Below are 144179 nucleotides of genomic sequence, written 5' to 3'. Positions count from 1 at the left end.
ATAAAATTTTAAGTATATAACATTTCATTGTTAACTATAAGCACAATGTTGTACAGCGGGTTTCTGAAACTTACTCACTTGGTATAACTTAACTTTATATCCACTGAACCACTCCTCATGTCCTCCTATTCCCAGCCCATGATAATCACCGCTCTATTGTCTACTTCTATAACTCTGACTATTTTAGACGCCTCCTATAAGTGGAAACATTCAGTAGTTGTCCTGTGACTGACAATTTGCTTAGCATAATGACTTCCAGGTCCATCAACAGACAAATGTATGAAGAAAAGGTGGTATATACACACAATGGAATATTATTCAGGCTTTAAAAAGAAGAAACCCTACTATCCGTGACAATATGAATGCACTGGTAAGAATATGTGATATAAATGTTTAAAAATACTTCAATAACATATCAAACAAACAAACAATGAATATCAAACAAACTGAAATATCAAACTGAAACTTAAATGGTAATCAAATTCAAGAGGAAGGATTTTTTTTGCTCAAATAATAAGAAATAGAACTAGTTTTACATATGATTATAGAGGATATTTTGATATAACTCTTTCTTCTTTTCCACCTTTTATTTTTTGTTTTCTTTTCTTTCTTTCTGTTTTCCATCATTCTATCCATCCACCCTTCCTTTTTTTCTATAGGACCATTTGATACTGGCTTCCTACTTATATCATCAATTTGTCAAAATACCTACTGAATATAATAAAGAGGGAACAAAATAAGGAATCTAACACATTAGCAATTCTAATGGGATGAAGAAAATAAAAACAGGAATTCTACCTAAGGAACTGTGAGGTAGAATTTTCTTAGGAATGAATAATAAAACCTAATAAATATTAGATACAACAATTTGTCCTGATGTTAATTTTCATCAACAGTTATAATCAGTTGAGAATTTAAAATTTGGTCAAAAGTTGTTAAGAGCAATCTGAATTTAGTGTTTTAAAGAAAGCGACAAGGAAACCAAGACATATAAAAATTCCTTAAAGAATGTATTTCTTAAGTATTATGAAACATCTAATAAAGACAGTGAAAGAAAAATGAATGAATAAAAGTGAAAGTTATGAAAAGTGAAAGGAATGGAAGTGAAAGAAGAAACTATTTAATTCACTGCATAAGACATTGGAGCATAATATTTAACCTCTATTTAAAATGACTGTGAAAAATGAAGTTTATGAAAAAGTCATACATTAATGGACTTCTTAGAAATTCATTTATGAAATGTATCTAGTTTGAATTTTAATTTCTAATTTCACATTACAGAAATGTAATGGACGCAAATGCTTCCTATACCCTGCAGGTAAAAATTTTATGTTTAAATATTTTTATTCTTCAGCCAATTACCAAGCCACAATTTAATGTAAACTTGAGAGACATAATCATTTCTAGAAATGAAAACAATGATCTCTAAACTGAGAGCTATGGGATTTGGGTGCATTATTCAAAAGCTTAGACATAACTATGAAGGTTAACATGTGAAAACTAAATCTAAAAGGCTTATGCTGGCTTTCTAAAATTTTGAATTGAAACTTATTCACAAAAAAATTTAAAGGTTACAGGAATTTATGCCTAAAATAATTCTCTGGAATAGAGCTTGGAAACCAGACTTAGCAGCTAGGAAAAAAGGAAAAAAATGCTCTATGTTGCCAAATGAAATAGAAATGGTTATTAAAAACAAAAAGCTGATGCTTGAAAATTTCCTTTCCTAATTAAACATTTAAATATGCCCCAAACCAAACTTCTAAATCCTGAATGGATTATAAAATGAAATTTGCATTTATTATTTCCTACTGAGCATTGTTCCTAGAGATAAATAGATTGGCTAACTTTTAATTCCAAAGAAAGCATTTTTACTTCAGCAAATCTTTAGTTGTGCAAATTTTTCCAACTTCTCTTTGAGATATGTTCCTTATGTCCTGAAAAACATGAATAAATTTCTTCTTAAAAATGTACATCTTTTATTAATATGAATATTGGGGCCAGTATATTCTCTTGATGTTATTATTTGCCCCAACATGCCTAATGACAGCATATTGTAAAGATCAAGTGTAATCATATACTTTTTTATCTTAATGTTTCCTGCACTGTTACATTTCAATCTAATAATACATACAAATAGTAAAAAAAAAATGCTTTTAACGAGAATGATTCCATGTTTGGAATGAAAAGACCATGTAAGTAGGGTTACTTCTGTTTAAACCTAGGCCACTATTTATTTAACAATGATATTAAAAGTTACCATTAGTTGTGTGCTGAATTTTACAAACTTTATTTTTCATTTAATCTTCACATGCAAAAAAAATATGGCTATGAGGGAATGAGAGTCATAAGTCAGTGGCAAGAGATGTGGGACTTAGAGACTGCTTTTTGTTTAGGAGACACTTGTTTAAAAGCTCATTGGACTTAGGATGTATAATCAGGCAGAGAGGAAGTCACTCCCATCCTGGAGGAGAATGTACCATAATTTTTGGAGCTGCTCAGAGACCTAAGGTCACAAATCAACCAATTGTCTCACAGTCACAAGCATGGCAAGCCCCTCCAAGAGGAGATCTTAACATAACATGAAAGGAAGAGGAGGCAAAAGAAAAAAAATTAAAATTTTACCAGTATCTTAAAGGCTGTGTTGGCCCAGGATAGTTTAAAATCTCCATGGCCCCAGCTACAAGGTGAGTCCACACCCACTGCCAACCATTCCCCACAGACCTCCACCAGGCGCCTGAGAGGAAGACTGGAGGCAAGAGCAAGGCAAAGCATTGGGTGTGCCAGCTGTGCAGATGAGCAACACTGCTAAGATTAGAGGGGGAAGTGGGTGAACCAAAAGAAGCCTATCTGACCTTGGGCCCTGACAGTTCCAAGAAGAGACTAGCAGTCACTTGACCACAAGCTTGAATGCTACTGGCACTGTGGACACCTTCAGTACAAATGGAAAACCACTTGCTCTTGAAGGAAGAGCAAGAAACCTACAACTGCCAGACTTGATAATGAAATGGCCTTACTACACAAAGCAAGACTTAATGCAATCCCTATCACATTACCCACGACATTTTTCATAGAAATAGAACAAATAATCCTAATATGTATAGGTAACAGCAAAAGACCCAGAATTGCTAAAGCAAACCTGAGGAAAAAGAACTTAGCTAGAAACAGAACTCTCCCAGGCTTCAACAATATTACAAAGCTACAAAAAAGATCTTCATGACCCATATAATCATGATGGTGTGATCACTCATCTAGAGCCAGACATCCTGGAATGTGAAGTCAAGTGGGCCTTAGAAAGCATCACTACAACAAAGCTAGGGGAGGTGATGGAATTCCAGTTGAGCTGTTTCAAATCCTGAAAGATGATGCTGTGAAAGTGCTGCACTCAATATGCCAGCAAATTTGGAAAACTCAGCAGTGGCCACAGGGCTGGAAAAGGTCAGTTTTCATTCCAATCCCAAAGAAAGGCAATGCCAAAGAAGGCTCAAACTACCGCACAATTGCACTCATCTCACATGCTAGTAAAGTAATGCTCAAAATTCTCCAAGTCAGGCTCCAGCAATACATGAACCGTGAACTTCCAGATGTTCAAGCTGGTTTTAGAAAAGGCAGAGGAACCAGAGATCAAATTGCCAATATCAGCTGGATCATGGAAAAAGCAAGAGAGTTACAGAAAAACATCTACTTCTGCTTTAATGACTATGCGAAAGCCTTTGACTGTGTGGATCACAATAAACTGTGGAAAATTCTGAGAGAGATGGGAATACCAGACCACCTGACCGGTCTCCTGAGAAATCTGTATGCAGGTCAGGAAGCAACAGTTAGAACTGAACATGGAACAACAGACTGGTTCCAAATAGGAAAAGGAGTACGTCAAGGCTGTATATTGTCACCTTGCTTATTTAACTTATATGCAGAGTACATCCTGAGAAACGCTGGGCTGGAAGAAGCACAAGCTGGAATCAAGATTGCCGGGAGAAATATCAATCACCTCAGATATGCAGATGACACCACCCTTATGGCAAAAAGTGAAGAGGAACTAAAAAGCCTCTTGATGAAAGTAAAAGAGGAGAGTGAAAAAGTTGGCTTAAAGCTCAACATTCAGAAAATGAAGATCATGGCATCTGGTCCCATCACTTCATGGCAAATAGATGGGGAAACAGTGGAAACAGTGTCAGACTTTATTTTGGGGGGCTCCAAAATCACTGCAGATGGTGACTGCAGTCATGAAATTAAAAGACACTTACTCCTTGGAAGAAAAGTTATGACCAACCTAGATAGCATATTCAAAAGCAGAGACATTACTTTGCCAACTAAGGCCCATTTAGTCAAGGCTATGGTTTTTCCAGTAGTCATGTATGGATGTGAGAGTTGGACTGTGATGAAGGCTGAGTGCCGAAGAATTGATGCTTTTGAACTGTGGTGTTGGAGAAGACCCTTGAGAGTCCCTTGGACTGCAAGGAGATCCAACCAGTCCATTCTGAAGGAGATCCGCCCTGAGATTTCTTTGGAAGGAATGATGCTAAAGCTGAAACTCCAGTACTCTGGCCACCTCATGCGAAGAGTTGACTCATTGGAAAATACTCTGATGCTGGGAGGGACTGGGGGCAGGAGGAGAAGGGGACGACAGAGGATGAGATGGCTGGATGGCATCACTGACTCGATGGATGTGAGTCTGTGTGAACTCTGAGTTGGTGATGGACAGGGAGGCGTGGCGTGCTGTGATTCACGGGTCGCAAAGAGTCAGACACGACTGAGCGACTGAACTGAACTGATGGTAATCAAAACAGCATGGTATTTGGCACAAAAGACACACAGATTGATGGAATAGAATAGAGAAGCCAGAAATAAACTCATACACCTACAGTCAATTAATCTTCAACAAAGAAGAGAAGCATACACATAGAAAAAAGACAGTCTCTTCAGCAAGTGATGATGGGAAAACTGGACAACCTCATGTAAATCAACAAACATTAGAACATTCTCTCACACCACATATAACAATAGACTCAAAATGGTTTAGAAACTTAAATATAAGATATGATACCATAAAACTTCTAGAAGAGAACATAGGCAAAAGATTCTCTGACATATATCATAGTAATGTTTTCCCAGATCACTCTTCTAAGGCAAGATATAAAAGCAAAACTAAATAAATGGGATCTAACCAAACTTATAAGCTTTTGCCAGCAGAAGAAACCACAAACAAAATGAAAAAAAAAACAACCTGTAGAATGCAAAGAAATATTTGCAAACAATGCAATCAACAATGGTTTAATTCCCAAATTATACGAACAACTCATACAACTCAATATCAAACAAAAAAACAAAAAAAATACCCTAATCAAAAAATGGGCAGAAGCTCTAAATAGACATTCTCCAAAGAAAACATGCCTAATGGTCAACAGGCACTGAAAAGGTTCTCAAGACCACTACTTATTGTTGTTGTTCAGTCTTTCAGTTGTGTCTGACTCTGTGACTCCATGGTCTACAGCATGCCAGGCTTCCCTGTCCTATCTACCAGAGTTTGTTGAAACTCATGTCCATTGAGGTGATGGTATCATCCAACCATACCATACTCTGCCACCCTCTTCTCCTCCTGCCCTCAATTTTTCCCACCATCAGGGTCTTTGCCAATGAGTTGGCTCTTTTCATCGAATGGCCAAAGTATTGGAGCTTCAGCTTCAGCATCAGTCCTCCTAATGAATATTCAGGGTTAATTTCCTTGAGGATTGACTGGTTTGATCTCCATGTAATTCAAGGGACTCTCCAGAGTCCTCTCCACCACCACACAGTTTGAAAGCATCAATTCTTTGGCATTCAGCCTTCTTTATGGTCCAACTATCACAGTCATACACGACTACTGGAAAAAACATACCATTGACTATACAGACATTTAGGAATGTAAAACAAAACCATGATGTATCACCTCACACCAGTCAGAATGGCCAGCATAAAAAATTTACAACTAACAAATGCTGAAGAGAATGTGGAGAAAGAGGAACCCTGTACACTGTTAGTATGAATGAAAACTGGCACAGTTACTATGGAAAACACATGGAGGTTCCTTTAAAAAGTAAAAATACAGCTACCATATGATCCAGCAACCCTCAGCTCAGGTCAGTCCAGTCACTCAGCCGTGTCAGACTCTGTGATCCCATGGACTGTAGCATGCCAGGCTTCCCTGTCCATTACCAACTCCCAGAGCTTGCTCAAACTCATGTCCATTGAGTCAGTGATGCCATCTAACCATCTCATCCTCTGTCATCCCCTTTTCCTCCTGTCTTCAATCTTATCCAGTATCAGGGTTTTTTCCAAGGAGTCAGTTCTTTGCATCAGGTGGCCAAAATATTGGAGCTTCAGCATCAGTCCTTCTAATGAATACTCAGGATTGATTTCCTTTAGGATGTACTGGTTGGATCTCCTTGCAGTCCATGGGACTCTCAAGAGTCATTTCCAACACCACAGTTCAAAAGCATCAATTCTTTGGCACTCAGCTTTCTTCACAGTCCAACTCTCACATCCATACATGACCACTGGAAAAACCATAGCCTTGTCTAGATGGACCTTTGTTGGCAAAGTAATGTCCTGCTTTTGAATATGCTATCTAGGTTGGTCATAACTTTTCTTCCAAGGAGCAAGCGTCTTTTAATTTCATGGCTGCAGTCACCATCTGCAGTGATTTTGGAGCCCAAGAAAATAAAGTTTGTCACTGTTTCCACTGTTTCCCCATCTATCTGTCATGAAGTGATGGGACCAGATGCCATGATCTTAGCTTTCTGAATGTTGAGTTTTAAGCAGCTTTTTCACTCACTCTATTCTTTCACTTTCATCAAGGGGCTCTTTAGTTCCTCTTCACTTTCTGCCATAAGGGTGGTGTCATCTGCATGTCTGAGGTTATTTATACTTCTCCTGGCAATCTTGATTCCAGCCTGGGCTACACGCAGCCCAGCAGGTCCCATGATGTACTCTCCATATAAGTTAAAAAAGCAGGGTGACAATATACAGCCTTGACATACTCCTTTTCCTATTTGGAACCAGTCTGTTGTTCCATGTATAGTTCTGTTGCTTCTTGACCTGCCTACAGATTTCTCAGGAGGCAGGTAAGGTGGTCTGTCTGGTATTCCCATCTCTTTAAGAATTTTCCACAGTTTGTTTTAATCCAGACAGTCAAAGGCTTTGGCATAGTCAATAAAGCAGAAGTAGATGTTTTTCTGGAACTCTCCTGCTTTTTTGATGATCCACTGGATGCTGGCAATTTGATCTCTGGTTCCTCTGCCTTTTCTATACTCATCTTGAACATCTGGAAGTTCTCGGTTCACATACTGTTGAAGCCTAGCTTGGAAGGATTTTGAGCATTACTTTGCTAGCGTGTGAGATGGGTGCAACTGTGCAGTAGTTTGAACATTCTTTGGCATTGCCTTCCTTTGAGATTGGAATGAAAACTGACCTTTTCCGGCCTGTGACCACTGCTGAGTTTTCCAAATTTGCTGGCATATTGAGTGCAGCATTTTAACAGCATCATCTATCAACCTAGACAGCATATTAAAAAGCAGAGATATCACTTTGTCAACAAAGGTCCGTCTAGTCAAGGCTATGATTTTTCCAGTGGTCATGTATGGATATGAGAGTTGGACTGTGAAGGAAGCTCAGCACCGAAGAATTGATGTTTTTGAACTGTGGTGCTGGAGAAGATTCTTGAGTCCCTTGGACTACAAGGAGATCCAACCAGTCCATGCTAAAGGAGATCAGTCCTGGGTATTCATTGGAAGGACTGATGCTGAAGCTGAAACTCCAATACTTTGGCCACCCCATGCGAAGAGCTGACTCATTTGAAAAGACCCTGATGCTGGAAAGATTGAGGGCAGGAGGAGAAGGGGACGACAGAGGACAAGATGGTTGGAAGGCATCACTGACTCAATGGACATGGGTTTCGGTGGACCCCGGGAGTTGGTCATGATCAGGGAGACCTGGTGTGCTGCGGTTCATGGGGTCTCAAAGAGTCAGACAGGACTGAGCGACTGAACTGAACTGAACTTAGGATATGAAATAGCTCAACTGGAATTTCATCATTTCCACTAGCTTTGTTGGTAATGATACTTCCTAAGGCCCACTTGACTTTGCAATCAAGGATGTCTGGCTCTAGGTGAGTGATCACACCATCGTGGTTATCTGGGTTAGAAAGATCTTTTTTTGTATAGTTCTTCTGTGCATTCTTGCCACCTCTTCTTAATATCGTCTGCTTCTTTTAGGTACTCCTGGGCATATATTCAAAGGAGACAAAAACTCTAATCTGAAAAGATACAGGCACCCCATTTAGCAGCACTATTTACAATTACCAAAACATGGAAATAAACTAGTGTCCATCAACAGATGAATGGATAAAGTTTTATATATGTGTAATATATATAAAACTTAATATTTATAAAACTATATATATAAAACTATAATATACATACACTGCTGCTGCTGCTGCTGCTAAGTCGCTTCAGTCGTGTCCGACTCTGTGCAACACCATAGATGGCAGTCCACCAGGCTCCCCTGTCCCTGGGGATCTCCAGGCAAGAACACTGGAGTGGGTTGCCATTTCTTTCTCCAATGCATGAAAGTAAAAAGTGAAAGTGAAGTCGCTCAGTCGTGTCCGACTCTTCGTGACCCCATGGACTGCAGCCTACCAGGCTCCTCTGTCCATGGGATTTTCTAGGCAAGAGTACTGGAGTGGGGTGCTATTGCCTTCTCCAATATACATACACACACACATGTATATACACTACTCAGCCATAAAAGAATGAAGTATTGCCATTTGGAGCAACATGGTTGGACCTAGAGAATATCATACTATGGGAAGTAAGTCAGACAAAGACAAATATATGATATCACTTATATGGGAAATCTAAAAAATAATAAATCTATTTGTATAGATTCTGTTTCAAAACAGAAACACACTCACAGACATAGAAAACAAACTTATGGTTACCACAGGGTAAAGAGGGGCATGGAGTAAATTACAAGTGTAGGATTAACAGAAATTCACTACAACATATAAAATACACTACAATATATGAAATAAATAAACATCATGGATTTAATATATAGCACAGGAAACTACATCAATATCTTGTAATAACATATAATAAAAAATATTCTGAAATATATACATATAACTGAGTCATTTTGCTATACACCTGAAACTTACACAATATTTTAAATTAACTACACTTCACCAAAAAGAAAAAAGAAATGTCCTTGACCAGTGGAAGAAGTGCCCCCAGTCAAAGGCAAAATTTCACTGCCTCTGGGGAAGAAACTGGTAGAAAACCTTGCCCCATCGCAACAACCCACTCTGACACTGGGTAAAGTCACCAACACAAGACACACACATGTGTAAGGATCTTGAGCCTTACACCAAGTAACAAGTAAGAACTGGCTTCTGCCAGGTAGGGCAGGACAGCTGAGATCCCCCATGAGGCAAAGTCTAATTAAAGGTGAGGGTGCAGCAGGAACGTGGAGAAACACACCCCAGCACCGCACCCCTTACACTCAGAGCAAGGTGGCTTCAATCTACCACCAGAGAAACAGGACACTTGTGGGTTACCCATAAGAACTAAATTAACAAAATCTCAGACCCAGCTCAACTATGGACTAGACTGACATCAAGGTTAAATCTTCTCTTTGAAAAACACCCCTAAGAAAAGAAAAAGATAAATTACCCACTGAGAGAAAATATTTGCTTAATACATATCTGATAAATAGCTTGTCTCCACAATACAGAAAAAAAAAAAAAAACTTGTTCAACAATAGCAATAAAACACAAAAAAGAATCTGTCCCACCTCCAAAAATAAAATGGTCCATAGATTCAGAGACTTCACTAAAAAAGGTTTAAAGTAGCTAATAAGGATATGAAAAGATATAGACTATCAACAGGTAACTCGTTTCCACTGAACTCTTTAAAATGGCTCAGTTATCAAGTGCTGATAAAGGTTGTGTTACAATGCTGGTGAAAATGTAAAATATTATAGCCGATTTTGGAAAAGTATGGCATCCTCTTAAAATGTTAAATATATATCTAATATACAAGCAAGCCATTACATTTCTAGGTATTCAACCATGAAATAAAACACACTCACACATAGACATGTATCCAAACATTTATAACAATTTTTTTTTTCCTTAACAGCCAAAACAGGAAATAAACCAAATGTCTATGAATTAGTGAACAGTTAAACAGCAGGTAGCATATTCATACAATGAAATCATGTTCATGCTCAGTCACTTAGTCATATCTGACTCTTTGCAACCCCATGGATTGTAACCCGCCAGACTCTAGCGTCCATGGGATTTTCCAAGCAAGAATACTAGAGTGGGTTGCCATTTCCTTCTCCAGGGGATCTTCCCTATCCAGAGATTGAACCCACATCTCCTGCACTGGCAATGTAATACTATTCGATAATTAAGAGAGGAAACACTAATACACACAGGAATATGAAGGAATCTTGAGAATATTATGATAAGTGAAACAAGTGACACGCAAAAAGGTTGCATACTATTTGACTCCAGTAAGAACCGATTCTCAGTTCAGTTCAGTTCAGTTGCTCAGTTGTGTCCGACTCTTTGCGACCCCATGAACTGCAGCACGCCAGGCCTCCCTGTCCATCACCAACTCCCGGAGTTCACTCAGATTCTAGGAAAGGTAAATTATAGTGACGGGAGGAAAGATCAGTGGTTACCAGGAGATGACGCAGAAAAGGGAATCAATCACAATAGGACACAGGGTAATTCTTTGATAATGGAATTATTCTAATATTTTGATTGTGGTAGAGGTTTCCATAGAGGTTTCTAAGTATTCGCCAAAATATATTGAACTTAAAGTGGGGTACATTTTATTGAATGTAAATTATATTTTAGGCTTCCCTGGTGGCTCAGTGGTAAAGAACCTGCCTGTCAATGCAAGAGACTCGGGTTTGATCCTTGAGCTGGGAAGATTCCTCAGGAGAAGGAATGGCAACCCACTCCAGTATTCTTGCCTGGGAAATCCCATGGACAGTGGAGCTGGGTGGGTTAGAGTCCCTGGTGTCAAAAAAGAGTTGTATACAACTTAGCAACTAAATAGTAACAACAAATTATACAGTAAAAAATAAATAAATAAAAAGAAGAAGAATCCATTGTAAAAGAACATCTGATGAATATGAGAGTAAGAATTGTTGTTGTTCAGTCCCTCAGTCATGTCTGACTCTTTGTGACCCCATGGATTGCAGCACCCCAGGCCTCCATGTCCCTTACCATATCCTGGCATTTGCCCAAGTTCATATTCATTGCACTGGTGACGGTGTCCAGCCATCTCATCATCTGATGCCCTCTTCTCCTTCTGTCCTCAATCTTTCCCAGTATCAAGGACTTTTCCAATGAGTCATCTGTTCACATCAGATGACCAAAATATTGGAGCTTCAGCTTCAGCATCAGTCCTTCCAGTGAATATTCAGGGTTGATCTCCCATAAGATTGACTGGTTTGATCTCCTTGCTGTCCAAGGGACTTTCAGGAGTCTTCTCCAGCGCTACAGTTCAAAAGCATCAATTCTTTGGCATTCTTTTTTTTTTTTTTAATTCTTTGGCATTCTGCCTTTTTTACAGTCCAGCTATTACAACCGTATGTGACCCCTAGGAAGATCATAGCCTTGACAATACGGACCTTTGTTGGCGGAGTAATGTCTCTCCTTTTCAACACACTGTCTAGGTTTGTCATAGCTTTCCTGACAAGAAGCAATCACCTTGATAATTAAAAACAAAATGTTTTAGACAACACAATAATATATGTGAAACAAAATACAAAGGAGGGATCTTGTTACAATAAAAAGGAGGTTAGGACAGTGCAGATACTAATATGTATGCACATCGGTTACAGCTGTGATGCTCCCAGCTTCAAAATAACATGCTCTACCTTCACAGTATTATATTCATGTTGCTAGTGGAAGTGTTACTACACCAGAATTATTGCTGTAGTTTGCAGGACCACTGTGTGAAAGTTGTATAATCAGAAAATCACAGGAATCTCTATCAAGAGGGTGCATGAGTTGTATCAGATAGGTCAAGTCATGAAAACACAAGTCACACAGATATTTTAGTAGCAGAGTAAAACAAGAAATATATGCTTACAAAACCTGTAGAAGAACTAGGGAAATCAGATCAGGAGGGCTGTTTTCAGAAAACTGAGAAAAGAACAAGCCACATGGAAGTCTTCTCTATCAATATTGTGACTGACTGTCATATCAAAGTATGTGATTCTCTGGAGGACTGGCTCAGCAGTAAAGAATCTCCTGCAATGCAGGAGACATAGTAGACACAGGTTCAATCCCTGGGTCTAGGAAGATCCCCTGGAGAAGGAAATGGCAGCCCACTCCAGTATTCTTGCCTGAGAAATCCCATGCAAAGAGGAGCCTGGTGGGTTACAGTCCATGGGGTCCCAAAGAGTCAGACACGACTGAAGCAACTGAGCATGCTGGAGGACTTCAGTCCTTGATGTATACTATCTGCTGGTCTCTGTAATGCCTGCCTACAGATGCTGCCAGAGAATAATGCCTTTCCCTCAGATCACATGACCATCTTCTGTTGGTAGAATTTAATTGGAATCCTGCTGTCTGGTTTCAGAGTCTAGTTTCTAACCTTTGATCTTCAGTGGGATAGGGAGGTGTCTAGTGTCTAGAAGTGTGATATCGTACTGAGAATTTAAATACTATCTAGTATGGTGGCAATTTACCCAAAGAAATTGCCAGAGTCTGTGACATGGTTCTTAACTTTTCAGGTCAAAAAACAATTTTAAATTGAAATATATTTGATTTATGATATTATGTTAGCTTCTAATATAGAGCAAAGTGATTCACTTATATATGTGAATATATATATATTATATTTCATATTCTTTCCCATTATGGTTTATCACAGGATATTGAATACAGCTCCCTATGCTAAACACTAAATCCTCATTTTCACCTATTTTAAATAAAGTAATCTGTTCATCTTAAATGCCTACTTTATCCCTCCCTGACCCTTCTTCCCCTTTGGTAAACCATAAGTTTGTTTCCTATGTCTGTGAGTCTGTTTCTGTTTTGTAAATAAGTTCATTTGTGTCATATTTGGGATTCCACATATGTGATATCATAAAATATCTGCCTTTCTCTTCCTGACTTGTTCCACTCAGTATGATAATCTCTAGGTCCATCCATGCTGCTGCAGATGGCACTGTTTCATTCTTTTTATGGTTAAGCAGTATTCCATTGTGTATGTATACAACTTCTTACTTATCTATTCATCTGCTGATGGACATTTAGGTTGCTCCCATGTCTTGGCTATTGAAATAGTGCTACTATGAGCACTGGGGTGCATGTATTTTTTCAAAATTAGAGTTTTCTCAGGATATATACACAGGAGTGGAAATTACTGGATGATATGACAACTTTATCTTTGGTTTTTTGAGGAGCCTTCACACTGCTTTCTATAGTGGCTGCACCAGTTAACTTTTGCACCAACAGTGTAGGAAGGTTCCCTTTACTCCTCACTCTCGCCAGCATTTGTTATTTCTAGACTTTTTAATTATGGCCATGCTAACCAACTTGATTGGGTTTGAGGGTATTTTGTTGTTGTTGTTATTGAGTTGTATGAGCTATTTATATATTCTGGAAATTAAGCCCTTGTTGGTTGCATCATATGCAAGGATTTTCTCTCAGTCTGTAGGCTGTCTTTTCATTTTGCTTATAGTTTTCTCTGCTGTGCAAAAGCTTACAATTTTGATTAGGTATCATTTCATTACTTTTACTTTTATTTCTATTGCCTTGGGAGATTGTACAAGTCACAAAGCTTGATCTTTCCTAGAATTGGGGGGTATATTTAAAAATATTTAGAACTGTAAGAACTTAAATTAGAATGTCCAAATATAACAGTTACCTGAGGCATAGTAATAAGCACAAGACTTCCTACTTATTGAAACGTCGCCAAACACCAGGGTCAGAGCTTAGTAGACTATGTGTATTATTTCATTTAATCCTTACATTAACGCTAGGAGATGAACATATCAAACTTATTTATTAATGAAAATGATGAGACTTTAGAATTTAAGAAATCTGCCAAAGTCTTATTGGGGCGTGAACTGGGAATTAAGTAAAAACTCTCAATAATTGTTATTCTATTACATTGAAATACGTGTCTCCACGTGATTAGTACGCTATCCAAATTTACTAGTTCTACACATAAAGCTAAACTTTACATCAGCCTGAAATCAGAACAGAGGAAACTGAGTAATTTAGGTGCACTGACAAGCATCTAGCTCCATCATCAATAATAAAAACAATCACTGACATTTACTTCCCACAAATGCCAGTCACTGTTCTAAGTATTGTTGTTGTTTAGCCACTAAGTCGTGTCCAACTCTTTTGCAGCCTCATAGATATAGCCTTCCAGGCTCCTGTGTCCATGAGATTTCCCAGGCAAGAACACTGGTGTGGGTTGCCATTTCCTCCTCCAAGGGATCTTCCCAACCCAGGGATCAAACCCACATCTGCATTGGCAGGCGGATTCTTCACTACTGAGCCACCAGGGAAGCCACTGTTCTAAGTGCTTTACGTGTAGTAACTTAGTTAATCCTTATAAGGCAGACACCATTCATATCTTTTAAAAACAGGAAACTGAGGCACAAGGAGATTAAGTCACTTACCTAAGTTCAAATAACTAGTAAATGGTGGACCTGAGACTTAAAAACCAGGCAGTCTGGCTCAAGGTGCTTTTCAAATTTGATTTTGAAATCTTTTGTCTGTGGTCAATACAACGCTTTTGAATGCTGCTGAATCAATACTGGGCTTCCCTGGTGGCTCAGGAGTGAAGAATCCACCTGCACTGCAGGAGATGCAGGTTCGATCCCTGGTTCGGGAAGATTCCCTAGAGGAGGAAATGACAACCCGCACCGGTATTATTGCTGGGACAATCCCATGGAAATAGGTGCCAAGTAGGCTACAGTCCATGGGGTCACAAGAGTCAGATATGACTTAGCAACTAAACCACCACCATTTCTGGATCAGCTTATAAAAACAGCCCCTCATTAAGTTGTCTCGGGCTTCCCAGGTGGCCAAAGAACCCATCTACCAACGCAGGAGATGCAGGAGGTAAAAGAGACATGGGTTCGATACCTGGGTCGGGAAGATCCCCTGCAGAAGGAAATGGCAACCCACTCCAGTATAGTTGCCTGGAAAATTCCATGGACAGAGGAGCCTAGCAGGCTACAGTCTATGGGGTTGCAAAGAGTTGGACATGACTGAGCAACTGAGCATGCACGAATCAACATTAGGCCATGCTTCTAACTTCCTCATGAATCCATTTCAAAGAAAGAAAGAACAAACAAACAAAAGGAAAACCGTAAGAGAATTTGTTGCTAGCAAATCTGCCTCGAAAGGAATTCTCTGAACAAAAAGGAAATGTTAATAGAAGACTTGGAACCTCAGAAAGGAATGTTAAACATCAGGGTAAATGTAGTGGACTCTCCTGTTTCATGAGTTTCTTAAATGTTTGATTGTTGAAGCAAAATTATAAGACCACCTGATATGGGTCTCAGTGTATGTAGAGAAAATGTTTCAGAAGGGTTAAAGGATGTAATGGAAGTACATTTTCTACACTTTACTCAAAGCGGCAAAACATCAACATTGGTAAAGGGTATTAACATGTCCTTAAACAATGGACAATAAAACAGCTGCCAAAATATAATCAAGCTTCAGATTAAACAAAGTTCTATTGCTCCCTGTTTCAACAATGATTGTAATTAAACTACATAAATCATTAAACTAAAAGTCACTGTTATCACATGTTCCTCAGTCTACCTCTAGAACTCCTTGAAAATCATTTAAAATGGGTTTTCGAGGGTGAAGACCAATGAATGAGATTAATATATGCAAGTCAGGTATGTCAGGGTGCTGAAAATAAGCAAAATTCTTATGTAAAAGTGTCATACAGTCATAGAGCCATGGTAATGAGGTTCAAGTTCTAAGTGTGCTAAAATAAAATAAATAGAACTATAAGTGGCAACTGGCTTATAAAAAAACAGTAACTATAACAGAATTACACAGAAACAAAACACGACTTTTTCGTACACATACACATACTATAAAAATCATCTAAATTATTGAAATTCTCAGGCAATAACACATATGTATAAGAAATTGTCAAAGACATAAGTTTTGAATAGAAAGTACTTTATAGATAACAATAACTGAAAATAATGATGCTATTTTTAACAGCAGTCATTTTTTCCTGGAATGAATTACTACATAATTTTCAGTACATTCCTCCCAGCATTCTTTATTTCTACTCAAATATTTTTATTCTGACATACAATTTTCTTATATCTTAATGTTTTAATTTTTCAGACAACAAAGCCACAAAATACCATGATCATTTTGTAACCTACAGACAGGAAATGCAGGACTTAGAATTTTAACTTTTCATTATCAGTGATCCCTGACTGATCTTACATAAACACCTTGAGTTAAAAATATCTGTTTACATATATGTAAACGTGAAGTAAAAGGAAATTCTCAAGGCATGCTCAGATCCAATTGTGGTTAATCGCCTGTATGCCTGTCTTGAAAGTAAATTTACTCCAATTTCTTTGTATACAGAACCACAGCTATAGCATTCCAGAGTTACAATATAGATTTTATACCACCCATGGTTTGCCTCTATAATTAACTAGTATCATAATGCTGTGAGTTTTCTGGAAGAGGGAGGACCTCTAGTATAATCTTTCCCATGTTTAATTTTGTAGATATATTTCTACATTTATATATTTTTCAAGTATCCCAATCTCTGGAATTCAGCAACATCTGATAAGGACATAGAAAAATTACAAATACTTCCCAGTGCTTTTCTTCCCATATTTTATTGAATAACCAGGGCTATATGGTTCACTGGTACTCATTCTCAGGAAACCTGCATTTTAGGCATCTTTAGGTCCGCCAGTATTTAAATGGTCTTGGGCATTCAAAAAAAGAATTATCAAGTACCTCAGTGACAGACATCAGGAATATTAACTAAAGATGAAGCCTCAAGTTGCTTATGGATAGGTAAGCAAAGTAATTATTTTAAAGTTGGTAAGTACCAGATAAGTCAATTATAGGTTCTCTAAGTATCTCAAAGTTTAATTATGGAAGGCTTCCCAACTGGTCATGAAAAGGCAAACCATGCATCTTAGATTGAGCTGCTTGCAGACAGACATTGAGGGTTTCATGAGAAGATGTATTGGTGAGTACTGCCGAAGAGAAAAATCTGGAAAGGAGCACTAGTGTATCCACTAGAGTGTGTGTGTGTGTGTGTGTGTGTGTGTGTGTGTGTGTGTGTGTTTGTGTATTCAAAGAGATAAAGGAGAACAAACTAAGAACATGGCAAGCAAAAAGAATATAGGGCCCAGAGAAGAGAGACAGAAAGGGAGGAGAGAGAAAGAATAAACACTCATTCAAGGATTTGCAAGTGTCTCAGTGTGGTAGGAACACCAAATATGGTAAGAAACTAGCTATGAATTTAAGGGTAAGAGTGGCCAGGTCCTGAAAAGCCACACATGCAATGGAAAGAGCTTTAGAATTTATCCCAAGGAAACAGGCAGGAAAATGGCAGGCTTTAAGCAGGTGTTAATGACATGTTCCAATTTGTGTACAGTGTTGACATCAGACTGTATATAAGGGGACAGACTCAAGGCAGAATGAGGAAGAGGTTATAATAGTTTAGGAGGAAAATATGATGTCCTGAACTAAAGGTATTGATAGAGAGAATGGAATCAGTGGAAATAATTGAAAGGTAGGAAGGAAAAACAGGATTTGGTGATGCACTGAACATGGGACTAGAGAGGGAAGGCCAACAGTGATTTCTTAGTTTCTGACTTTGATAATTGGATTAATGATGTTGCCATTGACAGAGATGAGCATCCAGAGGGAAAAAGTTCTGGAATATGCAGATGAAGACGTTTTCAATGAAAAGTGGGATATGTGAATCTTGGGGCTAAGGAGAGTGATTTGGGTGGCAAGCATTCATAAAAGGACTGTACAAAAAAGATCTTCATCACCATGATAATCATGATGGTGTGATCACTCACCTAGAGTCAGAGATCCTGGAATATGAAGCCAAGCATGCCTTAGGCATCATCACTACGAACAAAGCTCACGGGTGATGGAATTCCAGTTGAGCTGTTTCAAATCCTGAAAGATGATGCTGTGAAAGTGCTGCACTCAATATGCCAGCAAATTTGGAAAACTCAACAGTGGCCTCAGGACTGGAAAAGGTCAGTTTTCATTCCAATTCCAAAGAAAAGCAATGCCAAAGAATGCTCAAACTACCACACAATCGCACTCATCCACATGATAGTAAAGTAAAGCTCAAAATTCTCCAAGCCAGGCTTCAGCAATACATGAACCATGAACTTCAGGTGTTCAAGCTGGATTTAGAAAAGGAACCAGAGAGCAAATTGCCAACATCTGCTGGATCATGGAAAAAGCAAGAGAGTTCCAGAAAAACATCTACTTCTGCTTTATTGACTATACCAAAGCATTTGACTGTGTGGGTCACAATAAACTGTGGAAAATTCTCAAGAGATGGGAATAGCACACCACCTGACCGGCCTCTTGAGAAACCTGTATGCAGGTCAGGAAGCAACAGTTAGAACTAGACATGGAACAACAGACTGGTTCCAAATGGGAAAAGGAGTACATCAAGGTACATTGTCACCCTGCTTATTTAACTTATATGCAGAGTACATCATGAGAAACACTGGGCCAGATGAACTGCAAGCTGGAATCAAGATTGCCTGGAGAAATATCAATAACTGCAGATATGTAGATATAGATGACACCACCCTATGGCAAAAAGAGAAGAAGAACTAAAGAACCTCTTGATGAAAGTGAAAGAGGAGAGTGAAAAAGCGGACTTAAAACTCAACATTCAGAAAACTAAGATCATGGCATCTGGCCCCATCAGTTCAATTCAGTTCAGTTGCTCAGTTGTGTCTGACTCTTTGCAACCCCATGAATCGCAGCACGCCAGGCCTCCCTGTCCATCACCAACTCCCGGAGTTCACTCAGAGTCACATCCATCGAGTCAGTGATGCCATCCAGCCATCTCATCCTCTGTCGTCCCCTTCTCCTCCTGACCCCAACCCCTCCCAGCATCAGAGTCTTTTCCAATGAGTCAACTCTTCGCATGAGGTGGCCAAAGTATTGGAGTTTCAGCTTTTCCATCATTCCTTCCAAAGAAATCCCAGGGCGGATCTCCTTCAGAATGGACTGGTTGGATCTCCTTGCAGTCCAAGGGACTCTCAAGAGTCTTCTCCAACACCACAGTTCAAACGAATCAATTCTTTGGCACTCTGCCTTCTTCACAGTCCAACTCTCACATCCATACGTGACCACAGGAAAAACCATAGCCTTGACTAGATAGACCTTAGTCGGCAAAGTAATGTCTCTGCTTTTGATTATACTATCTAGGTTGGTCATAACTTTTCTTCCAAGGAGTAAGCATCTTTTAATTTCATGGCTGCAGTCAACATCTGCAGTGATTTTGGAGCCCCCCCCCAAAAAAACCGTCTGACACTGTTTCCACTGTTTCCCCATCTATTTCCCATGAAGTGATGGGACCAGATGCCATGATCTTCTTTTTCTGAATATTGAGCTTTAAGCCAACTTTTTCACTCTCCCCTTTCACCTTCATCAAGAGGTTTTTTAGTTCCTCTTCACTTTCTGCCATAAGGGTGGTGTCATCTGCGTATCTGAGGTTATTGATATTTCTCCCAGCAATCTTGATTCCAGCTTGTGTTTCTTCCAGTCCAGCATTTCTCATGATGTAGTCTGCATAGAAGTTAAATAAGCAGGGTGACAATATACAGCCTTGACATACTCCTTTTCCTATTTGGAACCAGTCTGTTGTTCCAGGTCCAATTCTAACTGTTGCTTCCTGACCTGCATACAGGTTTCTCAAGAGGCAGTCAGGTGGTCTGGTATTCCCATCTCTTTCAGAATTTTCCACAGTTTGCTGTGATCCACACAGTCAAAGGCTTTGGCATAGTCAATAAAGCAGAAATAGATGTTTTTCTGGAACTCTCTTGCTTGTTCCATGATCCAGCGGATGTTGGCAATTCAATCTCTGGTTCCTCTGCCTTTTCTAAAACCAGCTTGAAAATCAGGAAGTTCACGGTTCATGTATTGCTGAAGCCTGGCTTGGAGAATTTTGAGCATTACTTTACTAGCATGTGAGATGAGTGCAATTGTGTGGTAGTTTGAGCATTCTTTGGCATTGCTTTTCTTTGGAATTGGAATGAAAACTGACCTTTTCCAGTCCTGTGGCCACTGCTGAGTTTTCCAAATTTGCTGGCATATTGAGTGCAGCACTTTCACAGCATCATCTTTCAGGATTTGAAACAGCTCAACTGGAATTCCATCACCTCCACTAGCTTTGTTCGTAGTGATGCTTTCTAAGGCCCACTTGACTTCACAGTCCAAGACATCTGGCTCTAGATGATTATCTGGGTCATGAAGATCTTTTTTGTACAGTTCTGTGTATTCTTGCCACCTCTTCTTAATATCTTCTGCTTCTGTTAGGTCCATACCATTTCTTTCCTTTATCAAGCCCATCTTTGCATGAAATCTTCCCTTGGTATCTCTAATTTTCTTGAAGAGATCTCTAGTCTTTCCCATTCTGTTCTTTTCCTCTATTTCTTTGCATTGATCACTGAAGAAGGCTTTCTTATCTCTTCTTGCTATTCTCTGGAACTCTGCCTTCAGATGCTTATATCTTTCCTTTTCTCCTTTGCTTTTCACCTCTCTTCTTTTCAAAGCTATCTTTAAGGCCTCCCCAGACAGCCATTTTGCTTTTTTGGCATTTCTTTTCCATAGGGACGGTCTTGATCCCTGTCTCCTGTACAATATCACGAACCTCATTCCATAGTTCATCAGGCACTCTATCTATCAGATAGAGTGGTGCCATCACTTCAAGGCAAATAGATAGGGCAACGGTGGAAACAGTGACAGACTTTATTTTGGCGGGGGGGGGGGGGCCAAAAACACTGCAGATGGTGATTGCAGCCATGATATTAAAAGACACTTACTCCTTGGAAGGAAACGTATGACCAACCTAGACAGCATATTAAAAAGCAAAGACATTACTTTGCCAACAAAGGTCCCTCTAGTCAAGGCTATGGTTCTTCCAGTGGTCATGTATGGATGTGAGAGTTGGACTGTGAAGAAAGCTGAGCACCAAAGAATTGATGCTTTTGAACTGTGGTATTGGAGAAGACTGTTGAGAGCCCCTTGGACTGCAAGGAGATCCAACCAGTCCATCCTAAAGGAGATCAGTCCTGGGTGTTCACTGGAAGGACTGATGTTGAAGGTGAAACTCCAATACTTTGTATACCTGATGCAAAGAGCTGACTCATTGGAAAAGACTCTGAAGCTGGGAAAGATTGAGGTCAGGTGGAGAAGCAAATGTCAGAGGATGAGATGGTTGGTTGACATCACTGACTCAATGGACATGACTTTGGTAAACTCTGGGAGTTGGTGACGGACAGGGAGGCCGGGCGTGCTGCTGTCCTTTGGGTCACAAAGAGTCGGACATGACTGAGTGACTGGACTGAACTGAACTGAATTGTCTGCCATTCCTAAAAGGATTTTCTTGTAGGGATTTAAGCAAGATATTTTTTCCCATCTCTTCCTAGCTCTCTCATTTCAGTTTTTACAACCCACTGCATCTACATTCTCAGATTATTAGACAATAATCCTTTCTGTTGCTGCTACTGCTAAGTCGCTTCAGTCATGTCCGACTCTGTGCAACCCCATAGACGGCAGCCCACCAGGCTCCCCCATCCCTGGAATTCTCCAGGCAAGAACACTGGAGTGGGTTGCCATTTCCTTCTCCAGTGCATGAAAGGGAAAAGTGAAAGTGAAGTCGCTCAGTCGTGTCTGACTCTTAGCGACTCCATGGACTGCAGCCTACCAGGCTCCCCTGTCCATGGGATTTTCCAGGCAAGAGTACTGGAGTGGAATGCCATTGCCTTCTTCTAATAATCCTTTCTATGAAGGTGCAATTCACATCTTTTTGCATCCATAAATATTATTCCTTTTATTTGTGTTCTCTTCTGACTTTTTCTTTGGCCACAATGAGAATCCTTCAAAGCTCAACCCCCAAGCATCCTTTCCCTAAGAGAGCAATCCCTTGACCCACAGCTTATTTTATGTTAAATTCCGAACCCCTTCTCTTAATGTGTATAATGCTCTATATAATCCTCAATATTAACACCTCATAGACTTTACTGTCATATGTATATATGTATGTTTTTATGTGTGTCTCTCCTGGTAAAATATCAGCTCCTCAAAGGTAGGGACAATGTCTAACCCGTGTTTGTAGCTTTCATGCAGTTCCTGGAACAGGATAACTCTTTGAAGGATACATGATGAACTGAGTTGGGTAAAGTAATGTCAATGCAGTCCCACTTATGCCATCCCACCTGCACCATTACAAATTGTCTCTTGATCTAAATTTTTACCTTTGGCTCTTGTAACCAATGATTGGGTACAGGAGGAAAAATTTTAAAAGGGTAATAACTAATTCAAGTTTAGTTATATCTTCTGCTCTGGGCTTTATTTTCCTTTTAAAGTCCATTGTTATATGCTTGCTTTCTTAAGATGGAAATTAATTTAAAGGAATGATGCCAGGATGGCTGTTTTCTCAACATCAGAAAGAGACTGAAATCTGGTGGTTGTGCCAAGGACTTGAAGTGAGAAGGCCTGTTCACTATTTCTAGCTTTGACTTCAGCTTCCTCAATGTCCTTGAACAGTTTCCTTAACCTCTCCACTCGCTTGCATTTCCTGTACTATAAAAGGTGCCTATGAGTCGTCCAAACAAGACTCATGGGGATCCTTATTGGAAAGGCAGTACAGAAGTATCCTTATTCACATCTCTTTGAGAGGGAGGAACCTGGATAACAGCAAAAAGTAAGGCACCCTCCCAAGAGATTAAAATCAAGAAGCAGAGAAAACTTGAAATCAAGTTGGGTGATGAACTGTAAAGCCTATTCTGTTTTTTTAATACTGTGGATGAATTTACTGCCACAAACCAATGTAGATCAGTTCAAAACAAGTAGACTTTATTTTGCAGTGATTTAGGCAGGTCAGCCTGTGTGGCCACCCTACAAGCTAACAAAATATGTTTTTGTACAGCAGCATGTATCCTACTTTTATGTTTATACAGTCATGTACAGTAAACTTGCTTAAAAATTATTTTCCCTAAAAATGACAACTTGTTGAAATTACTCCTCTTTAATTATACGCTTTTAGCTGCACAACTGAATGCATAAAATCTACTTGACAAGATATAGAGAAAGAGCAAGACCAAAATGATAAGAATTTCTAATAGGAACATTTAGGAAATTTCTTAAAAGTTATTTTAATGACATAAGTGTTAAAATCTAAGAAACTATCCCATACGACTTCTTACATAAACATTATAAACTGTATTTGTGCAATTTTGAAGGTTTGCTGTTGTTATCAAAGAAAAAAACAAGAGTTCTCAGGACAAGCCACAGTTTGTCAGAAACTATAAAGATTGTCATAGAAAGCCTAAATCATGCATTTTCTACACTCTGATTCAGGTACAAGTTCAGGGTATCTTTTAACATCATAGCAAAGTGACATAAGAGATAAATACTTGCATATTGCTTATAAATACACTGCAGATTAAGAGAAGCTAGTCATGTCAGGTAGTCTTTTTTAAAAATGTTGTTAATAAAGGGTGGTTTGTTGGTGTTGTTTTTAAGATAGAAAAGACTGTCTTAACTTCAGTTAGAAATTTGAATCCAACTCTTCATCTATACATTCAGGCTCTCTCTTTAGCCCGGTGTCTTTCTATACACTGTTGCCAGAGTTAACTTTTGAAACTACAAATGATAAAATCCACTTGGTGGTGAAACAGCTTTGATAGTTATTCATAGTTTGAAGAAAACTATACATTTAGTTTAATAACGGAATCTTCTCTTTTTAATCTCTTGTAACCTGCTCCTAATCTGACACCCTTGGTTCATCTTCCAAGAAAGAAAGAAAGTGAAGTCGCTCAGTCGTGTCCCACTCTTTCCAACCTTGTGGACTGTAGCCTACCAGGCTTCTCCATCCATGAGATTCTCCAGGCAAGAATACTGGAGTGGGTTACCATTTCCTTCTCCATTATCTTCCAAGGAAGTCCTTTTCTCTACCAGTGAACATTTCTTTTACCACTGTGATCTTATTTCAAGATCCAAATCAAAGCTGGTATTTCCATCCTCCTAGGCGTTTCCTTTCTCCAATAGCACACTGTTTACTTCCTATTATAGTTTAATTCCTATTACTTATCATCCTATCTTTATGAGAAATACTCCTAAAGTCTTGTGAGTATAATGTTTACAACACATAATTCTTACAATTCATTTGAAAGTAATAATTCAATGTACTTGGAGAAGATTATGTCTGAAAAATCCAATATTTTAAATTGCTGACATAAGACTCCATGCTGGGATATAGTACTTAATTCACTCACTGATTCAGTTACTCCTTACTGAGCAATGACTGAATTTGTGCTTGGTGCCTCTGACATGTCTGACTCTTTTGTGACTCCATGGACTATAGCCTGCCAGACTCCTCTGTCCATGAGATTTCCCAGGCCAAGAGTACTGGAGTGGGTTGCCATTTCCTCCTTTAGGAGATCTTCCCAACCCAGGGATCAAACCCTTGTCTTCCGATCTCCTGCACCACAGGCTGATTCTTTACCACTGAGCAATCAAGAAAGCCCAATGATTGGATAGTTAGGATTTTTAAGACAAACTTCTTCATAACATGATAGTTATAAAATCAAAGATAGCTAGAGATAATGAAATTAAATTGTCCCACAATATCAAAATTTTTTAAATGAGAATACTCATTTCTGATGAGACTGATGTGGTTAAACAAATATTCTCATGCACTATCTTGAGAGTATAAATTAATATAATATTTTTGGAATTACATTTTGTTACATTACTAAAAGCCTTAAAATATCAATTTATTTTGGTGTGATAATCCTACACAAACTCATTCATAGTTAGGTAATCATCTGAAACAGAATTTTAAAATTTACGCCACAAAATATGCTGATGTACAAACACATATCCTAAAACTTTGGGAATAAATTAAATGCCCCATAATAGGAAAAAAATACTATACAGCTTTAAATATTATACAGCAAATTATTTCCTCTCCCATTTTAGCAATGAGGATATAGAGACTTATTCTAATTTCAGTGACTACTTACTGAGCATTCTTATGTGGCAGAATGTTCATGGTATTCTGGTACAGCATTTAACCCAAAAGATGAAAATCTGTGTCCTCAAGTAAATCATTTTATCATGAGAAAAGACTGACAGTACACAGGATAAAGTATGTACACTATGCCATACATTTTATTAGGCAATTTCATACTCTATTTTACATATACTCAGAACAACACCGGAAAGTATAATCTGAGGCTTAGAGAGGATAAATAATTTGTTCCAAATCACACAGCCAAAAGGTAGCAAGGCTAGCCTTCAAACCTCCATTTATCTAATTCTAAAGCCAACAATTTTTTACCAGTCAAATGTGTGAATTTTAAGGCATTTTTCAGTTCTAGCCTTGGTAAACCTCACCTTAGAATATGAATCCAATCCAAGGTTGCTATGGGACTGATTGTTTTAATTAATGATTTTTGGAGAACTGACCGGAAGACTTGTTCATTTTATCATTTTAATTATGTTTTTCAAGGTGTAAACTTAACCTTAAGGCCCTTAGCCTGGGGATAGATATGCCAGCCATTGGAAAGGTGGCCTTGGAATTAAATAAAACAGTTCTCTAGTACGGCTGTAGAGTTGCAATTTAATGAGAACGTTTATATAAGCTTTTGGAGTGAACTCAGTGCTCACTGGAAATCTACTGTATTCAGTTTTTGCTTTTAATACACACTAATAACTCACAGTCCCCCTAGGAGAGCTTGAGAATTTGGCGTAAAATAAATCATATGGAATTAGTGTCTCTGGATTCATTCCTGATTGTCACAGTTAACAAATTATTGATCTTAAGAATTGTTTATCAAAGGCAAAGTTGGTAGAGAAGTGTAGAAATATGCCATCATTCAAAATTTAATGATGTAAACAGCTAGATTTACTCCAGTCTCACTAGGCTAACTTGCCAGTTTATGACCTGCGCCAATCATAATAAGCAAAGCTGACCTCATGCCAAGATGTTGGAGAATAAAGTCAAGTCTATTACAAGGTTTACATTCTATAATTTTGTATTAGGTTGCTCTATTCTTTCCCCATGTAAACAAATGAATTTTTTCACATATGAAGTATATTAAATTCAAAGACTGAATTAGATATGCACTCGGCTCAGACGTACGACTGTTTATGTTCTGAGTATAACCAGTTAAAGCCTTGAGTGCTCTTTTGAAAGGTGATGATTAAGTTTTTTTTGAAAAATGTCGCTGAGAACAATATAGTTTAATATCTTGGCATTACCTTTTCAAAAGTACACAGGAGAAATCCTCACTTCAAATTCACTAATCTGATTACAGACACATATAAAGAAAAGAACTCATCACTAATAACTGTCCTTTGTTGTTGTTCAGTCGCTATGTCCGACTCTTTGCAACCTTTATTAGCTTTATTAACTGTGCTTTATTAACTTTCAAATTTTGGTAGAAGTCATCCTATAAGAAAAGCATTATAACTCAGAAATATCAAGAGAGGATATTAGCTTCTTTAAATTCTGTTTTTCCTAGTAATAATTTTAATATCCTCATTTACAATGCCATACTAATGATCAAAATATTTGTTTCTATAATGAAAGACAGCCTTTCCCAGAATAAATTAAATGCCTAAGAAACAATGCCTAGGTACACTTAAGGCTGCTTGTTGAATACAGAATGCCAGCAAATGAGACTGAAAGCACTTGAGGAGTGTTTTATCCCTTTAGGGTAAAAGCTTATAGAGTGACCTTTGATCCACAGTACAGTAGTACAGCAGTTTGATTTTAAGAATTCTTATGTCTTCAAGGTAGGGCTTCATGTCATCATACTGTGCTGAGTAAAGACTGACAAGTTTTAACATGCAGTATTTTAATTAGGAATCAATAGTTTCAAAATGGGTACAATACTTCTTTCTCTACTTTTATTATATCTACATATTTCCTTTCCAAAACAAGTTGGCAAGAGTTGAAATTTTTTCATCATCTATTCCAAAAAGAAACAGGTTATATGTGGTTACTGACCTCAACTCAAATTTCAAAATGCAATGCAAAGGCTAATGTTTAATTATTAGTATCAGAATAGCTCCTAAACTCAACCAAGAAAAGTTGTGTATTTCTTAGTTTCACTCATGTGACCAGAAAATATTTACAACTTGATTCATTTCAACTCAGTTCAACAAATATTTACTGAACAACAAGGACATGCCAACCATTGTGCTAGCCACTGGAGTGTGAAAGCACAAAGATGAATCTATTACCTCAGCCATTAAAATATGACTAGCAGTGGGAACGAATTTAAGGTTAAAAACAGCTTAGATTTCTCTGTGATGTCTTATTATCATAAGAAAAATAGGTCTCCTAGAATTTTTTGTTTTAACATGTTTGAGAGAAAAAAATTTTAAATGAATCTTCCAAATGGAATGATTAATCATGCATTTAGAAACTGTTTATTTTGTCCAAATAAGCCAAAAGTAGAGAATAAAAATGAAAAACAGAGTGGAAAAATATTCATGGTACTAAGCCTTTATTGTCACTCAAACTGGAATATAAAATTTCAAAATTTTATTTTAGGTTAAAAACCACACATAAATATTAAACAAATATTATGCCTGTAATTTGAATGGCATTTTTCTAAATATTCTACAAATAAAATAAGTTCTATATGTTAGCAAACTGAATACAAGTTTTTTTCAGTGCGAACATTTGGGGGGTTATATGGAACATTAAAAACACTGGTGAAGGCTTGATGACGGCCATGTGGAGCCACGGAGGCAGTGCCTGGGAGTCAGAGTAGGAGCAGTGATGGCCAGCTGCAGGCATCCTCACTGTGTCCTCCTGGGGTGGAGGAAAGGGTCGTTTGGAGCCAGCAGTTTCCAACTTCCTGGGGGCCACTTGGAGCTCAGTGAAAGCTGGGAAGAATGTGCTTAAAGAGAAACCTGGGGAGAAGAAGCTCTTCACCTGAAAAATGTTCACTTTGTCTCGGTTGTGAATTCTTTTGTTGAGAAAGAGAATTACCATTTGTCACTATTTTAATGAAGGGAGAGGTGGACCTGACTCATGATTTAGAACCAAGGAATGCAGAGCCTGAAAAGAATGAAAGTTGGGAGTAGGTTCCTTGGAAAGAATTTCCTCCCCTGGACCAGCTTTTCTGGGCACTACGTTGTTTAAAGGAACAAGGCTATGATCCTTTTAAAGAAGATTTGGATCATCTGGTAAGATATTAAGGAAGTCACCTAGAGGTGAACAAGGAGACTCACTGAGATGTTGTTGTTTTTTTTTATGAATTGGCCAAAAAATTCACTTGATTTTTTTGTATGATGACTGTAGTAGTGCTTAGTCTCTACCTTCATTGGAAACAATTCTGTAAGATTGTAGTGTGACACCTGTCACAGCAACATGCATTTTTTAAATGAAACTTATCAAAATTGGTGAATTTGGGGGTAGCCATTGACTCAGAGGGTAAAGTGTCTGCCTGCAATGAAGGAGACCTGGGTTCAATCCCTGGGCTGGAAAGATCCCCTGAAGAAGGAAATGGCAACCCACTCCAGTATTCTTGCCTGGAGAATCCCATGCATGGAGGAACGTGGTGGGCTACAGTCCACTGGGTCACAAAGAGTGGGACACAACTGAGCTACTTCTCTTTCACTTGCTTTATTTTAATATTGAAGATGGAAGAAAAAAAGCAACAATTTTGGCATATTATGCTTGATTATGTCAAGAAAGGTAAAAACACAACTGACACACACACACACAAAAGTTTTGTGCAGAGTATGGAGAAGGTGCTGTGACTGAGCAGATGTGTCCAAAGTGGTTTGCACGTGTCAAAAGTCTCGTGCTGGAGATTTCTCTGTGTATTATGCTCCACAGTCAGGTAGACCAGTTGAAGTGGACAGCAATCAAATTGAGACATTAACTGAGAGCAATCAACATTATACCACATGAGAGACAGCCGACATACTCAAAATATCCAAATCAAGCATTGAAAATCATTTGCATCAGCATGGTTATATTAATCACTTTGATATTTGGGTTCGACTTAAGTTAAAGCCAAAAGAACCTTCTTGATCTTATTTCCACATATGATTCTCTACTGAAATGTAATGAAAGTGTTCCATTTTTTAAATAAATTGTGAAAGGCAATGAGAAATGGATACTGTTCAATAATGTGGAATGGAAGAGACCATGGGGCAAGCGAAATGAACTACCGTCAGCCACACCAAAGGCTGGTCTTCATCCAAAGAAGGTGATGTTGTGTATATGGTGGGATTGGATGGGAGTCCTCTATAATGAGCTCCTTCCAGAAAACCAAACAATCAGTTCCAAGAAGTACTGCTCCCAGTTAGACCAACTGAAAGCAGCACTCAATGAAAAGAGTCCAGAACTAGTCGACAGAAAATGCATAATCTTTCATCAGGATAACACAAGACCACATGTTTCTTTGATGACCAGACAAAAATCTGGGAAGTTCTGATTCCTCCACCATATTCCCCAGACATTGAAACTTCAAATTTCCATTTATTTCGATCTCTACAAAATTCTCTCAATGGAAAAAAATCCAGTTCTCTGGAAGACTGCAAAAGGCACCTGGAACAGTTCTTTTCCCAAAAAGATAAAAAGTTTTGGGAAGATGGAATTATGAAGTTGCCTGAAAAATGGCAGAAGGTAGTGGAACAAAATGGTGAATACATTGTTCAGTTCTTGGTGAAAGTGAAAAATGTGTCTTTTATTTTTACTTAAAAACCAAAAGAACTTTTGAGCCAAACCAACACATAAAAGGCAAATAAGGTCCTGCTAAAGAATGAAAAATATCTATATTTCAAAACAACTCCATTTTATCTGAAAAGTCCCACATGATGGCCAGTTTATTTGAAGTCTCAATATACCCAACACCTTTTCATTCAGTACTTGTAAAAATTTTTCAGACTGTGTCATGAATTGTGTCTCAGATTCATAAAATGTGATAATTGGTGGTTATAAATGGTAAGTCTGCTTTGTGTATTTCTCCATGGTATTGATTGTGCTGTCAGTGAGTGTGGAGGAGAGTGCAATAGAATTTGTCTTAGTGTTTCAGTTCTAGTAGAGATCCTAATTCAAGTGCTAACACAGTATTCCACTGCAGAATTTACCACATTTGCTGGTTTTCCTCTTCTATTTTATTTAAAACAATTTGTTGTTGTTGTTGTTAATATATTTTGACAGTTCCTGCAACTACAGCAGGCAGGACAGGTCATTAGGGTGTATTTCTGATTGGGAACCTAAACCTAGGGGAGTGAGATAAACCATCCAGGATCTGTATCCCATTGTTAACAGGCCTTACCATTTTGAATCTCAGTTGATCTCTCCGGAGATTCAACTTCCTTATGTGTAAAATGTGATTAGACTAGAGCAGCGGTCTCAGTATGGCCCGGAGAAGTCCCCAAGACCCTTTCTAGGATCTTCAGGGTCAAAGTCAGTTTTGTCACACAAAGACGTTGTTTGCCTTTTTCATCCTCATTCTTTGCTGAGTGTACAGAGGAGTTTTCCAGAGACTGCATGTTGTAGGTTACTCTAGTAGAATGACTGCAAAGCAGATATGAAAATCTAGCTCTCTTCTAGTAAGCTAGATGTGGAAGAAATCGATAAAAATGTAAAACAATGCCATGCTTCTCACTTTTTTTTAAAGGAAAACGTCTATATTTTTATAAAAATTATGCTAACATGTAAGTTTTGTGTCATGGGTTTTTGTTATTTGTAAATAAATTAATAAAAGAATTCTTAAAATTTAAAAGAAAACATATAAAAGATACTGGTGTCAGTTATGGGTCACATTTGCATTAAGTTCAGCATACCATTTTTCTGGGTCCCCTCAGGTCTTTCCATAAGCCTCTAAGGATTACAAACCCTGCTTCAGACATTAACTATCACACTCACCTTGACATTGATTATGACACTTGATAGCTGCTGTCATACTTTTTCAATATGTTTCAATATTGATGTCTTATTCATCAATTTCATTAGTAGGGTGTTCTTGGTTTCTTATGGTCCAGCCTGATGTCACTTACTTGCCTTAGAAATACTTGTTATCTCACTCCAATCACCTTAATATCATGTTCTACCTGATGTTTCCATCATTCAGAGTCACTTTCCAGGACAAGCCAGCTTGATGTTTCTCAGTGTGGCTAATATTTCCATCCTTATAGCCTTTTAAGACACTGTGTGTGTGTTTAGTCACTCAGCCATGTCTGACCCTTTGCAACCCCATGGACTGACTGTAGCCCACCAGGCTCCCCTGTCCACGGGAATTCTCCAGGCAAGAACACTGGAGTGGGTTGCTATGCCTTTCAAGACATTGTAGTGATCACAAATTTGTATTTGATTGATAACATTGGTAACAATGACAAATTGACTGGATACGGGACAAACTGAAGGCAAGAAGATTATTTAGCTCTATTTCCATTATTTCAATTTGAAAGACAGGACTGGAACAAGGGCAATTCTGGAATCAAAGTTGTTGGCTCTTCTGCCATCACTATCCTACCACTCACTAGGTTTCATCTCCTGATTTCTGGCTCTCTTGTTTACCATTTGAGGTACCAGATGGTCCTAATCTGGTACGATTGCAAAGCCTGTATTCTACCAGTTTATTAGCCTTTTATATGTCCCTTTAATTTTTGGCTTTGCCTTTTCTCTAGACCAATTTTTTGTCTTGAAAAGTGTTGACTGTTGATTTCCTAAAATGGCTGGAATGAAATAAACAGGGGTAAATTAGCTTATACTAGAATTCCGCACAAAGAGAACTTCTGAATTCCCTTTTATGCATTCTAAATATAAATTTTCCAGTATTAAAAGATAACACATATGTAGTAGGCTATGGTCTGCATCCATGCGTGCATACTAAGTCACTCAGTCATGTTTGACTCTTTGTGAACCCATGAACTGCAGCCCATCAGGCTCCTCTGTCCATGGGACTCTCGGGACAAGAATACTGGAGTGGGTTGCCATGCCCTCCTCCAGGGGATCTTCCTGGCGCAGGGCTCAAACCCACGTCTCTTACGTCTCCTGCACTGGCAGGCAGGGTCTGTATCACTAGCGCCACCTGGGAAGACTAGGGTAACTTTTGTTTTATTTACCCAGGATGCCCTATCATTCCTCTACTACAAGAAACAATAATCTCTTTCTTTTGGAGAACTTCTGATATCCACGAGATTTAAGTAGAATTTTCAGTCACAGTAACATACCCTTCATTTTCAGCAGCTGTGTCAATGGACAGGTTACTCAGTTTGGCCAATCAGGCTATTTCCAATTCAGGAATGCCCTCTGAAGCCAAACAGTGTCTATCTAAAACAGTGATCCCCTCAAAAAGTCCTGTTAGAGACAGCACAAAAGGCTTTCCTTCTCAAGTGGTCAGTATACTGAAAGGAATAAGCCTGGAGATACTTGATGACATCTCACCCTAGCCATAAGATAACAGGCAGGAGGGAATTAGGTCAATTTATGAAGAGCTTCCCCAGTGGCTCTGCGGTTTTACCACCTGCAATGAAGGAGACACAGGTAAGATTTGTGGGTCAGAAAGATCCTCTGAAGGAGGAAATGGTACACACTCCAGTATTCTTGCCTGGGAAATCCCATGGTCAGAGGAGCCTGGTGGGCTACAGTCCACGGAATTGCAAAGAGTTGGACATGACTGAGTGAGCACACAGCACATAAAGAGCTTCAAAGACAAGTAAATATGAGACATGGATGAAAAGAGTTATTAAAAGCATCTGTCCCTCTAGAATCAGTACTGTTCTAAAATATAGAGCAAAATGGGTTTTAATTTTATTTTAATAGAATTCAACAAATATTGATGTGCCAAAGACTATTATATGTTTGTGTGAAGAAGACTGCAATTAAATTGGTTCCAAGAGCCTGGTGCCAGTATGCTCCCAAAACAGGCACATCTCTTTTCCAAACTTCCAGCCAAACACAGACTTAAGTGGAGGTTCATGAGCCACTCCTTTCTCAGAAGGCTACTGTAAATCACAGGGAATCTTCCTAGGACACCAACCATTCCTATAATCGTCAGTTCCCCAACCAAGGGACTCAACAGGCTCCTGGATCTGGAGGAAGTTCATATTTTGCAAGTCCATACTCACACTCTGCTGCCCCCAATCCATATACAGACGTCTAAAGAGAGAATGCCACCAGTGAGCAGAAAGGACATGCTTCCTATCAATAACACAACTCTTTCACCTTTCTAGCTTTCTTACTATATTGATTGACCAAAAATATCCCCACTTAATCACACTTAGTATTTCTGGGGCTTCCCCAGTGGCTCCCATGAAATTTCCCCATAAGCCCTAAAATATTGACAGTTTATCTAAGCTCAGACAGAACATAGGCTACTAAGAATTAATGGGTAGGTATATGGGCAAATACTATTTAGTAAGCATACTGACTGGCATGAGGCCCATAGGAAGATATCTAGGTAGAAGGTAGTATCTGACCGTCTTTACATTACATGTAAGACCTGACCAGTAAAAAGCAGGAAAAATGCCTCCCAGGCCTTTTTCATCATGAGGAAAGTCATTTTTCCATTGTTTCCTAACTCCCTTAATCTCCATTTGCCAGAATGTTCTGGTGGCTCAAAAGGTATCTGAGAATCTGCCTGCATGGAAGAAAGCCTTGATCCCTAGGTCTGGAAGATCCCCTGGAGAAGGGAATGGCAACCCGTTTCAGTATTCTTGTCTGGAAAATTCCATGGACAAAGGTACAGTCCATGGGGTCGCAAAGAGTTGGACACAACTGATCAACTAACACTTTCAACCTCCATTCAAGGGAATTCACTGGATATTTTAACATTGCCTTTTACTTTCAGCCCATAGAGAAGTTACTCTTTCCGTGAATGCCACTACTCTTTCCTGGACATCAAACTGAGTAAATCTCTGTAAAACACCCTATGACTCCACAGCTTACTTTGTATCCCACTGGGAAAGGCCTGGCTGGAAAACTAATTGTGGTAACAGGTCTCCTGTCCTGACAATGATGCCAAGTATATTAGAGGCATTCCTCACTGTGAAGAGACTTGACCCCACATAATGCATGAGGAGCTTTTGTATTGCCAGGGTATTCTTACCACCTTTTTCTTGACTCAGGGACACAATCCAAGCAACGTAAAAACCTGAACCTGAGGCTGTCCACTTGCCTCAGAACTTATCCTTTTGCTTGTCCCATTTTGAGCTCCAGGGTCATGTACATGCACTCTCCACCTTTTCTTATCAAGGATTTTAACTTTTGGAGTTCCACTGTGCTCATACCATACAGGTCAATATCACTCTGTTCCACACTGGAGCCAGGGAAAGACCACTCAACCACCTATTTGTCCCAGAGAAGATAAATACATTCTTTTTAAAAATTCTCTTTAACATTTTTAAAAATATCTTGAATGTAATTGAATGGAATGAGGATTTCAAAGAAAGATTTTTCTACCAATGATCTCTTAAGAGTCAATGAATATGAATGTGTCCATATTTCTTTGACACAATCAAAATGAGAAATAAGTGAAAAAACAAACTTTACAGGATTAGATGTGGAATTAATAAAGCAGCCCTGGAAAACTGCCAGACAGTTTCCAGAGATGGCATGTCTCTAGTGCTCATTCCCTTCTCATACCCAACGTCCTCAAAAAAAAATGAGACTGTACTCACAAAGAAAATATATTATCCCAACCACATGAGGGGGTTGAGTCAATTGATATATTTAAATGTAAAAATAGTCCTAATATCCAATATATTAAGAATAGATATTCTGGTCAGTCTATGCATGCATATATATAAAGCCACTTACACCAAATATAGATAAACATGCACACAGACAAAGAATGGTCTCTGGGTGCTCAAGATCACTATTGCTTTTCTTGCTTCTAAGTCTTGCATGTGAGTTAAATCCAAGATCGGTGGGTTTGGAAACCCATGTATTTCCAGCAACCAATCTGTGAATGTGAGTATGTCACTGGTGGGGAGGGAAAAGAAAATTTAATTAGGTATTCTAGGCAAATCAAGCCACCCATGAGTGTATTTTCTGGACATGATGGTATTTTTACTGCCAGGGAATCACTATATGATGTTATTTTCCTAAGTTAATATATTTATTGAACAAAAGTTTGACCAAAGCAGGTGGCAAAAGTCAGCTTTTATTTCTTCAGCTGAGGGGGTGGTTCAGAGGGAGGCATCACTTTGGAGCTGTCATATATGAATGGCTGTAGCTTCTTAAATTGGCTAAAAATGATGCTGTTAGAGTGGCAGTAAGAAACCTAAAGTAAAAAAAATGAAACCTGCCTGGCAAAATCTGAAAAGCTTTCCAGGAAAACAGACAGTTTCATACACCATGCCGTTGCTATTAAAGATTAACTCATTTTCATAAGTAAAAATGTTCCAGATAGTCAGTAATGAAAATAATTATCAGCATTAACTATATCAGACAGCAATAGTCAATAAAGCAGTTCGCATTATGAAAGCACTGTCAACAATACAGAAAATTTATAGCCTGATCACTATCAAGAAAATTATCATCAAAATGAGAGAGGCTAAAATATGTACCAAAGAACACCAGCTGGTTAAACTGGACAGAAATGTTTCTTCTCACCATTCTTGTCCAGCTAATTCTTATTCATCTTTTAAGACTGATTTTACAATCAGGTCCTTTGGGAAGCAGGACCCAATCTGCCACACTTTCCTCCACCCAGTCCCACACTGCGCTGGGTGGAACTTAGCTGCACTCCATGCTCCTCCAGTAGAACAGTGGAACAGTCTATTAGCACAGGCTCCCCACCTCGGTAGTGAGCTGTTGAGAGCCCTGTATTCTTGTCTTTGTTTTCCTAGTACTTGGCCCCATTGGCGGTGAGTAGGATTTCAATAAGTGTTTGGTAGATTGGTATTGAATGTCATCAGTGGGGATGAAGAATAATGGAAGCTAAATAAGGAAAAGCTATGTAGATGCAGATTCTTATGACCCAACAGAAGCAGAGTTATGGTGGGCAATGGTCTCTCTTATGCCCAGCACCTCTTTTTCCAGAACTGCCCTTCCCTTACCCTGTGTGATTCTGGGACATCTTCCCTTGATCTTGCCAAACAAGGTCCATCTAGTCAAAGCTATGGTTTTTCCAGTAGTCATGATGTGAGAGTTGGACTATAAAGAAAGCTGAGTGCCGAAGAATTGATGCTTTTCAACTGTGGTGCTGGAGAAGACTCTTGAGAGTCCCTTGGACTGCAAGGAGATCAAACCAGTCAATCCTAAAGGAAATTAGTCCTGAATATTCATTGGAAGGACTGATAATGAAGCAGAAACTCCAATACTTTGGCCACCTGATGTGAAGAACTGACTCATTGGAAAAGACCCTGATGCTGGAAAAGATTGAAGGCAGGAGGAGAAGGGGACGACAGAGGATGAGATGGTTGGATGGCATCACCAACTCGATGGACACGAGTTTGAACAAGCTCTGGGAGTTGGTGATGGACAGGGAAGCCTGGTGTGCTGCAGTACATTGGGTCGCAAAGAGTTGGACATGACTGAGTGACTGAACTGAATTGAACTTCCCTTGACCTTAGCCATGTGACCCAAGCAGGGTACAGAATTAGTTGAAGAACTGGACATAAAAGTCAACCATAGCTGATCAGAACCTTTTTTTGAAATATACCACTTAGACATAAGGTGAGAAAGGATCTTTCTTCTTTTAGAACTCAAACTTTAAGCCTACCAGCTTCTACCTTATCCTCCTTGTGGGAAGAATGTATGTGAACCAGAGGAACAGCCAAAAAGAAAAGCAAGACACACTAAGAAATAAAGTCCAAGCAAGCTTCAGATACATATGAGCTGCATTTACATATGCAATGCATACTCTGTTTTGTTTCTGTTAGGATAAAAAGTGGTTTGCTACTTGGATCCCGAAGAGTCACATCTATGCAATAAACCTACATTAAAATGTATAGTAAACCAAGTTCTCACATTTGTGATCTCTCTTTGTCCCCAAATTATCTCCAATGATTGGCATTTTTATTTCTCCAATTCTAAAGATGAATAAATTGAGGCTCAAAGTGATAAAACATCATGCTTAAGACCTCACAGGGAAAATGTTTACCTGAATATTCTGATTTCAAGTGTGTGTGATATTCTTCAAGTGTGATAATGCAAATCAGTACATATTTCTGCTTTAGGCTGGAGTCAAGATTCTAGCTCAAATTTACAAAAGCACAAAACGTGCTATTGTATCAATGTATAGCAAGGTGACCCAGGCTGAGCCTACCCTGAGAGTGAGGGCAGGAGAACAATAACTGTCCTCATTTCTGGGCAGAGTCCGGGATGGTTTTTTGCTCAGAGAAGAGTATTTTAGCAGCCCCAAGTGTGCAGGGCTTTGTTCCTGAGTATATTTCTGGGACATCTCAGAAATGTTTTGATGGAGGTTGATGACTGAGAAGCTGTGTAAACTGTGTGATGAACAAGGAAATTTTATGTATAAAGGCTCATTTGTACCCACAATTGGGTAAAACTTGAGCAATTCAGGTTAAATTTGTCTTCCTCGAATGACCTGTTTGAGTTTTAGGAAGTAAACAGAGATAGAAATATATTTACTCAAAAATGTTTTCACAACTGTCTTTTTAAAGGATGCTTTTATCTAGAATAGAGAAAGTACTAGCTAGGAAGAGTAGTATATCTAGAAAGATTAATTATTTTATGTTAAAGCAAGATAACTTGGTTGAACTTCAAAATGCAAGATAAACTGGCTGTATCATCTTGATCAACCTCTCTGAATTTCAGGTTCCTCACGTGTACAATTAATATACTAATTATTACTCTCAGGATTATGTGCAAATATTTAATAGGTTAATTTGTACAAATGCACATAATTAATGTTAGGATAGCATAAATATTAGCTGTTGAACCTTGCTTGTGATACCACATTCAACATGATTTTGCTTGTAACACTCCTTAGATTGAAAGATTTTTTTTTTCTGGGTTAAAAAAATAACTTCAGTAACCATTTCTTTTAGTTCTTCAAATAGAAACCACTGCCTAGAGATAAGTTGTCTTTGGTTAAGTTTATATATCAACACATGTATCTATAGTATACACTAACTACAGAGATATACAGAACATGAATTGAATAAAGGAAAGCTCTCAGAAAGATTTTTCATTTCAAATGTTCTACTTTAATTTATGCAGTAATGAAAAAAATCTTAGTAACTAATGTACTTTTGTGCATAGGGAACAATTCCATCATATCTGTAGGCTTCTACCTTCTCTCTCTCTCTTTTTTTTTTTTTTTTTGTTAGAATATGAGAACTGAAGTTCTTCAACTGGAAGGTAAATCTCTGCTCAGGACACAAACCGAAATAACCCAGCCTGCCAGTACAAAGGACTTGCATGCTCTCTGACAGGTGAGGTCTGGCACTGAATTCAACCACCTGGCAAGGCCAATGTGGCTTCCTGACCTGGATTCTCCTTCCAGGGTTGCTGTCCTCCAAATCCTCTTCTAGCCCCAAATCTCTCAATATTTGTCCAAACCTTTGGAAAGTTCTGCCTGCTGGAATTAGAGTCCTGCCCTACAGCCATGATTTGCACTGATAAAGGCACTGGGTTATAAGGAAGAAAGGGGTAGGAAGAGCAGTGCTAATCACCCCCACTGCTGTTGTTGTTGTTTCCTTGCTAAGTCCTGTCCAATTCATTTGTGACCCCATGGACCATAGCCTGCCAGGCTCCTCTGTCCATGGAATTTCCCAGGCAAGAACACTGGACTTCCTTCTCCAGAGGATTTTCCCAACCCAGGGACTGAAACCATATATCTTGTATTAGCAGAAAACTCTTTTATCACTGGGCCACCAGGGAAGACCATAATCATTCCCATATTGTCTGTTATTTCAGCATTTCACTTTGACTATCCTCTTCCTTTCCTAATACATATACTATCACCTATCTCTGGTTTGGGTCCTGTTTTCACCCAGAGAGATTTGTTGCTGACTACAGTCAACAACAGGAGTGTAAACTGTGTGATTATTAGTATCACTGCAGCTCATAACTCCTGCTAACCTAAACAAAACTAGGAACCAGTGGCTATCAATCTCAGCCTTGTGCAAACAAGAGTTTGCCACAGTCCTATACATGTTATGATTTGGACTTGCTGCCACTTCTTTGAGAGTCAACCCTACACCATGTGAGTCTCCTCCTGTGCTAGGGAAACGGATTACTTCCCCTATTTTTCTTGGCCTACTGTAAAATCCCTGCAGTATCCAAAGCCAAGAACACAAAGATTTTGAAAAGATCCACACTAAATAGGATGTTTAAAAATAATTCATTTCTTTCATCAGTAAACAAGCTTTATAGTTCCTATTAGCTATTTCTACCATACAAGAGAAAAAAGAAAAATCATTTTAAAGATAATAAGTTTTCAAATCAAAAAGTAACACAGTTCTGTGACAGAAAATGTAAAAAAAAAGGGGGAGGAGGGTCTAAAGTAAAAAGACTCATTACACCCATCAAATACACAGAATTATTCATTATATCCAGCTCAGAGAATATAAAGCTTCTTGCAAATACACAAAAATGTGTACATTACACTAGCCACTTCACAAATCACAACCTGTCTCCCCATGGATATATCTGGTCCTCATATTATTTGATTCTCAATGAATAGCTAAAGAAAGAAAATATTGATGGGCCTAGTAAGTGTATCTGCCAAAGAGTGCACAGCAGGAAGACAGAAAATCTGGGTTTAGTTTCTATTTTCTTGCCCTAATTTACTGAGTGAACTTGGAAAAGTTCTTTGCCTTTTCTGGACTTGACTCACCTGTAATACAGGAGAGCTGAAATTAACACCCTCTAAGTTCTTGAGTATATCCAAATAAGTAAAAATCAGCAACTTAAAACCATGATAAGGTACCATCTCACAGCCATCAGAACAGCCATTATCAAAAAGACAACAAACAGTACCACCTTTCTAGATTCCATACATACGCGTTAATATACAATATTTGTTTTTCTCTTTCTGAGTTACTTCACTCTGTATAGTAGGCTCAAGGTTCATCCACTTCATTAGGACTGACTCAAATGTGTTCTTTTTATGGCTGATTAATATTCCGTTGTATATATGTACCACAACTTCTTTATCCATTCATTTGTCAATGGACATCTTAGGTTGCTTCCATAGCCTAGCTATTGTAAATAGTGCTGCAACAAACACTGGGGTACCTGTGTCTATTTCAATTATGGTTTATGGTACTGATGAACCTACTTTCAGGGCAGCAACAGAGATACAGACATAGAGAACAGATTTGTGAATACAGTAGGGGAAGGAGAGGGTGGGATGAATTGAGAGAGTAGCAAAGAGACATAAACATTACCATATAGAAAATATATAGCCAGTGGGAATTTGCTGTATGATGCAGGTAGCTCAATCTAGTGCTCTGTCTCAACCTAGACAGGTGGAATTGGTGGGAGGTGGGAGGGAGATTCAAGAGGGAGTGGACATATATTTATCTATGGCTGATTCATGTTGCTGTATGACAGAAACCAACACAATATTGTAAAGCAATTATTGTCCAATTAAATTTTGTAAAAAGACAACAAACAATAACTGTTGCCCAGGATATTGAGAAAAGGGAACCCTAGTTTACTATTAGTGGGAATGTTAATTGGTACAGCCACTATGGAAAAACAGTATGCAAATTTCCCCAAAAATTAAAAACAGAAATACCATGTTGTTGTTGTTATTGTTAAGTCATGTCCAACTCTTTGCAACCCCATGGACTATAGCCTGCCAGGCTCCTCTGTCCATGGGACTCTCCAGGTATAAGAATACTAGCATGGGTTGCCATTTCCTTTCCAGGCAATCTTCCTGACCCAGGGATTGAACCCACATCTCCTCTGTCTCCTGTATCGGTAGGCGGACTCTTTTACTACTGAGCCACCAGGAAAGCCTGAGAACTACTATATGATACAGCAATTCCACTCCTGAGTATATATCTGAAGAAAATGAAAATACTAATTTGAAGAGATACATGCACCTTGAGGTTCACAGCACCACTGTTTACAATAAGTATCAAAGATACAGATTAACAACCTAAGAATATTACTCAGTCATAAAAAAGAATGAACTTCTGTTATCTGCAACAACATGGATGAACGTAGAGGGTTTTCGCTTTAGTGAAATAAGACAGAGAAACACAAACTCTGTATGTTTTTCCTTATATGTGGAACCTAAACAACAAAAAAAGCAAATGAATATAATAAGATAGGAACAGACTCACAGATACAGAATTAGTGGTTACTGGTGAGGAGAGGGGTAGGTGGAAGGGGAAGCTAAGGGAAGGGGATTAAGAGGTACAAACTATTAGGTGTAAAATAAATAAGATACAAGGATGCAATGTAAAGAATAAGAAATGTAACTAATATTTTATAATAACTTTAAATGAAGTATAATCCATGAAAATATCTAATCATTATGTGGTATACCTGAAACTAATACAACATTGTAAATCAACTGTACTTCAATTTAAAAACAAAAATTTTAAGTACTAAGATGCTGTGGGTCTGTGATTTTCTAAACTGTTAACATTAAAATACTAAATTCTAAATAAAAGTTGAGCTAGGGGCATAACAAAATAGATACCAGATGCAAAACTGTATTATGAGACAGAGCAACTTATTAAAAACAAAGCATGTAAACTTAATAGACTAGTGAGTAGAATTACCCTTTGTTTTCTGAGCATGCAGGGTAAGATTTTTTTTTTTCCTTTGTAATGGCACTAAGGGCATCAAGAAGAGTGAGAGATAATAGAAGAAAAATAAATTATGCCATAAGCTGATGAAGCTTAAATGCTTGGATGAAAATGTTTTCTCCATTTTACTATACACTACGTAGTCACTGTTGTTTTTGGCAAGTGTGTGGATGTTACTCTGGAGAAGGAAATGACAACTCATTGCTCTGTTCTTGCCAGGAGAATCCCATGGACAGAGGAGCCTGGCAGGCTACAGTCCCATAGGGTCACAAAGCATCAGACACGACTAAGTGACTTAGCACAGCGCATGGATGTAACTGGAATTACATTAAGGAACACAACTCTAAATTTCTTTTATGACTTTTGTTCCTTTTGCAGCAGATACGTTTTATTGTTGTTGTTGTTGTCAAGCACTGAAGTATACAGGAATGATCTCTCCCTGTGGCTTTATCATTTCTTAAGGAGAGTGCTGGCTTGATAATCCACAGTACATGCACGTGCACACACATGACCCTGTTTGAGAATATTTCTAAAATGCCAGAAGAGCCTGTTTTTATTTTAATGCTTACACTACACAAATTCAAGATCAATGTTATAATCAGGGATCCAATTTAATCCCCTCTCACCATTAAAATTTGCTTTGTGGAATTTTCCTTACCATTCTTGTTATTCTCTTTCATATTTTTAGAATTCCAAACAGAATCTATCTAATTCAACTATGTTGGCAGCCATAGGACGCACTCTATTTACTTAATCCAAGGTTCCAGGAATAATTAAAATATATTTTCTTCAAATTTTATATTGTTTGCCACAACTGTATAAAAGCATTGCTGGGTTTCCCAGGTGGCTCAGTGGTAAAGAATCTGCCTGCCAATTCAGGAGACTCAGGAGACGTGGGTTTGATCCCTGGGTCAGAAAGATCCCATGAAACAGGAAATAGCAATCCATTTCAGTATTCTTGCTTGGAAAATTCCATGGACAGAAGAGCCTGGTGGGCTGCAGTCCATGGGGTTGCAAAGAGTCAGACATCACTGAGCACACACGTACATTGTTTTTATGCTATTTATGCCAATTTATGAGGTGATTTCCTTTTTTATTCTTATCTTTAATCCTTATCTAATAATTGTATATTTGAATCCTAAACTAGAAATATATGTATTTCTTATTTCTTTTTAGTTCTTTGCTTTGTTCTATTTCTAATACATTTTTCTTTTCCATTTTTTTTGGGGGGTTGCTGGTCTTAACAGCAGCTGAAGTCAGTCCTATTACTCAATGTTATATGCTGTTTCAGCATCAAGCACACTCCACCCTTGAGAGTTCATATTTCACAAGTGATGAGATCTGTGTGTATAGGGTTGGAGGATGGGGAGGTAAGGAGGAGAGACTGTGTATAGATTCGTATAAGGAATTGGGGCTTCCTTTAGGGTGAAACCCCATATAAACACATTATTGTTAGTACACTTGAAGACCTGGTTAAACTGGAAAACCAGAGGTAGAAAGACTTTTTGTTTTTAAATATGGAAACAGAAGAAGCCATAACTGAAAATAAAGTGGGGTTCCTGGATAGTCAGTCTCCTGTGTTTTTGGTTGGTGAAAGTCAATGGAATCCTTTCATAGCAAGCAAAAGTTGGCTACAGGGGCAGCTGACATTGGAAACACAGCACAGAGCTCGTGTTTTGTGGAGTTTATTGACTGCTTCCCAAACAGAAGAAATAAACAGAGAGCTGGGTTTTTAATTTTAGGATCTATTTGCACCCTATTAAATTAGAGAACCCAAATGACGTCTGCCTGGAGGAACTCCTGGCTGCATGAGCACTTTCTTTCCTAGCCTGACAAAAGATGATTCAGTTCTAAGTAGGCACATATCACCCCCTGGGCCAGAACTGCAGTCGCTAGGATGAAACACAAAATATTGATGTTGCCATTGTGTCTGTGACAATGTCTTATCTCTGCCAGCTATGCAGTTTCAGTTCAATCTGAAGAAGCTTATGAGAAAAACAAATTGACAATCACTAACTACCAAGTCTGCTAAATTGTGACTTGAACTGGGAGGCCTACAGCTTCCTCACTAACATGAAACCAGATGAATTTCCTTTTAAACTTTATTTTTCAATCTTATCGAACTTTCCAAAAATATTCTTCCTATCTATTAACAATTTACATAATTTATCAATATATTTATTCTGTCTTCTATCTTAAGAATGAGAGTTCAAAGACAGCAAGGAAGTTTTCTGTATTTATAAGGACCAGGATGGTACCTATTGTAATAGTGAAAGAAAGTGAAGTCACTCAGTTGTGTCTGACTCTTGGTGACACCATGGACTGTAGCCCGCCAGGCTCCTCTGTCCATGGGATTCTCCAGGCAAGAATATTGGAGTGGGTTGCCATTTCCTTCTCCAGGGGATCTTCCCAACCCAGTGATCAAACCCGGGTCTCCCGCACTATATGCAAACTCTGTCCTCTGAGCCACCAGGGAAGTCCTATTACATAGTAATTACACAATTAATGCTTTCAAAAAGAGTAAAGTCACACTCTCTCTCACTCTCTCTCTCTCTCTCACACACACACACCTGAGAAAGCTGGTGTGCTTGACTTTAGAATGATGAATTTTTAGCAACAAGTTTGCTCTATACTGTTCTTATGCCTTCTATGTAATGGATGAACTATTAATACAAATATACAACCTTGTATCTGTGAAGCAGCAGGAGGCAATCAAGTGTGGATTTTTTTTTTCTTCTTGAAACAACTAATGTATATATGATTTCATGAAACTTTATAGATTTTAAAACAGTTTCCAGATCATTTGAACATTGCATTAAATACCAGACTTATATAACTAGAGCTAAATATTAATCAGAAGACAGCTAATGATGTCTAGCTTTCAGAGTTAAATGTTTCTGTTTAATGTAATGTTGACATAGAATAATGCTGATATTTCATGATTGTTTTCTTTCACTTAGGTGGCAACATAACAGTTAAAAATTTAAAGGCCAGTTTTAAGAGACTTATTTTACTGTAATCTCAGAAAGGCTACAATTTAATGAGAGAATGAAATTATTCTTTTCTGTAATGATTCACATCTTTGTTCTTCCCCAAACTGAGATTTTGTGAACAAATTATGCTTTTAATAGTGTTCTCATATTGTGGGGCCAGCTACCCATTTAAATTCAAATAACTTATTCTAAGACAGAATCCATTCACAATGTAGTATATTTAACACAAAAATATTCCCTATATACTCTGTGTTGCTGCTGCTGCTGCTAAGTTATGTCAGTCGTGTCTAAATCTGTGCGACCCCAAAGACGGCAGCCCACCAGGCTCTCCCATCCCTGGGATCCTCCAGGCAAGAACACTGGAATGGGTTGCCATTTTCTTCTCCAGTGCACGAAAGTGAAAAGTCAAAGTGAAGTCACTCAGTCGTGTCCAGCTCTTAGCGATCCCAGGGACTGAAGCCTACCAGGCCCCTCCGTCCATGGGATTTTCCAGGCAAAAGTGTACTGGAGTGGGGTGCCATTGCCTTCTCCCACACTCTGTGTTATATGTATTAAACATTTATATACATAATATGTGTGTATGTAATATGTTATATCTTTATCTATATATTACCAAAAGCATGAACAACAAAAGAAAGAATTGACATATTGGTCTAAATTGAAATTAAAACTTCTTCTGCATCAAAAGTGAAAGTGAAAGTCGCTTAGTCATCCGACTCTTTGTGACCACATGGACTATACAGTCTATGGAATTCTCCAGCCCAGAATACTAGAGTGGGTAGACTTTCCCTTCTCCAGAGGATCTTCCCAACTCAGGCGTTGAACCCAGGTCACCTGCACTGCAGGCGGATTCTTTACCAGCTGAGCCACAAAGGAAGCCCTCTGAATCAAAAGACATTATCAAAAAAGTGAAAAGTCAATCTACAGAATGGAAGACAGGATTTACAAATCATATATCCTGTAAGAGTCTAGCACCCAGAATATATCAAGAACTCTTACAAGTCAATAAGCACAAGTCACACAATGCAATCACAATATGGACAATGGCCTTTAATATGTATTTTTCCAAAGAAGATATATTAACTACCAATAAGAAAATGAAATGATGCTCAGCATCACTGGTCACCTGGAAATGAAATCAAAACCACTTCAGAACAACTAGTATGACTATAATTAAAAAAACAAAAAATAGCCAAGATAGGTAAGGAAATGAGAAACTGGAACCCTTATATACATCACTAGTGAAAATGTGGTTTGGCTATTGTGGAAAACACTTTGGCAGTTCCTCAAAAAGTCAGACACAGAACTATCATGACCCATAAAACCCACACCTATGTATAGAACCAAAAGACTTGAAAACAGACACTCAAATGAATACATATACCCTTATGTTCATAGTAGTAATATCAAAACAGCTTAAAGATGGGAACAGCCCAACTGTCCTTCAGTGGCTGAATAGATAAACAAATTGTGGCAAATACACACAATGGAAAATTACTTAGGCATTAGAAAAGATGAATAATAGTAACTTATAATCAATCTTTTTGTCGTTATAGTTCATATGCTTTCCATTACCCTAGACTAAAAATAAGATCTGGGTTTTAGAGAACTCATACAAGGTAGGGGTTTTTCCCCTACATCTTTATTGGTACAGAGCAAACAAGAGAGCAGTCCCAGGAGGTAAGACACAAGCGAAACTGAGCATTCAATAGAATCAGGAATCAGGATTAAGAGACACCTTAAAAAACAAGACCTTAGGAATGCCAGCAGTCTAAGTGAAAACACTAAAATACTGCCCTCTCCTTTTACACATACAGAAACAGAATATACATAATGGGGCTTCAGCCAAGTTTATTCAACTATGATGTAGATAGTTGTATGATGTATGATGTAGATTGGAGAAGGCAATGGCACCCCACTCCAGTACTCTTGCCTGGAAAATCCCATGGACGGAGGAGCCTGGTAGGCTGCAGTCCATGGGGTCGCTAAGAGTCGGACATGACTGAGCGACTTCACTTTGACTTTTCATTTTCATGCATTGGAGAAAGAAATGGCAACCCACTCCAGTATTCTTGCCTAAAGAATCCCAGGGGTGGGGGAGCCTGGTGGGCTGCCGTCTATGGAGTCTCACAGAGTCGGACACGACTGAAGCAACTTAGCAGTAGCAGCACATGTAGATTTAAATGGATGACTTCAATTAACTATTTTTTGTTATTCCAATGGGAAAGACTTTGCAAGCCAATAAGCAGACATACAAACAGAGATTAAAAAAAAAAAAAAAAAAAGACACACTGTGGATATCTACAGGTACCTTGGTATAGTTAGACCATCAGTTCTGAAGCCAGTATAGTAAATGATGAGGCTAACTGGAGAGGAGAACCCATTTCAAAGAGATGGAAAGCTTTAAATGGATTGAGAAGGATAATGGAACCACCCATAATAATAACGAGCCTCTGAGTTGTGAGAAGAAAAGTGATATATCAGATTTATGACTTAGCAAAACCATTTGGTACTATGGATAACATACTACAAAGAGAACAGGTATTTAACACAGTTTTAAAAGACCACTCATGAATCAGTTTAGTAACAGGATCAGCAACCCTTTGGTTATCTAATACCTGAGCAGTTTCATTCAAAATTTTCTTTAGAGGCCTAGAATCCTTGCCAGAATAAAGGACCAAAGAGTGAGAAACTGCTGCCTGGAAAAATGGAAACCCGGATTCAAGTTAAAAAAGACAAAACCACAGAAGGATGACTTTGGTATTTTCTTTTAACTAATGAAAACATCAAAAATTGCTAATACCCACAGTTTTCCAGGAAGAAAGAATTGCTTTGCATGGGGCTTTCCTGCCAGTTTTCTTTTCCTTTACCTTTAAAAAGAATTTTTGGGGCACTCTGTACTCTATAAATTCAGTATTTGAATAATTATTTGTTTTACCTTTATAAATTCATGGACACTGAATTTTCTTTGTAAAAACAATGTTACTGTAGGTTGACAACTGAGAGAGCCAAAAAATTAAGATCAATAAAAATGTAGTTCTATGTACTCCAAAGACAGAAAGGAAGATCTTTAAACTATGATAAATTAGGGGGTGGGGTAGAGTCATAAACATATAAGAATATTCTGAATATAATTAAGCACTGAATTACCTAAGATTAATTTTTAAAATTCTCTACCCAAAAGAGAGCTTTTATATTATGCTTTTAGAAATAAAGCAAACAGAAAGAAGAAATGTTCAATGATTGAAAAAGATCAAAAAGAAGGCAGACCTATTCACATTCTTTTCTCTATCAGGTAGTTAGAAAAAATTATTAAGAGGAAATTATTCTAATCCATAAACATAGGATATTTTTCTATTTATTTGTGTCTTCCTCAATGTCTCTCATCAATAATTTATAGTTTTCAGTGTATAGATCTTTAAGCTCAATGGTTAAATTTATCCCTAAGTATTTTTTAATGCTAGTATAAAGGGCTACCCTGGTAGCTCAGCTGGTAAAGAATCTACCTGCAATGCAGAAGACCCCAGTTCAATTCCTGGGTCAGGAAGATCCACTGGAGAAGGGATAGGCTACCCACTCTAGTATTCTTGGGATTCCCTGGTGGCTCAGATGGTAAAGAATCTGCCAGCAATGTGGGAGACCTGGGTTTGATCCTTGGGTTGGGAAGATCCTCTGGAGAAGGGAATGGCAGCCCACTCCAGTATTCTTGTCTGGAGAATTCCAAGGACAGAGGAACCCAGTGGGCTGCACTCCATGGAATCACAGTCAGACATGACTGAAGGACATTCACTTTTATTTTTTGAAGCTACTATAAAGGGGACTGTTTTCTTCACTGCTTCTTCAGATAGTTCCCAAGTAGTATATAGAAACATAAGACATTTCTGTGTCATTTTGTATCCTTTAACTTTACTGAATTTGTTATTAGTTTTCAGTTTTATGGTGGAGTCTTAAGGGTGTTCGATATATAAGATTATGTCAACTATAAATAGAAATACTTTCATTTCTTCCTTTCTGATTTGAATGACTTTTAATTTTCTTTCTTGCCTGATTGCTCTAGCCAGGACTTCTAGTACTATATTGATTAGAAGTGGTCAGAGAGAGCATCCTTATCTTGTTTATAATTTTAGAGGAAAAGATTTCAGCTTCTCACTATTGAGTATGATGTTAACCATGGTCTTACCTTATATAGCTTTATCATACTTCAGTAAATTCCTTCTATACCTAAGAGCTTTTAATTTGTTGAGTTTTTATCATGCAAGGGTGTTGAATTTTATCAAATGGTTCTTGTGTATCTATAGAGATAATCATACAATTTTTATCCTTTATTATAGCCAATGCAATCTTAAGCAAAAAGAACAAAGCTGGAGGGAATTGCACCATCTGACTTCAAAATACACTATAAAGCTATGGTAATGAAAACAGCATGGTACTGGCATAAAAACAGACATACAGAAAATGGAAGAGAATAAAGATCCCTGAAATATATCCACACCTTTACAGTCAATTAATTTTTGACATTAGTATCAAGAATACAGTATAGGGAAAGGACAGTATCTTCAATATATGGCCATGAAAAAGTTGAATGTTATTCACATTCAGAAAAATGAAACTGGATTCTTATTTCACATCATCTACAAAATCAACTCAAAATCGATTAAAGACTTAATATGAGACCTAAACCTATAAAACTACCAGGAAAAAAGCCTTTTGATACTGTCCTTGGTAATAACTTTTGGATATGACCCCCAAAACACGGGCAACAAAAGTAAAATTAGACAAACTGTCTGCCTCATATTAAAAAGCTCTTTCACAGCAAAGGAAACGATCAAGAGAGTAAAAGAATAACCTAAGGAATGGGAGATAATATTTGAAAACCATGTATCTATATAAGGGGTCAATATCCAAAATACATAAGGAACTCAAAAAACTCAATAGCGAAAATAATAATAATAACCTGATTAAAATATGTGCCTGAATTATGCATTGTTCAAAAAAAGACATATAAATGGCCAACAGGTATATGAAAAGATGCTCAATATTAATAATCATCAGGGAAAAGCAAATTGAAACCACAATCAGACATTATCTCACACCAGTGAGAATATTTACTATCAAAAAGTGTTGGTGAGGATGTGGTAAAAAAGGAATCCTCGGGCACTGTTCCTAGGAATGCAAATTGGTTCAGCCATAATGGAGAACAGTATGGAGAGTCCTCAAAAAACTGAAAATATATCTACCATATGATCCAGCAATACCATTTCTGGGTATATGTCCAAAGAAAATGAAATCAATATCAAAGAGAAATACTTGCACACCCACGTTAATTGTACCATAATTCACAATAACCAAGATATGATAAAAACATAAGTGTCCATGATGGATGAATGAATAAAGAAATGTGACTTCTTTCTATCTCTCATACACGCAACGGAATATTATTCAGTCTTCAAGAAGAAGGAAACTATGTATTTGGGACAACATGGATGAACCTGGATGATGCAATGCTAAATGAAATAAACCAAGCACAGAAAGACTACTACTTCATGATCTCACTTGCAGGTGGAATCTTAAAAACTCAAACTCAGAGAAATAGAGATTACGATGGTAGTGGCCAGGGACTGAGTGCATGGTGGTGTTAGTTCCCATTTTAAAATGAGATTTTAGATGAAAAGTACAAAGTTTGACCAATGCAGGATGAATAATTTCTGGAAATCTAATGTACAGCATATTGACTAGAGATAATAATACAGAGTGCCTGATGAACTATGGACGGAGGTTCGTGACATTGGACAGGAGATAGGGATCAAGACCATCTCCAAGAAAAGAAATGCAAAAAAGCAAAATGGCTGTCTGAGGAGGCCTTACAAATAGCTGTGAAAAGACGAGAATGAAAAGCAAAGGAGAAAAGGAAAGATATACCCATTTGAATGCGGAGTTCCAAAGAATAGCAAGGAGAGATAGCAAAGCCTTCCTCAGTGATCAATGCAAAGAAATAGAGGAAAACAATAGAATGGGAAAGACTAGAGATCTCTTCAAGAAAATTAGAGATACCAAGGGAACATTTCACACAAACATGGGCTCAAAAAAGGACAGAAATGGCAGGGACCTAACAGAAGCAGAAGATATTAAGAAGAGGTGGCAAGAATACACAGAAGAACTGTACAAAAAAGATCTTCATGACCCAGATAATCACAATGGTGTGATCACTCACCTAGAGCCAGACATCCTGGAATGTGAAGTCAAGTGGGCCTTAGGAAGCATCACTACAAATAAAGCTAGTGGAGGTGATGGAATTCCAGTGGAGCTATTTCAAATCCTGAAAGATGATGCTGTGAAAGTGCTACATTCAATATGCCAGGAAATATGGAAAACTCAGCGGTGGCCACAGGACTGGAAAAGGTCAGTTTTCATTCCAATCCCAAAGAAAGGCAATGCCAAAGAATGTTCAAACTACCGCACAATTGCACTCATCTCACACGCTAGTAAAATAATGCTTAAAATTCTCCAAGCCAGGCTTCAGCAATACATGAACCATGAACTTCCAGATGTTCAAGCTAGATTTAGAAAAGGCAGAGGAACCAGAGATCAAACTGCCAACATGGAATGGATATTTCGATGGATCACCGAAAAACCAAGAGTTCCAGAAAAACATCTATTTTTGCTTTATTGACTATGCCAAAGTCTTTGACTGTGTGGATCACAATAAACTGTGGAAAGTTCTTCAAGAGATGGGAATACCAGACCACCTGACCTGCGTCCTGAGAAATCTGTAAGCAGGTCAGGAAGCAACAGTTAGAACTGGACATGGAACAACAGACTGGTTCCAAATAGGAAAAGGAGTACGTTAAGGCTGTATATTGTCACCCTGCTTATTTAACTTCTATGCAGAGTACATCATGAGAAACACTGGGCCGGATGAACCACAAGCTGAAATCAAGATTGCCGGGAGAAATATCAATAACTGCAGATATGCAGATATAGAAGACACCACCCTATGGCAAAAAGCAAAGAAGAACTAAAGAGCCTCTTGATGAAAGTGAAAGAGGAGAGTGAAAAAGTTGGCTTAAAGCTCAACATTCAGAAAACGAAGATCATGGCATCTGGTCCCATCACTTCATGGCAGATAGATGGGAAAACGGTGGAAACAGTGGCTGACTTTATTTTTCTTGGCTCCAAAATCACTGCAGATGGTGATTGCAGCCATGAAATTAAAAGACGCTTACTCCTTGGAAGAAAAGTTATGACCAACCTAGACAGCATATTAAAAAGCAGAGACATTACTTTGCCAACAAAGGTCCATCTAGTCAAGGCTATGGTTTTTCCAGTGGTCATGTATGAATGTGAGAGTTGGACTGTGAAGAAAGCTGAGCGCTGAATAATTGATGCTTTTGAACTGTGGTGTTGGAGAAGACTCTTGAGAGTCCCTTGGACTGCAAGGAGATCCAACCAGTCCATTCTGAAGGAGATCAGTCCTGGGTGTTCATTGGAAGGACTGATGCTGAAGCTGAAACTCCATACTTTGGCCACCTCATGCGAAGAGCTGACTCATTGGAAAGGACCCTGATGCTGGGAAAGAATGAGGGCAGGAAGAGAAGGGGATGACAGAGGATGAGATGGGTGGATGGCATCATCGACTCGATGGACACGGGTTTGAGTGGACTCCAGGAGTTGGTAATGGACAGGGAAGCCTGGAGTGCTGCAGTTCTTGGGGTCGCAAATAGTCAGACACGACTGAGCAACTGAACTGACCTGAATAATACTGTACATTGTACCTGAAATATGCTAAAGAGTAGTTCTTAAATGTTCTCACTACAAAATTATTGATAACTGCATGAGGAGCTGATTACATTAATTAGTTTCACTATGCTTAACATTTTACAATGTATGCATATATCTATCCACATCACATTCTTCACTGAAAATACATACAATTTCTATTTATCAGTTTTGCCTCAATAAAGCTGGGGAAAAAAAGAGGAAACATAAGCTCAAGAATAGAAAAAAATAGAGAATCTAACCATTCCAAATTAGTTCAAGTGTTTGGGCACAGAAAAATCTATTTTAAGGAAATAAAAAAAGTGATTTTCAGGACTGATCATGAAACAATCATGAGTAATGTTTATGTAACTGTGCCAACTACAAATGGTTTTTACTGCAGGAAACACATTGCTCACATGAGGTGACTTCTGAAATAAAGGTGTTCAGCAGCTTTGGGTACATAAGTTTTAGGCTTGATGTCATAATTTAACAAAATTATTAGTCTTTGTTTCTCACTGTTTTTTCATTTTCCCATCCTCAATGTATTAGTTTTCATTAAAGTAAATGTTTGTCACTTTTTAGCTATATAATTGAAATCACAACTCTGAACTGTCATTTCTTCACAAAACTCTGTTCAATGTAACTGTGTATCTATCTTGCTCTCTTTATACCCATGGAGCAAAAGTCCTTCCCAGAACCAGCTTGCCCCTAAGCAGATGTCTCCTTAAATATTTTTTTTCACAATCTGATCACCTTCTCATCTCTATAAAAATCTGTGGCAGAGTAAAATGCCATAACCGTGCTTCATTTACATATTCATGCTTCATCCTTTAGGGGGTAGGGAAGAATATACTTTTCTTAATAATTGTAGCTTCTGAAAATATTGGGGTTCTATAAACAAATGATGGCTCAGCAGAAAGAATCTGCCTGCAATGCAGGAGACACAGGAGATGCAGGTTCAGTCCCTGAGTTGGGAAGATCCCTTAGAAGAGGAAATAGCAACCCACTCCAGTATCCATGCCTGGAAAATTCCACGGACAGAAAAACCTGGTGGGCTACAGGCAAAGGGGTTACAGAGTCAGACATGACTGAGCACACGGCATGTCTATACATCTATAAACAAATGAGGAAAGAGTCCTGTGTAGGTCTAACAGTATCATTTGCCAGAGTATTCATGAAAAATAAATAAATTTGTCAGAACACAAAGGTAAATAGTATGCATCTTTCTTAATTCTTTTTCTAAAGATTCATTAGGAAATTTTCAAACATTTTAAAAGTAAAGTGAATAATTTCAATGAAACCATCCCCAGTATCAATCCACCAGCTTTGATAATTTTCTACATTCTGCCAGTTTCTTTAATCTATACCACAACTGCACTCATCTCACACACTGGCAAAGTAATGCTCAAAATTCTCCAAGCGAGGTTTCAACAGTACGTGAACCGAGAACTTCCACAATGTTCAAGCCGGAACTTTAGATGTTCAAGCTGCTTTTAGAAAAGGCAGAGGAATCAGAGATCAAACTGCCAACATCCGTTGGATTGTAGAAAAAGCAAGAGAATTCCAGAAAAGCATATACTTCTGCTTCATTGACTACACTAAAGCCTTTGACTTCAGGCTTTAGCTGTTGTGTGGATCACAACAAACTGTGGAAAATTCTTAAAGAGATGAGAATACCAGACTACGTGACCTGCCTCCTGAGAAATCTGTATGCAGGTCAAGAAGCAACAGCTAGAACCAGACATGGAACAATGAACTGTTTCAAAATTGATAAAGGAGTACCTCAAGGCTGTATACTGTCACCCTGCTTATTTAACTTCTATGCAGAGTACATCATGCTAAATGCCTGGATGGATGAAACAGAAGCTGGAATCAAGATTTCTGGGAGAAATATTAATAACCTCAGATATGCAGATGACACCACTCTTATAGCAGAAAGCCAGGAGGAACTAAAGAGCCTCTCTTGATGAGAATGAAAGAGGAGCATGAAAAATTGGCTTAAAACTCAACATTCAAAAAATGAATCATGATATCTGTTCCCATCACTTCATGGCAAAGAGATGGGGAAACAATGGAAATACTTACAGACTTTATCTTCTTGGGCTCAAAAATCACTGCAGATGGAGACTGCAGCCATGAAATTAAAAGACGCTTGCTCCTTGGAAGAAAAGCTATGACCAACCTAAACAGCATTTTTTTTAGTTGTTTATTTTAATTGGAAGCTAATTACTTTACATTAGCTTCCAATTAAAATAATAAAAGCAGAGACATTACTTTGCCAACAAAGGTCTGTCTAGTCAAAGCTATGGTTTTTCCAGTAGCCACATATGGGTGTGATAGTTGGACCACGAATAAAGCTGAGAGCCGAAGGACTGATGCTTTTGAACTGTGGTGTTGGAGAAGACTCTTGAGAGTCCCTTGCACTGAAAGGAGATCAAAATAGTCAATCCTAAAGGAAATCAGTCCTGAATATTCACTGGAAGGACTGATGCTAAAGCTGAAGCTCCAATATTTTGGCCACCTGATGTGAAGGTCTGACTCATTGGGAAAGACCCTGAAGCTGGGAAAGATTGAAGGCAAGTGGACAACAGAGGATGAGGTGGTTGGATGGCATCACCGACTCAATGGACATGAGTTTGAGCAAGCTCCCAAAGTTGGTGATGGACAGGGAAGCCTGGTATGCTGCACTCCATGGTGTCGCAGAGTCAGACACGACTGTGTGACTAAACTGAACTGAACTGATTCTTACCTACTTTATGGGAATATTTAAAAGAAATACAGAAATCAAAATAATCCTTCCTTAAGTATCTGGGGTTTTTTTATGATTATCAGATGACCATATTCAAAAAGTCCAATAAGACTTTTATCACATTAAAAATCACATATAAAAAAAAAATAAATATAATGAATAAATAGTGGAAATAGTGAAGCTGCTCAGTCGTGTCCAACTCTTTGCGACCCCATGGACTGTAGACTGCCAGGCTCCTCCATCCCTGGGATTTTCCAGGCAAGAAGATTGGAGTGGGTTGCCATTTCCTTCTCCAGGGGATCTTCCAGACCCAGGGATACATGTATGAAATTTCCTAATTACAAAAATGCTTTTAACTTTTTATTTTAAAATAACTTTAGACTTACAGAAAAGTTGCAAAGATAGGACAAAAATGTTCCTGGCTTCCCTGGTTGCTCAGTTGGTAAAAAAAAAAAAAAAAAACTGCCTGCAATGCGGGAGAGCCAGGTTCAATCCCTGGGTCAGAGAGATCCCCTGAAGAAGGAAATGACAACCCATTCCAGTCTTCTTGCCTGGAGAACCCCACAGAGAGGAGACTGGCAGGCAACAGTCCAGGGGTCACAAAGAGTTCGACATGACCTAGCGATGGAACAACAACAAATGAGACTACGGGTGACCATATGACAACATTCAGGCTAATGTGAACAAAAGAAATGGGGGAAAGGTCCTTGCTATCATCATTTGAAAGACAGAGAACTTATCATCATCTTTTCTCTTTCCCCTTCAGCTAAGTTGAAATGTGTTCATTAGCAGTGACACAGGTGTAGCCGTACAGATGGGGGAAAACCCAAGAAGAGATCCAGTCTCAGGAACACAACAGGAAGTCCAGTCCTTAAAGAAGCAGGGTGAGCAGCACTACCTTCTGCCCTAGTCTGCCACCCACTTCTACACTATTAGTGAAAGACAGTATCTATATTGTCTGAGACTATAGTTTTTTCTCTCCTTTAAAAAACATGTAATTTCCAGTTATAGCAACTATAAATGAGATGCAGCAAGCATCTAAAAACTTAATCTACTCTGTTCATTTATACTTACTTACTATACTTACTTAACTTACATTTATACTTACTTACTGAAACAAAATATACAACCACTATAGTTTTAGTGTCCCAACCTCCAGAAAGGGATGGCAAATAGTCCCATACATTATTACTGAATCAAAAGAAAAACTGAGATCTCTGCGGCTTCTCTTATTTTAGAAATAGTTTCCATATGGTTTAAATTATTTTTGAAATAATGTTTTTTCGTCTGAAACCAAGCAACAGGTCATGCTACCACTGACCAGGTTTGATCTATACCACACACAATATTCTTCTAACAAATCTTTAACATAATTTTCTATTAAAGCAAAATAAATGACTGTGGCATTTGTATGTCTTATTGAGGTGAGGCACAGTGGAAAGAGAGGGAGGAAAAAATAGAAAAAAGGGGGTAACTAAGCTCACAACAATAACCAAGCAGATTAATTCACAAATTGTACCAAATTAGGAAATCAACACCCCAACTATACAGGGGCAAGTACAAATCTGTCAGAGAGGATGGACAGATAGGGTATACACATACAGACTTTGACTAAATACTGACAGACTGCTTTACGAATAGTGGCAGTAGTCAGACTCTGCATCAGCAGAGGTCCTATATCTTAACTCCCATCCACACACTCCATTCTCCAGTTTCCTATTTTTTCTAGTCCAATAGGTATAACTGATACTTGAGTATGTTGTAACAGGTATTTTTCACTTATGAGTTAGAGTGTATCTTCATATTTTGGTGAGATATTTGGATTTCTTCTTTGATGAATTAATCTTTTGCCTATATTTCCACTGGGATTGTTGTATTTTACACAATTTTAATGGATTTTTGCATATTTTAGATCTTAATCCCTTATCAATTCTAGACATTAAGAATATTTTCTCTCATTCTGATAGTTATCAATTTCCTTTGGTATTATTTATTAAACAGAAATTTCCAATTTGCTTATGATTAAAATAATCCATTTGGTTTGTGATCTGGAAGTTTTAAGAAGTTGTTTTTCCCATCTAGGTAGCAAAGATATGCTCTCTCCCTTAGTTTTATTATCTTTAGTATTTTACATTTTCTATTTAAGACATCCAACATTAATTTATTGGATTTTCATCTGTGAATATTGAGTTAGGTTGGAATCATTTTTAACTTTCTTCATATCATAAACCAGTTTTCCCAAAACTTTCTATAAAACATTCTTTCTCATTGATTTTTTAGCACTGAATTATATTCCATTGTCTGGATATAACACAATTTATCCAATAACCTGCTTAAGAACATCTTGGTTGCTTCCAAGTTTGGGCAATTATAAATAAATGTGTTATCAACATCCATGTACAGGTTTTATGTGAAGATTTGATCTCATCTGGTTAAATACCAAAGAGTACAAGTGCTGGATCATATGGCAAGAGTACGCTTAGTCTTGTTAAAATAGAAAGAAGAAAATATTGTCTTCTAAACTGCCTGTACAATTTGCATTTCAGTCAGCAATGAATGAGAGCACCTGTTGCTCCACATACTCCCTAGCCTTTGGCGATATCAGCATTTTGGATTCTCTCTGAGATTAAGAGATTAAGTTAATAGTTGTGTAGTGATATAGTCATTTTAATTTGAAATTTCTTAAGGACATATGATATTGAGCAGCTTTCCATAATTTGCCATTTGTGTATCTTCTTTGGTCTATTCAGATCTTTTGCCCATTTTTAAATTGGATTATTTGTTTTCTTGTTGAGTTTTATGAGTTCTTTGTATATTTTGGATAACTTTCCTTTATCAACATGTGTTTTGCAAGTATTTTTCTCCTAGCCTGTAATTTGTCTCGCCATTCTCTTAACAGGGTCTTTTGCAGAGCAGAGTCATTATTTTTAGCCTTACTGTTTTTCTCCCTTCCTTCTGGGACTCAACCATATGAATGTTAGCTCTTTAGGTTTGGTCCCACAGTCCCAGGCTCCTTTAACTTTTTTAGTCTATTTTCTGTAATTTAAGTCAGATAAATCATATTGATATGTACTTAAACTTCACTTATTTTCTCATCTGACATGTCTACTCTACTACTGAACCCATCAGAGAGTTATGCATTTAATTACTGTCTTATTCAAGCCAATGACTTCCACTTAGTTCCTTTTTGATATTTTCTTTGCTTAAATTTTCTATTTTTTTCATTTAAGAAAATTTTTACCTGTTTGTTTAAATGTTTTGATGATAGCTACTTTAAGATTTCTGTCAGATAATTCCAACATTTGTTTCTTTGCTGCCACCTGTTGAGTGTCTTTTCTCATCCATAGTGGGAAACTTCCCTAGTTCTTGGTATGATTTTTATTGAATTCTAGACTTTCAGATATTATAAGACACTGGAATATACAAATATATATATGTATTTGTATTTATATTTATAGCAGACACATCCCATGTTGAAGTACAGCACAAAGGCCAAGCAGGCATTTAAATCAGCTTCTTACTCAGCCTCCCTGATATCACCCCATACAAGTGAGATGCCGACTAGAGCAGCACCACTGCCTCCAAGCAGGGATATAAACTCAGCTGCCCACTGGGCCTCATGGCACCAGAGGAAAAGAGAGGGAAAAGCAGAATATAGACTTGCCCTACTTCTTACCACTTCTTTTTGCCTCCCTGACTCTGGGTGAATATAGAAGCTCCAATACTTTGGCTACCTGGTGTGAAGAGTTGACTCATTGGAAAAGACACTGATGCTGGGAAAGACTGAGAAGAAGAGGGTGACAGAGGATGAAATGGCTGCATGGCATCACTGACTCAATGGAGCAAACTGCTCGAATGGAGTTTGAGCAAACTCCAGGAGACAACGGAGCACAGGGAAGCCTGGCATGCTGCAGTCCACGGGGTCACGAAAGAGTCAGACGTGAGAGAGTGACTGAGCAACAGAGACTCTCCCCACCCATTGAGACTTTCTGGTCTGGAGAAGAGGCGTGGGTAGTCTGCCTTGCACCAGACTGCCTTGTTCGGTTTCTCTGACATCAGTTTGCAAGGGGAGGCTCTCCTTACCACTGGATCACACTGATACTACCTGGTCACAACACTCTAGGGATGCTGCCTGCTTCTGCTGGGAGTAGAATAGAGATCAGTTTTCTGCTCAGCCTCACTGCCAGTGCCCCAACAATGGATGGAAACACCTCCTGCTTCAGCTGGTTGAAGACAGAAGGTCAGCTGCCTTCTGACCCTGTCAGCACTCAGGACAAGAGCATCACTGGATTCTGTAAGGCAGGTGTGGGTTGAAGGATCAACCTCACCTTCTGCTTCTCTGAAACCATGAGGAAAGGGGCAGTTGTTCTGTTGATGTTTGAGTAGACAATATATTATCAAAAACATTTTCTTTGTTAGGCTACCCTATTCTTGGAACGTTTTTCAAAAATGTCTGTACCCTTAGATGGCTCCAGGTTAGAGCATTTTGTGGCACCCTAACCAGGATGTCAAAAGCATATTCAAAAGCAGAGACATTACTTTGCCGACTAAGGTCCGTCTAGTCAAGGCTATGGTTTTTCCAGTAGTCATGTATGGATGTGAGAGTTGGACTGTGAAGAAGGCTGAGCAACGAAGAATTGATGCTTTTGAATTGTGGTGTTGGAGAAGACTCTTGAGAGTCTCTCGGACTGCAAGGAGATCCAACCAGTCCATTCTGAAGGAGATCAGCCCTGGGATTTCTTTGGATCGAATGATGCTAAAGCTGAAGCTCCAGTACTTTGGACACCTCATGCAAAGAGTTGACTCACTGGAAAAGACTCTGATGCTGGGAGGGACTGGGGGCAGGAGGAGAAGGGGACGACCGAGGATGAGATGGCTGGATGGCATCACCGACTCGATGCACATGAATGTGAGTGAACTCCAAGAGCTGGTGATGGACAGGGAGGCCTGGCGTGCTGTGATTCATGGGGTCGCAGAGTTGGACACGACTGAGTGACTGAACTGAACTGAACCAGGATGTCAGGATGAAGCAAGAAAGAAACCTATGGAACTCACCCTCAAGGATTCTCTCAAGTCCTGAGTTTCCTAAGCAACCTGCCTTCTTTCCACCTTTGAGAGATTTCCTATGAGTCATTATTATAATGCATCCACAGACTTTTAGTAATAAGGGGGAAGAACTGGGAGGAATGGAGCTACTCTATCCTGGCAGAACTATTAGTCCTATTATTTTTTTAAAGAATAAAAGCATAACAAAATATCTGAATACTTTGTTATGTGGTAGACTGAATAATAGTCTTCTTACCAATGATGTCCAATTACTGTGATGTCTAGAACCTGTGAATATGTTACCTTACATTAGCAATAGGAAACAAATACACTTACTATACTTCTTGTAGTACTGTACCCTTGTACTGGTTTCTTTTCTTACTTGAGTACCACATCTACAGGTGTTTTCCATATATGCCTCTGTATGTAAAACCTTCTGAGATATTGCATTCCAGAGAATATTATATCTTCACATTTGAATTTAATTTTATTATATCCTCAGATTTTAATTTAATAGAAAATTCTAAGTTATTTCTAAAACTTAAAAAATACTACTCCTTTGAAATTTTGTACCCAGTACAAAATTTTGTACTGTTGAAATGCCTAACATTCATCTGAAACTCATTCTCTCATAGGTCTTTTCATTCTCTCTAAAAATATTTTGAATTTTCCCTTTGACTTTGATATTCTTAGAATTCACTATACTAAGTGTGAATTTTCCTCTCTGAATATTTGCAATCTCGAGTCTTTCATACATATTCTTTAATCTTGGAAAATTTATATAATTCTATTTCTGGCTTCTCTCTTATCAAGTCTCATATCTTTTCTATAACTTTATGATCTTGCTGCATTTGGGGAGAGGTCCTTTTTATGGATTTTATTTACCTTTTACTTATTTTTTTTGTATTAGTATACAGCCGATTAATGAACAATGTCGTGATAGTTTCAGGTGAACAATGAAGGCATTCATTCATACATATACATGTATCAATTAACTCTTGGGGAGAGTGTCTTAACTTGATCTCTCAACTCATTCCTTCACCAGCTACATCTATCCTACTACTAGTGCACAGGGGTACATTTATTTTCTAGCTACCATATCTCAGACCACGATCTTTCACCCTTGATACCCATTCCGTTATTCCCATTTGCTCTCTTTATCTGTCTTGCCTTCAATGTAACTCACTCACATTAAGGGCATTCTATTATTTTATGCCTTATTGTTGTATTATTGTTATATTGTTCTAATTCTTTATGCAACATTTGTCTTGCTTTCATCATTTACATGAAACATCGGGCTCTTCCAAGATATCTAAACTTCTTGAACAACTGACATGAAAATGTACCTATCCTTTCCTATATAGTATCATTCTAGACAAAACTGATTGAAGGGTTGTTAGTAGCCACATTTTCGTGTCTTATCCATTCATAGATAGTCACTTATTGATACTGTAAGACAGAGAGTAGCTGGTTGTTCTGTTCTCACACAAATTTAATTACCTGTGTACATTTTACTTACAAAAGGGTTTTACATAAAAATGGCAGTAGGACAGGAAGTATGTGGCATTAATCATTTTTAAATATTTCCATCTATATTTTTAATTATAAGAACGGCTTAATTACTGGTCCCTGATCTTTACTGCCATCTTTCCAAAAATGAAATCTTTAAGTTTTATCCACTTCATTAAGCTATAAAGTATAAGCATCTAGACAATTAGTTCAGTTAGTTCAGTTCAGTCGCTCAGTCGTGTCCAACGCTTTGTGACCCCATGAATTGAGCACTCCAGGCCTCCCTGTCCATCACCAATTCCCAGAGTTCACGCAAACTCACGTCTATCGAGTCAGTGATGCCATTCAGCCATCTCATCCTGGGTCGTCCCCTTCTCCTCCTGCTCCCAATCTCTCCCAGCATCAGAGTCTTTTCCAGTGAGTCAACTCTTCACATGAGGTGGCCAAAGTACTGGAGTTTCAGCTTCAGCATCAGTCCTTCCAATGAACACCCAGGACTGATCTCCTTTAGGATGGACTGGTTGGATCTCCTTGCAGTCCAAGGGACTTTCAAGAGTCTTCTCCAACACCACAGTTCAAAAACATTAATTATTCAGCACTCAGGTTTCTTCACAGTCCAACTCTCACATCCATATGTGACCACTGGAAAAACCATAGCCTTGACTAGATGGACCTTTGTTGGCAAAGTAATGTCTCTGATTTTCAATATGCTATCTAGGTTGGTCATAACTTTTCTTCCAAGGAGTAAGCGTCTTTTAATTTCATGGCTGCAGTCACCATCTGCAGTGATTTTGGAGCCCCAAAAAATAAAGTCTGACAGTGTTTCCACTGTTTCTCTATCTATTTCCCATGAAGTGATGGGACCAGATGCCATGATCTTGTTTTCTGAATGTTGAGCTTTAAGCCAACATTTTCACTCTCCTCTTTCATGTTCATCAAGAGGCTTTTTAGTTCCTCTTCACTTTCTGCCATAAGGGTGGTATCATCTGCATATCTGAGGTTATTGATATTTCTCCCAGCAATCTTGATTCCAGCCTGAGCCTTTTCCAGCCCAGCGTTTCTCATGATGTACTCCGCATATAAGTTAAATAAGAAGGGTGACAATATACAGCCTTGACATACTACTTTTCCAGATTATCTGGAACCAGTCTGCTGTTCCATGTCCAGTTCTAACTGTTGCTTCCTGACCTGCATACAGGTTTTGCAAGAGGCAGGTCAGGTGGTCTGGTATTCCCATCTCTTTCACAATTTTCCACAGTTTGCTGTGATCCATACAGTCAAAGACTTTGGCATAGTCAATGAAGCAGAAATAGATGATTTTCTGGAACTCTCTTGCTTGTTCCATGATCCAGCGGATGTTGGCAATTCAATCTCTGGTTCCTCTGCCTTTTCTAAAACCTGTTTGAACATCTGGAAATTCACGGTTCACGTATTACTGAAGCCTGGCTTGGAAAATTCTGAGCATTACTTTACTAGCATGTGAGATGAGTGCAGCTGTGCAGTAGTTTGAGCACTCTTTGGCATTGCCTTTCTTTGGAACTGGAATGAAAACTGACCTTTTCCAGTCCTGTGGCCACTGCTGAGTTTTCCACATTTGCTGGCATATTGAGTGCAGCACTTTCACAGCATCATCTTTCAGGATTTGAAATAGCTCAACTGGAATTCCATCACCTCCACTAGTTTTGTTTGTAGTGATGCTTTCTAAGGCCCACTTGACTTCACATTCCAGGATGTCTGGCTCTAGATGAGTGATCACACCATCGTGATTATCTGGGTCATGAAGATCTTCTTTGTACAGTTCTGTGTATTCTTGCCACCTCTTCCTAATATTTTCTGCTTCTGTTAGGTCCAAACCATTTCTGTCCTTTATCAAGCCCATCTTTGATAAATATTCCCTTGGTATCTCTAATTGTGTTGAAGAGACCTCTAGTCTTTCCCATCCTGTTGTTTTCCTCTATTTCTTTGCACTGATCACTGAGGAAGGCTTTCTTATCTCTCCTTGCTATTCTTTGGAACTCTGCATTCATTTGCTTATATCTTTCCTTTTCTCCTTTGCATTTCACTTGTCTTCTTTTCACAGCTATTTCTAAGGCCTCCTCAGACAGCTATTTTGCTTTTTTGCATTTCTTTTCCATGGGGATGGTCTTGATCCCTGTCTCCTGTACAATGTCACAAACCTCCATCCATATTTCATCAGGCACTCTGTCTATCAGATCTACTCCCTTAAATCTATTTCTCACTTCCACTGTATAATCATAAGGGATTTGTTTTAGGCCATACCTGAATGGTCTAGTGGTTTTCCCTACTTTCTTCAATTTAAGTCTGAATTTGGCAATAAGGAGTTCATGATCTGAGCCACAGTCAGCTCCTGGGCTTGTTGTTGCCGACTGTATAGAGCTTCTCCATCTTTGGCTGCAAAGAATATAATCAATCTGATTTCAGTATTGACCATCTGGTGATGTCCATGTGTAGAGTTTTCTCTTGTGTTGTTGGAAGAGGGTGTTTCCTATGACCAGTGCATTTTCTTTCAAAACTCTATTAGCCTTTGCCCTGCTTCATTCCATATTCCAAGGCCAAATTTGCCTGTTACTCCAGGTGTTTCTTGACTTTCTACTTTTGCATTCCAGTCCCCTATAATGAAAAGGACATCTTTTTTGGGTGTTAGTTCTAAAAGGTCTTGCAGTTCTTCGTAGAACCATTCAACTTCAGCTTCTTCAGTGTTACTGGTTGGGGCATAGGCTTGGATCACTGTGATTGAATGTTTTGCCTTGGAAACGAACAGAGATCATTCTGTCGTTTTTGAGATTGCATCCAAGTACTGCATTTCGGACTCTTCTGTTGACCATGATGGCTACTCCGTTTCTTCTAAGGGATTCTTGCCCACAGCAGTAGATATAATGGTCATCTAAGTTAAATTCACCCATTCTAGTCCATTTTAGTTCACTGATTCCTAGAGTGTCGATGTTCACTCTTGCCATCTCTTGTTTGACCACTTCCAATTTGCTTTGATTCATGGACCTGACATTCCAGGTTCTTATGTAATATTGCTTTATAGCATCAGACCTTGCTTCTATCACCAGTCACATCCACAACTGGGTATTGTTTTTGCTTTGGCTCCTTCCCTTCATTCTTTCTGGAGTTATTTCTCCACTGATCTCCAGTAGCATATTGGGCACCTACCGACCTGGGGAGTTCCTCTTTCAGTATCCTACCTTTTTGCCTTTTCATACTGTTCATGGGGTTCTCAAGGCAAGAATACTGAAGTGGTTTGCCATTCCCTTCTCCAGTGGACCACATTCTGTCAGACCTCTCCACCACAACCTGTCTGTCTTGGGTGGCCCCATTCGGCATGGCTTAGTTTCATTGAGTTAGACAAGGCTGTGGTCTGTGTGATCAGACTGGCTAGATTTCTGTGATTATGGTTTCAGCTGTGTGTCTCTGATGCCCTCTCGCAAGACCTACCGCCTTACTTGGGTTTCTCTTACCTTGGACTTGGGGTATCTTCACAGCTGCTCCAGCAAAGCACAGCCGCTGCTTCTTTCCTTGGACGAGGTCACCCCTCCTGAGCATGGAGTAGCTCCTCTCGGCCCTCCTGTACCTGTGCAGCCGCTGCCCCTTAAACGTGGGTTGTTCCTCTCCGCTGGCACCCCTGACCTCGGATCGGGGGTAGCTCCCCATATTCTGTTATCTAGACAATGACAGAAAATAAATGTTGTTTCAATAGTTATGTTAATTATGGTAATACTCTTAGAAAGTCAATTATGCTTTACTTAGGGGATTATCCTATAATATTCATAAAATTTTAATTGCCTAAATAATAGCATATAGGCTAAATTTTGGCTCATAAACTTTAGAACAGACACTGTGCTTCCTTGTTTATAATGGTGGCATGTTTTCCAGGAAGTAACCCTTCATTTTGCTCTTGAAAAAATTCTTCTAAGTGCAAATAACTTGCAAAATGTCAATACTGTTGATACTTCTATCTAAACATTTTCCATTGTATTGTTTTGCTTTTAAAATCTTTGGAAGCAACTGTTGTGTGGCTGTGGATTACACAGGAATGTTTCTTTGATTCATCATTCTAAAATTTTTTTAGGTTTTATTTTCATGGAAAAGAATTCTCAAATCCTTTCCCCTTGTTTTTCCCTGAACTTTTCCATTTCTCCTCTTTCACTCTAGCCCAAGTTTTCACATCTATATCTGTTTCTCCTTTCCAGTCAAGTGCTCCAACCGGTGGGCAAGGCTGCCAGTAAGCAAAGATTTACTCAGCGTGTGAGGACGTGGAAGAGTATTTGGCTGGTGTGTGCCCAGGCTAGCTTTCTCTGGCAGTGCTAACTGAAGGCTACTGTCAAACAGAATGTCATATTGACCAAAAGAGCTGGGGAAGAGCCATTAGAACCAGCAGAAATTATCTGTGGGTTGGTTTAATTTTTTTTTTCCCCACTGTGGAGGAACATTTCTTTTTTTCTTTGTGGATTGTTATATTTCTTCAATTGCCATAAGAAAAATGTTTAAATGTTTTAAAAAAGATGACTCATACAAAGAAAAACAGTACGTGCAATAAAGTTGATATTTAATAATACCTGTTGATAAAGAACACATAACAGATTTCCTAATTTATATTCTGATTTCTCAAATGTTTGTCAAGTTTCATACTGATTGTATTACATGTCAAATGCTATAATTTTAACACTTTGTCATCTGTGGTATTGTAAGGGAACAGAGTATGTGAAGATAAAAAGAAAAAATGCATACATAAGAAATAAATTTGTTGGTCTGGTCTCGTGATCATACATAAATTGTTTTTAATATGCACATACTATGTGTGTGTTCTTGTACACAAACCAAAAATGTACATGTATTTATAAGCTCTACTCTATGAATAAAAAATTAATGATTACAATATGTATTCAGTGAATCCCTGATTTATAATTAAAAAGTCTCATAAAGGTTGAAATATCAATCATCAAAGTAGATACTACATAGCGATAGACTAATATCCTCTTAGATGATCTTAGGTGGGTCCACACCAGATCACATGCATCACTACTTCTTTTATATACAAAGCAATTAGAAAGTCAAGCATTTTGGTTAATAATACTATTTCAACAAGGAAAGGTATAGTGATAAATACTCCTGGAGTAACGTACAAAGTTCAGTTTAGTTCAGTTCAGTTGCTCAGTAGTGTCTGACTCTTTGCGACCCCATGAATCGCAGCACACCAGGCCTCCCTGTCCGTCACCAACTCCCAGAGTTTCACTTACCAACCTGGAGAGTTCCTCTTTCAGTATCCTATCATTTTGCCTTTTCGTACTGTTCATGGGGTTCTCAAGGCAAGAATACTGAAGTGGTTTGCCATTCCCTTCTCCAGTGGACCACATTCTGTCAGACCTCTCCACCATGACCCATCTGTCCTGGGTGGCCCCACATGGCATGGCTTAGTTTCACTGAGTTAGACAAGGCTGTGGTCCACGTGATCAGATCGGCTAGTTTTATGTGAATGTACACAAGGGACACATTAACACACTTACCTTTGTTGCATTGATTCTGCATGCGTTTTCAGGGCTGCTGAACCATGCATTTTTTTTTTTTGACACCACAGACAAATAAACCTCTCCAGACTATTATCATTTTCTGCATTATCACTGTTTTTGTATTTCAATTATGTTTATTTTACTTTATATTCCACACAATGGCCTAATTCATCAACCACTTAATTTCCCAGCACTTTTAATCTTCCAGATCTTGGGCTCCCCCTATGACCTGAAACTATGAAAGCTCTCCACTGTTAACCTGTTGTCAGCAAAACTTGATAACTCATTGACTTTTGAACCTAAGTGTCCACCCTATTTAGCTGACTGCAGTAACCCTGTATTTTAATATGGCATCAATCAGATGAATAAAGGATTTTCTCCAAGCATTGATAGATATTTAAAATAGTCTCTAGCATATATCTGTTAACTCTGTGAAAAAAACAGATATAAATGCATGGAAAATTTCAGAATCACTGCCATAGGTTCTTAATAAATGTTTTAATAAACAAAATTAGTAGCAATTATATTTAAAACAGAAGTGTTATATTTTATTTTCAAATATTTTGGAGTCAGTGAGTAGAGTTTTAATCTAAAATCATCTAAAAAATCATTTAACATTTCTGTTTCTGCTCTTATTTATAAAATGGAAATATAAACATCTATTTCATGGAGGTTTTGTCAAACTCAAATACTATATGGGAAAAGAGCCTGTAAGTTTTAAGACATTACTGGAATTTGAAGAATTATTATGTGATGCATTCATAAGACTAACAGAAATCAAATCAAGATCATTTTCCTCTATTAAAATATGTAAAAGAAAAATTAAATATTAAATGAGTTTTTGGTGTTTATTGCTTTCAAAAATATAGGTTGGAATCATAACTTAAAAGATACGAGCTGCAAAGTTTTAGAATTTGTGTATATCCCAATGCAATGCATATTTACAGAAGACAGAATGAGAGCCTGACACTGAGTGAAAACATTTGCTAAACAATTCTCAATATTGAAAGATACTTGGTTACCTTACTCTTCTTGGTGCTGACTACAACTTCTTGCCTATTTGTATCATGTACTCCTTTGTAACATGTTTTATACATTCATGTCATCTAAGTTCAACTTGGGGCTTCCCTTGTGGCTCAGCTGGTAAAGAATCTGCCTGCAATGCAGGAGACCTGGGTTTGATCTCTAGATTAGGAAGATCCTCTGGAGAAGGGAAAGGTTCCACTCTAGTATTGTGGCCTGGAGAATTCCATGGACTGTATGGTCCATGAGATTGCAAAGAATGGGACACGACTGAGCAACCTTCACACTCAAGTCCTACTTATAAGGGTCAGAGTTATTGTGTAACAAGACAGAAAGAGAAAAGGATGACCTCCCATGGGAGGTCACATGTCATATGCATTTCACGATGTGGTGACTTTCTTTCTCTCCCTGTACACATCCTCATTGCCCAGCAGAATCCTTTTGGGAGAGATCATCCTTTTCTCTTCACGTGAGACTAGCTGGGAAATTTTTTAAAAACGTGAGTAGTAACCCACACCAAACATTAAAATATATTACAAAACAAATTAATAAAACATGTTAGTACTGGCTGATAGATAGCTAGATCAATAGATCAGAAGATACAGGCAATAATTATATCAAATATTTATGGAACTTTAGTTCAAATAAGGCAGCATTTTCAAATTTATGTGGGAAAGGTGAATTATTCAAACAACAGTGTTAGGAAAAATGGATAACCATTTGGAAAAATACAGTTGGATTTCAGTCCTTATACCAAATTCAGTCCTTATACCAAAATAAATTTTAGATTGATCCAATATTTAAACATAATAAACAAAAACCTTAAAATGCTAGAAGAAAACACTGAATTTCTTTAATATATGTTTGAAGTAAGAATTTCTCTTCTAAGCAGAATATCGGAACTCATTAAGGAAAAGATCTAAGAAATTTAACAACACACAAATCTAAGTTTAAAAGTAAAAAGAAAAATGATTGGCAAAAATGTTTCAAATTAATGAGGAAATGTTAATTTCTTAGAGTAGCACAGTGGTTAACAGTTCACATTGCATGTATGCACAAATCCACAAATACAAACAAAGACATGCAGATCTATGATTGTTAAGCCATATGAGGCCTGGCTGAATTTATAAAGGGAAGCTGGGTGTCAAAATAATATACTTTTCATGATATAACTTTAGAAACTTTCAGTTTCTTTTATTCTTGTCATGGGTTACATTGCCTCTTCCAAATAAAATACAGCTTACAAAAACAAACATTTGTAACTTTTTGGTTCCAGCCAGAGTAGAATAGCCTGTTTTGGACTAACCTTCCAGCACTGAATAACTATAAAAGTGGGAAAAGATCTATAAAACATGGATTTGAAAGTTTTGGAAAGCATCAAACGTAGACAGGGCTTGAAGGGCTAAACTCTTTGGGAAAAGAGAAGTGTGTAATGAAATAGCAGACCAGGGAGATAGCAGAAGCCCCAAGTGCAAGTCTTACTATCCGAGAAGTCTGAGGCCAGAAGCTGGTGCTACCATACTAGCTCAGATTTAGTGGGCAATCACCAGGGGAGAAGAAAACCTCAGAGACAGGGCTCAAATAGTACATAAATCTCCCCTAAATAACTGGCTGACTTCTACTGTGCACTCACAGAGTAAGACTCAAAAAAAAATTTTTTTAACTTAGCAATAGCATCTGGGAGGTTAAAACGCTAAAGCAGAGATGGCAGTAGCCACATGATTTAGAGAGAAGAGTTGGAATTCAAACTCTGCCAAGGTGGGGTGGCACTGGTTACTACCCAGTGCTTTAATTTGAGACCCCAGGAAGGCTATATTCTAATAGTAAGGGCCACAGAGGATGAGATGGTTGGATGGCATCACCGACTCAATGGACATGGGTTTGGGTGGACTCCAGGAGTTGGTGATGGACAGGGAGTCCTGGTGTGCTGTAGTTCATGGGGTTGCAAAGAGTCGGACACGACTGAGTGACTGAACTGAACTTAACTGAGAATAAAATGAAAAATAAAATAACTAGCCCTAATAAAGATAAACACCAAGCCTCAATAGGACCAAGGTGATCCAAGGGTGCTCTGGTTATTTTCCTAAAGAAAATTTAGCCCACCTGGAGGAAGAGAACATCACTTAGAATTTCTACTATATTCCTCCAATCCAAATATATGAAGAATGCAAAAAAGAAAAGAAATAAATGACCCCAGATCAAATAAAAATAGGGAAAGATAAATCTATAGGTGATTTAGATATTTTAGTTATCAGTTAGTTATTAGTCTGACTGCCAAAAAATAAACATAAAGAGAAAATTTTAAGAGCAGCCACATTTTGCATTCAAAGGAACAAAAATAAAACTTAAAACTTAATGGACATCATCACTATGGAAGGCAGAAGACAATGGGATATTTTAAAGTGATCAAAAAGAAGAAAGACAAGTTACCTAGAGATTTCTCTCTAGCAAAAATGTCCTCCAAAAGTGAAGATGAAGTAAAGACATGTTAGATAAATAAAAGCTGAGCAGATACACAAGCAGTCAGCCTATACTACAGGAAATTATATTTTTCATATTAAATAAATATAACCATATATGGAAACACAGAATTTCTGAAGTGAACACAAATACTGGAAAAAGTAAATACAAATAAACATTTTCTACTTCAGTGAATAACAATAATGTCCTGTAAGAGAAATCACAAATGCAGAAGTAAAATTTACAACAGCATGAGGACAAAAAGCAGGACTGGTGTTAAAGGAAGTTAAACTCTTGAAGGCCCTTGCATTTAGAAGTGACAAATGAGCTCATTGAAGGTAGACAGTAATATAATAAAAAATGCATATTAGAGTCCCTATACATTACCACTATGAGAAAGAGCTCAAAATGGAAAAGGGAAAATGGAAAAATTAAATACACTCAGCTTATCCAAAAGAAGACAAGAAATGAAGAATAAGGAAGAAAAAACATGATCAAATGGAAAATATGTATCAAGTGTAGGGCATTTCAGAGCTAATCAAGGAACAATAACCACAAGGGGGCAGAAGCACACACAAACTTTACTGGGCAGAGCATGGGTAGGTTTCCATGGGGTGGGGGAGATCCTCACAACAAGAAGCTTTTGAGTGGCTAAAATATGGGGGAGAAAAACAGGAAACTTACTTGTCTAGGTGATGTCCCTCACAGCCCGGTGAGGAGCTCGTGGGCCTGGTTATTGAAGCTTCCTCTACAGCAGAGGATTTTCCGGGGCATTTGCTTAGGACAAAAGTTATCTTCACACTTGGTACCCATTCTGAAAAGTGAAAGTGAAAGTGAAGTCACTGGATCGTGTCCAACTCTTTGCAACCCAGTGGACTGTAGCCTACCAGGCTCCTCTGTCCATGGGATTTTCCAGGAAAGAATACGGGAATGGGTTGCCATTTCCTTCTCCAGGAGATCTTCCCGACCCAGGGATTAAACCCAGGTCTCCTGCATTGCAGGCAGACACTTTACCGTCTGAGCCACCAGGGAAGTCCTCTGAAAAGTATATGTGCACAAAAAGATTAGGCTGTCTATACACCTAATAAAAGATGCTGACTGAGGGAGAGAAATAACTAATAAGAGCGCAGAATCTAGAGCCATATTTTAAGAGTTCAGATCCTGGTTCCAATATTTATTTTCTGGGTGATTTTGAGGAAGTTACTGACCTCTTATCAATTATAAAATGACCATGATAATAATGGCCCTTTCCTCACTGGATTGTAATATGGATCCTGTGAGTTTACATACGAACTGTTTAGGAGTGTGCATGGCACAAAATAACTATAAAAATGCCTATTACTAGTACTATTCATAAAAGCACTTGCTAGGCCTCTTAGTATTTCACACAGCAGTATCAGTGGTCTGGCAGGTTTTTAACGTCTTAGAGTCTGAGTATGCATGTTGTAATTTTTTTACCCTCTAAAAAATACGTTTTGATGCAGCAAATGAATATGCTTCTAAACTGACACACTAAACTACCTAATTAGGTTTATTCATTATTAGTGTGGTGCTCATCCTTACAGGCAGAGTGCTTGTAATATTAATATAATCACTGACTTGATACTTTGTGAAGTTTGCAAGGATGTATTCAAAGTATTTAGGCATTGGGACTTTTAATTGGGTCAGATGGCATCACTGACTCAATGGACATGGGTTTGGGTGGACTCCTGGAGTTGGTGATGGACAGGGAGGCCTGGCATGCTGCAGTTCATGGGGTCACAAAGAGTCAGACAAGACTGAGGGACTGAATTGATTGGTTGAAACTGGGTCTGTGTGCTTATTTCTGGTTTAATCTCACGGAAATAAAGAAAATGTGATTAGAAATCTTAAGATATTTAAAATCAGTCAAAGCTCTATAAGACTTGGGCCAAAGCAGTGCACATTCAATTTTTCCACCTGAAAACTGAGAGGACAAATGGTAGTTAGATGAATACTAAGACATTTATCCAACACACCATCAATCTAAGAAAAATGTAAATGTATACACACAGAGATTCATTCACAACAGAGGCGGAGGTTATCCAACTAGAATTCTCAAAGGAACCTAAGATTTGTTTTGTTTTGCTGATTAAAACGGTACCAAAGTTACAGAACAATTTCCAGCTCATCTGTTCTGGATAATATTATCATAATTACTTCCCTCCATTGAACATCTCCATTGCACCAGAGTAAGGAAACAAGTAGGAATAAAAAATCTTACTATTAAGCAAGGACAACAGTCCCCTAATTCTTTTCTTCTCTGATGTTCGATAACTGAAGTCCATTAAAAACTTCTGGCGGGATTCTTTAAGTTAAAAGAGGAGACTGGCAGGCTACAATTCATGGGCTCGCAGAGTAGGATATGACTTAGGCTAAACAACAACAAAGGTTATTTGTATTTAATAGCTATAAGAGAACCACACACCTCCGAGGTTAAATGCAAATATAGGATTTGGCCTATTTTGATGATTACAGGGTCCAAAAGGCCAAGATCCAGCCCGTTGCCCAGGCGGATCTGGGCAGTGGCGGGAGAGGCTGGCCTGTAGGCTGGGGCTTCTGGGAAAAAACGCTGCCAGGATCCAGCCCACCTCAAAATAGAGATGCCTGCTTCCCCGAAACCTTACCTCAGGTGAGCTCCTCAGTCTTGCTGTCCAGGGACACGTGAGGAAGAATCCTCCGTTGCTGAGAGATGCCTGGGACGCCTGACTCCCAGAGGCCCCGGTGTATCTTCCTGGCACCAAGAACGTTCCCTTCTCCGTGTCAGGTGTGGAAGAGGGTAACCGCTGGCCCCAAGAAGATGGACTGGGGACTAGACCGGCCCTCTCCGCACAGTCCTAGAGTTCTGGGATGCCTGAGAGTAGGTGCGGGGTGCTGGAGGCTGAGGGCGCGCGTGGACTTAGGGGAGCGCGTGGGTGAGAAATGCCGAACTGCGCATGCGTCTGCTGTCAACTCAGCATCCTGGCCCTTCGGAAAAGAAAGTGGTCGCTCAATCATGTCCGACTGATTGTGACCCTATGGACGGTAGCCCACCAGGCTCCTCTGTCCATGGGATTTTCTAAGCAAGAGTACCGGAGTGGGTTACCATTTCCTTCTCCAGGAGATTTTCTGACCCAGGGATCAAAGCCGGGTCTCATGCGTTGCAAGCAGATGCTTTATCCTCTGAACCATCAGGGAAGCACCTCCATCGCAAATCCACACCTCATGGGTATGGGTTAGTATGTAGATCCAACCAGTCCATCCTAAAGGAGATCAGTCCTGAGTGTTCATTGGAAGGACTGATGTTGAAGCTGAAACTTCAATACTTTGGCCACCTGATGCGAAGAACTGACTCATCTGAAAAGGCCCTGATGCTGGAAAGATTGAAGGCGGGAGGAGAAGGGGACGACAGAGGATGAGATGGTTGGATGGCATCACCGACTCAATGGACATGAGTTTGGGTAAACTCCGGGAGTTGGTGATGGACAGCGAGGCCGGGCGTACTGCAGTCCATGGGGTCACGAAGAGTCTGACACAACTGAGCGACTGAACTGAACTGAACTGAAGTGTGGACAGAGGAGCCTGGCTGACTACAGTCCATGAGGTTGCAGAGTCAGAGACGACTGAGCACTTGTCAGCGGCAGCAGGCCACAGGCAGGGACTTTTAGCCAGGTCTCTGGGGAATTCCTTTGGATCCCAAGCAGCACCAGGAAGTTGACTGATGAAAACTACCTGGGAAGCCTGACTCAAACAGGCTGTGTGTGCCTTCATAGCCCCGCGCCTTGAGTCTGGCTGCAAAGACATTCCTCTCTCCTCTTCCAGAGTGCAGTTGAGGGAACTGCTATCTACCCCAGGAAGATAACGGGATGGAAAGAGTGGCCCAGATTCACAAATTTTCATGGAACTTTTGGAGTGTTTGCTTAATACTAGCCTGACTCAAAAAGAGCCATGAGAGAATAAATGAAACCATTTCCAGAGCTCCCCAGGACCCAGGAAACAAGCTCTGATCAATCAGAGTGGCTATTCCTTTTATATCAGTGGAAGCACTTAACAGAGACCCAAGAAAGATTAGACCTTAGTGACTAAACAGTCTCTGCATAGTGATAAACAGAAAAATCTTAAAAGGTACCAAAGAAAAAAGAACCGTTATGCAGAGAAATGACCACAAAAAACTCCTCAGAAAATATGTTAAGCCAGAAGCAGTCAATGACATGACATCTTTAAAATGATGAAGGCAAACAATCGTGAATGCATAATTTTATATCCAGTGAAAATAATTTTAAAAATTAAAGCAAAATAAGGACTTTTGGAGAACATCTAGAGTAAGTTTGACTCCATCAAATTTATATTTTCTGCTTTCCACAAAACATTCAAAAAGTAAAATATATATGTATGTGTGTCTATATATACACACATATATATATATACTTTAAGATATATATCCTTGTATGTATATGACAAAAGCCTTGTATCCAGGATATATAAAAAATTGCTATAATTCAGTCATAGAAAGATAACCAATCTGATTTTTCAATGGGCAAAAGTTTTGAATAGACACTTCACTGAGTTGCAATAAATGGCACATGAAAAAAATCTCAACATCATTCATCAGGTAAATGCAAAATAAAACCACAATAATTGAGAGAGGATTACATGTGTGTTGAACAGATAAAATTAGAAAGATTAAATATAATCAAGTTTGCCAAACAAGCAGAGCAACCAAGAGCTCTCCTACATTACTTGTGGGACAGTAAAATGGTACAACCACTGTGAAAAAATTGGGACAGAAATCATTTAAACACATATTTGTTAGGTAACCCAGAAATTTTGCTACCTGTGTATCTAAGAGAAATTGAAATATGTGTATAGGCAAAGTCTTGTACCTGAGCGTCATTTGTTACCTAAAACATGGAACATTCATCTGCAGTAGATGAATGGATAAATGAATTGATGGATATTCATACAATAGAGTACTATTCAATGATTAAAAGTGAAAAACTACTGATGAATGTAGCAACATGAATAAATCTTACAAACATGCAGAGCAAAAGGAGCCAGACATGAAGTAGTATATACTACATAGATAATTATAGTTATATGAAACCCTAGAGAAGTTAAATCTATTCTTGATGATTGCTGAATCTGGGGGCATTTGGCCGATTGACTGGGAATAAGCACCACAAAATTGGCAGGAGGGATATGGAAATGTTTTATATCTACTTATGATGGTAGTAAATGCAAGTGTATACATTTGTCAACACTCCTGTAGTTTAATTGTGTCCTCCAAAATTCACATTTAAATCTTAATCCTCAGTACTAGGAATGTGGTACCTTATTTGGAAATAGTCATTGCTGATGTCATCAGTTAAGATGAGGTCATTGTTGATGACTTCTGTACTTATTAAAAGGGAAATTTGGACACATGCACACACAAAGGAGATGTCATGTGTATGTTGGGTTTATGCCACACGCCAAGGAAATGCACGAGTGTCATCAAATGAACAGAAGATAGAAGGGAGACATGGAACAAGTCATTCCCTGGAGCATTCACAGGGAGCATGGCCCTGCCAGAACCTTGATCTGGGACTTCTAGTCTCCAGAACTGTGACTAAGTTTCAGCAATAAATTTCTTTTGCTTAAACCACTCATTTTGTGGTACTTCATTACAGCAGGATTAGGAAACTAATACAACTCATCAAAGTATATAATAAATGCATGTTAAGTCGCAACAGTCGTGTCCAATTTTTTGTGGCTCCATGGACTGTAGCCCACCAGGCTCCTCTCTCCATGGCATTCTCTAGGCAAGAATACTAGAGTGGCTTTATTCCTAGTTTTTTAAGGAATCTGCATACTGTCTTCCATAGTGTATCAATTTACATTCCCACCAACAGTGCAAGAGTGTTCCCTTTTCTCCACACCCTCTCCAGCATTTATTGTTTGTAGGGATTTTGATGATGGCCATTCTGACTGGTGTGAAGTGATATCTCATTGTGGTTTTGATTTGCATTTCTCTAATAATGAGCGATGTTGAGCATCTTTTCATGTGTTTGTTGGCCATCTGTATATCTTCTTTGGAGAAATGTCTGTTTAGTTCTTTTTCCCCACTTTTTGATTGGGTTATTTGTTTTCCTGGTATTGAGTTGTATGAGCTGCTTGTATATTTTGGAAATTAATTCTTTGTCAGTTGTTTCATTTGCTATTATTTTCTCCCATTCCGAGGGTTGTCTTTTCAACTTGCTTATAGTTTCCTTTGCTGTGCAAAAGCTTTTAAGTTTAATCAGGTCCCACTTATTTACTTTTGTTTTTATTTCCATTGCTCTAGGCGGTGGGTCATAGAGGATCTTGCTTTGATCTACGTCATCAAGTGTTCTATCTATGTTTTCCTCTAAGAGTTTTACAGTTTCTGGTCTTACATTTAGGTCTTTAACCCATTTTGAATTAATCTTTGTGTGTGGTGTTAGGAAGTGTTCTAATTTCATTCTTTTACATGTAGCTGTCCAGTTTTCCCAGCACCATTTATTGAAGAGGCTGTCTTTGCCTCATTGTATATTCTTGCCTCTTTTGTCAAAAATAAGATACCCATAAATGCATAGGTTTACTTCTGGGCTTTCTATCTTGTTCTGTTGGTCTATATTTCTGTTTTTGTGCCAGTACCATACTGTCTTGATGACTGTACCTTTGTAGTATAATCTGAAGTCAGGAAGGTTGATTCCTCCAGCTCCATTCTTCTTTCTCAAGACTGCTGTGGCTATTCAGGGTCTTTTGTGTTTCCACATGAATTGTGAAATTTTTTGTTCTAGTTCTGTGAAAAAATGCTAGGAATAAAACCTCCATATGACCCAGCAATCTCACTCCTAGGCATATACCCTGAGGAAACCAGGGTTGAAAAATACACATGTATCCCATTGTTCATTGCAGCATTATTTACAATAGCTAGAAGATGGAACCAACCTAGATGCCCATCAACAGATGAATGGATAAAGAAGTTGTGGTACATATACACAATGGAATATTACTCAGCCATAAAAAGAAACACATTTGAGTCAGTTCTGATGAGGTGGATGAACCTAGAATTTATTATACAGAGTGAAGTGAGTCAGAAAGAGAAAGATAAATATTGTATTCTAATGCACATATACAGAATCTAGAAAAATGGCACTGAAGAATTTATTTACAGCGTGGCAAGGAAGAAACAGACATAGAGAATAGACATATGGACATGGGGGGAGGGTGAGATATATGGAAAGAGTAACATGGAAACTTACATTACCATATGTAAAATAAATAGCCAATGGGAATTTGCTGTAAGGCTCAGGAAACTCAAACAGGGGTTCTGTATCAACCTAGATGGGGGGGATGGGGAGGGAGATGGGAGGGAGGTTCAAAAGGGAGGGGATATATGTATACCTATGGCTGATTCATATTGAGGTTTGACAGAAAACAACAAAATTCTGTAAAGCAATTATGCTTCAATAAAAAAAGATAAAGAAAGAAAAGAGAAAGATATATACTGGAGTGTTTTGCCATTTCCTCCTCCAGAGGGATCTTCTCGACCCATGGATTGAACCCACGCCTCTTACATCTCCTGCAATGGCAGACAGGTTCTTTACCACTAGCCCCACCTGGGAAGCTGTCAATAAGTGCAAACATCTTCTTAAACTACACCGCAATAAATTTGATTTAAAATGATTGAATTAGTTCATTAATATCTGAAATAAAGTCCTTGTAACTTTGGAGAGTTCTCATGGAGATAAGTTATATAATCTTTCGGAATCTGCATTCTGATACATAAATTTGGAAAAGTAATCTTGCCTCACAAGTTTGTTGTGAGAATCAAATAATATATATGAAATGTAAAGCAGTGTTTCTAACACACTATTAGAGCTCAATACAGTTTATTCCTTCCCCTGGAATGAATGAAAGCAGAAAGCTTCCTGGGGGCTAGGCAGGGAGGGGTGCTATTTTTTGTTCTTTTATTTATTTCTGTTTTTCATTGTATTGTTACTAACGAAGTTGTTCTCATATGACTTAAAAAAAATATTTGTTTTAGCATAAGTGACCCTAGCCATGAAATTACAAGATATTTGCTACTTGGAAGAATAGCTATGACAAAGCTAGACAGCATATTAAAAAGCAGAGACATCACTTTGCTGACAAAGGTCTTTATAGTAAAAGCTATGGTTTTCCAGTAGTCATGTATGGATGAGAGAGTTGGACCATAAAGAAGGTTGAGCACTGAAGAATTGATGCTTTCGAACTGTGGTGCTGGAGAAGACTCTTGAGAGCCCCTTGGACAGGAAGATCAAACCAATCAATCCTAAAGGAAATTAACCCTGAATGGAAGGACTGATGCTGAAGCTGAATCTCCAACACTTTGGCCACCTGATGCGAAGAATTGACTCATTGGAAAAGATCCTGATGCTGGGAAAGATTGAAGGCTGGAGGAGAAGGGGGTGGCAGAGAGTGAGATGATTAGATAGCATCAGTGGACATGAATTTGAGCAAGCTCTGGGAGATAGTGGAAGTCAGAGGAGCGTGGCATGCTGCATACAGTCCATTGAGTTGCAAAGAGTCGGACACAACTGAGCAACTGAACAACCACAAAAGATCTCAGTCAGGCTGGGACTTAACATTTTTAAAGTTATTTTACGTCGACCCATACCGTTTTAAATATGTATTCCTGATTTCTATTTCATCTTACATGCATTTCTCTTTCTAAAATTGAGCTTATCAGATGCAGTCTTGGGTAGGCCCTCTGTTTTCACCTTCATCAGTGTAGTCATAAATATAGTTGACAATTAGAGTTTCAACTAGAATATATTTCAGCAATTGCTGAAAAATTAGTTTTCACAATTTAATGATCTAGTACAAAGATATTTGCTTATCAGCATTGTATACACTCTGATTATTTTGCAGACTATGGCAGGGATTGGAGAATAAGAAGAAATGAGAATATCTAACTGCTAAGCAAAATGGTAGATTTCTAAAAAGTTTGTCTTTTAAAAATCTCAAGCATATAATTTAGCCTTTAATTCGGATGAATTAGTGAAAAAGGTTCAGATAATTTCACTAAACTATTTCTTCAGCTCCTAAATAGTATGGTGCCAGGGATGAAATACCACATCAGATAAGGGTTTTAAATCAACATAAACAGTGTAATTCTGTGTGCAATAAATTAGCTGAAACCCCAAATTAGAAGTTGGCATATTTGTAAAAATTATAGATGTATTTCTTTGCTTAGGTCACCATGTTCTTCAAAAGAGTTTATATTTCTTCTAAGAACATTGTAGAAATGCTAAAGTCAAGACTTCAAATTACAATAGTGAAATAGAAAAACATAAAACATATAATTTATCAACATATTTAGGAGAGAAAAAAAATTTTGACTACTTTATTCCACTTGAAATGCACAAATGTTTTGTATTAGATGAAGAATATTAAAGTAATAGTTAACATGTGGTCTGGTAAACTTTGAAAGCTAAAATAATACTACTATATAAGCATTACCTCTGTTTTAAGTCCACATTTAGAATGTTTTATCAATAAACTATTTTAATTAGCTTTAATATTTTATCTGCTGCTCAGCTAACATGCACGTCTACTTACATAATCAAGAATTAAATTTGGGATTGTTGAAATAGTCATTCATTAATACTGACTGTTTATAGAGGACATATACTGTTTCAGGAGTAGAGAGACAGGTTAAGAGTATCACCATTTTCAGGAGATTATCCTAAAATTTGAAGAGCTAAATACAAGGCAAAATTGTAAAATGAATATGGTTAAATTAAAAAGGCCTATTAGAGAGCATTATTTTATTCTTACCAAGACAGTTGCAGAAAAATTCCTGGAGTATTTCACGTTAAGTGCTGAAGGATCAGTACTATATTATGACAGATGCATAGTTTCACCAACCTAAATAACAAGTATTATTATAAAAATACTAGTGATAAAAACTAATGTATAGCTAACATATGTTAGTCAACTAACATATTGACCACATATTGTTTAATGTTCTTTTAAGTAGGTTATACATGACATATCAATTAATTCTTAGAGCAATCTCTATGAGGTATTATTTGTCCCATTTTTCACGTGAGGTAATTGAAGCATGAAAGTGAAGTGAAAGTCACTCAGTCATGTGTGATTCTTTGCAACCTCATGGACTATACAGTCCACGTAATTCTCTACGCAAGAATCCAGGAGTGAGTAGCCTGTCCCTTCTCCAGCAGATCTTCCCTACCCAGGAATTGAACTGGGATCGCCTGCATTACAGGTGGATTCTTTACCGACTGAGCTATCAGGGAAGCATAAAACGGGGTATAACTTACTCCAGGCCACACCCTGTGTAGAAGAGCACAGATAGGGAGCAAGATATGAGGGGATTAAATGCTTTTATAAGATGATTTGGTTTTCTTAAATAATGGAGTCTATGGAAGAGAGAAATTACAGTAAAAAATTAATGATGTACTGAGAAAGAATGGAGAGGAACCAAATGAAAAGGCTCCTCATGGAAACACTGCAACGGTACAGAAAACTGATGAGTAGCTAAACCAGAGTCAAATATAAAAATTTTTACAGTGACAGAATTGATGCAGTGTCCCTGCTTGGGGGAAGGAGTGAGGAACAGAAGCTGAATCTGACTGAAGTTTACAATTTATATTTAAGAAGGTGTATGTGTCTTTCAGATAAAAGATAATCCTATAAAATTTGCTTTAAATTCTTAATAAATGGATACTTTTTGATTACCTATATTTTGAACCAATTCACAGCCAATATTTGATAACTGATCATGATGTTAGTTTCTTCATCATTCGCTCTTCAGCAGCTATTTATATGAGCCCTTCTTTTCTTTCCATTTTTGGTATTATTCAGCTCTCTTGCTTTCTCTGATCCCTGCATGTAATTTATCTCTCTTTTATCTGTTCCTAAATGTCTACTCATTTCCCTTCTAAAAATATTTGAAGCATTTGTTGTCAATTTTTTGTAAATACTTTGTATCTTTCGAATTCTTTCCTTTTGACTTAAAATCCTTTTATTTTTTTTCCAAAATTTTCCCGTGATATAATGCTTCTAAATATATAATATACGATCGTCTGTCTTCTCTTTCACAAATACCTAAATAATCACAGTGACTTTGAGGACAGCTGGTATGAGGGGTGTTGCTTAGATTAATGTCAATAACCTTAATTTAAAAGATTCACATAATTTTGCCAACTGAAGATAATTTCTAAATCAAAATAAGGATACAAAACAGACTAAAGAAAATACTTTGAAACATGATTAATTTTAATATGTTTACAGGGAAAGAGTAGATTCACCAGCAGAAAAAAATAACCAAAATTAACATTTTACAGTTTTTTAGTCTTAAAGCACAATACATTTTCCATACAAACAAATACATCACCATTACAGATACAATAATATGGCAACATTTATACACAAGGCCATTTGCCAGTAAGAAAATCAGTGGCAATGGTGATACAATACATTAGTTCATCTTTGTTCAATTTTTTGCTATTATACTTCCTGGCCTGCAGGAGTATTTGCCAGGATAACACTATAAATGTGTGACCTCAGTTTGAACAATACATAGAAGGCTCTGGTGGCCCATGCTTAATCCTAATCTATTATAGGATCACTAGAAATGATTTCCTACCACTACTCTGACATAATTCCATTTACTATTAAGGTCATTGCCAAGGAATCAAACATTTTAACAGATTCACTTGGATATTAAGAAATTATTTTATATAAAATAAGTGCAACATCAGGATTTAATATTCTATATACCTAAACTTAATAGAAGAGAAAAACTATACAGGTATTTCATTGAAAGTTATTTGATATTATATGAAGTAGGTAATCATAGCACTGAACCTGGTAAAATAAAATCTTTTTCATCCTTAGAGTTACCATTTTTATTATTGTTTTTAAATGCACCAGGTGATCTTCTGAGGACCATTCACATTCAATATTTAGTTTCATCTTACTAGTGGCATATACAAAGCACCATATAACATAATATATGAAATGTAGAATAATTATGACTATGTAATACTGTAGAAATAACTGCTAAGAAAATATAGCAATATTTAACACAGGATTTCTAAAACCATTACATATTCATTATTTTTCCCAAAGCTAATAATGTCCCATGTTTTATTTTACAGATGTAGTCTATCAAGATTTATATGCATTTGGCCCTTTTGGGGGACTGAAAATAGCTGATATCTTCTGTACAGTAATGTTACAGTTTTATACAAACTTAAGAAACGCGGTATTTGGAATAGTCTTTACAACCCTCTTCCAACTGTTCCGTTTCACACAACAGCAAATACTCTGAATGCCTTTCCTCCTGGAGGATTCTGTAAGCTGCAAAAAAAATACACAAAGTACACTGATGTCATCTCCATGCATAATCCTTCAAACAAATCATGCTTTCTTATGACAGTCAATAAAACAGCTCTGTGAATCCAGATGGTCATCTTTCTCAAAACTACTATAATTTATAGTTCTTGGAAAGCTTGAGTGGGGATGACATAATTCTTTAAATCATATGCTGGATACAAGTTTACTAAAGAAATTTAAGGTGCACAGAAGTAATATTGGTACTTTATATTAAACTTCAGAGATTCCAGGTCATGTTTTCATACATTACCACCTTCAGTTCCAATAAAGCAGAGTTCAGCAGTTCTTAAGCCATTCTACTAGGGAAATACTAAGATCCAGGTTTACAACTGACTGGCAGGGTTAAAAGTTTGTGGTGTTGGTGTTCAGTCACTCAGTTGTGTTTGACTCTTCGGGACCCCATGGACTGTAGCCCACCAGGCTCATCTGTCATGGGATTTCCCAGGCAAGAATATTAGAGTGGGTTACCATTCCCGTCTCCTGGGGTTCTTCCCAACCCAGGGATCAAACCCGCATTTCCTTTGTCTCCTGCATTAGGCAGGCAGATTCTTTACCACTGAGCCAGCTGGGAAGCCCTATGTAGCTGGCATACTTATTAATATTTTTAACATATACGGTTTAAAACAAATCTTAGGAAATTTAATGGTCAAGTCTGGAAGGTTCTAAGTATTTTTTCACCAAAATGGAAACACGAACACAAACATAAATCACTCAATCTCTTTTCAGAAATATTTTAAAATAGAACTTCAAAGCAATGCAGAATCATTCCTTTTACTCTTTAATAAATTATTTATATGCTCTTTGACAACATTAATCAGGGTATGTTTTGCTTAAATGCCTCAAGCTAAAACCATTAATCATCATTTATTCTAATCAAATTTAAACTTTTGAAGTCTATACTTTTGCATAAAAGTTTATTTTCTAAACAATACAAAAAAGCTTTTAGAGATAAATACAATAAATGCTATGGGGATACAAAATGCAATTTTTTAAATATATGTATTCGTGTACTACAAAAGGGGAGAATTTTAAAATGAAGAAAAGAATGTTAGAAGTGTGCAAACACCACATTACACAATAACACACACACACAGCAGGTTTTGCATACAAGCATATGGCTAACTGAAAGGCATTTTTATTTGTAGGAAACAAATTGACAAAAGGCCCTAGAAAGCGTCTTTGTACAAACTGATAAACTGGAAAAATGTGCTATTTCTGAACTTACAAAACTAGTGATGAATCTGATTTCTGAGACTGATTAGTTATATGAACTGGGGCAAATCATTTAACCTCTATGAGCCTCAATTAACATATCTGTAAATCAGAGTTTATAAAACCAACTTTATATGGGTACTGGTGGAGCCAAGTTCATATACTTAAAGGGCCAACAGCATCTGGAAAATTCATGGTAGGTGTTCAAAAATAGTCTCAGTTTTCTTAGGATATCATCTATCTTATTGTTTTTAAATAAATTTTTAAAATATGATAGGTGAATGAGATCACATTACTCAATTTAGCATATAAAACTGCATTATCATTCTCTTTAACTCAATCTCCTTTGAAGTGAAGTGACAGTCACTCAGTCATGTCCTACTCTTTGTGACCTCAAGGACTATAGCCCACCAGGCTCCTCTATCCATGGGATTCTCCAGGCAAGAATACTGGAGTGGGTGGCCTTTCCCTTCCCCAGGGGATCTTCCCAACCCAGGGATCGAACCTGGGTCACCCACATTGCAGGCATATGCTTTACCATCTAAGCCACCAGGGAAGCCCTAATATACTTTATATAACATATATAAATAACTAAATATATATATATATATATGATATGATATATCAAGTAGAGAGAGGGTGACAGATGGGGAAAGGGTGTAGAGAATGAGCCTGTTAACATTTTATTGAAGAAATTCTTAGGATATTCCATGTTTGACCATTAAATTTCCTCATGAAGTTTTTTCTTGAAACCATAAATGTTAAAAATATTAGTAAGTATGATGGCAATACAATTTCAATTTTGTTCATATTTAAGAAACAGTAAGTTAGTACTCTAGGGAGAGCCAGATAAGCCAGGTTGTTGAGAAGTCAACTTCTTAACAATAGCCTCTTGATACAGTCTCATTGGAAACTAGATGCTAAACACAAAGCTGTCATTTGATGAAGAATGGCACCCAGATGCTTATGTGAAGGCAATCCAGATAACCTGCATGGCACGTCCTTTGGTGTTCTTTAGAAAAACTTTACCATATGTGCAAACAAACCCTTGAAGAATTCAGTAAATGTTTAAAAGTTAGGAATTTTCCTGTATCTATACAAAATGCACAGACTTAATTCTACTTCCATAAGTACCAATGATTTGAAAAATCACTACAGGGTTTTTGTTTTTTCTCTTAACTTTTATTATTACTTGATAAAGTAAGTTACATGCATTTTTCTCAAACCACTGAAATATGTAATACCAATTAGCCAAATATAGGATAACCTGAAAGGGTTCATTTATACCATACTAGGCATCCAACTTCCAATCAAACAGAGAATTTGGTTCCAGAGAAAATTGGACTCATTGTTTTTGTCAAATACTTTGTCAGATAACTGGATTAGAGAAATATTCAGTGCCTTGCTCACCTAGAAAGAATTACATATAAATACTAATCTAGAAAATCTGAAAGAGGATGAAAGAAATTTCTTTTTTATAAGATCAGTTAACAAACGAATGGTTCTGACTTGTAATCCGATTTTCATGTTGATTTTTATAAGCCTGCAGGAGACAGGCACCTCTGGTACTACGGCTCCTCCCATCCCTGGAAGATCAACAATTCTACAGCCTGCAAAGGAAGCATACTGGCTTAGACACGAAACCTCAAAGCCATGCAGGTTGGCTGTAAAGCCAGCATAAAGGGAGAGATGATATATAAATATATATATATTACATATGTATGTTTATAAATATAAATGTACACATATGTTAATTTACCTTTCTGAGAAGATTCCATTCTGAAAAGAAGCAATGTAAGTCTTTCTTTTGTCCACAGGCATCACATCAACATAACCCCCGTGATTCTGAACCACGCCAGCATGTACAGCGGCTCTGCAGATACTGGACAGCTGAGGAAGCAAGGAAAAACCCACCATCGTTAGGAAATGCCTGCTGAATTTGTCCAGTATTCTCTTCAATTGTACACAAGGTCACTGACATCCATCTCTCTATGGATTCCCAGTGAGCAACTATAGGATGATGCTTTGTGCATAAAGGAATCTTTCAAAAGTCACAAAGTGTTAGTTGATGAGTCGTGTCCGACTCTGTAACCCCATGAACTGTAGCCCACCAGGATCCTCTGTCCTACCCATGGAGTGGGTAGCCATTCCCTTCTCCAGGGGGTCTTCCTGACCCAGGAATTGAACCCAGGTCTTCCTGCACAGCAGGCAGATCCTTTAACATCTGAGCCACCAGGGAAGCTCAATCAAATTCACAAAGTTAAAGCCAATTTTGATCTAAGACTTGGTTTGTGTATTTTTGTAAATAGTGTGATTTATTTCTTGACCCATATGTAAATATTTAGAGACTCATTTATATAAAACTTTTTTGAAGCTAAGTTGTGGGTTTGGGGTTTTGTTTGTTTGTTTTGGTTGGGGGTGGGGAGAGGGAAGGTATTTTGTACTATGACAATCCAGGTAGATTTGGAAATCAACCCCAAAGATTCATTGGAAGGACTGATGCTGAAGCTGAAGCTCCAACACTTCATCCACCTGAATTTGAAGAGCCGGCTCACTGGAAAAGACCCTGATGCTGGGAAAGATTGAAGGCAAGAGAAGGGGGTGACAGAGGATGAGATTGTTGGATGGCACCATCAACTCAATGGACATGAATCTAAGCAAACTCCAGGAGGTAATGAAGGACTGGGGAGCCTGGCGTCCATGGGGTCACAAAGAGTGGGACACAACTTAGTGACTGAACAACAACAAATCCATTTGGAGATATCCTGTGGTTTCAAGCAAATGTCCTATTGAAAGAAATTCAAATATCAACAAAATTATTTCAGGTTAAAGCAGAAAATAAAGAAAAGCCAATGCTGAGCAAAGGGAGATCTGAAGGCCAATCTCTAGGGTGGCTGAATGGATAAGATCCCTTCACCAGCTAACCATGGAAACTGCAAACTTTAATACTATTGTCCAAGCAATAAAATGCAGATTAGCTCCTTTTATCTCGTCAAGGGCCTATTTATTATTCTTAAATTTCAGCCTTTGGGACTTCTCTGGTGGTCCAGTGTTTAAGAATCCACCTTGCAGTGTTGGGAGACACAGATTCTATCCCTAGTCTGGGAGCTAAGATCCTACATGTCACAGGGCAACTAAACCTACGTTCCACAACTACTGAGTTCGCATCACAACTAGAGAATCTGAGTACTGCAGAGAGGGGTCCCACGTGCCACAACTAGGAACTGACGTAGCCAAATCAGTCAATAAATATTTTTTAAAAATTGAGCCTTTGCTAGTCCCCACTCCAGTCACTGACCAAATGTTCCCAGGCTGGATTATCTGCACCCCATTTATATTCAGTTTTGACTTTAAACAACTCACACATAGGTATGGATATCTCTATAGTCCCTTTTCCAATATATAAGCATGTATTAAAAATGGGGTTGCTTTTCCTATTAGATAATAAAATCTATGCAGAGAAAACCTGCCCAAAAGAATAACCCCAAGAAGAAAAATATGAAGTAACAATCATAGCTTCTACCTAGATGTGCAAGGTCTATCACTCTGATTTGAACATTCTGACATGAAGTACTAGGAAAGTTCTATATTCACATTCTACCAGTTATATAATCAGAATTGGATGAAATTTCTATAAAGGAGAGAATTATTTCAGGCCCAACAAACACTTTTATTTTTTACACAACTTAATTCTAGAAGTCAATGCTTTTCTTTTGACCAAATAAGTCTTCTGTAGATTTTAATATCTGCTTTCATCCAAATGTTCTACCAAAATTTGTCAATAGCTGAGTAGAGCCTGAGGAAATCCCACAAAAATGAAACACTTAAACTGTTTCAGTATAAAGCAATCTATGCCATAGCCCCAAGGGTCTTTTCTGAACCCACTGGTGTGCTCTTTTCTTATCTCTATGCACATATGAGTGACTTAATGTGCTTTTTTAAGTTCACATAGGCATGTGCATCTTACGTGACCTTGCTTTATTACTGTGCTCTGAACTCTGCGGCATCAGTCAGTATTTATTAGATCAGAGAGACCGAATGCCAAGCTGTTTAATCCTTTTCGTGTTTTCGCTATATCACAAAATACCATACATCTAAAACCTTGAATCCTTACTCTGAGGAATCATCTTATTCACCATTTAAAGTCCCTCACTGAATTAATATTTATGTCCAATAGGGTTCATAACAGATGGAATTAAAAGTAACTCTGTACACATTTCAGTACTTATCCTGTTCTGTTAAAAGGGTATTATCAGCATTTTTCCCAAGGCAATAAAAGTGCTTAGATATAACATTCACTAAATCCAAGCACTTAATATGGTTTGAAACTATTGTTTTGCCCATAACTCTGCAGTCAGCAGGCATTCCAATTTGAGGTCAAAGGTCAGAGAGATTTTCTTTTCCTGGTCACACTTTATAAGAACTAATATATCACAAAAAGAAAAAAAATTTCTCTGTGAAATCAGTGGAACATTTTTAATGAATGCAGAAATTCACTTTATCTCTACCAAATGAGAAATAAAAGCTCAAAGAAAGAGGGTGTACAAGTTGTAACACTATAAATGGAAAGAGAGAGAGAGAGAGAAATATGGGGAAGGGAGAGAGGTTGGGAGATCATTTCTCATTTGTCCATATCTTGTATCTTTAAAGAGATAATGTATTTTGCAGGGGGAATGTGAAGATTATTTCATTAATGGTTGATTCTGTACTTAGCACATAAAAATATTTATATTTCTAACTTACTCTGCATATAATATACAATATTTTACCCCATTTCACTGAAATAAGATAAAAATAATCTCAAGCTAACAAACCCTTAACTCGATCAAATAGATGGCTTATAGGAATAAAACCGTATAGGATATTTTGAAAGATTTTCACTAGACATGAATACAATTAAATTCTTTTACTTAAAGGGACAATTCGGGAAGAATGATTTCTTTAGAAATGTCTGATGATTTTATATTTCTCCATTCATATATATCTAATAATTAATTTTTTTTAACAAACTTTTCTGTCTAAGGTGTTTGCTGAATCACTGAATGTTCTAAGTTCTGTTAAAGCAAGATGTAGGAGCCACAGATTCAATCACTGGGTTGGGAAGATCCCTGGGGAAGGAAATGACAACCCACTTTATAATACCTATGAGAACCTGTTAATTGCTAAATAAAAGGAAAAAATGAAACTAATACGGTTCAATAAAAGCAACATCATACTTAGCTTCTTTACAGAGAAAGTAGCAGTAATTTAGGATGTAAAGAATGACCATGACCATGATTTTGATAGAAAAATCAGAGAAAGGATGTTTACAAACAGAAATAAGAAGCTAAGCACAAACAGTGAGGACCACTGAATTAAGACGCCAGCAGGATTTAAGTTGCAGATAAGAAGACTGCAATTCTTCCCTGGTAGCTCAGATGGTAAAGAATCTGCTCACAATGCAGGAGACCAGAATTCAATCCCTGGGTCAGGAAGATCCCCTGGAGAAGGGAATGGCAACCCACTCCAGTATTCTTGCCTAGAGAACCCCATGGACAGAGTTGCCTAGTGGGCTACTCCATGGGATTGCAAAGGTGGGAAATGACTGAACAACTTTCACTACTACTACTAAGATGACTGCAAACTTGGAGCTGGAGAGAGACTTAGATTTGGAGAATAATTTCAGGGATAAAGGTGAACTAGGAAAAAAACACACAAACCTGAACATAAATTCACCAAGGGAAAAACAGGGGTAACACACACATTTCAGGCCTCTTTTCCAGATCATACTCCCACAGTATTCTATTGAATAAGTGCATCAAGAATATACTTCTTAAATTTGTTTTTGAAACTCTTTGAATGAGATATTGGTGAAAGTGAAAGTCACTCAGTCATGTCCGACTCTTTGCAACCCTATGGACTGTCACCCATGGAATTCTCCAGGCCAGAATACTGAAGTGGGAAGCCTTTCCCTTCTCCAGGGGATCTTCCAAACCCATCTGCCACATAAAATCTAAACTTATCAGCATGGATTAATATTTAGATTCTCCAATTACATGTCTCAAAAGCTGGATCTCTCCCTTCATCCCACACTAAACTGGCTGCAGCCACTTTTAGCTCTAATTCTCACCAGCTCAAATATAAGCAAACCTGCTATGACCATTTGAGATTTTGCCATGCCCACGCAATTTGATGTGTGCCAAGCTGTAAATAAGACAGGCTTTGTTGCTGCAGTTCAGTTGCTTATTTGTGTCCAACTCCTTTGCGACCCCATGTACTGCAGCCCATCAGGTTCTTCTGTCCATGGGATTTCCCAGGCAAATGTGCCATGCCCACTTTCAGCTCACTTGCTCTCACCTCCATGTCTCTGGAGAAGCCTTCTGCCCCATCTAGAATGTGCACTACTCCTCTTTACCACCTCACTTGAAACCTGGATTGGAAAGCACCATTTATCCACACTGAAGCCATGACAGCTACTCTTCCTGGTCCACACCAGTGCTGGCATCCATTACAATACACAGTCAACTTGTTTGTTTTTGTGTGTCTTTTAACGATTACCTGTTTTTGATACTATGCTATTTTTTAAATACTCATTTGGCAGTGGAGAAACTGTTTATAAATTTGACAAACTCTTAACTTTCCAGTTTATACTTCAAAAACTGAAAAGCCAAAAGGAAGATTAAATAAAACAAAATGCTTTATCCTTCTCAAGGATGCATCCAAGCTATTTTGGTGTCTGATATAGAATACAGTATGCAAAAAAAATTTAGTCAACATAAATTATGCATGCATATTTGCATATGGATATTTATTTTCACTGCTATTCATGACTGACTCTTTTGAGATTATGTATATCAACACAAGAGTCTGTTCTTTTTTTTTGTATACAAATGAAAATATATACATTTAAATATATATGTGACTATGTTTGCAGGATAGATAAATTAGTGCTTGCAGGTTAGTCCTGTCTGACTTTTTGCAACCCCATGGACTGTAGGTCACCAGGCTCCTTCCTCTGTACTTGGAATTTTCCAGGAAAGAATAGTATTCTTGCCATTTCCTACTCTAGGGGATCTTCCCGACCAAGGGATCAAACCTGTGTCTCCTACATTGGCAGGTGGATTCTTTACCACTGTGCTACCAGGAAAGCCCAGATATATAAATACCAAGACCTACATAAGTTAGGATACTTACATCAGAATAAATTCGAGTTCCAATTACACGAGCATAATGTGGATTTGCCTGCATACAGTTACGAGGACAGTATACTCTGAAAAATAAAGACATATTTACAAATACCAAGTAGCTGGTTATTTTAGTCTTCTTATTAGTAAAACCATAGATATGCACACACAAGAGTAAACTCAGAATTCTAAACCCTACTCATTTTCTTATTGAAGTATCAATGGTGTATAAAATACATTATAGGTATAGAATAGGGTGATACACAATTCTTATAGGTTATATCCATTTATAGTTATTATAAAATATTGGTTATATTCACTGTGTTATACAATACATCCTTGTAGTTCATTTCATACATAATAGGTTGTGCCTTTTAATGCCCTACCTCTGTATTACTCACACACTTCCCTCTCTCCACTGGTAGCCACTAGTTTCTTCTCTGTATCTATGAGTCTTTCTTTTTTTGCTATATTCACTAGTTTACTGTATTTTTTAGATTTCACATATAAGTGATATCATACCGTATTTATCTTTCTCTGTATGACTTATTAAACTTAGCATAATGCCCTCAGGGTCCATCCACGTAGTTGCAAATGGCAAATTTTTATTCTTTTTTTATAGCTGAATAGTTTTTTTTCTTCTGAAATAGGTCAATTATAGAAGCCAGACAGCAGACACAACTACTTCTACTTACTTTACCACTTCCAGCTTTTGGCACAAATGTGTTTCTTTTCTCTCTCTCTCTCTTTTTTTTTTTTCCTTCCTCTCTCTCTTTCAAAAGAAATTTAGCCAGAAAGCTTTCTAATTTGTGAATTCAAAGCAGAAAGATACATCAGGAAGTCTTGTTTTCTCAGTATCTAGGAATTTGGTAACTAATGTGGGTGCAGAAATTAACAAATATATAACTTGGAAAAACTGAACCACTCACTGTCTGCCACATATATCTCATAGTTTTTCTCTGTGATCATATCTTTGGTATCTCATCCAGTTTCACGGTTTTCATGACAATTTCACTGTCATCTATAAACTGCTGATTTCCAAATTTACATCTCTAGTTGGAGTCCCGTCTCTTAATTCTAAATCTGTATTTATATATCCTGTTGTTTATTCAATATCTCCACTTGTTTTTGTTGTTGTCCACTCGCTAAGGCATGTCTGATTCTTTGCGACCCCATGAACTGCAACATGCCAGGCTTCTCTGTCCATCACTGTCTCTCTGAGTTTCCTCAAACTCATGTCCATTGAGTCAGTGCTGCCATCCAACCATCTCATCCTTTGTTGCACCGTTTTCCTCCTGCCTTCAATTTTTCCCAGCACCAGGGCCTTTTCCAATGAGTCAGCTCTTTACATCAGGTGGCCAAAATATGGAGCTTCAGCTTCAGCATCAGTTCTTCCAAAGAATATTCAGGGTTGATTTCCTTTAGGATTGACTGGTTTAATCTCCTTGCTGTCCAAGGGACTCTCAAGAGTGTTCTCCAGCACCACAGTTTGAAAGCATCAATTCTTCAGCGCTCAGCCTTCCTTATGGTCCAACTCTCACATCCATACATGACTACTGGAAAAATCATAGCTTTGACAATATGGACCTTTGCCGGCAAAGTAATGTCTCTGCTTTTTTAAAATACTGTCTAGGCTTGACATGGCTATTCTTTCAAGGAGCAAGCATCTTTTAATTTAGTGGCTGCAGTCACCATCCATGTTGATTTTGTCTCCACTTAGGCCTAATAAACATCTCAAATTCAGCATGTTTGAAACCAAATCACTAATCTCCTCCAGTCCCCAAAATCTTCCTTCTTTAGGCTTCCTACAATAAATGTCAACTCCATTATTTGGTTGCACAAGCCAAAACCTTTATTCTAGCCTAATCTCCCTCCTTACCTCAACCTTATATTCAACCCACCAGCAATTTCCATTGGGTGTACATTGAAATAAACTCTGAGCATCCTGAAGTACCATAATCACTGTGACTCTGGACTCTGTCATCTGACACCCAGCTCACTACAATAAGCTCTCCTATGCTCTCTCTGCTTCCAATCTTGCCCCTTCCAATCTACTATCCCCACACACTTATACTGAAGAATACAAGTCCAATCATATCATTCCTCTGCTTCAAATATTCTAGTGGCTTTCCATCTGATTCAGAATAAATGACAAGATCCTTATAATGACCAATAAGCCCTGAGTATTTCCTTCTCATTACCTCTCTGGCATTATATCCTACCCCTCTTCCACTTTCTCACCCAGCTCCAGTCACACTGGCTTGATGGTTATTCTTCAAACATATGGAATAATCTTATCTTCTGGGTCATTGTGCTTATCTTTCCCTCTGTATGGAATGTTCTTTCTCCAGATATCCTATTCACTTACTGATACCTTAGCTCATTTTTTCAAAGGTTCCAAAAGGTTTTTGATTTAAACATAGAGTTCAATTATCAGTGTTCAATCAGTCACATGATATTTAAAAAAAAAATCCACTCCCAGAAATTAAGAAACTGTCAAGTGGCACTTTTTAAAATTGATTGGCTCTTCAGAATTCATTCATACACACCCACTCATAAACTAAAAGAAAATCAGAGCTAAGACTAGAAAAAAAACCATAATTCATTCTACATAGTAAATCGGAGTCTCAACAAAATGCATGCACGTGCGCTCAGTCATGTCCAACTCTTTGCAACCCCATGGACTGAAGCCCGCTATGCTCCTCTGTCCACAGGATTCTCCAGGCAAGAATACTATCATGGGTTGCCATGCCCTCCTCCAGGGCTCAGCAAAATGACCCTATGAAAACCATTATTTGATGAAAGTATCAGTTATTTTCCTAAAAGTATTATATAAAATATTTCAATTGCAACTATCTTTACCAATTGAAGCAGGTCTTCTGCAAAGCAGTTTTTAAGAAATGGCTACAATTCTTATTTAAATTTCATGTTCCTAAAGTCTGTATGACTCCAAAGTGTATATACTTCCTATAGCATCTAAACCAGAGCCATTTAACTATAAGTAATATGTGAATCTGAGTTTTTATAACTTTGAATTAAAGGGTTGATTTTAATAAAAGATGCCTTCTGTTGGAGGAAGGGTATCCCCACTGACAACAAAATTGTTTTTGTATTTGAGAACTGTTGGGCATTCCCTGTCCACCCTACAGGGACAAAACCACCTGCTCTGCCCTTAGGACCAGGCTGTGCAGGCTCCGCCTTGACCATACTTAGCACTTGGTTTGTGGAAGACCCAGGTCAAACACAGTTCAAACTGAGTTAGTTTCTATTTAGGTAATTTCAGTTCAAAGAAAGAATGTAGGAGCTTTTTGCTTGTTTGTGTTCCAATCTCCGGTTTTAACACCTTGTTATTATATACACTTGTGAGAATGTAGACAGTGATCTAGTATTTCTTTCCTTTGACTACAACTTGCATTAAGCTTGAATAAAAATGCTGACACATTTCAATAGTACCTCCTTTTACATCTAATCTTAAGGAAAGATGTTTGGCCCTGATGTGATCTGGATCTGTGAAAGAGCCATGCCATGACCTGACAAGTGACCGATGTGTCTAACTTGTCACTCACTGGGTGGCCAAGCCTCTGTAAAGCTGTCAAAATGAATATATGGGTCTTTTTTTCCAATGTGAAAACAAATATTTTTCATAGAGATAAAGACAAAAAAATTTTTTTAACCTACATTTTTTGGAGAAAGGACACTAAGAATGCCTGGAGCGCATGCAGTGTGTGGTGTCCATTGCTCCTACTGCTAGCAGATCAAGACCAAACACCGTTGAGTCCTAGAGACACCAGGATCTCAGGCAAAAGCAGCTGTCCAGGGTAAAAGTCCCCCATTCACTGGTTAAAAACGAAGAAAACCTAAAACACAGTACCTCGGGCAATGCGAAGCAGGCTTATGGAAAGGACAGAGCTGTTCCACAGTTGTTTCACAAGTGACAGCCTGAACTGAAGTATTCAAACACAAAAAAATAAGTGAATCCTTTATAAACGATAATATGCAACAGAGTGATAAGAAAATAAGATGAAAAAACAGTGCTAACCTGTTACTTTAGAGACTGTGAAGGAATTGGCAGACTGATATTTGCTAAAGATAAAAATATAAAAATTTCAATCATCAACATCTTACATGCATTGACATCAACCTAAATTCTTACATTTTTTAAGTCTGTGAAATTTAATTTCATCTTAAACATTTTTATTTAAATATCTATACAAGGAGTAGTATAAGAATTAATCATCTGTTTTATGCCAAACCCATATGACCTTCAAGTATGAACCAAGTCGATACCATTCTTGATATCAGAGAATGACCTCTTTTCATTATCAGTCTCAAAAACTTATAGGTAATAGCATGAAATAATATACATTTGTATCTATATATTTGTTTCTTATTAAAATTAAAATTCTCAATATACTCATGCTCTGTCATCACAGAACCAATTTATTCTTTCAAAATAGTCAATACAAGGCACTGTAAAAAGACTGCTAAATAATAAGTACTTTAAAGGACTGTGCATTATTCATTTTTTGTTCCCTCTAGTACTCCTTATATGCATTATTAAAGCAGGAATAAAAGAAAAGGCATACCATTATATAAGAAATTTTTAATTGGTTTATCTATACCAGATTTTCAGAAAAACATCTATTGCAAAAGGTAATGCTTATTTGTGATGGTACTTTAATTTGACATACTCTGCAAATTTCAAGAGAGTTTCTAAAATAAATAATAAAAAGCAACTTAAGGGAAAAAAGTAAATAATAGGATAAATGTTCTCTTTTTTGTTCTGTTTTTTGTAGTTTTTAGTAATAGGATAAATGTTCTTTAATGCAACACCCAGTGTTTGCCTTTCTAAAGTGAATACTTAACATTGATTACTTATTGATGGTAATTAACAAATATCTGTTGGATGAATAAGTTAATAAATAAGTGTTTCTATAAAACTTTTACTTAAGAGAATAATTGCTAATGCCTGAAAAACACACATCAAGCCTTTGAACAAAACTATATATATACCACATCATCCCGCCAGTTTTTAAGGATCTTTAATATAAAAAAATTCCTTCTAATCATTGTGAATTCCCTACTGTGGAGTTTTTTGCAACTGTATAGTGACAAAGAAAGGGTGACTACGTCACATTTCCTAAGAAAAGGCATCCCAAAATGAGATTCAATGTTTATTATTTTATGCAGGAGAAACTACAAATCCTACATTTCAAAAGTCTACATTTTTCTATTTTCTACAGAGACTATATGAAAATATTTTGTTTTAGAATAATATATTTACTATGTTCAATGTGACAAACATTTCAAAAGTTAATCAATGCTTTTGTTGTTGTTCAGTCATTAAATCATGTCCAACTCTTTGTGACCCCGTGGTATATAGTGCCCGCCAGGTTCCTCTGTCCATGGGATTTCCTAGGCAAGAATACTGGAGTGGGTGGTCTCCAGGGGACCTTCCTGACCCAAGAATCGAACCCATGTCTCCAGCACTGGCAGGCAGATTCTCTACCATTGAGCCACCAGGGAAGTCACCAGGGAATTATTCTTTTATGCGGAGTCAAATTACATTTTAAGGAGAAGAAAGGTGACATGATACATTACGTATTTAGAGACTTTTCAAAATGCTCTTTTATCTAGTACTTAATTTATCTTATTGACAAAGTTAGTGTTGCATAAAATAAATAATTGTCTTTAAACAAGAAAGGAAGAATATGCAAATCAATTAGTCTTCTTGGGCATTTTCTATCACAGGTGAAAAATGTTATTATTTCACAATGGGAAAAACTATAAATTTTTACATTCTTAATGACACGAAATTTAATATTTAGAGTTTTAGCATTATCTGTATAAATTGGCTCAATGGTAAAGAATCCGCTTGCAATGCTGGAGACACAGATTTGATGCCTGGGTCAGGAAGAGCCCCTTAAAAAGGCAATGGCAACCCACTCCAGTACTGCCTGGAGAATTCCATGGACAGAGGAGCCTGGTGGGTTACAGTCCACAGAGTCTGCAAAGAGTTAGACACGACTGAAGCAACTTACTTAGCATGTATAAGCAAAAGGGTTCAACTGAATTCAGAGAGTTTTCTTTCTTTTGCCCATGGATATTATGTAGCTGAAATAAGCCTTTCTATCCTCTCTCTTTATAAATTAAATTCTTCTGTGCTTTGTTCTAAAAGAAAGTAACTCATTGTTGCAACTTAAAATCTCTGGTCACAAGATTATTCAGGTACTTACCCAACTGTTTGAACACCATTTCTATTGGATTTGATGAAATAATGTTTCCTTCCTTGTCTAGTGATATCCACCCAACCACCATCATTGTCTATTATCCCATAATGAATTGCAGCCCTACAGATACTGGATTGCTGGGAGAAAAGAAAGAGAAAAGACGGTGAAAATAAGAATTCTGCATGGGATACCACTCTTTACTATTTATGGCTTTAAACATTTCTTAGCAAAATATCTATAAATACATAAACTATTTTCCCATTAAAAATCAAATATTATTTGAAAGGAGTCTATCCTCAAATTTATAATACTTACCATTTCATAATGTACACTGCCAATAACTTTAGCTTTACTATCCAAACAGCCAGCAGGACATTCATATCTAAATGAAAGAAATGGGAAACAAAATTTAGCCTCTCTGAATGTCTGTATAAAATGAAAGTATTTTTGTATCTTGCCAATTAATTTTGAGTACAATCATAAACATTACCTATTACAGGTTGTTCCTTTGCACTGATCTCTTAGTCTTACTTCACAAGAAACAATTTGAGCTAAAATTTAAAAGATAATAATAATTTAGTTGATGTACAGTTGCTCTGATTCAACCATACAGTCTAATGCCAAGTTTTTGCCAGTCTAAAAATGTTCAACATCAATAAAATACAGTTGTATATGTCAGCAATGTAAACTTTACAATTTCTGTAAATAATATGGAGGTCTTACACATTTGCTGTGTGCTTATGACTTCGTTTCTGTTACTATCATCTGCTACTGTCCGGATGTGGGTATCATGGACTTGTGACTGCTGCTGTTCAATTTCATTTGTTTCTTCTTCTTGAGGAGGATAGTAATTATCTGATCCTTCTGTTAGAGAAAAGGATTTAAGAAATATGAGTTCATCTTAAATGTGTACAAATTATCAATAATGATACATCTTTATATGCCTATATAACATGTAATACTACTAGAAAAATCCATATGGTATATTGGCACATGTTTTGACTTACAGTAGTGACCTTACATACTGCATTGGAGTAAATAAAGCAGGTGCATAAACTTTTGAGCCCTTGATTCATTTATGCTACCATTTGGCTAATATCAAATGGAATCATTTCTAAGCTTTCCTTATATTTTAAAGTGAAATCAATGATATGCTTTCATAATGACACCGTGAAATCTATACAGTGATCTAAATGAAGTTGAGGCTTAGTGAATTTTCATTTCTTTTCTCAAATGAAACCATATTTTTAGGAGGATAACACTTAAAGTTTTCAAAAGAATCACATTTAAAAGTCTCCTGAAAGGAAATTCAGCCTAAGAAGAATTGACATTTCCTTGTTATTTACCACAATATCAGTTCCCATGGAAAAGTTTCTATTGTAGAAGGAAATTCAATGTGCAGAAAGAAATTCAATGTGCAGAAATTTAAATTTAACAATGGAAAATATGCAAACATTGAATTTAATATTTTTTTCCAGGCTGGCTTATATCAAGGGCTTGATGGGCACATTTTGAAAATGTGGCTATTTTCATGTATGTCCAAGAATTCAGAAACTAAAAAAAGGAAGTATGAATTCAGAGGAAAGTCAGCTTTAAAAAACATTGTGGTCACTGACAATGGAGCAAGGAGGTTGGAGGTTTGGGGGTAGAACGGATGGAAAACAGACTCGCACACAAAGAAAAATATTTTTAGGAATTAAAAATGGCTCGTATAACAGAGTGAAATATATGGTAACTTCTTGTCTACTTATTATACCTAATGAGCACTCAATCATTAAAGGAAAAAAGATCTCTCTCTGAGTACTGAAAAGTGGCTTCATTTACACATATTTTCTAATACACTTGGTCTGCATTAATCTTCATTTAGTCATCATTAAGAATAAAGTAGTACAAGAGAGTAAAATGTTCACTTGGATACCCAATAAGGATGACCTTCACAAAGGTTTGTCAGGTAAGTTTTATCTTCATGTGCTACAAATAAGACACCATGCATTTACTTTATATTTACTTTTGAGGACATCCAATGTATGTGAGACAGCACTTTTTGCAACAGTTTTATAATATGTTTTATGTATATATATATATATATGTGCACATATATTGTTATTTTGGCATGAGAAATTATATAGTTTTGCAGTAAGAAGCAGAGAATTAGTATAATTCATTGGGCATGGTTCAATAAGAGTCACGGATAGGTATTTAGGCAAAAATTTTTAGAGCACTTAAAATAAATTGTGTTAAATTACTAAATTCTTCAAAAAAATTGACATTCATGGGAATAATTCTAGCCAACACTATATCAAGATGGTTTTTAAGACTGTAAATATACTCATCACTCTGGGATAATTTCAAAGTAGAATTAAGTGGTCATCTGAAGCAATCATGCAACTTTCCTTTAAACATAAATTAGTGTAATAGATTTATTAATGTTATAAATATTCTTAAAATATGTTAAATGATTTCTTCAGAATATTTGAAATAGGGTTCTGAAAACTTTTCATGTAATAATTAAATGTGCTCTTTGGCTTTTTAAACACAAATTAATGTGGAAGTTGGATTAAAATATAAATCAACCTGAATGTTACAACAGCACATACCTTTGTAGCACAGATTTTCTCTACAGCCTCCTCCGAAACTCGGTGGGCAAGCAGAACAGGGCCGGCCATGTTTGTAGGGGGCATGGCCCCACCAGTTTCCCCTTAAAAAGATAATTCACTCCATTAAATGGTAGTTTATTTTTCCTATTTTTGAGAAATCTTTATACTGTTTTCCACAGTGGCTACACTAATTTACGTTCCCAGCACCAGTGTACAAGGGTCCTCTTTTCTCTATATCCTCACCAACATTTTTTATTTGTATTCTTTTTAATAATAGTATTTCTGACAAATGTGAAGTGACATCTCATTGTTACTAAGTTTAAACATACATTGCTATCCCATTCTTTTGAAAATATTCTAAATAATGTGCTATATGTATTGTTAAGAATTACAAAACCAAACTACTGCAAAACACTAACCTCTGCTATGGGATATTCATCTATATTCCATTTGTCTTAATAAAAACAGATTTTTGACTTACATTTGACTGAAGTTTAGTTGTTTAGTATTTTCAATGTAATTATTTGAAGGGTCTTTACACAGGTGAAAATACATTTCTCAGTCTATAGTTTCCCATATCTAATAAACCCAAATTATTAAATATTTAAACAATATAATAGAGCAATAAATAAAACTGAAGGCCTAAAAATGATTCTTATCTTTACAAAGATCATAGTTTCAATTTTCACATTCCCTTTAAGCACCAATTTTATGCATCGGGCAACCATAATTGTTGCCATATTAAGTAAAGTGAGTAAAACCAGTGCACTTTACTTCATAACACACACTGAAAATGACAAAAAAAGTCAAGAATATAAAGTTATATCTACATTGTTAAGAAATATTTATATATAAAAGCAGTGTTTCGTCTACTCACTTTGGGGAATAATTGCACACCAGGTAAACAGCTTTGGGCCATATTTGCCCCCAGATGTTCATGTTATGGCACAAATTAATGGCACAGCCTATTCTGCTACTTGTTGCCCACACCACCTACATCAGAGGGGAAAAAAAGGCTCAGAGAAAGCAGGTTGAGATGAAATAAGACAACAACATATCCGAGAGAAAATGTATAGAAGTGAACTCGAGAACCAGCTGTTACCATTCAAAATGAAATGAGGCAATGTCCAAAAGGATATTTTTCTAGAGATTTTCGGATGTCCTTAATTTAACTTAAAAAAGAGAGAGAGAGACATAATAACTCTGAAAGTGACAGTGTTAGGTGCTTAGTCGAGTCCGACTCTTTGTGACCCCACGGACTGTACCCCACCAGGCTCCTCTGTCTGTGGGGATTCTCTGCAAGAATATTGGGGTGGGTAGCCATTCCCTTCTCCAATTTTCATATATAAAACATAAAAATCTCAAATGTTACACACCTTCACAAGCCTAAATGGCATATTAATTTTTTTTTTTTATGAAAAAACCTACTGAAGAAAGGAAGAGAAATTCTCATCTTAAATCAGAAAGTACTAGAGCAAAAGTTTAGGTGTTCAAATTTCTCACATTTCAATGTGTCACTGCCTATTAGGGAACCTCCTGCTGACCTTAATCTTGGACATGCTAAGGTATACAGAAGCATGCTTTATATTCAGTAATAATCAGTCATAGAAAGTCTAGAAACTCAGATCTGTGGTGAGTTTTATCTAGCCAAATCTGTCATTAATTGGTTGATTTAGTAGTTTAGGACATATCCAATGGGAACACTAAGAATTTTTGTAAAAAGATAAATGCTGCATGCATCAAATATACTGAATGTCAGGGTAAATAAAACCATATTTTTATTTGTGGAAAATAAAAAATAATGACATCTGAATATAAAGGTGGTAAATTTCCTCCCATCTGCATTTATCAGGGCTATATTAAAGTATTTTAAATGTAAAATCACTGAAATAATATGTTTAAGGAAATGTCTATAATTTCTCTATTATTGTTTATAAAAATACATAAGCCTATTCTACATGTATATAGATTTGTAACAGCAATACTAAATGATATAAGGAAGACAAATGTTCAGTACTCTATAAGTTCTCCTACAAAAAAAAACAAAAAAACTTTGTTAGTTTACACAAATTCAGAGGAATAAGGTACAATATACCCTAGACATACCTGTGTATAATGAGTACATACAGGTCCAGAGCATCTGAATGGACAATACGGGTTACACTCATGTTCATACGGGTAGCTAAAGTCTCTGACTTCATCATACCATGCTTGCACATGAAAGGTTGGGGGCCTGTATCTTTTTGAAAGAAAATAACCACAAAGATCAAGTAAGGCTGGAGAAAATATAAAACTAAACATTGCTGAAAGCACTGATAAAATGTGGTAGAGAGGCAGTTCTGTGGAATTTATTCATATTAAACACTTTTGCCCATTACGTCACTAATATATCAATTACTTGAAACAAAAACACGTCTAGGATACTGCTGATCATTCTGCTATAATATTTATTTTTTTCTTATTTGTCTTGGTGTGACTGCTTGTTTTCCTTTTAGGCACTAAGCCTTTGAAAACTTACAATGATGCATTAGTAAGTATTTCATTTCAAACTCTTCTGTTTCAGAAACAAAAAGTTATACTTTTAAGCTACCTTCCCCAATGGGCTCCCAAATTCTGTCCAATTGACGGAAGCAAGCTTGCAGGTCCATGTTCCCACAAACAAGTTTCAGCCCAGGATTCTGCAGACCGTTCCAGTTCTACATCCCATGTCTACGATTCAAAACAAAAACAAAATACAGACACGAAAGGATAATGTATATAGAGAGTTTGGACATTTCTTTAGCGTATACAGTTAGTCAGTTATGTTTTCTTCTTTCTGACTTCTATGCAAAGTCAGCATTTTAATCTGGGTTCTCGCCGTCTCTCACCTAGATTTTTGCACTAGCCTCCTAATGAATCTCCTTTCATCCAACCCACATCTCTCCAATCTGCTCTAAGTGCTAAGAACTGCCTACGTGGACACAAATACACTTAAGTGATTCCTCTGTCTAATCCCATTGAACAAATCCCTATACACATAAAGTGCAAATCCTCACTCACAATATCCCCTGTCATAAAGGCTGTTATTCCTTGCTTTTGCTAGCACTGTTTCCTCTGCAAAACACATCCTTGTCCCAATTATTTGTCAGACAGATCCTTACTCTTATCATGATCCAACTTTATATAATACATTCTTGACATATTTTCATTTCTCTTAAATGTAAGCCATTTCCTCCTTTGGACTCTGAAGCTTTGTTACGCTCTTTGCCACGTGGCACTAGTGGTAAACAACCCGCCCGCCGACGCAGGAGACTTAAGAGACATGGGTTCAATCCCAGGGTCGGGAAGATGCCCTGGAGAAGGGAATGGCAACCCACTCCGGTATTCCTGCCTGGAGAATCCCATGGACAGTAGGACCAGGTGGGCTATAGTCCATGGGCTTGCAAAGAGCTGGACACGACTGAAGAGACTCAGCGTGGCACTGAGATGCTAGCATTCATCTGTATGTCTCTGTCACGGACTGTGAGTTGCTTGGGGACAGTTGTTTAACTCATGTTTGTAACTTCAGCTTATTATCTATGTCTGTCATATGGACAAGGTGGTCAGTAAATGTTGGCTGAATAAATGAATGGTTAATGAATCTGAATTCCATAAAATAGAAACGTATTTTTGTATGCAAAAAATTCAACAAGAGTGACTAACTCATACTTTAAAAATACTTGATAAAGAAACATTTACAATTACAAAATCATTACCAAAATAATTTCATATGTCCCAAGTTTAATATTCAGTTTGTTAATTTGAAAATCAGGCAGCACAGTGAATGGGGTGGTAAAAACAATGAATTTTCCAATACTAGTTTCAATACTGGCACAATTACAGGATTCTGGGCATGTTAGGAGGATAGAAAAATAGGCCTGGAACTAGAAAATGAGGACACAACCTAAGGTGAAAGCAGTGAAACTGGAGAAAAGCAGACAGACTGAAATAATGTTTAGGAATTTAAATTCCTAGAAGTTGATGGATGACTAAAGGCAGGCGGTGAGGGAAAGAAAAAAAAAAGGTGAAGACTGATGAGATTACCAAACTTGAGAAAGAAGAACAGAAAGAGAAATAGATTTTTGTAATAGGAGTGTATGTCTCTGCACTTCAATGCTTATTTCAAGGCTAATGGGTGAGGTGTCTGTGATACACACAGTATATATGTCAAGTGGAGAGTGGAGATAGACGATTGGGGTTCTGGGGAAAGAAATATACTCCAAAGACATGAAGTTATTCCTTCAGGAAGATGATACAGAATGAGAACAAATGTAAAGAAAACTCTGGGGTTATCAAAATTGAAGAGGAGAAAAAAACAAGTTTAAGTAAAATGAACAAGGAAAAGTGGAGTCAAAAAGGCTAAGGGAAAACTAAAAGAGGATTAAATAGTAAAAGGCACAGGACAAGAGATTCCAGGAGTAGAGAGTGGGCAATTAAGCTCAAATGTTACAGAGAAGTCGAAGAACATGAGGTCAGCTCGGTACTAATTCATTATTAAGAGCAACTTAAGGGATTTCCCTGCTGGTTCAGTGTTTAAGAATTGTTGGAGGTTCATATAGGAACAAAGAATAAAAAATAATTTCGTTGGGAAATTTAAAAAAAAAAAAAAAAAGGAATCCACCTTGCAATGCAGAGGAGATGGGTCTGATCCTTGGCCAGAGAGCTGAGAATTCACATGAAAGTGTCAGTCACTCAGTCATGTCCTACTCTTTGCAACCCCATGAACTGTAGCCTGCCAGGCTCCTCTGGCCTTGGAATTCTTCTGGCAAGAATACTGGAGTAGTTTGCTATTCCCTTTTCCAGGCAATCTTCCCACCCAGTGATTGAACCTGGGTCTCCTGCATTGCAGGTAGATTCTTTACCATCTGAGCCACCAGGGAAGTTCCTTTTAAAGGATGGAAGAAACCTAACCATGCTTATAGGTCAAAAGGACAAGATACTAGAAAACAAAACAAAAGGAAAAAAAGTATGTGTGAAGAAGGGAAGTTTCTTCATTCTATGTATAGTCTCCATATAATCTTGCAACAAACATTCTTGCTAATTCAACTGTGGATCTGAAATACATAAAATCATGCTTTCAAAGCCAGAAAAAGAAAAAGTATACAAAATTAGAAGAATACTGGAAAATCCCATGGACAGAGGAGCCAGGTGGGCTGCAGTCCATGGGGTCTCGAAGAGTCGGACGTGACTGGGTGACTTCACTTTCACTTTTCATTTTTATGTATTGGAGAAGGAAATGGCAACCCACTCCAGTGTTCTTGCCTGGAGAATCCCAGGGATGGGGGAGCCTGGTGGGCTGCTGCCTATGGGGTCACACAGAGTCGGACACGACTGAAGTGACTTAGACATCTTTATTATCTACCAAAAACACACACAAAAAAAGAATATTTACATGCCACTAAAAAATTAACAGCATAAAAGTATCTGGATTTCATAAAAACTTGAATTTCACTTTGAATTCATATCTAATGTTCAAGACGACTGGTTTTGTGGTATAGACATCAGAAACGTATGCTATCAATAAGCATCGATCGGGTAAACACTTTGCCAAATGTGAACATACTATTAATTAAAGTCATTACTTAAATTAGACCTAATTTTATAATTACATATTATGTAAGATGCAAAGGCATAATTCAAATTACTGTTATTATTTACCCAAACAAATTAGGTAAGAAACAAAGAATTTGGCTGAAGTCCCAAAAAATGAGCAAGATGCTGATATCCTTTTGTATCCAGGTGGTCAGAAAGACAGTCATCTCTCAAAAGCAAGCTTACTTCTATGAAGAGTTCCCTGGTTAGTAGGTTGTCCTTAAGAGACAAACAAATTTTTGCCTTCAATCTTGAAAATCAGGTTCTTGAATAATATTTTAGTCATACTCATGGCTCAGCGGTAAAGAATCCACCTGCCAATGCAGAGACTCGGGTTCAACCCCTGGGTCAGGAAGACCCCCTGGAGGAGGAAATGGCAACCCACTCAGGTATTCTTGCCTGGAAAATCCCTTGGACAGAGAAGCCTGGCGGGCTACAGTCCACGTGGTCACAAAAGAACTGGACACAACTTAGCGCCTAAACAACACCACCACAGTGAAAATATATTTATCCATAGGTTTCTAATCTAGCAACAAAGCAACCTCACAAAGAGCAGCCAGGTACCAGAAAGAAAAACACAAACATTCCTAGATGGAGAAGGAAAAAAAAAAAAAAGGCTTTGAAACCATTGAAATGGTTTTAAAACACTCTTCCCACAAAGGGTGGGTGGAGTTGAATTCCCTCCCCTTTCCTTCAAGTTGAGTTAGATAGTGGCTCCCTTCTAACAAACAGAATAGCATTGTGAGATTTCCCCAGCTAGGTTAGGAAATAAAGCCTCTATCCGATTCTTTCTCTTTTAAGACACACATCTTTAAAGACCTGAGTCAACAAATTAGGATTTCAGCTACCCAGAAGAGGTAGCTAAAAAAATAAGATGGAGAGACCACACAGAAACAGAGAGAGAGATGCAAGAGGAGTCCCTACTGTTTGTGTTTTCCTAGCCCAGACAAGGGGCTGGTAAGTTTGCCTGTCCAGGTCACTACACAAGTAAGAGCCCCAAAAGAACCACCCAGCTAAGGGAGTTCTTAAGGCCCTTATTCAAGGTCAATTTACTCTTGTGTTACACACAATTCTACAACCTTAGACGTCAGTTTATCCTACAAAATTGATGGATTCTTTCTAGAGAAGATACACAACTATTTCCAAGTTCACAAATATGTTGCATATCCAAAGTCTGTTTATATATCTATTGTGTAGAAACTGGAATAAAATCTACAACATATCATTCAAATGCTTCAGGCTATGTTTTCTTATTTGTAAAATATGTCAGTTGAAATAGAAGACAACTCAGGTTCCTTTAAGGACTAAAATTCAATTGTTGACTATATATTATGGACAAGTTGTTTTTCAGCATGACTTCTCTTCTATTTAATCCATTAAAAATGGGGGTGGGGGACATCCCTGATGGTCCAGTAGTAAGATACCACCATCCAATGCAGGGGGTGTGGGTTTGATCCCTGGTTGGGAAACTAAGACCCCACATGCTGCATGATGTGGCCAAAATTAAAAATAAATCACACTCACTAAAAATAATAAAATAGGGAGTAGAACATATCAAATTAATTATGATAATGCTAAAACAGGGACAAACATTATTTTAATGCAAGAACTGAGGCAAAGAGCATGCAGCTAAAATTTACTATCAATATTTAATAAATATTAGCGACAATTTTGAAAGTAATCAGTTGAAGAATCTAATCAAGCCCTGCTATTTAGGATAAGTTCAATAATAAGAATCAAGAACATTCTTTAAAAAAAAAATCACTGAAAATATAGCTGTCCTGGAAGAAATACCATCATATAACATGATAACAGCACAGAATATATATTTTTATGCTACAACATAATATTTCAGGTTTGAAGACAGGCAATAATTCATACCCATCCCATTTAAATGCAGGTTACTCTCTATTTCTATTTAAATTCAGGATTGTAAATTAAATCAAGATGGCCTAACCAGCTTCATTTTTTCTCTCTGAACTATTCACCCAGGACTAATTTAAAGCCAAGCCACATTTAAAATTACCATTTCTTTATAGAACGGGTACTTGAGGTGTGCAGAAATAAAAACCACTCTATTTTCCAACTACATGAATAAGCTGTTCCTTCTGAGAACATAGTAAAGTCTTCAATTTAAGTTTTATTACTAAAAGAAACATTTAGAATATTATTAACATACTTTGTCTCCGGGGTTATTTTTCAACCAGTTGAACTTAGTGGCTCTATCATTTCCTGTGTGTTATGTATATGAGAAACCCTAAACCTTGACAAAGGACTTTTAAAAGTAAACCTTGAAATTCATAGTAGTTTTAGCACTAAAAGGGCTTCCTTGGTGGCTCAGACAGTAAAGAATTTGCCTGCAATGTGGGAAACCTGAGTTCAATCCCTGGGTTGCGAAGATCCCCTGGAGAAGGAAATGACTACCCACTCCATGATTCTTGCCTGGAGAATTCCATGGACAGAGGAGCCTGGCAGGCTCTAGTCCATGGGGCTGCAGAGTCTGATACAACTGAGCGACTTTCACTTCACTTCACTTTAGCACTAAAACAATGTGTTGTAAAATCTGAAAATTATGTAGCTATCTAGACATATATAGAAAATTCCATTGACTGCTCTTCTTTGTGAAATGTGGTGAGCATACACAATTCATACTCCTACCAGAATACCTGTTATGCTATTATAATAACAGTCAATGACAGCTGCAAATCATTGAGGAGTGGAGTTTTTAATAGAGTTAATATTGCTGGCTTACCAGAGGTTGCATCCCTATACATGAGGCAAAGACAATCATTAGTAACATAACTCTTTCTCTTTGATACTGAGAATAGCTCCTCTCTTAAAAAGGATTCAGTTCAGTTGCTCAGTTGGGTTGGACTCTTTGCGACTCCATAGACTGCAGCACGTTAGGCTTCCCTGTCCATCAACAACTCCCAGAGCTTGCTGAAACTCATGTTCATCGAGTCAGTAATGCCATCCAACCATCTCATCCTCTGTCGTCCCCTTCTCCTCCTGCCTTCAATTTTTCCCAGCATCAGGGTCTTTTCCAATGAGTCAATTCTTTGCATCAAGTGGCCAAAGTACTGAAGTTTCAGCTTCAGCATCAGTCCTTCCAATGAATACTTGGTCTGATTTCCTTTAGGATTGACTGGTTTGATCTCCTTGCAGTCCAAGGGACTCTCAGGAGTCTTCTCCAACACTACAGTTCAAAAGCATCAAATCTTCTTCACTCAGCTTTCTTTATATAGTCCAATTCTCACATCCATATATGACTACTGGAAAAACCACAGCATTGACTAGATGGACCTTTGTCAGCAAAGTAATGTCTCTGCTTTTTAATATGCTATCTAGGTTGGTCACAGTTTTTCTTCCAAAAGATTTTCAAATATATTTTCTTTAGTATTGTACATTTATAGTCGCTAAGTTGTGTCAAACTTTTACAACCCCATGGACTATAGACCACCAGGCTCGTCTGTCCATGTGATTCTCCAGGCAAGAATACTGGAGTGGGTAGCCATTTCCTTTTTTAGCAGATCTTCCCAACCCTGGTATCAAACCAGCATCTCCATGACTGACGTGCAGATTCTTTACCACTGAGCCACCTGGGAAGCCCATTTATGTAACCTTAAAATTCTTGTCCTGTAAATCACTATCATGTTGCAGTGTCAAAATTATTGTTGCAGTACATTAAACCAGAGTTGAACGCAATGTTAATTAGTCACTAGGAATCTGCCTGAAGAGCATTTTCTTATAATTGAGGCTTCAAAATTGTTAGTATAAAAACTAAAGAGAATAGCAGACTATTTTTCAAATAAAAGTCAAACATTAATTTGAACTTTTTAGCTAATTATTAGTACTAAAGATTGTATTAAAGTGCATGGAGTAAAGTTTTGTGATATTATCTGCTTGATTTCTGTACTTAGACTCTTCACACATAAATCCTCAAAGATGAGTTGTAAGCCAAGGAACCAGAATTGAAAGAGACAGGTGTACCCCACTGTTCATTGCAGCACTGTTTATAATAGCTAGGACATGGAAGCAACCTAGATATCCATCAGCAGACGAATGGATAAGAAAGCTATGGTACACATACACAATGGAATATTACTCAGCTATTAAAAAGAACACATTTGAATCAGTTGTAATGAGGTGGATGAAACTACAGCCTATTATACAGAGTGAAGTAAGTCAGAAAGAAAAACACCAATACAGGATATTAACGCGTATATATGGAATTTAGAAAGATGGTAACGATGACCCTATATGCGAGATAGCAAAAGAGATACAGATATGAAGAACAGACTTTTGTACTTTGTTGGAGAAGGTGAGGGTGGGATGATTTCAGAGAAGAGCATTGAAACATATATTACCATATGTGAAATAGATCACCTGTCCAAGTGTGATGCATGAAACAGGGCACTCAAAGCAGGTATACCAGGATAACGATGAGGGATGGGGTGGGGAGGGAGGTGGGAAGGGGTTTCAGGATGGGAGACACATGTACATCTGTGGCTGATTCACGCCAATGTATGGCGAAAACTACCACAATACTGTAATTAGCCTCCAATTAAAATAAATAAATTAATTTTTTAAAAAAAGGATGAGTGGTAGGGATGGAGATGACATATGTCTCTTTATCCACAAAGATACTAATGACACTTCCTGGTGAAGGTATCATGATACTTAGTCTACCGAAGGAAATATTCTAAATGACACTGAAGATGTAAGTATTTTACTTCATATATTGGGTTGGCCAAAAAGTTTGTTCAGGTTTTTTCATAAGATGCTACAGAAAAAAATCTGAACAAACTTTTTGGCCAACTCTATAGTTTAGAATCACCAATGAAAAAAACATTATGAGTAAACAAATAAATTTTAATAGGAAATTGACCAGCATGATCTGACACCTTTAAATGCACATAGAAATAATCTACTGACTGGAAAGTCTCACATAATTTAGTAACTGTTTAATGTCATTCTAAACAGGGAGAAATACGACTGCAAGATTTTCTACCATTCCAGAAAACCCCATCTAAGTGGCTTAAGCTATGATAAGTCTTTTTGAAGATATGCTAAGACATGAAAAGACATAAGTCTTTTCGAAGACATTCTTGCCTGGAAAATCCATGGGTTTTCAAGATAAATGCAAAAAAAAATGGTCCTTGACTATCTTACTGGACTTTCAAAATATGCATTGCTGTCTGGCAAAGTAACAACATCAAAGCACAATAGTGTTTTGAAAATGCAGTTACGCTGGACATCTAGATCTTGGCTGAAACCTCTGGTCTTATATTCCTACCAAAAACTATAAATTACACTGAAACTATAAAATTTGAAAATGAATTCCATGAACATCTGTCTTTTTTAGATGTATATATTTGCATATAGATGGAGAAGGCAATGGCACCCCACTCTAGTACTCTTGCCTAGAAAATCCCATGGACGGGGAAGCCTGGTAGGCTGCAGTCCATGGGGTCACGAAGAGTTGGACATGACTGAGCGACTTCACTTTCACTTTTCACGCATTGGGGAAGGAAATGGCAGCCCACTCCAGTGTTCTGATGACAATAGAGCTATTTCTTAACTAAGAAGCAAAAGTTGATTTGTGAATTTCAAGACTGCAAAGCCAAAGTGTTAGTTGCTCAGTCAGGTCTGATTCTTTGTGATCCCATAGAAGCTCACCAGGCTCCTCTCTCCCTGGGATTCTACAAGCAAGAATACTATAGTGGGATTCCAGCGTAACTGAGTAAGACAAGAAGTTATTCTCAATAAATAGTTAACACCAGGTATCTCTTCAAGCTTAGTCCTGAAAACCCAATGATAAATCTTCAAAGTAAGGCACAGACTTTCACATGTAATTTTTCTACACAGTTAAAAGGATGATCAGGATTTTCTACCCAGCTCGTGAATGTACAAGCAGTTGAAGAAAATCAAAAACATATAGAACTATCTCTTTCTACTGCTGCTGCTGCTGCTAAGTCGCTTCAGTCATGTCCGACTCTGTGTGACCCCATAGATGGCAGCCCACTAGGCTCCTCTGTCCCTGAGATTCTCCAGGCAAGAACACTGGAGTGGGTTGCCATTTCCTTCTCCAATGCATGAAAGTGAAAAGTGAAAGTGAAGTTGTTCAGTCGTGCCCGACTCTTCGCGACCCCATGGACTGCAGCCTACCAGGCTCCTCCGTCCATGGGATTTTCCAGGCAAGAGTACTGGAGTGGGGTGCCATTGCCTTCTCCAATCTCTTTCTAAACACCACCTTTAAAAGATAATTCTTATCCTGCCAGCCCTTCTGGAAAAACAGATTTATGAATATCCATCATATGTCAATACAGAAATCCCTCTCAAACCACTGTTGTGTTTTCTATTTACATCAGAAAGTGCAATCTCCAAATCTGGTGGAATAAGCCGTGAAGGTGATCTGCTCAACAGCAATTAACTGGAGCTCTAGGGAAGAACTTGTTTCTCAATGGAAGTGACACAGTTGACAGTTCACAATGCTTCAGCTTCAAACTCCAAAAATAATGCCTCAGTGTACAATCTTAGCCACCTTCTTTTCACCCTGATGGCGGTATTATCAGAACTATAATGAAGAGCCAGACATCAAGGAGATCAATCAATCATTCAATCTATGCTAAAAGAGCCTATGAGGTTTTTGTGACAAAGTCATCTGGTACAAAAAGCACTGGAAAATAGTACATTCCTTACAACTGGGAAATTACCTCCGGTGTTTTAACTCCTGTGCTTCACCTGCTTTGAAAAGACTTTGTAGTCACAGGGAAAATGCACGAGGCTCAGATTTCAAAGGGAACACCTGTGTTTCTGGACAGAGAGGCTTTGCCAGGTACTGAGAAAATAGCAGCATCACCCCAGGGCAAGGCACATATGAGGGTCTCCTGGAAATGACAGAGATGTGAGGCAGATGTGGCAGTGTTTTACCTAAAATCGACTTCAAAACAAAGCCTTGGAAGTCTTAGCAAAGGAGCAACTTAATGATTGAGGAAACTGCCTCTGCAGTTTACTAAAATTAAAATAATTTTTGGAATGAAAATTTCATGTGTGGGTGAACTCACAAGATCTTTTTAGTTACGCCCACTGTTTTGACATTATACAGACAGACTGAACGCATGATGTAAGGCAAATTGTCCTTGTGACGCTGCAGAGCCGTGACATCAACAAAATCCTTACCTTTCTCCAGAATGTCTGTTCATTCGCATTTCATCTCCTTGCCTGCTGCTGCTGCTGCTAAGTCGCTTCAGTCGTGGCCGACTGTGCGACCCCATAGACGGCAGCCCATCAGGCTCCCCCGTCCCTGGGATTCTCCAGGTTGCCAGGCCCTCCCAAATCTGGCTATAACTTACTTACCTACCTCACTTACCATCCACCCCTCCTCAACCTGAGCTGACTCTACTGGAACATTAAAATGCCTGTACATCATCAGGAGATCTTGTTAAAATTCAGATTCTGACTCAGCAGGTCAGGAGAGAAATCCAAGTTATGACATTTCTAACAGAAGCATACAGTGAATAACCAGACTTCAAGAAGCAAGGTTCTAGTACCTGTCTATTCATATTTCTTGGCCACTGAAGCCATCAGAAATTTTCCCCTATGAGACTGTTCTTTCTTTCCTCCCCTCCTTGGTTACTTAAACTCTATCCTTTCTCCAAAGTCCTGTTAACAGTCTCTCTCCTCTCGGAAGTCATTTCAACCACAATACGTATTCTATTTATCTCACCCTTCTCTGAATTGTCTTATTAAAGACAACAATCACCATGTGTTCTCCGACATCTGCTTCTACTTTGGATTTTAATTCTCAAAGCAGAATTTTAAATCAAAAACTGTCTCATACTTTTTCTGTGTTTTCCATATCACCTAATATAAAACTTGACATACAATATATGACCAATATGTACTCATCGATTTTCTCTAGCCTCAGCTGGCCTGGCCTGGGCAATAACTTGGATCACAAATACGGAACCTAATACCCTGCATCAAACATACTAGTGTGCTATAAAATCAGGTGAAAGGGTATTCATGATGCTGCTGTTGTTTATTAGCTAAGTCGTGTCTTAGCTATTAGCTAAGTCTTTTTGCAATCCCCTGTACTGTAGCCCTCAAGGCTCCTCTGTCATGGGATTTCCCAGGCAAGAATTGGAGTGGACTGCCATTTCTTTCTCCAGGGCATCTTCCCATCCAGTGAGCAAACCTGTCTCTTCTGCATTGGCAGGTGGATTCTTTATCACTGAGCCACCAGGGAAGCCCAACTCATGACATACCTAGGCTAGGCTAAAGATAAATTTTTGAATAGTTGAACATGGATTATTTTTGTAGAGGCCATATCTTTTTACTGACTTTGTGATAAATTCAAGGCTATAATGCTTTCATTGTTTTTGCTGCCATTTAGGAGAGAAGTTGTTTATCTTTCAGTTCAGTTCAGTTCAGTCGCTCAGTCGTGTCCGACTCTTTGCGACTCCATGAATCGCAGCACACCAGGCCTCCCTGTCCATCACCAACTCCCGGAGTTCACTCAGACTCGCGTCCATCAAGTCAGTGATGCCATCCAGCCATCTCATCCTCTGTCGTACCCTTCTCCTCCTGCCCCCAATCCCTCCCAGCATCAGAGTCTTTTCCAATGAGTCAACTCTGCATGAGGTGGCCAAAGTACTGGAGTGTCAGCTTTAGCATCATTCCTTCCAAAGAAATCCCAGGGCTGATCTCCTTTAGGATGGACTGGTTGGATGTCCTTGCAGTCCAAGGGACTCTCAGGAGTCTTCTCCAACACCACACTTCAAAAGCATCAATTCTTCGGCAGTCAGCCTTCTTCACAGTCCAACTCTCACATCCATACATGACTACTGGAAAAACCATAGCCTTGACTAGACGGACCTTAGTCGGCAAAGTAACGTCTCTGATTTTCAATATGCTATCTAGGTTGGTCATAACTTTTCTTCCAAGGAGTAAGCGTCTTTTAATTTCATGGCTGCAGTCACCATCTGCAGTGATTTTGGAGCCCCAAAAAATAAAGTCTGACACTGTTTCCACTGTTTCCCCATCTATTTGCCATGAAGTAATGGGACCAGATGCCATGATCTTCGTTTTCTGAATGTTGAGCTTTAAGCCAACTTTTTCACTCTCCTCTTTCACTTAATCTTTAACACTATATTTAAGAGACCTCAGTATTTAAGGAAATCCTTTAGTAATTGATAAAGTACAATACCATCTATCAATTCTCTAAGTCTTGATCTATTAATATTCCAAAATCACTGCAGATGATAACTGTAGCCATGAAATTAAAAGATGCTTGCTCCTTGGAAGAAAAGTTATGACCAACCTAGAAAGCATTTTAAAACTAACAGCATTTCCTTGTTGAAACAGAATTAATCAAATCCTTTTTCATTCCACCCATTTTAGAATCACTGCTGAAAATCTTGTCATCTTTTTACTTTTTTATTCATTCCATTTTCTCCCCTTCTAATTAACATAAATGGAGCTTAGAGTATGTGTCAGCCTCTCCGCTAAGGAAATGCAGAAACTACTAAAGCACAGTTCCTTCCCACAAAGGAAGGTAAGGCAAGAGAAAGAGACAAGGATGTCAATAACAGAGGCAGGGACAGGTATGAAATGCTGTAGAAGCCAAGGAACTGGGGTTAGAGTGTACCTAACTTTGGACAGGTGGGTTTAGACAAAAAAGCAGATTAGTCTTTAGGTGAGTCTTGAAGGAAGAGGAGAAATTCACTGAAGAAAAAACAAGATGCACATAAGTCATTCCAGCATCTGCAAAAGCAACGGCTTGGCAAGATGCCTACAGCCTAAAAAGCCCAAGGTATATGGAATAACGATGCAGATGATTTTATGAAAGAGCACTGCTTTTCATTTGTTTAGATGTATTCACTGCATTCACCGAACTCAAGTAACAAAACTCTTCTCTCAGCCTTTTCTTTCTAGACAGGAGTTCTGAGGTTCTTACTTCATTTTCATTCAAAAGCCTCCCCTCCCCCACCTCTTTCTTTTTTGGCTTTAGTTTCCTGTCTCTGGACAACACCTGATCTCACTATAGGTTTTTTTGAGCCCATCAGTCAATCATTCAATATTTCAGATTTGGATTTGCCATGTCTTGAACAAACACAAGATACAGTTTCATATTTTATTCCTAGCACCTTTATTGGATTGTCTCCTATTTAGATAAGGTTACCTGAACTGTTTGAGTTGCAACAGCAACACAAAGGAGAGAGTTATAAAAAGTAACTCCCATGCTCATTCTTGGGTCTTACCTAATAGCTCATTATCTGATCTAGCTAATCTTTTCTACACCCCCACCCGTACCCCCACCCCTCACCTCTCTTCTTGCTGACTTCTGAATTCTACTTCCTTCCTTCTCCTTCATGTGGCTTTTTGATTTTATCCTGTCATTGACTGCACTTCTGTTTTCACTATCCCACAGAACTGTGCCATTAACTAATTTTGAGATTCCATTTTCCACCACTCCTCTAAGTAGATAGATTTAAACAGTGGGTCTTGGGAAATCTTATTGTTTAAGCTTCTCTATCTTTTTGGTTTCTAAGCACTTCATGAAAGGGAGTGATTTCTATCTTCCTGCACTCATAATTAAGAGTTGCTCCCTTAGAAAAAGGAGAAAGTGAATGTGAGAGTCGAGGTGAAAAAGGATCTGGATCCTAGAGTCAATTTTTAATGTCTTTTTTTAGACTTCACTTCCTCTGGACAGCCTCAAGCTTTCTACTCAGAGTTCCATTCCCAGTGGCTGTGGGACTGGCACAGTGGCAGCCACAGCACCTGGGAGCTTGGCAGGAATGCAGAATACTGGGGGCCACCCAGACCTCCAAGTCATAATCTGCATGTCAACAAGATTGCCAGGGAGTTCATATGCACAGTAAAGCTTGAGTGACCCTGGACTAAAGCACCTGATTTCTATTCCTCAAATCATACCTAGCTGCTTTTTCATGAAAAATATTTTTGCTACCCTTAATTTTCTAGTGATTGAAAATTTTCTTCGATTAAACACTTAAAACATAAAACCTGTCTATTAGATAATGTCCATGTTCATATTTTGCCTTTGTGGTTGATGAGCTTCTAATAAAGAAAGTCTATTGCCTTTTTCATAATAAGCTATCAAGAAAAAGTTGACTTAGTTCACTTGATTGCATTTTATTGATTCTGTTAATCAATTAAAAGAAAAAGTAAGATTCATTGGCTTATAGTTCTAGGTTCTTATATTAAACTCACCAGTTTAATAACCCACTAATCCAAGTCACATATCTGGGTCATTCCCATAATTTATTTTTTGGAGTTCCCATACAATTAGTTGTATTTAACCTCCAGTCTGCAATTTGAACCTCAAACACATTATATGGTCTGTATCTGTACTTGATTTGTATTACAGAATATCTGAACACTTTTAAAATCAACCCCCTTATCCCACCCTGGCTAACATGACTTTAATCTCATTCACGTCTCCAGGAGCTGCCTAGTCAAATGCCCTCAGAGGTCAAGCAGGTGACACCACGTGAAATGGCTGTAAAGAGTGGTGTGACCTATGGCAAATCAGAGAAATTATTACTTTAAATCTTCCTGCTTTTTGGAAATACTTGACTATTACATATGATAGGGGAGAAGGCAATGGCACCCCACCCCACATATGATAGGAATACATACTGGAGTAAACTTCCCTATCAGATTTTGTAACTTAAAGCATAGTGAACCAAATGAATACAAAGTACCTCAAAACATCTCATGGGCTTCCCTGGTGGCTCAGAGGTTAAAGCATCTGCCTGGAATGCTGGAGACCTGCGTTCAATCCCTGGGTCAAGAAGATCCCCTGGAGAAGGAAATGGCAACCCACTCTAGTATTCTTGCCTGGAGAATCCCATGGAAGGGAGGAGCCTGGTAGGCTACACTCCATGGGGTCACAAAGAGTCGGACATGACTGAGCGACTTCACTTTCACTTTCAAAACATCTCATGCATTTAACTCCACAGAGATCTTTAGGTAATAACCCCAAAAATACCTTTTCATAATATCCCATCCTCACACCACTTCATTCCTGCCCTCTCAATCTCAGCTGACAATCTTGCTCCATACTTCACTGGGAAAAACAGAATTATTCATATGAAAATTCTCTTTTTCCACTAAATACACCAAGTGTACCTACAGCCTCAGCCCTTCCTGTCAGAAGAAAAAAACTGACTCTGCATTTATATTTTCTCCCTCTCATGTCAAGCATTTTTACAATTTGTGTATTTCCATCAACTTCCAAGCACACTCTTTAAAAAACAAAACCAAAAACATTGCCATATACCCATGTAGTGCTAGCTAATTCAGTTTCTCAAATTGTTCTCAGCTTTCTTTGCTTATTTCTCCTTTCTGCTCAACCTCTACAAATTGCTGGGCATTCAACCTTTGTCCATAAAAATCTTGGATGGTTTTATTCAGTCAGTTAAGATGGTTCTTAACAGCATCCATTCATCATTTCCACACTTTTATCTCAAGTCCCACTTCTCCACTGACCATTAAACTCAGATGAGGATAACAAGGCAATGCAAAATAAGCTTTGCCTAAAGGAAACCCTTGATTTCATCTTTACCTTCTCTTGTTTCTCTTCCTATCTCAGTAAATGCTTCAGTTATCCATCAATATGCTTAAGTAAGCATATTGGGCTTTCCTGATAGCTCAGTTGGTAAAGAATCGCCCTGCAATGCAGGAGACCCCAGTTTGATTCCGGGTCGAGAAGATCCGTGAAGGGATAGGCTACCCACTCCAGCATTCTTGGGCTTCCCTTGTGGCTCAGCCGGTAAAGAATCCGCCTGCAATGCAGGAGACCTGGGTTCCATCCCTGGGTTGGGAAGATCCCCTGGAGAAGGGAAAGGGTACCCACTCCAGAATTCTGCCCTAGAGAATTCCATGGACTAATATAGTCCATGGGGTCACAAAGAGTGGGACACGACTGAGCAACTTTCACTTTCACTTTTATGCTTAAGTAAAAATCTTTAAAAAGTCCTCCTTATCTTTCACCCTTCATATTAAATTTATCAAAAACCCATCAGCAATGCTATTTAAACAGACATGAAACCACCCAGCTCTCTCCATCTTTACCACTGTCACCCAGCCATCATCATCTCTCATTAGAATATACCAATGGCTTCCTACCTCTCTCTCTGTGCTTTCCCTGTGAATCCTCCTGCAACCCATTCCCCAAGGCACAGAGTAATTATATAAAACTGGAAATAAGACCAAAGGTCAGTCCTAGCCTTCTTTGTGGTCCCTGAAGACTCCCACCTCATTTCTGACTTAAAGACCTTTTACCTGATATTCCTGTTGCCTAGATGTCTATAGCTTTGTTTAGTTGACTCATTATTCTAATTTAGCTCTCGGCTCAAAAGTCATTAATTTAGAGAGGTCTTCCCCAACTACTCAGTATATTAGCTCCACCTCTATCATGCATGCATGCTAAGTCACTTCAGTTGTGTCCAATTCTGTGCGACCCTACAGACTGTAGCCTGCCAGGCTCCTCTATCCATGTGATTCTCCAGGCAAGGATACTAGAGTGTGTTGCCATGTCCTCCTCCAGGGGAGCTTCCTGACCCAGGGATCGAACCTATGCCTTCTATGTCTCCTGCACTAGCAGGTGGGTTCTTTACCACTAGCGCCAACTCGGAAGCACCCACGTCTGTCATGCTCCATCATCTCACTTTGCTTATTTTCATTAACTTGTTGAACTTTTTTCAAAAACAGTGCCTGGTACAAAAATGCTCAATCAGTATTTGTTGAATTAAATTCTTCGTAAATCACAAATTTATCAATTAGAATAAAAAATTGTTTTAATCAATTACAAATGCCTTTCTGTACCTTCTTGAAATTATGACAGCAACAGATACTTAGGAAAATAAAGAAAGGGTTACTTAAACATACTTACTGTTACACCTTCACCAGACAATTCATTACCACTTGAATTTTCACATTTTCTTCCAATGAACTATATACTTTATGTAACATATGCATATATTATGTTCATGGGGTTCTCAAAAAGAGTCAGACACAACTTAAGTGACTTAACAACAATTTAATATATTATACATGACAATACAGAAAACTATAAAATGCTAGTTTTATAAACTTAAATTCAATTAGTAAAAATCATTTAAAAGATGAGAATTTAAGTTTTAAATCCTGTATAATTACTTGGTTGCATAAATTCCCAAGATAAGTATGTGAGAGAACACAGGTGAACAATAGCAAAGAATGTTCTTGAACTAAATGTCATTCTTAATTGTTATTATAAATGATTATAAATGACCATGTTGCTTTTAATGAAGGCACCCAGTAAAGGTAACTAAGAAACAAGTAAGCAAAGAAACTGCATTTCCCTACCGACTATAATTATAAATTTGGGATATGTTCCCAAACTGACTTACCTCTTCTAAAACTAAGCTGAAAACTTTGGATTAAAAAAGAGTTAAGGCTGCAGATATCACCTGGCCCAGAGGAGATAGTTCATGTTTGATGAATGAGTGGGTGAACAAGCTTGATCACTTCTCCCATCCATTCTTCCCTGAACCATCCTTGGACTACTGTGATGACACCCAAACTGTTTTATGAGACCTCCAGTATAGCCTTCATATCTCAGAATTCAAGGGTCCTCATTTTACTTGATCTTTATAAGCAACATTTAACAGAGTTGATCATCCTTTCTGCCTTTCTTCATTTGACTTCAGGACATCTTACTTCACTGTTTTTTCCCTAATTTTCAACTCCATTTGATGTTCCTCCTCTCCTTCCCTAACTCTACACTGTTAAGTATGTCATGGGATCACTTTGTGACTATCTCTTTCTTCTACGGTGGCTCAGACGGTAAAGAATCCGCCTGCAGGGCAGGAGACCTGGGTTGGATCCCTGGGTTGGGAAGATGCCCTGGAGGAGGGCATGGCAACACACTCCAGTATTCTTGCCTAGAGAATCCCCATGGACAGAGGTACCTGGCAAGTTGCAATTCATGGGGTTGCAAAGAGTCAGACACAACTGAGCAACCAAGCACAGCTTCCTTCTACACTCATTCCCCTGATGACTTCATCTCTCCTGTGGCTTTAACATCATCTAAATTCTGATGAATCCTAACTTTATGGTCCAGATTAGATCACATATGTCGAGCTGCACACATGAAAAGTTCAGTTGGATATTTAAGGGAAATCTTAAGTTTAATTTATCCAAAATTGAGCTCTAGCTTTCTCTACCAAAAGCTGCTCAAGCCACATTCTTCCATATCTTAAAAGATGGTAACTCCAATACTTCCCAGTTCCTCAGGCAAAATCTTTTCAGCTGTACTGAGCATCCAAAATATGTTTATGTTACCTCCAAGATGGAATCAAATCCCAGTGAGATACCCCAAGATGGTGCAATGGGTGTTTTATGAACAGCAGGAACTAGGTCACTGTCCCTTTCTGCTAAAGTTCTCACTTCCTCTTGCTTTTAGAGGGAATGGGAGAGTAGAGTGGAAGTGAGGGCAGACCACGTGGGGAAACAGCAAGCATCGGTACCCCTGGGAAGTGAGGAGACAAAGTTTGCTTCCATCTCCTCCGCTCTTAGAATTGGGTGGGTAAAATGGCAATGGGTAACCTGCGGATTTCCAGAATCTCTGTAACCATTCCAGAAGTCAGGACAAGCTGAAATTTCCCCATTGATTTTTTTTTTCTTTCCTTTTTTTCCCCATTGATATTCAAACCAGGATGGAAAGTACTACCAGTGTTCAAAACCTGCAGTCCGGGCTTGGGTGGATTTACACTTTGCACTAGAGGCGGGAACGTGGCTGCCTGGCTGGCCAAGCCAATTGCACAAGTCTTGCAGCAAGGTTTCCTTGAATTTGTCAAACTTGATGTCATGACTACAAATGAGATTTAGTGTGGATTCACACTATACCACTTCTCATCACCTTCAAGGCTACCATCCCACTCCTGCTGCTGCTGCTACTAAGTCGCTTCAGTCGCGTCCGACTCTGTGCGACCCCATAGATGGCAGCCCACCAGGCCCTGCTGTCCTTGGGATTCTCCAGGCAAGAACACTGGAGTGGGTTGCCATTTCCTTCTCCTAGCCACCATCAACTACTGGACTGGTTACTGCAATAGCTTTGAATCCCTGCTCATACTATGGCCCCATCTCCCACCACGTAAAGTCTATTCTCAACAAATTCAAGTTGATTCTGAGTAGTACAAGTATTAATAAGATCATGATATTCCTCTGTTCAAATGACCTCTTGTCACTTGGACTCAGAGGGAGTCTTTACAATGACTAGTGATGTGTATCTGTTCTCCTCAGTGAAAGCTGGGACCTCTTTTTCCTACATGACTTTCACACTCGTTGTGTTAGCCACACAGGCCACTTGCTGAGTTGGGAGAGTTAGGGTTTTTATACCTATTCTAGGGAAGTTAGAATGTTTGTTGTATTTACAGCTGGGCCCTCAACGGTGCCCAGCATTTGGTAAACTAATACTTGTCAAATGAAGGAATAAACAACAATAACAATTTAAAATTTTTGTGACACTTTTCTGGCTCTGGGTATTGCACTCTCCTGATGAAACTGCTTCTCATGTCTTGCCTTTCTAAGATCCTAGATCTCCTGCTTTCATTTAATGAGGAATCTTTAATCTCCCAGAATTACAGGGTAGCTAACAAATTCAACAGAACTGAGCTGTAATGTCACTCTATTCCTACAGGTATTGCCATTTACAAGTGCAACTTTCAAAAAGAAAACTACATTAATTTGAAATGTCAATGCTAAAAAAAAAAATGCTATGTATCCAAATTAAGGTTTTAAAAACTTTTCAATTCTGTAGACAAATTAACCAAAACAAACAAAAAAACCTTTATTATAGCTAAATAATATTAGTGAAATAAAATAAAAACTGTTTAAGAAAATTAAATGTTATTGTAAATTAAGAAGAAAGAAACTTTAAAAACTTTAAATAAGACTAACATTCTTTGAGTCAAGATATTTCATGAACCTTTAAGTGCATATAGATTACACTGCATACCCGTAAAAGATGCAAATATTTAACTTTGAAAACTACCAGGCAGGTGCCAGTACACAGAAAAATAATCATTTTAGGAATCAACACTTGAAATAAAACCTTATTTGCAGTGAATTCCTGCCACTTTTAGCAAAGTAAGAAATTTGTAAACATTAAGCTCGAGGTAAATGAGTTATGAGGCCATCAATTTATTAATTGCATTTATTCTGGATATTATATCAGTCCATTTCAGTTGCTCAGTTGTGTCTGACTCTTTGCGACCCCATGGACTACAGCTTGCTAGGCCTCCCTGTCCATCACTAACTCCTGGAGCTTGCTCAAATTCATGTCCATCGAGTCGGTGATGCCATCCAACCATCTTATCCTCTGTCCTCCCCTTCTCCTGCCTTCAATCTTTCCCAGCATCAGGGCATTATATGGATAATACAATATCCATATATTATTTTATTCAGTGACAATGATATATGTCATTGGTGGCAGATGTCAGAAAATGTACATTTGTAAGAGTTGCTTTGTGAGAGCAACTCACAAGCTAAAATTAACTTTTTTTAGGCTTGGAATAGGGGCTACTGCTAGTCAGAAATAGGGCAGAGCCCAGACTAACATCACCCTGGGTTGGGGGCTACATTGTCTCTTGACCAGTTTCTGCAGGTATCTGCTGTACAGAAGAAACATCTGCACAGAAAAAAAATCACTTCATTTCCAGTGTTAAGCATGGCCATATAAAGAATTTAAGTGACAAACTGGTACTAAGCCATCGTTTGTATCAAAACATGTACCATGGACTGCAAGTATGACTGGATGTTGGCTTGGAGCCTCTGGTTGCCCAGTGGAAGGACAGGTAGCTAGATGTATTTTGTTCTACATTTGGAAAAATGCTGTGCAAAACTTCTGTCCCTAGTCTCATTATATGTGAAGTAACAGCAAGCAGGTATAGCCATCAACCCTCCCAGCAGAGTGTCTGTCAACTGTTCTGTGACTGACATGGAAATAGTTATAATACTGGGAAATAGCTTGTATAATTGTCATTATGAGACATGACCTTTGGGTCAGGAAGATGCCCTGAAGAAGGAAACAGCAACCCAGTCCAGTATTCTTGCCTGGAGAATCCTCATGGACAGAGGAGCTCGGCAGGCTACAGTCCACAGGGTTGCAGAGTCAGACACGACTGAGCATTTACAAAGGCAAATGACACATATAAAATTTTTAGGGAATATGGACTAATGTCACTAAAGGACATTCTAGACTTAGATACACGTTCTATCACAGTGAGCTGTTTTGGATTTTAGCCAATCTATAATTTAAGAGACTTATTAAAGAGTTGTTACAAGAGATAAATATGCATTAATTTATTATTTAAATTCCAGAGCATCTTAACATCTTTACCACTATTCAGCAGCTCTATATTATAGAACAATTTTTAGTACACCATGGATAGTTTTAAAAACAGAAAGAATAATTCTGAATTACTTGATTTATTCTTCACCTCTGATATCTCCATCTATCTCTGGTGTTGATGATATTCTACTTATAGAACTTTTCTTATTTTAATTCCTCTTTCTTGTCCTTTATACTTATCTCATGTAATTTTATCTATTTTCCATCCATGCCTTTATTCAACACATATTTACTGAACATTAAACAGTATTCAATCAACAAATATTAATATTTACTGAGTACATCTATGCATCAGACATACGGTTATAAAGGTAAGTAAATCCTTATCCTTCCAGGAAATTCAGTCTTGAAAGGAAAATGGACATGTATATATTTAATTGTAACAAAACTTCAACACTGTAAACAGGCTTAAATAAAATACTTTGGCTTCCCAGGTGGCACTAGTGGTAAAGAACCCACCTGCTGAAACAAGAGACATAAGAGATGCGGGTTCGATCCCTGGGTCGGGAAGATCCTCTGGAGGAGGGCATGGCGACTCACTCCAGTATTCTTGCCTGGAGAATCCCATGGACAGAGGAGCCTGGTGGGCTACAGTCCATGGGGTCACAGAGTCAGAGACAACTGAGTAATTAAGCACAGCACACGCACAGCAAGAAAGATCCAGCACAGCCAAATGAATTTTAAATAAATAAAAAAAGAAAGAACTGTAGCTTAATGTGAACACAGATTCAATTATATGCAAAGGAGTTGAGCTTTCAAACTGTGGTGCTGGAGAAGACTCTTGAGGGTTCCTTGGACAACAAGGAGATTAAACTAGTCAATCCTAAAGGAAATCAACCCTGAATGTTCATTGGAAGGACTGATGCTGAAGCTGAAGCTCCAATACTTTGGCCACCTGAGGCAAAGAGCCAAATCATTAGAAAAGACCCTGATGCCAGGAAAGATTGCAGGGAGGAGGAAAAGGGGACGACAGAGGATGCAATGGTTGGATGTCATCACCAACTCAACGGACATGAGTTTGAACAACAACAACAACAAAGGGAGCTGAGGGCTATGGGGCTTATTGGACTAGACCTGCCTCCTTTTGTAAGTTCTTCAAGATGGGCTTTAACTTGTGAGCAGCCAGAAGTTAACAGAAGCTTTGGACAGTTAAGTAAGCACCAGAGATTTGTTTGAGGGAAAAGATAGATTGTGTAGCAGTGAGGAAGGTAGATTAAAGTAGAAATAACATAAGACTAGATGGTGTAATCTTCTGCTGGGGAAGCTGTGATGCCCGTCTCGGGGAGACAAAGAACACAGGTTTTGATGAAATAGAAGAGATGGATTCAAACATTTCTAAGACAGAATCTAAGACTCCGGCGAGTAACTGTGTATTTGTATTTGTGTGTACATATTACATGGAAGTGGACAGAGGGAATGAAAGCGAGGCAAGAGTTGCGGATGTCCCTGATGATCTGTTTTTGTTTGGACACGACGTAGCAGATGTCTATGACATTCACTGAGAAAGAATGCAGGGAGGGAAGGAGGACCATGGTCAAGAGTGGAACAAAAGCAGCTCATTTTCTTTTTAGACATCTTAAACTTGAAGCAATTTTACTTTAAGATTCAAGAGATGACCCAGTGGGCAGTAGGAAACATGAAAACAATGCTCAAAGAAGACAGTCGGATGGTGTGTCACCACGGAGCCATCAACAGACAGAAGGTATTTAAAGTCAAAGGAGTAGATAAAATTCCCCAGGAAGGGAGAAGACCAAAAGTAAAACCACGGGGGCCAAAAGTAAAGTTTGAAGAGATGAGCAAGACCCTTGGAAAAGACCCTGATGCTGGAAAAGATTGAAAGCAAAAGGAGAGGAGGGTGGCAGAGGATGAGATGCTTAGACAGCATCACCGACTTAATGGACATGAACTTCAGCAAACTCCAGGAAATACAGGATGATAGGGAAGCCTCTCATGCTGCAGTCCATAGTGTCACAAAAAGTCAGAAACAACTTAGCGACTGAACAACAACAACATGATGAAGAAACAACCAAAAAAAATAAAAATAAAAGAACCAAGTGATGGGGCTAATACCCACAAAAAGGAAAGCCTTGAAGAAAAATAACAGTATGCTCAACAGGATTAAACCTCTTGTCTTACTGCAGCCCGTGGGCTATATATTCCTAAATCTATAGAATATATAGCCCATGGGCTGGTATAGAATTGGTATCCCTATACCAAGTCTACCAATGACAAAAACAATGTCCCAAATCGTTGCTGTCAGATGTCACATGCCAGTAAGCAGCAGAGACAACACAGGTCTAACGGCAATGTTTCCTCCTCAAATATCCACTGCTTCTTCAGTAACAGCTTCATTTGATGACCAAAAAGCTTCAGTTTTTCAATGTACCCTGAATTAAACACTGGTAATCCCTCTGCTTAGGTTACTGGTTTCTATAATTAATAATGCATTTCTCCTTTCCCTGATTGTACCACAGGGCTTTGCTTGCATCAACCTACTCTGCTTCTGGTTTCCTACAAAAACAGTCAGCCACTCCACTTTGTCGATTCCTTTTTTTTTTTTTTAACTTCATTAGAATACAGCCAATTAACAATTTTGTTATAGTTTCAGTGGACCCCATAGGGACTCAGCCAGACATATATACATGTATCCATTCTCCCCCCAAATTCCCCTTCCATCCAGGCTGCCACATAACCCTGAGCAGAGTTCCTTGTGCTATACAGTAGGTCCTTGTGTGTTATCCATTTTAAATATAGCAGGGTGTACATGTGATCCCAAACTCCCTAGGTATCCCTCTCCACCAGCCTTCCCCACTGGCAACCAGTAAGTTCATTCTCTAGGTCTCTGAGTATGTTTCTGTTTTGTAAATAAGCTACTCTGTATCTTTGCTTTTTAGATTCCGCATGTTGGTTCCTCTTCCAGCTGAGACATGCCCTTCACTCTTGGCCACAGCTCGTGGTCCTGGCCATCTGCCAGAAGCAACATACACGTCATCTTCCCCATTGATTAACTCTCCTGTAGGAATATTCCAATATTCTGTGATCCCCTGGCATCAATCACACATGTGAACGAAGAATTTCGTGTCCCTGCCCACTTGAAAATTTTCAAATGTGTCTATTCTTTCTTCTCAACCAGCCTACAAGCTCTTCCAGCGCAGATGTGACCTTCTGGAGGTCATTTTTAACCCTATTAATTAATGAGCCTTAGAGTGGGGGCAGGGTTATGATGTTAATAAACACGGATGTGGCTTGGCTGCAGTATTCAAACACAAAAAACAGACTAAAAGAAGCACCAAATGTACATAAGGTAACTGGCTATTCAAACGTTTAATGCAGTATAACAGGGTATAGGATTTCTGTGGTAGCTTAGATGGTAAAGCATCTGACTGCCATGCAGGAGACCCAGGTTGCATTCTTGCATCAGGAAGGTCTCCTGGAGAAGGGGAGTGTAGTGGCCAAGAGCAGCAGCACTTACCACATGGCACTGCAGATTCCATAGGAAATGGCTCTTTAGCTTTTCATTTTATCAAAATACACTTTTTAAAAAATATTTATTTGGTTGCAGCATGTAGAATCTTTAATTGAGGCACGCGGGATCTAGTTCCTTGACCAGAGATTGAACCCAGGCCCCGTGCATTGGAAGCATGAAGTCCTAGCCACTGGTCCATCAGGGAAGCCCCCTGAAATGATTTTTTTTTAATCTTTTTATTTTTTATTGGGATATCCCCAATAGCTCAGTTGGTAAAGAATCTACCAGCAATGTGGGAGACCTGGGTTCCATTCCTGGGTTGGGAAGATCCCCTGGAGAAGGGAAAGGCTACCCACTCCAGTATTCTGGCCTGGAGAATTCGATGGACTGCATAGTCCATGGGGTTACAAAAAGGCAGACACAACTGAGCGACTTTCACTTTACTTCATAGCCAATTAACAATGCTGTGATAGCTCAGGTGAACAGTGCAGGGACTCAGTCATATAATGTACATGCATCCATTCTCCCTCAAAAATACACTTCAGTCAACTATTTGAACCAATTTTCTTTCCATGGGTCGATCAACATCTGTACTTACATTATTACTATATAAAATATAAATCAACAGTGTTTCAAATAAAGCAGTATCGTTCTTTTAGACTTCCCCTTCTTTGTGTATTCTAGAAAATGTGTTCCTGTGTTACTGTCGGGAAACAAACTCCTCTGCAGCCAAGTTATTAGCCAAGACATAGTTCTTGTGTTCATAGTATCTAAGGGCAACACAACATAAACCTTGGCTGATTTCTGAAGCTACATTTCAAGGACAGAATGAAAGCAATGAAATTGAAAAGAAATGCATATAAACATTCTAGACCAGACATCATACAATAGGCACTTATTTTCTTTGGAAGTCAGACATAGAAAACGAATCACAGAACTGTTCTTTCATTACTTCCATATTACTTAAAACACACACAAATATTCTCAGATTTCTTTTTGTGGGTTTGAACTCCCAAGTTCTTCCTTATTTTGAATAAAATGCAACTGAGTACCTATCAACATGGAATAAGCATAGGGTGGCCTACTTGGAAAAACTCCATAATTAACTGGCTCTTTCTGTTTGAAAGCTCACAGATGAAGAAGTCAGAGAATCCTATACTTTGAACAAACATTTTAAAATAGTCAGAAAATGGAGACATTACTGATGTCATATCATGCATGGCACAGAATTTTGAAAAGAGCAAACAAATTTCAAATGGGCTATCTAAATGGTATTAAGGAAATAAAATATTGGTTTTATGTCTTAGTGATACTTACAGGGATCTTGTAATTGCAATATGGTTGATAATAAGCTAAACTTTACACAGGTCATCTCATTTCTTACATAATCCTCACAACACCCCTCTGAGGTAAGCGCACGTGTTAGACACGAGCAAACTTAAGTAGAGGGCAATTTAGGATTTGCCCAAAGTCACATAGCTAGTGGGTGCGTGCGTGCGTGTTCAGTTGCTTCAGTCGTGTCTGACTCTGTGTAACCCTATGGACCATACCCTGCCAGGCTCCTCTGTCCATGGGATTCACCAGGCAAGAATACTGGAGTGGGTTGCCATGGCCTTCTCCAGGGGATCTTCCCAACCCAGGGATCAAACCCATATCTCTTATATCTTCTACATTTGGGGGAGGGTCCTTTTCTCCTAGAGCCACTTGAGAAGCCAGAAGTGGGTATCAGTGCCAGAATTTAAACGCCTACAGCCTAATGGTTGGGACTGATTCCTCATCTCTGATGACTTCTCTTGCGTACTACCTACATTCTTTAGGGTACAATATTTTTCTAGTAAAAGTTAAAATTATATAAGGAGCTATTTTGTAATATATAATGTGAACTTAGAATTTCCATGTTTCATCAAAGTTACTTAAATAGAGAATATCTATCCAAACTAATGTAAGTGAAAAAAAAAAGGAAAAACTAGAATATATTAAAATTAACGGGACCCTGCAATGTGTCCAAAGGAAAAATGTTAGCATGGATGTTCATTAAGTTTGCTGTCTTCAATGAAGATTATTGGTCTTTGCTAGTGCATTCCTAATAAGTAGTAAGATTTTTGAAAAATTTTCTATGTATTTAGGGTATGAAGTATCCTAATATTAATGAGTTACAGTCTTGAAAAAGTAATATTTAACAGTCTTTAAAAAGTAATTGTTTCTCAAACTTACTAATTTACTCTCAGAATTCATATAAGGTTATTAAGTATATCACGTATTTTTATTGAATCCTTTACCCAAACATATTTTCACACTTTGAAGTTCACAAATAAATTCAGAGGGTAAAAAGTTATTGCCAAAGTATTCCTTAACGTAAAGCAACCACAGAAATGTATACTTTACAACATGTCATTTGCATACTTCTAAGACACAATGGCCCATTAGAAACTACATATATATATATGTATTTATATATATATATACTTTATGAACATGAGTGCATGCCAGTCACATCTGACTCTTTGTGACCCCATGGGCTGTAGCTCTACCAGGCTCCTCTGTCCATGGGATTTTCCAGGCAAGAATAGTGGGGTGGGTTACCATTTCCTCAGCCAGGGGATCCTCCCGACCCAGGGATCAAACCTGTGACTCTGTGTTTCCTACATTAGCAGGTGGGTTCTTTACCACTGCACCACCTGGGAGACCCTATACCTCTCTATTATCTGTCTACATACACATATGTGTGTGTGTGTGTATATATTACACACACATCAGTCATCTGGAAAGTGTCTTCAAATTATTCATCCTTGATTTTTTTCACGTCCACCGTTCATAAGAAGATTCCATCAATTAGGAATTAGGAAACAATTTTTCTACTAAGTCAGTTAAAAGCAAATACATCAACTGTTCAGCATTTTCAGGACAGGAATCTTTTTCCTAAGAACGGAATTTAAAGCACTTAGTTGGAACATTATATCTGAAGGTATTTATTTTACTCTGAAATTTAAAGAGCTCTTAAAATGAAAGGAACACTAATAGAATATGTAGAAGAATATATGCTGCTGCTGCTGCTAAGTCGCTTCAGTCGTGTCCGACTCTGCGCGACCCCAGAGACGGCAGCCCACCAGGCTCCCTGTCCCTGGGATTCTCCAGGCAAGAACACTGGAGTGGGTTGCCATTTCCTTCTCCAGTGCATGAAAGTGAAAAATGAAAGGGAAGTCGCTCAGTCGTGTCCGACTCTTAGCGACCCCATGGACTGCAGCTTACCAGGCTCCTCTGCCCATGGGATTTTCCAGGCAAGAGTACTGGAGTGGGTTGCCATTGCCTTCTCCAAGAAGAATATGTAGGACCTGGGAATTCCCTGGTGGTCCAGTGGTGGTCCAGTGGTTAGAACTCCATGCTTTTCCTGTCCAGGGCCTAGGTTTAATCTCTGGTCAGGGAGCCAAGATCCCATAAGCCTTGTGGCATAGTCAAAAAAAACCGAATATACAGGACTAGACCACTGCTTGTGTGTAGTAACAAGATCGGAAAATTGCAAAGATGGATTTTAATCAAAGATAGATTAAAAAATGGTGGTACCAGAGAACTTGACTCAATATTCTGTAATGACCTATATGGGAAAAGAATCTAAAAGAGAACAGCTACATATATAAGTGATTCACTTTGCTATACAGCAGAAACTAACAACATTGTAAAGCAACTATAGTCCAATAAAACTTTAAAAAATGAAAAAAAAAATATGCAGAAGAAAATACTCTTGAAGAAAATCTTTTTTAAAAGTTTTATACAGGACAAATGGTAAAATATTAAATACCAGCAGGATGGATTTTAACCACAGAAGCTAAAAGCATCATTAAACATTTCTATGTACATACCATTTGAAAAATGTTCTTACCATATACTCCATATTAGAAGCTGTAGGATATACCTGACTTCGCAACTTATTATGAAGATCCAAGATACTCTGCATGTCATTGTCTGTGATGGCCCTTTTCCCTCTTTGCTTGGCTATCCACCACACACCATCCTCATCCATGTACTTTTCCAAAAGTTTTTCCAATAAAGTGGCATTAGGAACCACCATGGCTGGAATCGCTCGGGCCATGAGGAGCACTGTGGTTACCCTGAACCACTCCCGCACGGTACACTTCATAATGAATGCTCTCAGGATTTCCCCGGGAAAATCTCCAACACCGGCTCTTCCACTCCTTTTGGCTATAAGGACATGTAGTGCAATTAGGGTGAAAATCCTGGCACACATTAATTTTCTAACAACAAAAATAATACAACAGTCACAAAGGGATGGAGCCAGTTTGATTTGTTTACATAATTCCAGGAAATGGAATAAATTTTGAAATAAATTTTCTCCAATCCATTTTTACTCCAGAGGACTTTTCACAGTGCACCTTTCCCACAAAACAAAACAAACAAACAAAAAAAAATGTATTTTCCAAGATAGTGTACATAATGCCAAAAACAAATGGCAAAAGCAACCCAGAAGAATTAAAGCTTGAAAGAGATTTCTGAATTACAAATCTTTAAATGGCTATTTATGGCACAGAGCCTGCAAAGGATCCTAGAATGTTTTAGCCTAGAATGTTTTATCAGGCAATCCAGAGGTCCAGGTTTCTCTCTCTGTTTCAAGGTATTATTTTATCTCACTGCCCCATCTCTAGTTCAAACATTCAGAATCTCAACAAAATTATGAAATCGAGGGCGAATGCTTTAAAGAAGTACAAAATTTTACGCATACATATGTCCATGGAGACTTCTAAAGGGACCAGTGAATTAATGCAAGTGAACAATTAAGGTCACTGGGGGAAGTATCTTCGCATACAGGCACAGGTCAAGAAGAAAAAACTCATTATTTCCTAGAAAGCGTGTGCCTAACCTGTAGCCCGCACCCGATGAAGACAACAGCCCACGGGCGGTTTCGGAGCCTCTCCGGCCACATGCCGCAGGCGCACACCGTTCCCCCAAACCAAAGGAGGTGAAACTCACAAATTCACTGAGAAGCAGGAGCGCCCAGAGTTCTCCATCGTGGCTGCTTTCCGAGTACACACCCACCCCTCCGTGATCGACCGTTCTCTGCAAGTGGATTTTTTTTTTTTTTTTAAGTAGAGTTTAAGAAGAAAAAAGTAGATAGAAGAGGGTGGAAGCTTGACGACTTACCTCTCCAGTGTGAAGTTCCCTAAGATGGATCAGCCGAACCAGACGGCCGGCCTCTCCAGCCGCCTGCAGCCTGCACACAGACGGCCCGGTTCGGGAGGACCCGGGCGTCGCACGTCCTCCGGCGCTGCCTGCAGTGGGATTGCTATCCTCGGCCTCGGAGGCTCCTCTCGGACCTGAAAGCCGGAGCTGGGCAAAGCACGGCGAAGTTGGGAGGCCGAGGCTGGGGTGGAACGGCAGCGGCCTGGTTAGCTCTGCAGGGTGGGCGCCCGAGCGTCTCGGAGCAGAAGCTGCAGGAGTGAGAGGGGCGGGGACTCGGGTCAGGCTGGGCGGCAAAGGCTGCAGGCGACCCCGCGCTCCCGCTCGTTGCAGCCGCGGCGCGCAGAGCTAGGCGCAGAGCGCTTCCGCCGCTCCCGTGAGCGCCCGGGCATTTATTGCGGTCCCCGCGCGCGCGCACGTGACGTGAGCGCCCCTGCTCGCCCACCCCCACCTCTGCCCAGCCCTGGACGCGTGCCCGCGGCGGGAGCGAGGAGAGGCCGCCCGGCTTCTCACCACCCACTTCACCATCCCCGCACCCCGCCCCCCGGCCCAGCGCCGTCAGGACGCCTGGCCTTTGTGGCGGTAGCTTGGGCTTCAGGGGCCAGAGAGTGGAAGGTCTGGACCCCGTGAGAGGCCATGTGCAAGGAGGATCAAACTCCCAACGCCCCCTCGCAGTTCCGCCAACTTTCGAGAGAGCCTTCTCCTAGTTCTTGCAGATTCGATGCTAAACAAGGAGCTGTCCCAGAGAGCGCGCGTAGCCGGTGGAGTGGGGTTAACATTGGAAACTGGGAAAGGTAACTGGGGCAGGGGAGCGTAGGGTAGGGGAACGGAAGTCTTGTCCTTTTATTTCCTCCAGGGAATCACTTCCATTACCAAGACCGGTTGTCTAGAATTAGAAAGTTGTTCTTTTTTGCTGCGTTAGAACATTGATGATGATGAACAAATGGGACAAGGATTTCATAGAGTGACGGATGATCAGGGTTGCCTGACAGTTGAGAGCCCTTCATCCTTAAAATATGTTGCATTCGCTTCCTAAAGTGACAGCAGCCCCCCCCCTTTTTTTTTCTTTCTAATGATGTAAACATTTATGGAGTTGATACAAAGAGTAGCCTCAATTTATCAGAGCTACCTTGACAGGAATTCAATACCCAAACCTAGAAGTGATAGTGAAATGAGAGTCAGTCTCCTAGATGTTCATGGTAAAATTCGAAGTAGGAAAATTACTAATTTTAAGTTCATAAAAGCTCACCATAATTAATGTGGTGCTACTTCTACAAGCACATTTTTTATAAGCGTTTACTTAATTTATTTACCTTTACTTTCCCTCTGTGGGCTTTCCTCGTGGCTCAGATGGTGAAGAATCTTCCTGTAATTCCAGAGACCCAGGTTAAATCCCTGGATTGGGAATATCCCCTAGAGAATGAAATGGCAACCTACTCCATTATTTTTGCGTGGAGAATTCCATGGACAGAGGAGCCTGGTCGGCTACAGCCTATGGGGTCGCAAAGATTCCCACACAACTGAGCAACTTCACTCCTGCGTTGTGGGCAGATTCTTTACCACCTGAGCCACCAGGGAAGCGACAGTCTATAGCATATGATCAAATAAAGTAAAACTCCGAAAGTAATTCCCAAATCCCACCACCCAATTACTTCATCAAAGCAAAAAAATTCAAATCTATGCCTCTGGTGAACATGAGACCTTGCTTCCTCTCAAATGAAATATGGCCTAGCAGAAGAACACAGAAGGTGAAAAGCATTGATGCACATAACCAGTTTCATAGAAGGTGTCATTTTTAGCAACTTATTACACTTGCACTTTTCAAATATTTATAACTTTTTGCATTGGTTTTCCCTCTTGAGAACTGATGAAAGACCCCAAAGTATGTGATACAAGAATTTTCATTTGTCATATCAGATGAAGAACACTTTGGTATACTGCAATTTTAACATACTAGAAATTATGTCTGTATGTGTGCCCAGTCGCTCAGTAGTGTTTGACTCTTGCAACCCCATGGATTGCAGCCCACCAGGCTCCTCTCTCCATTGAATTTTCCAGGCAAGAATACTGAAGCAGGTTGCCGTTTCCTACTCCAGGGGATCTTCCCTACACAGGAATCAAACCTGTGTCTCCTGCATTGGCAGGCAGATTCTTTACCACTTGAGCAACCTGGGAAGCCCTGTTGAAAAGTATACAGAGTATCATATAAAAAACAGCTAAGAGTAATAACATTACTTGAAACATTTTCAAAGAGAATTTAAGTTGGGAAAAACAGAATTAAGATGCTAAAAATGAAGTTAAATGCATTGACTCTTGAATGTTTCCATCATAAAACTTTCCACAAAATACACAGATCACACACCTAAAGGCTTACATTAAAGAAAATTAACTTTGGTTTTAAGATTTTAATTCCCAAACTTTCTCCAGGCAAAAAAATAAAAGTTTGTATTCCTTGTCTTAGTGTTTCTATTGGCTTCTAATCTGCTCCTGTGGGTCATATTTTTGTATAAAGGGAATGATTTAAACATTAGCAATATCAAACATTAACACTTTGGTAATATGTCATATCTCATTTATATGCTGGGAATGTCATTTTAAAGAGTAATCAAACACAATGTTCTGGAATACTCTAAAATGATACTGTTCACTTTTTAATTTTTTGTTGGGAAATCCGTGCAGAGACTAAAGAAAATGTCACAGAATTCGTGTATAAGGTGCACTTTGCTTTGCGGCTAAGACTGATACTTGTAAAGCCATGGTTGTTTTTAGCATTGCTACTTTCTCGCAGCAGACACTGTGGTCGCCTAACCCAAAACCAGCCTTCCACCCCTTTTCTTCCAAGCCCATAGCTGCCAATTTACTGGGAGCGTGCACTTGCTCACATTCTGTCAAACTATCCTCAGAAGATGAATGTTGACTAGTGAAAGGCAATCTTCACACTCTACCAGTAGTTGACTTCAGTTCAGTTCAGTCGCTCAGTCGTGTCCGACTCTTTGCAACCCCATGAATTGCAGCACGCCAGGCCTCCCTGTCCATCACCAACTCCTGGAGTTCACTCAGACTCAAATCCATCGAGTCAGTGATGCCATCCAGCCATCTCATCCGCTGTCGTCCCCTTCTCCTCCTGCCCCCAATCCTTCCCAGCACCAGAGTCTTTTCCAATGAGTCAACTCTTCGCATGAGGTGGCCTAAGTACTGGAGTTTCAGCTTTAGCATCATTCCTTCCAAAGAAATCCCAGGGCTGATCTCCTTCAGAATGGACTGGTTGGATCTCCTTGCAGTCCAAGGGACTCTCAAGAGTCTTCTCCAACACCACAGTTCAAAAGCATCAATTCTTCGGCGCTCAGCCTTCTTCACAGTCCAACTCTCACATGCATACATGACCACAGGAAAAACCATAGCCTTGACTAGATGGACCTTAGTCGGCAAAGTAATGTCTCTGCTTTTGAATATACTATCTAGGTTGGTCATAACGTAGCTACCAGTAATTGACTTAGCCTATATATGACTTGCAACCCTAGATCCTAAAAGGAAGGAAGAAATCTGCTTGGGTGAAGACAAAGGTTGGTAAGGGTTTTATTTTGTAATAAAAAGAGATACAAAAAGAGAAAATGTCCCTCAGGTGCTAATGCATGAGTTTGTGAAATTTAAATATGCACCTGTTATCATACAAAGAGGGACAAGCCTAAAGACAGGCTTATCATCTTGGCTGAGCAGAAAGACAGACAGTGCCTGATCTCCCTGCCACTAAGCAGTCATTGAATACGTATCCTCCATTTTACTAACCCTGCAAGACAGGAAATGTATTGTTTAAGCCACACCGACTTGGGAATTCAGTTACTTGCAGCTCAGAGCATTCTAACAAATATATTTCTACAAAGAGGATACATTCCTTTGACAATGTTATCTTTTCTCTGTGCTGCTGCTATTATGTTCTGCTCACCTGCATACTTAGGAATTACCTTAAGTGTATTCTTCTATGGCTTTTCTATCCCCATGTTTCAAAATTGGGTATATGTTCATCCCTAGGTATTAAACCCACTGCATAGTTTCATGGCCCCAAACCTCAATCTCAAATAGGCACAATGGCTATTTCATCACCATATTGTTAGTAGGTCCATCCTCTGCTGGGGAGATGTAGGAATAGAATTTGTGGTGTGTTTTGGGAGATGGAATCAATGTAGTCAATGTTTTAAAACACGTAATTTTAAATCTGGCTTCCCTAGTGGCTCAAATGGTAAAGAATCTGCCTGCAATGCAGGAGACTCGGATTTAATCCCTGAGTCGGGAAGATCCCCTGGAGAAGGAAATGGCTACCCACTCCAGTATTCTTGCCTGGAGAATTCCATGGATCGAGGAGCCTGGCAGGCTAACATCCATGGGGTTGCAAAGAGTTAGACATGACTGAGCGACTAACACACACATACACACACACAATTTTAAATTAAGATACCTGAGTTAGCTTCATGAAGTGTCACTGGGTCCTTGGAACTTCTTTATGCTAACTTGGCCTCTACCAGCCCTGGATCCTTTTCCCTTTAAGGGAAGAAATAACAGTAGCTATCTCACTTTGTCACTTTGTGTATTAAAATGAATTAATACATGGGAGCACTTGAAACAGATGCATGGAGAGTGCTCAATAAGAGTTAAATATTATTGTTATTATAAGAACTAAAGTAGAGGATTTATAGTTGCTATTTTATAAACTCAATGGGCTTTAATCAAAGTACTGTGCCATGTAGGAGATTAATTTTTAAGTAGAAGATTGAAATAGCTGGTCATAAACATGATGAAAACAATCTGTAATGTCTCTGGCAATGCTCAGTGGATTTTTCTCTCACAGCTTATAAAGGATCCCGTTCTGTTTATGGTAGGACACAGTTCCCATTTTTATCCAAAGTAGCAACTTGTCTCCAACTCAAGATAGTTACATATACATATTTCTACTCTAACTACAAGTGTGAAATTAATTATTTAAACCTTATTTTTTAAATGTAACATACATACATTGAAGTGAAAAAATCTTAAGTGTACAGCTCAAGGAAATTTTACAGACTCATTTGAAAAGACCCTGATGCTGGGAAAGATTGAGGGCAGGAGGAGAAGGGGATGACAGAGGATGAGATGGTTGGATGGCATCACCGACTCAGACATGGGTTTGGGTGGACTCTGGGAGTTGGTGATGGACAGGGAGGCCTGGCATGCTGCAGTTCATGGAGTCGCAAAGAGTCAGACACAACTGAGCGACTGAACTGAACACACAACGTGAAAACCACTCAAATGCCTTTTCCTGGTGCATTCTCTCCAAAGGTAAGTAATATTCTAATCTCTTATTCAAAATTAGTTTTGCCTGTTTTTTGCATCTTTACGTGCATGGAATCATATAGTAGACAATTTTATTGTCTGGCTTCTTTTGTGTCTTTTTTCTTTTATTCAGTATGTCTGCAAGATTTATCCATTTTGTTGTATGTAGCAACACTTTGTTCTTTTTTTTTTTTTTTGATGTGCATTCTACATTTTTTAAACCCATTCTGTTGCTGAATGTTAATAGTCCAATTTAGGCTATTAAAATAATTCTGCTAAAGACATTCCTGTACATGCCTTTTTGAACATATATTCACACTTTTTTGTATTGGCTGTATAGCTCAGAGTAGAACTTCTGGGTACTAACATATACCTATGTAAAACTTGAGTAGATAATTGAATTATATACCTTTTTCTTATTGATTTGTAGCAATCTTTTGTAACTATTGTATTTCCTTTTAAAAATATCTTAATTTTCTAATTACTTTCACTTTTTTGCATTTTCACTTTCTTAATCATGTCTCTTGAGTGCTACTGCTGCTAAGTTGCTTCAGTTGTGTCCAACTCTGTGTGACCCCATAGATGGCAGCCCACCAGGCTCCCCCATCCCTGAGATTCTCCAGGCAAGAACACTGGAGTGGGTTGCCATTTCCTAAAGTGAAGTCACTCAGTCGTGACTGACTCTTACCAACCCCATGAATTGCAGCCTACCAGGCTCCTCTGTCCATGGGATCTTCCAGGCAAGAGTACCAGAGTGGGTTGCCATTGCCTTCTCCACTCTTGATGAGTAGAATGCAAATATTTATCCTATAGGTCATACATATCACTAACCATAAAGGAAAAGATTGAAAAATTGGACTTCATTAAAATTAGGACACTCTTGATGAGGAATCTTTTCCTTTATGGTTAATGATATGTATGACCTATAGGATAAATATTTGCTTATCTCAAAATGATAAAGAAAAATCTTCTATGTTATCTTCTAGCTTTATTATTTTACATTTTACAATCAGGTCTTTGTTCCATCTGGAATGGCTTTTTATGTTATGACAAGAAAATAATTAAATTTTTAAAGAAATATTTGAGTGATTAAATTAAAAGCCTGCATATCTTATAAGCATCACTATAAAACTCTATGAATTTGATCTGGAAAGAATATAAATTTCAGGATTAAGAGATAGATAAATGTCTTTGTTCTTTAATCCAGAGTTGTGATGCTTTAATCAGATTATTTAGAAATATAAATGCTGAGACCCATGTTGATGCCATAACCTGAAAAGTCCTTAATCTGTCTCCTGATGTTAGGAAAGTAATTATTTTAAGCTTCTTTTTAGATTTGCAGAGGATCTATTTTTTTGTCATCCATTTAAAGTTTTCTCTGCAATCACTAAATGCAGTGATTCATTTTTAAGTTATCTACTACCACCAATACTAGCTCTATGCATTTGAAAAATAAAATGTTCGGTAACTTCTGTATATGCTTTTGTACGTTTCTTGGCATAGTTCTCACTTGTTAAAGTCCTTTCTGAAAATCCACACTCTAACCATTCTTCTCCACAAAGACTTTCACTGATGCAGTCAATCATTTTCTCTCTTCTATTTTCCTCTGAATCTTATCAATTTCAATTATATAAATTATAACTATTCATATATTTCCTATTACTCCAACAATGCTAAAAGCTCCTTGAGAAAAGAGATCATGTTTATGTGACTTTTGTATTACTTATACTAACATATACATATAATATATACATATAACATATGATAATGTATGTTAAATGAACAATTGAGTTTGGACTTTTGGAATATTCCATATTGCCCAGAAAAGTGCACCCATGTGCCTAGATGTACAAGCTTGTGGACAGGAGCAAAAAAAATTCACAAAATAAAACTCCACATCATGCTAGAGATGAACTTCACCTAGGAATTTTTCTTTTGAGGGAAAGTATCTAATATTGAAAAAAAAATTGCCTTTTATGTCATAAATGATCTCAGAAGCAGACCAGCAATTCAGATTAATTTAAAAATGAAAACCAGGCATGGCATAAGTGTTTTCTACAATATCTGCAGACCCATTACCATTAACGATTTTTCAGTGGAAGAGTTTGAGTACAGCCCTGTACCATTTATTGACAAAATTTTTGTGTGAACATTTTTTTAAAAAGAATGCAATCCACTTCTAAACCACTTATTCTTTTCAATTAATCATTTTTAAATTCATAGGAAAGTGATGTTTCCTAAAGTAAAAAGAAGTCAAACATTTGTCAAACAGTATTTTTCAGAACATCACACTATGTGATTGATGTTCTACTTTGTCACTTTTATCTATTGATGGCTTATATTCTGTCAGCCTCTTTATGACAATCTGGCACCTGTATATTGTTAGCATCTGCAACTTGCAGATCATAGCAGGAACTGTAGATGCAAAACCGAAAAGATATAACTGTCCATCGTGGTTGAAACACTGCATTTTAATTTCTTTAAATTAGAATATTCATAACAGTTGTTGTTATTGTTGTATAGTTGCTAAGTCGTTTCCAGCTCTTTTAAGACCCCGTGGCCAGGTTCCTCTGTCCATGCAGTTTCCCAGGCAAGAATACTGAAATGTGTTGCCATTTCCATCACCAGAGGATCCACCCAACCTAGGAACTGAACTTGCATCTCTTGCGTTTGTGGGTGGATTCTTTACTGCTGAGCCACCAGTAGGTAAAACTAAACTCTTTTTAAATTGGAGAAGTATCTCTGAAGTACATTCAGGGTGACATGAGAACTCTGGCTGCAGCTTCATCTTTTGATGATCACTTTTCTTTCTAGATCTGCAGAAGTGCTTCATAATGTGCCTGGGTTAGAGGTTGCCTTTCAGGTTTACCTGGAAGGGCTGTTGAAAGGCACGCATTATAAAAGGAAAAGTATGTACTCTTTCATCTACAGCATTAATGTCAGAGACAGGCTTTTCATCCTAATAAAAGAAAGATGAAAACTTCCTCAACATTAACTAACCCATGAAGAAATAGTTGACAAAAGCCTCACATCCCACTTTTAATGGCGATTTTAAAGAAGCACATTTAACAAAAGTGAAAAAAATGAAAATCCCTGATTTTTTCCTGAAAATTTATATCATCTACAATTAAATTACTTTTATATAATTATAAAATATAAAAATTACATACATACATGTATATGTGTAAGTAGTCATTGAATGTTAAACATTATTTCACTAGATAATGAGAGAGATTAAAGAAAATTTAACTTTAGTTAGATAAGTTATAGGGAAACACTGCAATAATGGAAGAAAAGTCACTGCTTTTTACCTGTTATATGTTACCTCTAGGTATTCTCCTAGAATAAGCACATAATCTCTGTTAATAAGAATTAACAGAGATTTTAGAAATGCTTTGGAATTAAAAGAAAATGAAACAACTACCAAATAATTTATAAATAATAACTTTATAAACAATAAACGAAGCACATGTGAAACTATTTGGATGTTGTTTCTGGGGCTCCAAAGAGCTCTGGTACCAGAGACCTTTCTGTCTCAGCACGGAAAGAATTCAGCAAGAGACAAAGTGATAGATAAGAAGTGATTTATTAGACGAGGCTGCTTGTGAAGCTTATAAGCAGGCGAGTGAGGGGTGCCATGACCCAAGAACTTACTCGGCTACAGTTTTATAATCAAAGGAAAAGTGGGGAGGAGGAGAATTTCTTTGTTTTCTTGAGTAAACATCATGCTTCCATCGTCTGTTCCTGCTCCAGGTTGGGCAGGGGAGTTTTCTTGTCCCTCTGTGGTCAAGCTAGGTCTGTAGATGGTTGTTTTTTGTGTGTGCAGATAACATGCCCTAGGAATCCTGAACTTACTGAGCTCACTGGGCAGGACACGGGTTTCACGTCACCATTGTTTTATTGTTTGGGGCATGTCTCTTGTTCTGTAGCATGGAACTGTTGCTCAGCATGCCTGTTTGGTTTTATGGTGAAGCAAACCTGCTTTCTTGAGTAAACATTAACTTACAGGGGTCTCCCATGTTTTCTCTACTTACAGCCCCCTAGTGAGACTAGCTATTTAGTCACCTACTTGTCCTTTTACTCTGTCCCTATCACAAGGACAAATAGAAAACATATGGACAGTAAGGGAGGAAAGGGGGGTCGGTGTGGGACGCATTGGGAGATTGGGATTGACATTATACACTGTGTGTGCTAAGTCACTTTAGTCATGTCCAACTCTTTGCGATCCTGTGGACTGTAGCCCACCAGGATCCTTTGTCCACAGGATACTCCAGGCAAGAATACTCTAGTGGGTTGCCGTGTCCTCCTCCAGGAGATCTTTCTGGACTGGGGATCAAAACCAAGCCTTCTGCAGCTCCTGCAATGCAGGTGGCTTCTTTACTGCTGAGTCACTGGGGAAGCCCATATATATACTATAAAAAAGATAACTAATGAGAACCTACTATATAGCACAGGGAATTCTAGTCAGTGCTCTGTGGTGACCTAGATGGAGAGGAAATTAAAACAAAAAGGGAATATATGTATACATATATCTAATTCGCTTTGTTGGGCAGCAGAAACTAACACAACATTGGAAAGCAACTGTACTCCAATAATTCTTTTAAAAGGAAATATACTTAAATAAACAGCTTTCACAAACAGATCCGAAACATTCATAACCTCAATACTGTGTAACTGCATTATTCGTAGAGGTGCCTTTTGCTTCTGCTCTGTCTTGCCTCATGCTGTTCGCTTAACTGAGGTGTCCACTCTGAACATTTCTTTCTTTGTGCCCTTGACCCAAATTCTTCCCCAAATTATAATATTACCCTCAATTCCTGCATGTATCTTTCTGCCCCTTCCTTCCAAGTTTTCATTTCAAATCCTAACTCTCTCATGACATTGTTCTAATTGTCCTTATATAGAAGTGGTCTTTCCTGGTGGCTCAGTGGTAAAGAATCCACCTGCCAATGCAGGAGACACGAGTTTCAATCCCTGGGTTGGGAAGATCCCCTGAAAGAGGAAATGGCAACCCACCTCTAGTATTCTTGCCTGGGAAATTCTTCACGGACAGAGGAGCCCAATGGACTACAGTTCTTGGGGTCACAAAAGAGTTGGACACATCTTAGTGACTAAATGGCAATAGAAGTGATCTAGCTATACTCTTAAATCCCCATAAACCCTAAAACATGGAAAGAAAGCCAAGGTTAAATGTAAGAACATGCTTTTTAGATTTGAGAAGACACTATGCTTAAAATGGAAGGGCTAATTACCCTGGTGATCCAGATATTTGGATCTTTAAAATATAAACGCTTTTGTATAAAAGAAATACATAGCAAACTATATTCAGAAGACACTTATAATAAGCAGAATTAAATTTAATATATACTTTCTAGAGTGTAGGTACAAAAATACAAATGGGTTCTTATTTTTTGAACTATTCCTTGAAAACCACGCATATTCCAGCTAATGTTAGATTGAATTACAGTTGACCCTGAACAACAC

The 144179-nt window shown here is 38.2% G+C and overlaps 1 protein-coding gene and 1 pseudogene across 2 annotated transcripts; one reads left to right on the top strand and one right to left on the bottom strand.

Annotated features, from left to right (window-relative positions):
- The first annotated feature begins 2667 nt into the window (after positions 1-2667).
- LOC120878815 lies at positions 2668-28552 on the top strand (annotated as a pseudogene).
- Positions 28553-82356: 53804 nt separating this feature from the next.
- CRISPLD1 (cysteine rich secretory protein LCCL domain containing 1) lies at positions 82357-133659 on the bottom strand. 2 transcript variants are annotated; one of them, XM_040262073.1, is made up of 15 exons: positions 133356-133659; positions 132079-132398; positions 103292-103410; positions 102808-102940; positions 101579-101694; positions 100702-100802; positions 98828-98968; positions 98595-98655; positions 98420-98486; positions 98111-98241; positions 95914-95957; positions 95746-95818; positions 91885-91960; positions 86471-86601; positions 82357-83463 (listed from the first exon to the last, which is right to left on the bottom strand). In XM_040262073.1, exons 2-15 carry the CDS (start codon positions 132334-132336, stop codon positions 83412-83414), a joined length of 1503 nt encoding a protein of 500 aa, XP_040118007.1. In that variant the 5' UTR covers positions 132337-132398; positions 133356-133659; the 3' UTR covers positions 82357-83411. The 2 variants fall into 2 exon arrangements, with proteins under 2 accessions (XP_040118007.1, XP_040118008.1); XM_040262074.1 differs by lacking the exons at positions 101579-101694; positions 103292-103410; positions 132079-132398; positions 133356-133659 and having other exon boundaries at positions 102808-102875.
- Positions 133660-144179: the final 10520 nt, after the last annotated feature.

Source organism: Oryx dammah, unplaced genomic scaffold (genome assembly GCF_014754425.2).
Source record: "Oryx dammah isolate SB20612 unplaced genomic scaffold, SCBI_Odam_1.1 HiC_scaffold_19, whole genome shotgun sequence".
NCBI classification, from domain to species: Eukaryota; Metazoa; Chordata; class Mammalia; order Artiodactyla; family Bovidae; genus Oryx; species Oryx dammah.
The sequence above is the reverse complement of the archived record's forward strand: the minus strand, read 5'-3'. Positions and strand labels throughout refer to the sequence as shown.

What these genes read in the sequence shown, in the direction of transcription:
- CRISPLD1 (XM_040262073.1), bottom strand. Translation starts at nt 132,336, where the DNA reads ATGAAGTGTACCGTGCGGGAGTGGTTCAGGGTAACCACAGTGCTCCTC. An exon ending in GTGTGCAATTATTCCCCAAA is followed by an intron (nt 100,803 to 101,578) that starts GTGAGTAGACGA and finishes TATCTTTTTAAG; the next exon opens with GGGAAACTGGTGGGGCCATG. An exon ending in GCAGTGTACATTATGAAATG is followed by an intron (nt 98,242 to 98,419) that starts GTAAGTATTATA and finishes CTTTTCTCCCAG; the next exon opens with CAATCCAGTATCTGTAGGGC.